This window comes from Panicum virgatum, chromosome 3K (assembly GCF_016808335.1).
Source record: "Panicum virgatum strain AP13 chromosome 3K, P.virgatum_v5, whole genome shotgun sequence".
In the NCBI taxonomy this organism is placed as follows: domain Eukaryota; kingdom Viridiplantae; phylum Streptophyta; class Magnoliopsida; order Poales; family Poaceae; genus Panicum; species Panicum virgatum.
Genome location: NC_053138.1, coordinates 17225306 through 17360604, shown reverse-complemented (window position 1 = coordinate 17360604; position 135299 = coordinate 17225306). Strand labels below are relative to the sequence as shown.

Genomic DNA, 135299 nt, shown 5'->3' with positions numbered 1-135299 from the left:
TGAAAATTTTAAATTCGGGCGAAATTTTTCGAAATTTACCGTCGGTATGGGTTGCCGCCTAGTAGCGGTATCGGTAAAAATCGGCGGTAACCGGCGATTACCGATCGGTAATGAAAACACTGCCCTCCCCCTCTTCAGTCTGCTCCTACCGGAATCACTGTGCGTGCATACGCGGCTATCGCTTGCCATGTGCCGCCGTGCAGTGCGACCACCGCGGGGGTACAGTACAGGAGCACGACGAGCCCCGGCAGGATCATGGCCTTTAAATCCTAGCACGTTAGTAATAGTAACAACTTTGATCGTTAATTACGGTGTTAAATAAAGTCAGTTTACAAAATCAATTTTAGAACCCCTGCGCTAGTGGCCATAAAGAATCTAACGAGACCTTTGACTGCGCGATTAGATAATGATTACTGTAGCATCACTGTAGCAACCCATCGATTAATTACCATTATTAGATTCGTCGTGAAAAGTTAGACCCATCCCTAAAATTTTTTTGTAAATAAACTTTATTTAGTACTTCATACATGCGAGATTCTTTATCTAAGAAGCGTGCGCGCTAGATTTCTTGCGAAACCAATATACCCATGCGTCATGGTGCATGCATCGGACGGAGGTACGGTCCGGGCCGGACCGGAGGCGCGTGCGCGCACGAGGGGGGGAGCCCACGCGCAACCGGGCGGCGGACACCGCAATCTGCGCGCACAGCACAGGTCCGGGGCGCGGAGAGAGCGTCGTCGTCAGGCAGCAGGCTTAGCTAGGGTGGTCCGGCGTGCGTGGGCCGGCGAGGTCAGGACCAAGATAACCCAGGGACCGTTTGTGTTCTTCTCCGTGGATCTCATCTCATCTCATCCCGCTACAGTGTACGACGGTGCACATTAAAGCGCACTGTTTCTCTGATGAGGCCAACCGCAACCGAGCCGGCCGGGCAAGACTGGCAGGACGGGCAGCGCGCTGCAGTCTTGTGCAGAGCCTGTCTCTCGCTTTACCGAGGCCCTTTTTGTTTCCCTATCACACATATCGCACACGATTCTCGAGAAAAAAATCTAACATGTATGGAGTACTAAACGAAGTTTATTTGCAAAAACTTTTCACAGATGGGTGTAACTTTTCACGACGAATCTAATGACAGTATTTAATCGATGATTGGCTACAGTAATACTACAGTAACCCTCCTCTAATTGCGCGGTCAAAGGCCTCATTAGATTCGTCTCGCGGAGTAGTGTAGGGTTGTGGAGTTAGTTTTGTAAATTGTCTTTATTTAGTACTCCTAATTATGAGTCAAAATTTTTGTGCTACTTCAAACCAAACAAGGTCCAACCTTTTGCTTCGCACTCGTCACGCAGATGATGAGGTTTGTTTCTGGATATCGAAAATACTCGAGATTCGAGAATACAATGGAGGGTCGCATTTGACCCAACACGACGTACTCTTTCAGTTCCAAAATTATAGATAGTTTGCTATTTGACCTCAAGTTTAATTAGTCATCTTATTTTAATGTACAAATTTTTTGAATAAGATGAATGGTCAAATTTGATGTCAAAAAAGTCAAACGACCTATAATTCAGAACAAAAGGAGTAGGCTTGTATAGCTTAGTACCAGCTAGTTACATACTCCTACATGAATGTGAGATCGAACTAGTTTTTTCCCTACTACATACATGACTGAAAGCTCCACGCAATCCTGGTACAACACTACTTTTGTATATTGTTCTGTGTCTTCTCGGAATGTATATGTTCTGGATGATTTTAGTTGAAACATTAGCGTCACAGAGATAGAACTACATTTGACATGTAAAAGAAAGAAACGGGGTTTAAATTGAAGAGAAGAAAAGCCGTTATTGCAGCACTCCCAACATCCATGCCCCCAGTCCCCCACCCCCAACAAAAAAAAGAGAAGAAGAAGAAGAGGAACATGCATGCCACGGGCGCACAAAAGCACACTGAACATGACACGCCACGACACCAACCACTATACATTTCCAACTACCAGAGCCAGGAGTAAAATTTAGGGCCCCTTTGGGAGGGCTTCACGCGGGCGGCTCCGGCTCCGTGCTACAGTGCCGCGGCACTGTGCGGCACTGTAGCACGGAGCTGAAACGAAACACCTTTGCCTGCGGGAGGAGTGAAGCCGCTGAAGCTGCGGGAGGGTGGCTTCACCGGCTCCGTTCTACAGTGCCGCTACAGTGCGCTACAGTAGACGAAGCCGGAGACGGTGAAGCCGTGCCAAACAGGCCCTTACTTATGGTGGAGGCGCGGAACGGTGGAGGGTGAGGAGCCAACAGATGACAGCGTCTTCGTATGTCAATTTTTTACAATTAAGCTCGATGAAAATAGGCTGGTCATGAGCTGATAGCCCAAAAATCTAAAATCAGAATGTTTTATCTCCTTCTTCCCTAGCCGAACATACCTCTGTTTTCATGGCGGTTTAGAAGTGGCCCCGGGGAGTTCGTCCGCCGCCAGGTATGGTGGCCGCCATGGCTCGCCATACCGGTGGCTCCACCACTGCCAACTACTATACCGATAATCAACTAATGCAGCTAGTTTCAATTCAAGAAACACATATGCCTCATTTTATTCGAAGGTCACTTTTAAGGGCTAAGGGGTTGCAAGTTTTGAGATTATAAAGTGGCCAGTTAATTAATAAAGTCAAAGATGATCCGGAAAGACAAATATTCCCACCATTTCAGATTGTAAGTCATTTCAACTTTTTTGGAGAATCAAACCATTTTTCGCACCAAATAGATATACTATGAAAGTATATTTAATGAAGAATCTAATGATACTTATTTGATATCATAAATATTAGTACTGTATTGTATAAATTTGATCAAACATGAAATGTTTTACTTTTCAAGAAGTTGGAATACAAACAATTTAGAACGGATGGTGATGTGGAACATGGGGCCCGGTAGTTCTTTTCCTTAACTAATGTCAATTGAGCTAGGACACATGTGAAGGTTTGATGAGATATTGACTCCGATACTAATTGAATTGAGCTACATGTGAAGATTTAGGTCATTTTTGTTTGTCCTTCGGTTGGATCTAAATGAACTAATCTGTCACGAAGCAAGAAAATAGAAGGGAAAAGAGCTAATAAGATAACATATAGTTACCAGTATTTACCTATTTGCATTCCTACCTTCATGGCTGCATGCAACGATCCAAAAAGTCTAAGTTGATAGTTGAGTTTAATTAAAAGTCTAAGTTGATATGAAAAGATACAAAATTCAGTTAGATTCCAACTGCAAGCTAAGCACAATGTACAACGACTTGACCACGACACCATCAACTCTTGATTTATTATAACCCTGTGGTGAGAGCTCTTTAGGAAACAGGAGATCTGAACCATGCCTACCTTTTCCCTTACCGAGTGAAAACACACCTGTCTCTCGCAGTTGACCTTTACCAGATAATATGTTGCAACTGGCTAGCTTTTAGCAGATATGCACGCATACGCGCGTGATGAAACAAATATTCTCTGTTACAAGCTAAGCTCCGGGGTAGCAAATGTATCCTTAGGTCAGAAGTATTATATGCGTGTAGACTATGTATCATTCGCTATCTATTTATCATGTCCTTTGTTTTTTGTTCTTTTTGGAAAGAGGGCTCTTATCTTGCAATCGGTTTGCACATCCTCATCAGTGTGGTCCTCTCAGCACATCATGCACACAGACTACTTCACAGTGACCCTTTGCCTTGCCTTAGCTTGCTTGAATAATCAAAGAAAATTTATTAAATAAAAACATCACAATAAATTTTAGTTTCTTTTAACTTCTTTTCTCATGGCCCCTGCTCTATCTTTGCTTCTTGATGAGTTTTGTCTTCTTATCTGTATACATCGCATCTATTTTGGAGATGTGTCGTAGCTTATCATTGCCATTTTGTTCTTTCACAAGAAAGAAAACACAGAGAGAAAAAGTCTGTATCTTAATGGAAAATGGTAAATTGAAAAATATCTGAGGTCCATATTGTTGTATATCCTGTAAATACTGCAAAAGCTATATACATACATGCATCAACAATGGTCCTACATCATCATCAGCTAGCCTTATCATGTGAAAAACTCCGCCCAAAAAACTCCAAAGTTTCATGCGATGCACCAGCCGATAGTGTCCAATACCAAATACAAATGGCAGCAGAAGTTACCTTTGAAACATCATATACAATGAAACAAGCAGCCAAAAAAGAAATACCTTAGAAGCAGACAATAGGAATTGTGGCATTCATCATTTTTCTTAGAGATCCTTGCCTTATCTCTCTCTCTCTCAAAACTTGGGCCCTGTTTGGTTTAGCTCTAGTACTACTAGCACACAATTCCCGAAAAAAGAATCTTCAATGCATAGAGTACTAAACGAAGTTTATTTGCAAAACCTTTTCACGGATGGATGTAACTTTTCACGACGAATCTAATGATAGTAATTAATCGATGATTGGCTACAGTGATGCTACAGTAACCATCCTCGAATCGTGCGGTCAAAGGCCTCATTAGGTTCGTCTCGCGAAGTAGTACAGCGCTGTGGAGTTAGTTTTGTAAATTACCTTTATTTAGTACCCCTAATTATTGGTCAAAATTTTTATGCTACTTGTGCTAACTTCATCCAAACAGGGCCTTGGTGGTGGGGGGGGGGGGGGGGGGTAGTATGACGCCCCTACCAATTTTCATTAAGAGTAAGTGACTTTGGCTTCCCTTTCTGGCAAAGAAGTTTAAAAATTAAAATAAATCGAGAGAAGAAGTTTGAATTCTTGCATCACAAGCTCAAAAAGGTTACCATAGAGGCTCGGAGCTCCCTTTACCGTTTTAAGCGCAAGCAAACCCAACTGTCAGTTTGTACTCGTGAGCTGTGCCTGTAACGCCTTAATGGCCATGTTTGGTTACAACAGTAAAAAGTTCGCGAAAAGAGAATCTTGTATGCATGAGGTACTAAATGTAGTCATGCAACTTTGCGAGCCGAATCTAATAAACCTAATTAATACATGATTAGATATAGTAATGCTACAGTGACCCTACTCTAATCATCCTCCAATCATGCGGTCAAAGGCTTCGTTTGGCTACAGTATTACTACAGTACCCATGGTTGTGGAGGTGTTTTTGTAATTAGACTTAATTTAATATCTCTAATTAGTAGTCAAACTTACAAAAAAATTCCATCAAAACTAACCAAACAAGGCCAATCCTGGTTTTCCAGTCGCCCGGACGGAGCCCAACTCACGGGGACGGCACGTGGTGGGTCCTACGCCGGGGTATTATCTCCTCCCTTCCTCCTATTTCGTCTAGCATCCAGACTCTTCCTCCGGTCCTTTTTTCCTTTTCCTCCTTCCTCTGTCTCTTGGTCTGGATCCGGCTCCCAGGATTTCTGGCGAGCAGCTCGGCGGCGGGGAGATGCGGCGGCCTGGCTGCTGGGAACTGCGGCGAGCTTCGGACCTCAGGGCGAGCGGGGCGGCGGCCCGGCGGCGGAGAGGTGTGGCGAGCTTCAGAGCTTTGGGTCGGCGGCGCAGCGGCGGCCTTCCCGGAGCAAGCTTCACGCGCGGCGCGGCGGCTCGCACCCAAGGCTCTCGCCGGCATCGGTGGGAGGGTCCTCCCCCGGGCGCTCGCCTCCGGCGGCGAGCTCCCCGGGTACCGTCATTGCTTTTTATTTTTATTTTTTTAATTTTTGGATGCAAAAAGTTTTACAAATATTTTTCTCTCTTTTGGTTTTGGATGCAAAAATTTTTTCTTCAACTTTTTTCAATTTTTCTTAAAACTTTCTCTTCCCAAATTTTTTCTCATTAATTTTTTTTCTTTTTCTCGCCGAAATATTTTTCTTGAAAAAGTTTCTCACTAAAGTTTTCCCCTTTGCTTCTCTCAAAAAAAATCCTAAAAAGTTTCTCTAATTTTTTTATAATAAACGACAAATAGTATACCAAAAAAAGAAAAAAAATGGATGGTCGGAAAATCGACCGTAAGAACGTCTCCTTACGGTCGCCCGTAATTTAGAATTGCCCCTGTAACGCTGCGGTCTAGAGGTGCAGTTTCGCCGTCCCAGCCCCCTAACGGCAAGTGTCCCCACAGAATGCAAAAAAGCTTGACTTTTCCTACCGAAAAAGGAAACAAATTTGGCCAGCGCTACAGCATAGTAGCCCACAGCTCAGGCCGTCTATAAAAGACGCCCATCTGCACAGCCAATCCACTGGTAGATCGAGGACCATCCTAGCTACCCTGCACTGCAAATTTCAGAACCCGTCAGTCACAGATCGGTGCAGCCAGGGCAGCCCCCCGCCGCCAAGCTTGAATCAGCAATTCCTCAGTCAATTTGAGAGGCAGGTATATGCTGACGTTCTCTTCTCGTTTGCAAAATTTCGTAGTTTGGTAACTGCAAATCAGCTCACCAATTCTGTACTGACGGGAGTTGCATGAAGTTGCTATCACTTTTCAGCAGCAATCAATCCGATTCCAAATCTTGCTGAGGGAGGCGTCGCCGCGCCGGCCGAGCATAGATCGATGGACGACTTCGGCGGTTGGGGTATGCAGTACGCGGCGGAGCCGTGCCTGCCATTCCGCTCGAGCGACGACGGCCTCCTCGGTGAATTTCTAGGCGGCGGCTTCGACCTCCGTCCTGATCATGGCGGTCTCGATCTGCCATCGTCGTGCCCGGTCCAGAACCTCATGCAGTGCCACGATGGAGGGAGTCTGTCCGACGGCGTGCCAGAAGGCTTCATGGGCCTGGACACGGCGGCGGACGTGCTCCCGAGCGTCGCCGGCGCGGGGGAAGACAGCCTCCTTGACCCGTTCGTGTACGTCGTCCCGGACGACGTAGCCGTCGCCGAGGAGCCCGCGCAGACGCCAACGCCGGCGTCGAACACCGCCTTCTCCGGATACAGCGGCAGCACCACGGGCGGCGGCGGCAACGGGAACATCTCCTCCGGCGAATCCAACACGTGCGGCGGCGACGGCGGCTACGACACGGACGTGGCGTCGCCGTGCGCCGTGTCGCGGTCAGCGCTGCTTCAGACTACGGCCGGCGTGCCTCCCTCGAAGCGCAAGCTGGCGGGCAAGTACCCTGCGATAGCCGCGTCGGGAACAAAGGCAGCAGCCGGGCGTCGCGGCGAGAAGCGAACCGCCGCGACGTCGTCGTCGTCGACGACCAGCATCGCGTTCGCATCCGGGCGGGGCCAGCACGAGCATGCCGCGAGAGGGTCCGCCGGCGGCGGCGGGTACGAGCCGGACTCGGAGGCGATAGCGCAGGGGAAGGAGATGATCTACCGCGCGGCGGCGATGCGGCCGGTGCACCAGCTCGTGTGCGGGGCCGCCGAGCCGCCGTCCCAGACCAGGCCGCGGCGCAGGAACTTGCGCATCTCGAGCGACCCGCAGACGGTGGCGGCGCGGCTGCGGCGGGAGAGGGTGAGCGAGCGCCTGCGCGTGCTGCAGCGGCTCGTGCCGGGCGGCAGCCGGATGGACACGGCGTCCATGCTCGACGAGGCGGCCAGCTACCTCAAGTTCCTCAAGTCGCAGCTCAGGGCGCTGGAGAGGGCAAACCCTAGCAACGGCAGCTTGCTGCGGCAGAGCTACACGGGCGGCCTCGGTGGTGGTGGTACCAACGCTGGGACCGTACTTGCCTTTGGAAGAGATAGCGCCATTGGTGGCTACGTGAAATCCAACAAGGACATAGCGTAGCATGTAATGATCGATGTGTGAGTGATATATGAGACAACTACTGTAGAGATTCCGAGTCTAATAAAGTGTTTATTTCTGAAGAGAATAATCGAAGTAAAAAAGCTCTCTGTCTTTCCTTTTTTGTTCCTTGCGAAAGATATGCATGTGGCTGTGTTATCCTCTTTCGTCAATATGCTAATTCTTCTAGATGCTCGCTGAAGGTTCTTCAGCGTTTTGCTCAAGCACTTGCAGGAGTGGCTCAAGCTCCCTACCTTCCCAAGATCAATGATACCCCCTAAGCTCCATCAAGCTCCCCTCCATTTTCTGAAAAAAAAGAATAAAGAAAAAGAGAAGGGAGATGACCCCCCGGCCCTCTTCATATGTTAGCTGGATTTGTTGTAGGGATCTCAAAGCAAACACCCGTATGCAACTAACTCACTCAGATGTTGAGATATTACCAGCAACAAAAAGGAGACGGGGAGAGACCTATTCGAACTTTCGTCTATTCGACACGTCAATAATAGATGAGAAAAGGCGAGACTATCTTTAATAAACAATTAAACCAACAAGGAAAGACCCTTTAAATTAGATGCCAAATAAAGCTTTTGATTCTTTTGCTATCTATATGTATGCAGAGGGAAGCTTTTGAAGCCAAAATTTTGATCTCATTTCCTTGCGCACGCTGCACGCAGGGGTTTGCGTCGCCTAATTTCATCGGCACCTCACCACGGGCTGCCCAACGGCGGAAAGACATCCCCTTGCCCTTGCACCTTGTTCTTCGGTGCCAAGGCGTGCCCTTGACAAGTTAAACCCTCCGAACGCTCTGACCTTATACATCCACAATCAGGGGCGGATCTAGCGTGGGGGCTGGGGGTGCGCCAGCCCCCCCCTACGTGCTTGCGCATCAAGGAAAAGTAGGGGAGGAATGAGGGGAAGAAGAAGAAAAGAAAGAAGGAGACGGGGAGCTGGAGGAGGAAGAATGATGTCAGCCCCCCTGTCCATGAATCCTGGATCCGCCACTGTCCACAATAGATCTAAGAGCTGTTCGGTTGGCTTAAGCCACGGCAGATTCACTGTACCAGATGATTTTTGTTAGAGCTATATACTGTAGCGGCCGGTTACTTTAGTGGCTGGTTACTTTCTGTGGAAGCCCGATTACCTATGCGAACGTACACTATGCCGGTACTGTAGCTACAGTACAGACCCCGTATACTATACGGTACTGTAGCGAAAAGGCTGCTCATCGGAAGTGCACTGGGAATTTTTTATCTAAACAACGCTAGACTTGTTTTAATTATAAAGTTGTTTAGATCTGATTCCCGGTGCACTCCCGATGAGCAGCACGACTTGTTTAGATCTGATTTTTTAGATCTAAATGTTGTGTCGATTATTTAAACACCAGAATGATTCCAAATGAAAAAGTTTGAATTACAAAGTTGTAGATCTCGTCGAGGTCTATAATTTTCGTATAAATTTTATCACCATGCGAATCCATATGAATTTGTTATAATTTTTTGAAAATATGCTACAGTAAATCGCTACACTACCGCCGTTTTGAATCGGCGGTAAGACGCTGCAGTGCCCGCGTGGATCGCTACAGTACCCTTTTCGCCGGATGAACCGGCGGTATGCTTTCTGCAGTGCACCTGCCGCCGGTTCATCCGGCGGTACCTTTATTCCGCCGGTTGAACTGGCGGCAGGATGACATTTTTGCAAAAAAAATAATCGGCATATATTTTTGACAAATCGAAAATAAAATAATATAAAAATTAAAAAAACTCCCTGCCGGGCGGGGCAGCGAGGAGGGAGAGCCCTGCCGAAAAATGGTTGGTACACTACGGAGCTATGGTAGAACTTATTCGGACCCTCCATCTCATAATGGATCATGCGATCTGCTGTACCATGTGAATGTATAAGAGATATTTAATTTTTTTTATACTGTATATTATCTGTCATGCTCAGATTGATGTGACATAAAGTTGCTTTCCACACTGACATAAAGGCCCTGCATATTTTAGTGGAGAGAGCCTGGCACCCACTACACTTCAATATTTTATCTTTCCCAAGTGCTTCGGCATGTAGCATTAGTACTACTTATACTCTTTCATACATAGCTAGTACATGTGTATATTTGAGAGGTACATATGTGTACATTTGAGAAATAAAATTTATTGCCATGATCGTTTTAGTCGCAAGAAAATAATCAGACTGTACCACCAGTCCACCACATCCACATGAATGCTAGGAATATTAAATGTAAAATACACTATCGTGAACTCCTGTGAAAAAAAAAGAAAAACACCTCAAGCTGTTTACATTTACTACGGAGTACTTCTCTCTTATAGCAGGATACCACGTTGATAATATTAATCAGATCGGAGTACCACGGAGTACTCAACTATACCGGTGCTTTTAGGGTGTTCATAATGACTAGCTATTTAGCTAGCTAGATCTAATATGGCAATAGAAAAGTAGGAGAGAGACTAGTCACTAGCGACGACCAAATAGTATAAAATAGTTTTACCTTTTATCTCTCACCTCCACATCAGCAGACTACGTAGCTACTACTAGCTATTACCATTGTGAACGCCCTTACAGTGTTGTACCAAAAAGTCTAAATATATATTTGATCCTAATTTAAATAACCTTTTGCATTTTTTTATTGTAATATACACACAATATCCATAGGTACCGAGCAGTTTCCCATCAGTTAAAATTCATTTATATACAATAGATATACTGTAATTCATAAACATGCCACGTAAACCAACATCTCATATGTGCCACATAAACCAACATCTCAAATGTACTCCTCTCTTGTTCATCATGGTACACCATATCAAGAACACATAAACATAGATCTTGCTCATGAAAAACAATATCAAGAGAATAAAAAAAATCATGTACCGGAGCTAAGATTGGCTACAACTTAGTTCCGACTAATTAACAGCGAGAACAACGCATTATAAATTTATGTTGGGAGAAGGAATTGCTTGTAGAAGAACCACAACAAGGTACCGGAGCACAAATCCAAATCAATCCGTTCAGAAGAAAGAAAAAACAACAGAAATCACTCGCATAATCATTCAAATAGTACTCGTGCCTGGGGCTGGTGGATATGGAGCGCTCCTTCCTCGGCATTGGCAGCGGCGTCGGCGGGGAGGCTGGAGGCAGGGCCTGGAGAGTGTGCTGGGCGTCGGGCAGCATGTGAACGAGCCCGTTGGCGAGGATGACCCCGGCCGCGAATTTTGGGAATTAGCGACGCCAGGCCCACGAAAGAATATGAGCAGCCCAAAGAGCCCACACGAGAGGCGGTTCTGTTCTGTGCGCGGCACCGGAGCGTGCCTAAAACCCCTTGCCCCTCCACGCGTCCCCTCCGTTTGAACTTTGAAGTTTGTACGGAGTTGATTTGCAGCTGATATACTTTTAAAAGAAAAAAAACTCAATACAGAGGGTACAATGCAGACGTGTATATTGCATTTTCTCCATCTAATTTTGGAAGATGCATCAGGGTATTAAAAAGTCTTTGGAGATATACTTTGACAATTAAAGATTTCTCTTATAATATATCATCAATTGCTACGCAATCAAATGCTTATAACTAGCAAGATAGCCCACGCAAATAGTGCGGGTAGCTAGATTGTTTTTCATGCTAACATTTGTATTTTCTACTTGAAAATATATTTATTTAAATGCTATTGTTTTTTTCATTATCGTTGTTTTATTGAAATTACCCAGACCAAGATACTATCCTCTTTTTATCATCATACTTTGTGGCGTGCAACATGAATCTATTTTCATTATAAAGAGGAGGTTAGTTTTTGAGAAATATGGTTCTGTTAATTTTTTAAAATATTATAAATATTTTTCCTCTAGTTGTAATTTTTCATCATGAAATTTGAAGTTTTCATCCATACGACCTCCTTATGCTAACCACACGATTTTTCTAATAGTCTCTTGATTTGTTTCTCTTCTGTTTACATACAAATCATGGTCCCTTCTATTTTTATTTCAAACATCTATTTGAAATAGTCTTATTTGATTATTTCAATTCCGAAGCCATGTAAAAGCTAATGGCAAAAAGCTAATGGCAAATATACCTAATTTGTTATTTGCTAGGACTCAAAGTGAATATTCAATTTTACTTAGTTTAATTTTAATTATGAAATTATTGCAAAAATACGTAGGGAATATATTCCTGAGATGCCACGTTCAATCTATTATGGATCACCTCTTTGCTATGGGAAAATCAATTTTCCCCCTCCGCCTCTCATAAGTGGCATACATTATTGCCTACTACATCATGTGTTCCTATGCAGCGACGAAGTCTCTACTTCCGCTAGGTGATTCAATGGCTCAATCCTGTTGCTTGTATATGCAGTACTATTTTTTGTTTAGTCTGCCGCTAGGATGATAGATCTCCTCGCCGCCTCTCCCTCACCGCATGCCATTGATTCTATGAGATGTGCTCTAGCCTTAAGGCAATATGCACTTGATCTTTTTTATGTTTGTCACTTGAGTTAGCGTTAACTTTTTAGTCTTTTACGTGATTATTTTGGAGCATTCAATTAAAGTAGTCCTATTGTGCATAATATGTCATATATTTTCACTTTTTATTGATGTTAAAAATCCTTGCTTTGGTATTTTAAAAAATACTAATTCTTAGCTTGACTATTCACCCAGTCGGCCACTCCTCTTGTAACATCAAGATTCTTTTACGTCTTTTTTTGAAAAGTATTTGTGGCATTTTCTTGATTGCTTTTGTCTATTAGTTTTATCTTATTTTTTCTAAGCTTTCTAGACCTGTACCTATTTATTTATCTAATTTTTAGAGTTTCTCTAAAAATTCTTACAACCAAAATTGTTAGAAAATTAAATCATCTGTTAAGATTATGGCCTATTATAGATACTCTACTTTTGAATGGTACCCTCCAAGGTATGTGCTACCTGATGAGCTGGCTCGTAACACTACTCCAATTAAACTATGGCTTTTAGCACCATTATCGTTGCTTAGTGTGTGCCTGAGGACCAAACGTTGATTACGTATGCCTTTTTGCCATCATCTACCATCGTAGTTGCTCTTCTCTCTATCACCATTTGATAGCTTTAATTATTTTTATCGCTCCTGCCTAAGCCTCATTCCAATCCTTGTGGACCATGCTTACTACATCCAAGAAGCAATGACGCGAATGCTAGATTGTTGACGAACTTCTTATCTTAAAGCAGTTAACATCTCCCTCTCTTCTCATTCTAGCTTCTCATCCTATATCATGATTGTGAAATTTGACACAGAGGCAAAATCAAGCTTGTCTATGATTCTTGGCTGGTTCTTAATCAAAATTGTCTTGTAATTCCCTCACAAATAATCCACTCAAGTTCCTGGTTCCCTCTTAAAGTTTATTTAACTTTTCATCATACCACTCCATCTCTTGTGAATCCATAAGCACATTTTCAACAGAATTCGTCGTAGCTACCTGTTTGACCATATTTACGTTGCTAGCTGAGGTATTGGAGCATACATTTGCGTTTAACTCATTCTCCTTTCTATTTTAATATGCTAGGGATGTGACTTATTTTGCCTAGTGAACATATTTTAATATGCTAATTTAAATTACGATACCCCAGGAATCTATCTCTTTCATATCTTCGCACATTACTCTCATAAAAAATATATCTATCCATTTCATATCTTCGCATATTACCCTCATAAAAAAATATAGATGGCATATATAAGTGATTTGAGATAATTTCGAAATTTTTAGATCTAAATTTAAATCTAATTATTATCTATATTTTTTGTGGACTTCTTTATTTTGTAAAACAGCATATAGACGCAGATGCTCACATATACATGCATGCACACTCACTTTATAAATTCACGCACGTAATCCTAACCCTATGAGCATCTTGGAGAGGCTAAGCTAGCTAGCATACCCTTGAGATTGACGAATTCATCATAGGCATCTCGTTGTCGTTGGACATGTCGCCTACAACTGAATGAACAACGCTGGTTAAATTTTGGAATAAATTGAGAAAAATGATAGCACCCATTCCGATTAATGTGGTAATTTGTAGATCATTTTGATAAACATTATGGCCGAGTTAATTTTCAACCGGTCCCGTGGATCAATTTTGCTAGAGTTCATGGTGACCTTGTGTGTGCGGTTGGACCAATCTTCCCGTTATCTTGCCTTGGTCAAATGTTTTGCTTTTATTTTTTTGTTCCCTCCGCGCACACTATTTTTTCCCCTTCTGACCTGGTGACAAACATATCACGCTATTCGAAGAAGGCTTCTGCTAGTTGAAATTCAATAGGGCACTCTACCTCCACAGCCCACATACTGACGCAGGCAGCATACGTATTAAAAAAAACTGTAGGCGTGCGCGATGCAGGCGGCATCAACACAACTTTGGGAATCCGCTCACCGCCGGCGCCGATGCTAGAGCTGGGACGCATAATTTTTTGACGTCCAGGGATCGGCGGTCGCAGCGCGCGATGAGCGGCAAGTGGCCACCCGGTGACAGGGCACACTGGCTTCGCGTGGCTGCCGGCAGCGAATTTTTTTATTTTTAATCTTTTTTAAATAATATTTTAAGTTTAACCCGTATTGGTTTTTATTTGCAAGGCGTAGCCCATTTGGTCGCGCCAGCCCGCATGGCGCGACAGATAGCCTCTGTCGCGCCAGTGCATGTGGCGCGATAGTGTGGCCACGCTGGCGGCCCGAGCCAGCGCTGCGCCGCGACAACGATGACGTGGCACTCCCTGTCGTGCCACATGCACTGGCGCGACAAGCCTGTCGCGCCATGCGGGCTGGCGCGACAAGGCCAATGTCCTGGGCCCGCGCCGGCCTCTTCTACCCCACCCTCCCTTTCTTTCCCTCACTCCTCCCCGACCAGAGATGAAGGAAAGGCGACACCGCCGGCCGCTGCCCCCAAGATCCTCCCAAATTCGGATTTTTTGAGGGGAAAAGTGGGGGGAATCGTTCCCCATCCTTGTCCGAAGGTATTGCCCCTAATATCTCATCGTTTAACCATGTGCATTAGTAGTTATTGGTGGTTTTTTTATTAGGGTTAGGTTTTTTATAAGAGAAATGGTGGTGTTGTTGATAGTTTTCTCATGATTAGGGCTTTAGATAATACGTAGATGGAACTCTGCTCATGATTTGGACGTGAGGTAGTACGTGCATGCATCGATTAATATGATTTCTAGAATTGAGTAGTGGGGATGTTAATATGAGTTACATGTAATTTTATTCCATAGTTTTACGAATCTACATATTCCATAATTTTATTCTATAAGTATTTTGTTTTTGTTTCCATAAGTATTTTGTTTCATTCACATGGCAATGAAATTTATGTATCTACAGTACATATGGCAACGAGCGATGCCTGGTACAAGCTGCTTGGTGGTGGACAGTACCCATCCGAGAGTGATGAGGATGCCCCAGTCCCTCCTGCCCTTCCAGTTCCATTCTGTCGATGTGAACCGGAGAATCAGGTGGCAGTAGTGAAGCAATCGAGGCATCCCAAAGCGGCCGGTAGAGCATTTTACATATGCAAGTGGAATGATTCATTGAATCCTTGCCACTGTTTTTTCTTTCAGTGGATCGATGGTCCGGATAAGTTCGATCCTAGAATTCGGCTGTTCCCTTATTATCAGTCAGAGTCATGGACGTACAATGAGTTTAGACGATGGGTCCCTCCCCCACCAAATCCACCACCTATGACAGAGGAAAAGAAGCAAGAAGCTACTATATATTGTGTGAACAATCCTCCCAAATGTCACTGCGGTGTTTGTGCCAAACTTCAAAGGCCTAATATTGGTGTCCCTCCAAAGTTCACTCCCTTTTTTAGATGCTCGCTAAAGACTAGAGTAAGTGTCATGTAACGTAGAATTGATTCTTTAATTTTGTTGTAATTATGTGGCTAATGTTATGTGTCATGCAGGATGGATGGCCGGCATGTGAATTCAATGAGTATATTTATGGTCCTAGATCTCATTGGCTGACAGAAGAGGAAGTGCGAGAATTTGAGAGTGGGAAGAAGCCATGGCCATGTACAACTACTCCTAGTCTTCGATGCAAGTGTGGTATTCTGCCCACAAAAAGCGTAGTTCCTTCTGAGCTTGGCTACGGATATTACTGTGGCAATAGCTACGGAGAGTATTGGGTTCGTATATTAACCACAAAGTTGAAACTCCTTATGATTCTGTCATTGTGCTAGTACTTGGTTTATTAACATTTCTGAATGTTTGGCTCATAATAATTTTTCAGGAGAGAAGGACATGTGATTGGGAGTGGTTCCAATGCCAGTATGAGCTAATGTTGCAATTGGGCAGAACAAAAGAGCCTTGGAAATCTAGAGACACTATAAATAGAAAACTGAAGATAAAGAAGGATTACCAAGTTACTTTGCCCCTTGAGTCATTTCTGTCAGGGCCTGTACTCCAAGACCTACGGTGTGAGTATGGAAAGAAGGCAACAGAAAATGCAACTCTTGATGATTGCATTGTTTATTGGAGGAGGAACCGAAGCAAGTACCCCCGGCCCCTCACAGATAGGGAGCTTTTGGCAAATTATGAGAAGAAGGAGGAGGAGATGGAGAGGCAGAGGTTAAGGGAGGAAAGAGCAAAGAAAATTTTTACTGTTGATACGGAAGCTAAATACCCAAAGGGTTCATGGGAAGAATATTTTCAGAAATTGGAGGCTAACAAGAGGATGGAAGAAATGGAAAAGATGGAAGATTTAGCTCAGGAGGTTCAGATGGAGGCAATGCAGGCCCTAGTTGCCGATCTGCCACACAAGGTGCCCAACGTTGAGAAGGATGTGTCACCCGCGAGCACGGAGGTTTTGGGTGTTAGAGGTACTCAAATGGAGGCAATGAAGTCAATTGTAGGAGACTTGCCTGCCCAGGACAAAGGGAAGAGTGTTTCTGAGCATGGCCATGTTCCTGATGATGGAGATGATGACGAGTGGTGGGCAATGAATGCAGCGGAAGTAGAGGTCATAGTGTCCCAAATTGAGGTGAGAAAGGGGAAAGCTGTAGTCAAAGATGATGGAGATGATGATGATGGTTGGGGAGAGTTTTTGATTGAAGGCGACTCTGATTAGCTTGTTTTATTTATACTTGTATGGACTCTATATATGATTGGACTATGTGTGTGACAGACTTTTTTTATTGCTGGACTATTTATGTGCTTTACCAATTCATGTGGTTGTCGTATGTGTATGAGACTTTATTTGTAGTTTCGAACATTGTATGATTATGAAATTAGGAATTTATTTAGTTTGTATCGTGTGTAATTTAATGATGGGTCATCTCCATTATTGAACAACTATTTTAGATTACAGTCGCAACTACAGATGCATAAATTGTGGCATGAAGCGTGCCCAAGTTTGTTTGTTTTCAACCGATGGTATTATATATGAGTTAAGTATCATTGCAATAATTTTTTTTGTTCTCCTGCTATTCTAGCTTTTGAAGCTGGAAAAATTGTAATAATTGAAGGCTGTGTATGTTAAATCATAGAGGCCGGAAAATTCCATTATCTAAAAAAGTTCTTCTAATGCATCTTGGCAGCTGTCCTGCCGCCAGTTATATCTTCCATTCATGTTCGAACGCCAAAGTTTAAAGCTATACTTTTGCATTGGTGCAGATATTTTTATCTTACACAATCTCTTTAGGGTTGGAACTTTAGTGACCAAGTTTCCATTAGTACACAGTGCAATATCTTGCCTTTCTTTTTCACACGTGTATCTGCCTTTTGTCGGTACCTCTGGACTAGGGTACCCCTTCTTGCTGTGCCAAGACTCGTAGTTATCCGTAACTACGCCCAAAGGAGCTGAGCAACCGGACCCCTGGGGTCCGACTCCATCTCACCGGACCAACGGTCTCGGACCCGCATCCCGCTCGGGGTCGGGTCCGGTGTCACCACGTGGCCCGGAGAAGGAAGCACTCAGACAAAACAGCCGGGGGCCCCGGACCTCCCACGGGGTCCCGGACCCCCATATACTATCCGGACCCCTCGGCAGGGAGGGAACAGACCCCGCCTGGGGGGTCCGGAGCCGCCACGTGTCCGCAGACGCAGATACGCGCGCGGCTGCCAAGCTTCCTCGGGAAGACTTGGCCACCTACCGCATTCAATGCGGGAGACGTTAAGTGCACTTTGCCACAGCAGAGCCCGAGGAGACTTTCGCCAGACTGTACTGTTGACAGCGCGTTACCAAGGTACACTGTACAGCCGCTGGCGCCACTCACGCCACGCACGTCAGTCTGCTACACCAGTTAGACACGACAACTCGGTGACGGAGTATCATAACGCCTACGCGGTAGACCCAACAGTCTACGCCGCAACCTACACTGCCTCAACGGGCGTCTCACAGATGGGACGGGAGAAGACTCCCCTCGGTCGGAGCATCTACAAGGCGATGAAGCGTATCTGGCAAGAGATGCTCCACCACTGTAGCTCCATTAGTGTCTATAGTATACATCCATGTTGGACCCACCTGTCGGGGTCCAACACCTGTGTATGCGCCCTCCTTGCTCTATAAAAGGGAGGCGCCCGTTAGAGAAAAGGTCAAGTCCAAGGAGAGACTTGGGGGCAGAGGATAGACTCATTCATAGTGCAATATACCCCGCAGTGGATGTAGGGTATTACGCTACGGCGGCCCGAACCACTCTAAATCCGCGTGTTCTTGCGTTCTTGCCCGAAGCTAGATCGGCCTAATAGCTTAGCACTTCCCCGAGTACTCCCCCTCGGGGAAAAGACGGGTGCGTTCCGCCACCCGGCTGTGGGTACCCCAAAAGCCCGCGACACCTTTAGTTTAAAAACTAGTTTGATTGTCATCTTTTCAGGTTATAATTGATGCTCTCGTCAAAGATCTGGCAAGGTTATAATTGATTTCAAGCGCTAGCTTCTTAGTTCTCATATGTTGGAACTATGCTCCTCTATGCTAAGAAGTCATTTATTCATTTTCAGGTTATGTTCCAACTTTTGCTTTTTCAGATCATGTTGAAATGAAGTGCTGCTCTAAGCCTCTAACTCACCCGGAATGCCGCAGCACCAGAAGCAAGCAGCAGCGAGAGGCAGCAGCAAGGCCGAATTTTGTACTTGTCGCGCCATTCCGGGTGGCGCTACAAACGTACTCTGTCGCGCCATTTGGAGTGGCGCGACCAAAGAGATCTGCCACGCCACCAAGTCAAAAATGCAATCCTTACTGGGCTTGGGCACACAATGGCGCGACAAAGTAGGCTTGTCGCGCCACGCCATTGTGTGCCCAAGCCCAATAAAAACTGCATTTTTGCAGTTAGATGGCAAAGCTGCCATTAATTTACATAGTCAGGACTCAGTATGTGTTCAGAAGTCAGGCTGCAGGTAATTTGGCACTGAATTTTCAATTACAACCCATTGTTTTCCCAGCAGAATATTCAGCAAAGGCATGCTTCCCGTGGTGAAGCCATTGTCGTCTTCTCTGATCTTGACCGCAGTAACTTGCCTTTGCAACCAGCCGCCAAACGCCCAAACCAAGTTAGGCAAACAAACGCATTTCTGCTAAAATGATCGAGCAGAGTTTTCATCATCCTTCTAAGCTGATCGAGAAAGATTTTCCACTGGCATGGTGCGTCGAGTTCACCTGCTGAAGTTACATCAAGAGTGGGCCGTAGCCCGCAGGTGGTGGCATGGAGCGTCGATCTTCCAGGAAGAAGACCGCTCGTTCCTCTAAAAAAAAAAGAAGACAGCTCGCTGTGGGCGCAGTACCATGGATGTCGGCGGCCGGGAGCAGGACATGGCCGCAGGCCGCGGGAAGCGGCGGGAATGTGGCGGCGGTGTGGCGAGACGGAGCACGGAGCGGAGGCGACGCTGGTGGAGGGGCCTGCTGGGGATCGGGGGTGGACGGTATTTCAATTACCGTCCACCCCTTGGGTCAACGATGCCGTTCGATCAGACATATACGGTCTGGATTAGTCAGCGGCACAGTCTGACTTGGTCGTTTTCCTGTGTGCGGCCGTCCAGCATGGCGAGCGGCCACGCACGCCGGCCCCGGCAGTGCACCGGCCGTGTCCTTTCGACGGAAGCCCGGCTGGGGGTATAGTCGACGACGGCAGCCGGCGCAACCCGCAAGGACCTCTGCGCGTCATTATAACCTACTGCCCTTCGCCGGGGATGCTGGCGACCGGCTGGCATGCCGCGGCATCCGATCCAAGGCAGCCATAAACCAGGGAGCTCGCCTATTTTTTTCAGAGGCTGTGACGGTGCTAGCCGTCCAGAACGCGCTCCTCTGGGCGGTCTCCATGGCTTCGACGTCGGCGGCGTTGGTTGGGTGTGGTAGGCGGGCTCCCATCAGCTGCTGGCGCGGTCCTCGCCTAGCAATGCTGACGACAAGAAAGCGTTCCCGTGTACTGGAGGTGCGAGGCGGCGGCGACCTCGGGGGCAGGGCTCCATGTCCGGCGCGCCTGCTATTCATCGACTGGCGTTCCACGCGCCGCTGCAAGCCCTCAAGCTAAATCATTTCCAACGGTGAGCGACAGAAAGCTTCTGAATTCTAATTGTTGTGCAAATCGATTTTGCAACTGCTTCAGTCGTTTCAGAATGAGCAAAATTCAGATTGTTCAGACCCTAATTATGCCAAAGGCTTCCAGCAACAATCTGCAGACTGAAGAACTTGTAGTTGGGGGCCTTTGCCTTCCTCGCCCCTCCTGCATCCATCTCACTAGTGGTCAGTAGATGACATAGCTGCTATTAAATTACATAGTCAGGACATGTTTAGAGGTCAGGACTGCAGCTAATTTGGCGCTGAATTTTCAATCGCGACCAATTTTCCCCCAAAAGGCATGCTTCCGATGATGAAGGCATTGTCGTCTTCTCTGATCTCGACTCAATAAATAATGAGCAGCGCCAAATTAGACGCCCGGCCGGCTCCCCCGAGCTGTAGTCGCCAGAAAAAACACCGCGCCATGGCGACGGGATCGGCGTTGTGCACAAACACGTGGCGCAGGACGGCGTCGGTGAGGCCACTCCCTGCGCCTCTCACTTCTCCTGTGGCCGATCCGACCGGGTCCGCCATGGACGTCGGCCTCCGAGAGCAAGTATGCGATGGGAACACGGCGGCGCTCTGACGAGCCAAGGCACTCACCGAGGTCGAGGGGTGGACGGTATTTCACTTGGGTACTTGGACACCGTTCGATCGCATATGTGCGGGTCGGATTCGGCCGTGGGCGACGTCCTCCTTTGGAAAGGAGAGGTCTCTCTCTACAGCGCGGTCAGCCCCATCGCGCCCTGGAGCTTCGAACACGCCGGCTTCCACCACAGCGAGGGCGTCGCCGTAGCAGCTCGTAGTTGTAGCCATAGAGCTGCAGTGCCAACAGCTGGAGGAACAGGGCAGAGCAGACGACAGGCAGGCGTCTTGCAGCCTGCCTAAAAAAGGGCCTTACAGATCTCCGAGGGAGTGTCCTCCTGACCGGCGGCGAGAAGGCCGGAACCACCGCAGCATCACTGCGACGGCAGAGCGCCGATGGCAAGAGGCACGTACAGGAAGGTAGTGCGCCGCACAGCCGCAGAAGCGCCATGGATGTCGGTAGTCGGGAGCAAGGATACGGAGGTGGGTAGGGGCGGGAACGCGGCGGCGGCGTGGCTAGCCGCGGCACGAAGCGGAGGCGGCGCTCGTGGACGGCCATCCGGGGTCGGGGGTGGACGGTATTTCATTTACCGTGCACCCCTTGGGTTATGTAGGCCGTTCGATCTGACATGTGCGGCCCAGATTCGACATGGTCGCGGTCTGACTTGGTCGTTTCCGGCCTTGGGAGCCGGAGGTTAGGCGCATCAGGCCAGGATGGTGAGCGGCGGAGCTCGTCGGCGGCCACGCTACTCAAGGACGCCGGCAGTCCCGCCGCCGCGTCGTTCGACAGACACTCGGACGGGTCAACGGCGGCGACATCCGACGCAACATGCAAGGACCTACGAGCCTCTGCGCTGCGCGTGACCTTGCCCCGCACCGTGGATGCCGTCCGCCATAACCAGCGAGCTCGCCTGGTTTCCGAGGTCATCCTCGACCCCAAGTGGCCATGCCTGGATCAAGAACGCCCTCCTCAATCAAGCTGAAGCATGCCCAATGGTGAGCGATAACACAGCTTTAGTTGTGCAAATCGACATGTTTGGCAGTTGGAGTCCCAGGAGCCGGACGGCGGGGCTCGGCGGCGACGCCGGTGCTAGAGGACGCCGGCAGTGCCTGCTTCCTTCGACATCTGCGGCGAACGGAAATGGCAGTTAGCCAGCCTGTGCAACGCGTCGACAACGTCACCCCGATGCCAGCAACAAGGAAGCAGGTCCCCAGAACGCCGCCCTCCACGTCCGCGACGAGACGGCGTCAGCCGTCAATGACGCCCGTCGACAGCCGACGCAACATGCAATGTGAAACATCGTCAGACGGCAGCAGGTGGTGCAGCACCATGGATGTCGGCCGCCGGGAGCAAGGATACGGTGGCGGGTAGCGTTGGGAATGCGGTGGCGGCGAGGCGAGTGGAGGCACGAAGCTGTGGCGGTGTTCGTGGACGGCATTGCTGGGGTCGGGGGTGGACGGTATTTCATTTACCGTCCACCCCTCGGGTCATCGAGGCCGTTCGATCCGACGTGTGCGGCTCAGATTCGGCAGAGTCGGAGGCTGACTTGGTCGTCGTCGTTCTCGGGGGCCTGATGGCGCGGTGGGTTGCGCAAGCAATGGCACGCGTGGGCGTCGTGCTCTGTTTGGAGCTCCAGCCCATCTCCATGGTGACTCCGTCGTCGTCCCTTCAATCGTAGCAGGAAGGGTTCTCTCTACGCCGTCGTCAGCCGTCAGCCCCGCCGCGGCCTGGGATGCTCCACGGCACCGGGGCTTGGTCGTCTCCGGTCCGGGAGCCCGATGGCGGAGCTCGGCGGTGGCGGCGCTGCTCGAGGCCGCCGGTGGTGCTGCTTCCTTCGACAGCTAGCCGCGGCGAATGGAAATGGCAGTTCGCCAGCCCGTGGAACGTACGCGTCGACACCATCGCCTCGACGCCGCCTGGACTGGAGCAACAACGAAGCGAGCAAACGCGTCCCATCTCCTCCCCAGAACGCCGCCCTCCACGTCAGCGACGGCCGTCGACAGCCGACGTAACGCAACCTGCAAGGTCTATGCTCGACAGTTGATCACTGATCTCGCTCGCCGCGTCACTCTAGCTACTTCCTCATGGCGGCCGCGACGCGGCTTTCGCTGACCGGTGTTGTCCATGCGCCGTCTGCAGCTTCACTAGCTTAGTTATAGCCTCGATGCAAGTCTGCAAGTTGCATTTGAAACGGTGAGCAATAGCAGCGCGTGAGATTGGTCAGCAGATCGAATTTTTCCACCTGGTATGGTCCATCGATCTCGCTTCTGAAGCTTGTACAGGAGCGCCCTTGGCCCTTCTCCTCTAGTTGAAGAACGAAGCCTGAAACCTCAACATTCTGCAGGATGGAAGAACATTAGTCAGCTTAGAGTTTTTTCATCACCTGAAAAACATGCAATGAAGCGCATCAAAGCCATCTATTCTCAGAAGAAGTTGAATCAGCTAATTAAGATATGATATGATTGAACCTGGATTTCCTATTGCTACTAAAAATTAAATCTCCTAGAGCCAATTCCTGATCTTGATGAGATTGAACACAACTTTCCGGCTTGCACATTCTGGAACGGCCTTGCATTTTGCCCCGTGTCTACTATTCAGTAGGAATAGGAACTGAGGCTGTCAACTGTTAAAAGAAGCCACCACGTCCGTCGAGAGGGGGCTAGAAATTCCCACGTTAATCCAAAAAAGAAAAAAATTACACAGTTGAATTTTATGAAGATCTAGTCTATATTATTCTAGAGAATCCATATTAATTTAGTATTTCCTATTAGATTTAGACTCCATTAGTGTTTGCCGAGAGGATCTAGAAATTCCCACATTAATCAAAAAAAGAGAAAAATTTGCACTGTTAGATTTTATGACGATCTAATGGTCTATATTATTCTAGAGAATCCATATTAATTTAGTATTTCCTATCAGATTTAAACTCCATTAGCTTTCCAAACGTAAAAAGGATATGTACTACATATTTCCATAATCGGTCAGGTAAAAAAAAGGGAAACGCGACATCATGTCGATCCGTCCGTTTCTGGTTAGGTGCAAATAAAAGAGGAAATATAAAATCCACGTTAGGTCGGTCAGGTCCATGACCGACTCTGACACAAATGTGCTTACCCTCATCAATATATAAATAGAATGTTAATGCAATTCGTACAATCACCTTGGTGTTGCTGGAATTTTTCTAACTGAAATAATTTCTCCATCTTCTACTGTCAACCTGGCCACAGATTCATCCACAGGATCACAAGTATTTGGACAACATCAATCAACCAGCACATCAAGTGTGAACTAATTGACTAGCACATCATATTTGTTACCTGGATCGCACATGATGCTACAAAAGTTTTCGATTTAGGTCAGGTTTTGTATATAGTAAGTGTCCATACAAATCTATACAACTGAAAATCTCTAGACATTACCAACAAATACCCTTTTGGCGAAAACATCATCATGGCATAAAAAAACTTCGGCAGTAGGCAACAAATGGACAAGCATGGAACATTAAAGAGAAAATAATAAGAATGTGGAAATAGATTAATTTTGCAGCTATTTTTGTGGATATTATGCAGAGTGTTAAAAAAAATCACCACATTCGTCGAGAGGGTCTAGAAATTCCACGTTAATCAAAAAAAGAGAAGTACATTGTTGAATTTTATGAAGATTTAATGGTGCAGGCTAATTCAAAGAATCCGTACCCGTAGTCGAATACGGCCGAAAGGTATACAAAACAATAGCAAGCAGTTGTTTAGATACCAAGAATTCGAAAGACCGTGCCAGTTGGTTATTCATCAGAAATTCACAAATTGTTACTATGTGCTCCACATTATTACTCTCCGATGACCGGGTCCTTAATGGCGGGCCTATCATTGTCTAGGGCTCGTGTCCTCCTCTACAGCTCTCATATGTCATGTCCTCTCCAAGCCGTGCACTATATATGATGGTTGTACTTGGTGGGCTTGTGATACCTGAATGTGAGCTCTTCCAGGTTGGCAAGCGCATTGAAGTGGAATGGCAGGTCACATAGATTGAGCAGCGAGGAGCAACGGGAGACTAGATGAAAGGGTTTGCTTTAGTAAGAAGCATTGACTCAATGTGAAAACATTCAAAGGAAGCTTTAGGTTGTGCACATGGAGAGCAACAATTCTCGCTAAATCAATGGGGATCAAAACTCCTATATCTAATTGGCCAAGTTGCGGCATAGAAATAAAACAGTCATACATGGACAAGCTAGATAACATTGTGGCAACGTTGAAGAATAGAGATCCTTAATGTGGAATGGTGCATTCTTTTTTTCTAATTTTATAGTAGATAAATAATACTAATTTCACATGCAAAGACTAGAAATATTTCATGATAATTCCAATAAAATATATGATTAAATAGGAAACATTGAGTTTTATGATGATTTAGTGGTCTACAAAAATCCAAAGAATCAATGTCGAATATGAATATCAAATAAATAAATTTGGATTTAGAAAAAGAAAAATATTAGTTGAACAAAGAGTCCATGGTGAATACGATTAACAAATATATAAAATTGAAATAAAAAATAGTAGTTCATTTATATACAAATTGAGAAGTAAAATAGCTAAATAAAGGGCGGGTACCCGGAGATCAATTTCTGACAGGGTCTGACAAAGAAAATTGTTTTTCAATTTTTATTTAGATTGGATCATTGGGAAGCTAATTAATTGCATAGAGAGCCGATGTATAATATAATTTGTTAATAGTTAAATTTCAAATTAAGACTTAATTACTGTGATTATAAAAAATAAATTATACCATTGATTTTTATGATAATCTAATGGTCTACCTAAGAATACATGATGAATAGCTAAATTCAGAATTAACATAGTAGGAAGATTAATAGTAGTACCAGATATTAAATTAGAACCGAAATAGCAAAATAAATAGTCCATGTCAAAATCAATTAATTGATAAAAAAATTCGATAAAAAATGGAAAACATATTTCAATTTCCAGCAGCATAATAATTAAATAAACAGACCATGTAAAATATGTTAATTGTTAAAACTATTATATTCATACCTTTATAATTTTGAAATGAAACTCCCCATTAGACAATGGAAGAGGTGACAAATGATAATTATGGAGAAAACCATTGTCATGAGCAATTTAAAATATTTAAATAATTTATTTTCAAGTAAACACAAAGCCAAATGTTAGCCGGGAAAACCTAGCTACCCGTGCTATTTGCGCAGGGCGTCTTGCTAGTACTAGTAGATATGTTTTAGGAGTGCAATTCAATTGCCTCATCGCGAGTCTAATATACTGTTCCAAATCATAACTTTCATTTGCATATGTCTTTGTCATGATGAAGCAATGTCATCCTTATTGTTCTTATGGGGTAAACACTAACTCAAGAACCGGCAATGTCCTTGTATATTGTAATCACTTGGCTTCTGTTTTGTGTTATTTGTCAAGTCAGCTCCAGTCTGTATTATGTGAAGAAAGATATATGAGGTTTACCATTTATTTCAACAGAACATGTCTTCCGTGGTTCACTACGGGTTACTGAAGAATGCATCTTGCACTGCAGTGGCTCTGTAAAATAAAGTTTTTCTTGTACTATTTTAAAGTTCTGACATCATTGTTTTTATGTAATAGGTGGATTTCTTTAGTTTTCATCTCAGCACATCCATACAGAATAGCCTGAAGTATGAGTTGATAGAACCACAATAAAATTAGCAAGATCCATACGTCATGTTGGGTTCATATGCAGTCTTCAATTTGCAATCACGTGTTTGTTGTCACTTGTGAAAAATGACTTAAAGAAGTGTTCATTCTAAAAAGGAATTCCCTTCCTCTACATGATGTACCATCATATCTGACATTTGTTTGCGATCTTAAAGACTGATAAGTTGCCTCTCTGGAGATATGTTCTTTCTTTCTTATCTTTTTTTGAAAGATCGGGGATATGTTCTTTCAAGAGGGCAATTCACTTGCTTTACAGTGTTGCAGCAGATGCAACTGTTCATGATGAAGCAATATCATCATTTATTATTGTTATTCCCTAATATTCTTTTATACTTGTTGACATTAAGTTAAGAATTGGTTTGTCTTATTTTCAGTCATGTATCGTCCTTATGATTCTAGACACAAGATGTAATCCATCACGCGAAATGAGGTCAGTTGTGGTGTGGTGTGTCGTGGGTAATTAATGCTACACAATTGATAGTCATTCCATCATTCAGGACTTTGCATTGGACCACTGGTTCTTTCCTTTTGGTTTGAGGTTCACCAGTATATTCTGGTATATGTGTATTCAAAATTGAAAAATTATAAATTTTTGATGGTGCTTTTTGAGTATGTAACTTATCATAGATACCGCGAATAATCATGAGATATTGTTATTGTAAAAATGCATGGCTGTACCGTGTGACCTAATGGTCTCTACTTATGCTTATGGATAACACTAGCATCAGAACTGAACTGGTTTTAGTTTCATATCGTTGTTCTGGTTTCTTGTTATGGTTGTAGAAAACAAGTTCTGTGTTTTGGACTGCTGCTCTATGATGGTGTGTGTTCGTGCTATAATTTGCAATCGTTTTGGATGCTAATTATCATGTCTCTCGCATTGCAGAATTATGGAAAGGAGCAAAATAATCACCAAAGTTTGCAATGATCTGCTTGTACATTGGGGATAAAATAGGTTCCAATTCCTACATTGGCAGAAGGTTTTCACTATTATTCACACTGGCGCAGTAGGCACTGCCATTTGGTTCACTTTTTAGACTGGCATGTCACCAATCTGGAAGAAGAATATAATGTTTGTTCTGACAACAAACAGTTTTTTTTTGAAACGGAAAAAAATTGAAACGGAACAACAAACAGTTTTGAGCGTCCTTTTATTTACCATACATGATTCTCTGTATGTACTATCTGCATTCCGTGTAGGAGTGCAATTCACTCGCTTGCGGAGGATGCGAGGACAAGAAGAATCTTGTTTTTGGAAACGTGCAATCGTAAATCAGGTGCAACATGGTTCAGAAGTGTATTGTCTATCTCAAGGAACATGCTTCTAATGCAAATGTTGTTGTTTTTTAGACAGATGTTAGAAATGTATCTTCTTTTGAAAGGTTGACCCGCACCATCGTTTCTTGCAGACTTGCAGTACATATCAGCTAGTAGGATTATCTTTTTAGCATCAACTTTTGAATTACGTTTTTCATTGGAAAACTGGGCCGCGGTCAACGTTTTTCAGCCTGGTCAAAGCGTCAAAGAAAGTAATTGGGGCTGGCCCACTGGACACTGGCCCGGCTCAAGGCATATCAAGGTGACCAATCCTATATATCTTCCGGTAGATATTTTCTTACCCATCTTCCAGTATTTGAGATTCGTGCAACCATTTAGAACCGTTGGATCAACACATCCAAACCCTAAACCTCACCATCTCTCACACGCGCCTCCCTCTCGTGCCCCCGCCGCTGACCCCTCGCAGGCACCACCTGCGGCCCTCTCTGCCCCGCCGCCGTGCCTCCTATGCCCCGCGCCTCCATGCCGCCGCGCGCTGACCCGTCGTCGCTGCTGCTCCGCGCGAGCACCGGCGGCGCCGATGGCGGCGCGCCCCAGCCGCTCCGTGCCGGACGACGACACCAGTCGCCGCCGCAAACGCCAGCCGCACGGCCACCGCGTCTCCCGACCTCGGACCCCTACGCCGCCGTCGTGGTGCCCGGGCCCCCTGCCGCGATGCTGGCGCGCACCTACGTCTTCTGCAACTCCTGCAACTCGGAGGCGCCGAGGTGGGAGGCCTGCTTCCTGCTCCCGCTCGCGCACCGCGCCGCCCGCCTCGACTTCCACGTCCGGGACGTCGACCCCTTGGGCTCCGACCTCATCGGCACCGCCTCCCTCCCCGTCGCCGCCATCCCGCGCGAGCGCGCCGCTGCTGCCCGCACGCGCCGAGCTCACCGGCCGCAGCGTGTCGAGCTCGCCGGCTGCCGTTGCCTGCTCGCGCCGCCGCCGCGTGCCAAGCTTGCCGGCTGCCACTTGCCCGCCCGTGCCGCCGCCGCTCCGAGCGGACCCGCGCCGCCGCGTGCCAAGCTTGCCGGCCGCCGCTTGCCCGCCCGTGCAGCCGCCGCTCCGAGCGGACCCGCGCCACCGCGCGTCGACCTCGCCGGAGAAGCGCCTTCAACATTTCAAATTAGTATTTCCAACATTCCATTCTTTCAATTTCAACATTTGGTATTTACAATTCCAATATTTTGAAGTCAGATGTTGAACTTGTTTATAGAAAATGTAAGTGAATTCTATTAAAATGGTAAATATGATTGCACCAGCTAATTGGACCAATAGACTTTAAAAATTGATGGCTTATGTACCTTCCACGACATATACATGCTATCAAGGTCCCTCGCGTAACAACTGGAGTGCTGGACATCACCTTAAAAAAAAGCTGGGAATTTCACATCAGGGAAGAGTGACGAGCTGGGACGATCCAGGCAGTCCACCTGGAGATCGACGGCTGGGGTTGGCCCGTTGCTCCGCTGATAGGATTCGGTTCTGGAGTCCCCGAGGGGTCAGGAGCGGGGGAGAACGGAGGCGGCATATAAAATGCCAAGGCCGCCTTCCTCTCCCTCCTCACCTGGCTTCCTCACCTGGTTTCCAGAGAGGAAGAGGAGGGAGGAACACGGGGCACAGGGGGCGTCCGGAATTTCCTCCGATTCCGTTTACCGCGAAACCTCTGCCTCGAAGAATCCATCCCTCTGCTTGATCTGTATTTCTCCTGGTGGAGAAGAGAAGCGGAGGATTACTAGTCCCGGAAGGTGAATTGGAGGGGCGCGGACGCGCGCGCGGTGTTTTCAGGTACTGCTCCTCCCAGTTCGCCGAACTGCGGTTCCTTTTGCTCTTTCCCCCCGATTGTTTGCTGTTTCCAGCGGTAATTTTGGCTCGGATTGGAGCTGGGAGGTTCGCGCTCCGATGGCAAGTTTACCTTTTAATTTTTATGAGTTGCTACTTGTGATTTGTTTGAATTCTCGATTTGTAAGGTTCTTCATGGGCGGTTAATTGATCGGAACGATCCGCCCCCCTTTTCTCTTTCTGGGATTCTATTCTGCCTGCGCTTTTCTTCCTGTGCTGGGATTCCTCTGGTTCTGTGCTTGCGAGATCCCTCATGAACTGCGAGTATATCTGAAGTGGATTATTTGAATTCAATTCCTCCGGAGCTGCATTTAGGCATGACCTGAATCAGTTTGCGCTATGATCGAGCGCCATCTGAGCTGTTTGACTTTTGATTCCCGTGATTGGAACTCGGGAGTTAAACTGATTCGGATCGAGCGATTTTACTGAACAATCGTTTTGCTGCTTGTCTGCGAGGTGGGATTCCTTTAATTGTTTCATTTGGTGTTGCTTGGTGGGACGGTTGGATGAGGAGCCGGAATCAGGAGGTGTTTGGTTGTTGTTTTGGATCTCCTCCGTTTTCCCCTGTTTTTTTGTTGGCGTTCTATATCATACAACCGTAAAGTTTGCACATTTCAGTCTCTTTTCCCCTTATGCGAGTTGATCTCTTCCTTGCTTATTGTGTCTTTCTTGTGCTTATCCTGATTTGTTGTCGCTATCTCAAATTGTTGAATTTGCAATAACGAAAAATTGGGTACAATACAGCACAGTGCCCAGAATTTACATTTGATTGATTGTTTGTTTTCTTCAACACCACTCTTGAGTAAATGAGTTCTATTGATCTCAGTTACATTTTTATTCTAATTCGATTTCTTTTAACTTTTCCTGGTTTGACATGGGTCCAATCAGAAAACCAGTAGCTCACCAATTTCTTTCCAAGAAACAAGCTCACTATTTTTCCCCAGCTTTCCCTTGTTGATTTGATCAGTCGGTTTTGTTGAGTTAGATTGATTTGATCAGTCGGTTTAAGTTGAGTTAGATTTCAGCTGTCATCCCGTTTATCACAAAAATTGATCGGTCAGTGAATCACTTATCCGTTTCGAAAAAGCTTTTGGATTAAGTTTTTTTTTTTTGAGAAATGGGAAGAAATTAAACAGAGATTTGTCCATGTCTTGACGACTCATCACAATTCAATCAGTCTCCTACCTTTCAGTTTATCCTCCTCCAGTTGGTTTTGCATAAAATCCATGCAGATAATTAAATTGGACGACTTCTTCTGTGATCTTTGAGATTCTCTCTTTTTTTTAGCTGATCTGAGTTTCTTTTTTTTTCAGCATTTTTTCATTCAATTTACGTTATCATTATTCCAGTTTCACTGTGATTTCATACCTTCTACACTGGAATTACAGCCCGTCGGGATTTTTTTTCTTAAAGATAGCCCGTCGGGAAATGGAAAAAGAGGGGAGAAACCACTACCACACGCGGGGCTCCTCGCGCGGTGGCAGCAGGGGCACCGCGGCGGAGCGCGACCTGCTGTTACAGTGGGGCAACCGGAAGCGCCTGCGCTGCGTCAAGGTGCAACGTCGCGACGTCGAGGCCGCCGCCACGGCGGCCGCCGAGAAGGCCGCCATCGGCCAGCGCCGCGCTGCCGCGGCGGCAGCAGTGGCGGCCGCGCAGCACCACCGAACCGGCCATGCTCATCATCGCGTCCTCAGGTCCGTGCCTTTTGTGCTCTTCTCTGAAATTTTTTATCGGTCGTGGTGTCGATGTGCGAGTTGCGTGTGCTCTCTGATTGCTTTGGTTTGGTGGCTACTGGTTAAACTAGTGCCCATTTTAGGGCTATTGGGTAAACTGGTAAAGCAACAACTGGCTGTCACGTGATGTCTTCTTGGGCACGTGCCATCGTCCATCGATCCGAAGAGCAGAGGCCTGAGCTGGTTTAGTTTCGATTTGAAGAGATTCAATTTGAACGAACGGTGGACAGATAATACGAAGATGTGGTCTGTCTTTTTCCTGAAGAACTGAAAATAGCAGACTTGCCCCCCTTTTTTGTAGAGGGGCCTGCATGTTAGGCAAAGAAGTGATGTTTTTGGTTCAGTTGGGGAAGCATGATTGCTTGATGGCATTGATTGGCTTGTGGTGTTGATTGGTCCAGCTTTATTTTCTTCCAGAAGTATGGACTAGTCATGTCCAATATTGCGGAATTCGGTGTGTGGATGCTACATGCTAGATTTTGCTAGTTCTTTACCCCGTTTGAATCTTGATTTATATTATTGGGGGAGGTAGTAATCTGTCTTGTTAACTGTGATATTGGTTGGTTCTTCGTGTCACTCAAATTAAGTCCCTGAAAGACTGAAAGGAACTAATGCTTACAACAGAGAGCCTGATTTTAGTTACTAACACTGAATTAGCGAAATAATAAAGTGTTGCTTGATTTATCTCGTCTTGTTTCTGTATCATTCAAGTTGAGTTGTTTTCTGGAGTTTAAGGACCAGCAGATTAGTGTTGTCTCCATCTTTGATCAATCCAGCTGAATTATCTGTATTTGAATTTATTCTCTAAATTTTCAGGAATTCTAGCTTACTTTTCAGTTTGCTTTCTGCATCACATGACTTACCTGTCCTTTTTGCTGGTACACTTTTCTCAAACTGATCTGTGATTTTGCTTCCACTGGAACTAGTTATGAAAAAAGAGCTACGAGATGAGACTGGTGTCAAGAGATAGATGTTCAGCACTATGATAGATGTTCTTTGATGGCTAAATGTTCAGTACTTTTTGCTATCTTTGGACTCTGAGGTCGCACCATATGAACTATATTTTTTGACTAATTTTGGATTCAGAAGAAACACCAATTTTATCTCAAATCAGTTACCACCACACGTAAAGTGGATGGTGAGGACTTGCTCATTCATCGCTCTCCCTTTTCCTGTTCTCCTTGAATTCATAGTTTCTTGCCTGGACAGAATTAAGCGTTGATATAGGTAATTGGTGGAAGTTTTTGCATTCTATACTGCCCCTTTCCCCTAAATTGGAGGTGAATCATGATTTTTTGTCTTCTCCCTATTTCAGAATTTTAATAATCTGTTGAAGTTAATTTCATGAGTGTTAAAATCTAGCATTCGATTCTCATTTTTTGAAATGTAACCATTGGAATGTCCCTGTTTCGTGCCAGCAGACTGCAAAACTGCTATAAATCCATATTGCGTAATCCGCGCCTTCTTTTCATTTAAAAATACAAAAAAAATTGTGAAAAGCGCGCGCGGTGTCATTGAATCGTATTCGAATTAATATATCTTGAAGGTAGGTTCATGGACCTTTCCATTATTAGAACATGAGTGATTGTGTTTGTTGTGTATCCCATACCTTTATCATGTTCTTTTTGCTAGACCTTACATATGAGCAACAGGATGCTTTTTGCTTGGTAGATTGAAACTAATTAGGCATTCTTCTGAATCTTTTCTAATCTATATGTTGTTTCTGAATTTGTAGGAACTCGGAAGAATTTGCAACCATGAAATCGCCAGCACAGCAACAACAGAACAACAGCATCCACACGGTTGCTTCACCAGACAGGGAACGCCCTGGTAGAGGTAGCAACAACAACGGAGTTCCACAGACCCTTCCAGATGACAAGAAAGGCTCTTCATCAGGGAGTGAGGGATCCATCTGGCCAAAGTTTGCAATAGCCCTGTCAAACAGGGAAAAGGAAGAGGATTTTCTGGCTTTCAAAGGATCCAAGTTGCCTCAAAGACCCAAGAAAAGAGCCAAAGTCATCCAGAGAACTGTCAATGTATGACCCTCGCATATTAACTTTCAATTTGAATAATTTATTTTAGTTTGATTGTGTTCAGTTCACATCAATGCGCATAGGATTCTATATTGCAGTCCACTGGAATGGATAATAAATAAGAATACCTTGCTTCATGCAGAGATATTCCTAACTCAAAATTTCAAAATACTAGGAGACAGTAGTAATCTCTTTCTACCTATTTGTTTAAAAGAACAGTAATCTATTCCAAACTTTAGGTTATCCCTTGAATGCAAGGATCTACCAGGGCTGTAAATCATTTTGGATACACTTTATTTAATAGATATAGCCATGCTGGGCATCAGGTCACATGGGCCACCTAGGAGGCCTGCAAATAAAATACTAGCATTCGATGGACTCCTCCTTTCTTATAGCTGGAGATTTAATTTGCTTGCCAGAAGCATCTATAACACCACAGCATGCTTCTGTCCGAAGCAAATAATTTTGTTTAAAAGCTGATGCTCCCTGGTTGTCCCCCTCAATGGTTGATGAGTTGCTCTGACGCTGTTGGTCCCTACTAGGTACTATCAGAAAGAACCCTTATTTGAAACGGCAGAACTAATTTGCTAGTCTTGATGTCGTGATACCATTGCAATTGTTGTACTAATTAGCTAATATGCAGTGGCTATTGGGCCGTATTTGTTTTCCTATCTCAGTTTATTTCCATTTCTAATATGTTACCGTGCTATTTATTGTGGTCAAGCATGCTTGGAATTACGCCTAAGAAAATTTTGATGTCTACTATTTTCCACGTATGTCTTGAGGTGCATATTAGAATAGTCACCATTCTGTTATTCCTGCCTGAATTCTCTTCATCCTTTGCAGTTTGTCTGCCCGGGAACGTGGCTTTGTGACTTAACTCTGGAAAGATATGAAGTCCGAGAGAAGAAGGTTTCCAAGAAGGTGGGTGGACTCGAATGTCAATATCAACTTCAGACTGCAGCTCAACGCCACAATCCTATACCATACTCCTGAAGTACTCATGAAGGAATTCAGTCACCTGATATTTTACCTGATTTTGCAGCGCCCCAGGGGACTGAAAGCTATGCACGATATGGACAGCGACTCAGAATAAAAAGAGAACACTGAACATGAGAAGGTGAGTATTAGAAAGAAGGCCAGAACAGATCCAAATCCAACAGATGAAGATTGACGGCAAAAGCGTTCTGATCGAATGATTGGTCGGTTCACCATTTCTCGCGATTGCTACTGGAGATCAATGTCTTCCAAAAGAACTTGAGGAAATCGAGGAAGAGAGAAATGCCAGAATTTGCAAAGAACAACACAGAGGGACTGCAGGAGCAGGAACTTTTACAAGCCTGCTTTTGTTACTGTGAACATTAGCTACGACTTACTTCCTGTAAAGCAGCAGCACATTTTTGCAAGCCCCTCATGTTAGTAACGGCCAACTAAATCTTCCGTTGTCAAAAGCCAAAGTAATCCCGAGAACAGTCCAGGTGCACGCGTAATTTGCCAAGTTCTGACAATAAACTTCATATGAATCTGATAGGGCCTTCACGAACTCTTCTATTTTCCTTCTTTTTCTTTTTTTTTTACCTCGTGGTGCTGTAACTGTTCAGTGTACATTCTGTCTGGAGTATGATACGGTGTCAAGTGTCAGTTGATCAGGCAACACAAAATGATTGGGGCATAAAGGTTTGGGTGTAAAGCACTGTAGCACTTTCGTTTGTATTTGATAATTATTGTCCCGCCATGGGTTAATTAGGCTCAAAAGATTCGTCTCGCAAATTATAGACAAACTGTGTAATTAGTTATTTTATTTAGCTACATTTAATACTTCATGCATGCGTTAAAAGATTCAATGTGATGGGGAATCTTATAAAGTTTTGAAATTTTGAAGAGAACTAAACAAGACTTGGACCTATTCCGTATTCTGTAATTCCGGAAGAAGACTTGTAAAAATACTTCAGTAACTTATGTTACAGTTCCACTGGTTTCTGTTGTGTCTGAAACTCTGAATCTCCTTCCTCCCCCGAACAGGGCGCTCCCCAGCCACGCATGTGCCCTGGGTTCGTTAGTCCTGACCGGCTGGGCGCGGGGGCGTACGTGCCCTGGCTCGCCACCGAGACAAACAATGTTCCTTTCACGATCGGAGCGCGCAGGGCGTGGCGAGCGAGGAGCGGCCGGCCGAGCAGCCGTTCGCTGTGCGTTGGGTGCGGTTGCCGGAGCGGTTGCCATGGCCACGCCGTGCGTGTCGCAAGCTAGCGTTAATAAGCACGCGTTTGTTGTTGTTTTTAAACATTTTTTTTGAAGAAATTCTTAAGAGAAATGGTGAAAGGCAAGCAAAACAATATGGATTACAACGTGAATTCAAGGTTGGTTCAGCCCCCTCTGAATGCAAATGGATTGCTACTTGAATTCGGTCGACGACCAGCTGCGATGCAAGCAGGCGTCGGCATCAATGATCAGCTGAAGAGCAGCAAAGGAACTCGGTGATCAGACGAACAGAACAAAAGTATAAAAAAAATGATAGATTTGGTTGGTTGCATTATTTCCGCGAGTAGCTGCTTTACAGCAGAGGGAGCTGCTTTGTTAACCTGCTTCTGCTTTAGTTTTACGCTTTGTCCCCATTTTTTTTTATCTCAACTAAAGCGCCGCTTTCCTCTGCGAATGAGATGCAAATACTCAAAAGGCGATACGTGCGTACCTGCCTTTCGACTTTGTAAAGAAAAAGTCACAGGCCATAGCTTGGGGTTGGGGTGGAAATCACAAAGAAAGCAACACATTTCCTCATTATCACAACAGATAAAAATTCAGTCTTTCAATGCTCGAAAAATGTCATCAGAATCTGGGCACACATGATAATTGACACACCGAATCAATGCTGCTACAGAAATGGTCTGAATCTCTGAATGAATAAAATTCCATGCGGTTCGATCGGTAGTACAAAAACACTGGTCAGGAAACAAGCAAGCAGGTAAAAGATATCATGCGACGCATGTGGTGGCACTTGGCAGCAGCTTCCGTCTACGACGATCCGCCGAGGGCTCAGTGGCGCAGGCTGCCGAGGAGGAGCGCCACGGCCGGGCAGAGGACGGCGGCCACGAGCGACGAGGAGACGGCCGCCGCGCCGGAGGTGGGGCTCGGCGCCGGGGCGTCGGCCGCGAAGACGACGCCGGCGAAGGAGGACACGGCGACGGCCGCGACGACGGCGACGTACAAGATCTTGGAGGCCATGACGCTGTGAAGGCGTGAAGCTAACAGAGGTTTGCGCGTGCTAGCTTTGCGTTGTGAGCTTGTAAGGAAATGCAACGAGTTGTGAGAGGTCAGAGAAGGCGAGAGCCTGTTTTATAGGTGAGCGGAGAGAAGGTTTGGGGCCCACGTTTAATTCACAGTCTGGCCGATTTCCATCAGCCAGCTCATAAATTAGTTGCAGCCCCATGATTAGCTTAAAGATAGGAGACTTGCTGTTTTCCAACTGCACAAATCAAGCTACGGTTAGCATATTTCTAATATTTGTAGTTCAAAATTTGGAGGTTGGTTTAAAGAATTTGAACACTGCTTGGCAGCCAATGCAACAAAAGGGCATGATGATCTGGACAGCAGACAACAATACACCTCATCAGATGATTTGATTAGTTCTTGATATCTCCAGTAAAGCACAGATCAGCAGAGCTTTAGGTTGCTATACAGTCTGGTTTTGATGATACCAATGCATGCGTTGGGTATCCCATGGGACAAGAGGATTTGGCTGTCAGACTGCTTATTTGATTCTTGGCAAATTAATGTTGAAATTTGTAACGGTAGCATTGCCTGCACAGCGAACTCTGCCTCTAGAATGTAAAAGTACAGCAGATAGACGGCAGGATGTCACAAAAGATGGGCAATTTGAGCTACTGACAGTGCAAATGAAAAGTCAATATCAGATGGCCTGTCACATACAGGTATTTACTTGAAACCACAGGTACCATAATTACTGCAAATGTGGTGGAGCATGTACCTGAAGCCTCAGAAAATGACAGCTACCTCTTATCTGCTTCATTGTATTCTGTACAGCTCTGGAATATTTTGTTCTGATAATATATGAAGTTCTACTAATTCTACAAGGATTAGCTGTGTGTATTATTGGCTTCTTTTGGACTTTATGTCAGCTAAGATTCTCGTGTCCTGTTGGTTCAGTGGTACCCAACTAAGTCTCCACAATGATTATTGGACACACCACAAATACAGCCTTATGGACTGTGTTGCAAACTTGCAATGGACATGTGACATTTCATACATACAAGTTTGGGTGATTATGGCTGCAATTTATGAAAGATTCTGACAATAAATCCGTTAGGTTTGGCCAGAAAATACGAATTCTTGAACAAACCTCCCAGGAAAGTCTGTTTTGTGTTTTCTCCTGCTTTGTTCAATGGAGTAGGCACTATCTTGTGCGTAAAAGAAACTTCAGCAAAAATAGGCCAAATGAATCATTCTCCTTTGCCAATGATGCTGTCAGCTCCATGGCATCCTATTCTCCAGTTTCATGATCATCTATCAGACAACCTATATCTTTCATGTTTGTCCTTTAAATGTTCTGAGTCACCATCTGATGTACAAGTACAAAACCTTGCGCGCTTAAAGTTTAAGGCAGCAGTGCAACCGTTGTACTTCCCTTTTTCTTGAAGGCAACTTCATAGACAGTTGCTCAATAAATACAAGGGGCATGCTAAAATCGAACAGTAAATTACCCATAATTTCAAGATTCTTCATGAGACTTCTTGCCGAAGAACAAAATGCTCTTGTGCAATATGCTTATCTTTCTAGAAAGCAGTACACTGATCCCTTGGGGCATCTAATTCTTGTCCCCAGTCATCCCCCACATCCTGCTGCCTCTTTAAAAGAGTTTACACCTTTTGGTTTGTTGTGCAATTTCTTCCATCTACAAAGCACACTTGCCCTCGAAGAAACTTTAGTTGCTAATCTTACCACTTGTGTACCTCTGCAAATCTCTGGAAGCAAGCATGGTACACAAATGGACTGCCCTCGCATTCTATTAAATTTGCCCTTTCATTTCTTGCAGATAGGAATCCTCTGGATTTTCACGGCTTTCCTGCACATCTCTTTGTGCCTATGTTCAGACTGACATAAACATGCTTTGAAACACGTACACACCATCTCCCAACACTAAACTGTACTATTGTTTTTTTTCAGCAGCAGCAACCTCAGAGGAAGATGGTTGTGTCCAAGAAGCTCATGAAGGTTGGCCCATGGGGCGGCGCCGGGGGGCACCCGTGGGACGACGGCGGACACTCCGGGATCCGCAGCATCACCGTGTCCTACGACCGGTCCATCGACAGCATCAGCGTGGAGTACGACAGGGACGGCCTGGACGTCCCCGGCGAGCGGCACGGAGGAGCCGGCGGCAACCACACCACTCAGGCACGTACAGCATCACTTGGTTGGTCGCGCTCACATGTGTGATCGTTCACGGTTCACCCAACCCCAAACATGACGGAAAGGGATCCGCTGCAGTTCGGCAGCCTGCAGTTGGGACACTGACAGGTGGGCCTGCATGTGTGGGGCCCACGTGTCACGGACACCACTGCAGGGCACTCAACTGCAGCGGATCTCGTTCCAAACATGACACTGCTGGCTGGTGCTGAGTTTGTTGGCCGGATGTGTTGCGCCCACGCACGCAGATCAAGCTGAGCTTCCCGGACGAGTACCTGACGGCCGTGAGCGGGCACTACTCGCCGGTCGCGCACGGCGGCTCGCCGGTGATCCGGTCGCTGGCGTTCCGGAGCAGCCAGAGGGCGTACGGGCCGTTCGGTGCGGCGGAGGGCACGCCGTTCACGTTCCCCGTGGACGGAGGCGTCATCGTCGGGTTCTGCGGGAGGAGCGGCTGGCAGCTCGACGCCGTCGGCCTGTACGTCGCGGCGCTGCGCCCGGAGAGGATGTACGACAGGGTGCACAAGATCGGGCTCTCGGCCTACCGGGCAGTGATGCACCGGATCGGGCCTCAGCAGCAGCAGCAAGAGCAGGAGAAACAGCTGAACGGCAACGCTATGATAACTCACAGGACGTAGCGTTTGCCGTCACCTGTCAGCACTCAGCCGCAGGCGAACCAGGGCTGTTCTCTGTATGTATCCAACGTTACAGCAAGTGTACGAATCCCTGCCTGATGTGCTTTTATAGCTTCTATGCAGAGATTCTATTAGAATGCAATGTAACACGATTGGCTTCGAGCGTCCAGACTCCAGACTATCGTTACTCTAGGTCGTCCAAAGCGACATAGGGAGTCCTTGTAAACAAATTGGTAGCTTCTAGCAAAGTAGCAATAACAAAGCACCGATTTGGCACGGACGACGAAGCATAGGGACAGCATAGTCAAAACGATGCTCCCCAACACAACTAGCTTAGCATCACCAAGTACCAGAAACCAGACCCCAATATTAGATGGAACTGGAAGAGCAAATTCTGAAAACGGGGGTAATCGTGCGCAGCAAGTTTGCAGATAAAGTAGCAATCATCAAGTGCCAAGCAATTTGTGATTATGGAATGACACAGCAGCAGCTTTAACATGGTTGCTCTAGTTCTAACAAGTCTCACTTCAAGTCTCAAAACTGTTGGAACATAGATAATAAGCTGGGACTACGAGCACCAACAGGCCCCTCAACAAAACACAAAGCTTAGTGCTTCGGCTGCCTGTTCTTCTTCTTGACGCCAGACTTGGCAACCTGGAGGCTGCGGTACACTGAGCTCAGCCTTGCGAGGGCCGGCTTGGTCAGGTCAGGCCTGTAGTAGTTGTCGCTAACCTGCAAGGTAAACAAAATGTAAATGAGAATGTTCTGATCATATGGTACCAACAAGTACAAGTGAACTGGTTGAAGAAACCCTTTCAAAGGAATATGCAAGCCAATTGATCAGTCTGCAGTTATGGCTCAGAAGCCAAGACAGGATAGTCTGCAGTTTTAGCTCAGAAGCCAAGCGTATCAGCTTATATTTCATCGAAGAACCAATTGATCAGTTGGTCTTCTTACAAGTTATGGCTCATCACCGCTACACCTTGGGTCAGCAATGAAACCCAAACATATAAAAAGGATTCTATCAAACAAAAAAACTCGCATATCACCATACAAGCAGCAGAACAGAAAACTTATATTTCAAACACATTAAGTTCAAAATAACCAGTGTACAAATTAACAGGAATAATATATGAAACCAAGAACCAATATTCTGCTCAGAAGCCAAGCGTATCAGCTATATTTCATCGAAGAACCAGTTGATCAGTTGGCCTTCTTGTTATGGCTCATCACAGCAAAAAAAAACAGTAAAAATATACAAAAACAATATCCAATCCATACAGCAAAGAAAATGTGCATTACAGGATATAGAATTAATGGCATTATCAAATTAACATAGACATTATGCATTTTCATGTGCTAGTACCTGGTTCTTCACAGCCTTGGCCATCTTGCGGAACTCCTTGCGCATGACAGACTTGTGGTTGATCTTCGCAGGCATGTTCTGCTTCTTGGTCTTGGTCGTCGAGAGGACCACAGCGGAGTCCTTTCCAGCTGCCGGCTGGATTGTCACGGTCTTCTTGTTTGCCAGACCTAACATAGTAAGCCACAGGCAGTCAGCACTTATTTATTTATTTATTATTCATTGCAAAGATGCAACAATGTCTTATGTATGCAGGACATCTCAGAAACTGAGCAACAGCAACCTACCAGAGTGCTTGTAGGAGTGCAAGTTGTAGAGGTTGTTGGGCTCCTTGGTGAACTGCACCTTGGCATTGCCATTGCCGAACTGCTTCACCAGGAAGGAGTTGTTCTTCCTCACAATCTGCCAGATCAGATCCCCTGGAACGGTCGCCATTTCCCTTCGCCTACATAACCAAATCAAATACCTAATGTGAGACTCCTTAACTAATCATCAGGAAACACACAAGGGGAAAAACTAATCATCTGGGCATCCGCGGTGAAGTGAATTCGATTGCAACAGGTAGCCAAGCCTACGATTTCTAGTAAGAGCGGAACATTTTCATCAATATTTCCAACGATATACCTAATCCTACGCGCTAGGTTGCTACCGGATCTAGCTGAGAGAAGAGCAGATTGCAGAAAACCTTAACACAGAACGAGAGTAAACTAAGATGCAAGGAGGCTACAGCTACTTGTAACCGACAAACGAATCGCGCACACCAAGCGAACCCAACAATTTCCCAGCAGGATCATACAAATGGCTCCGAATGGTGGCGTACATAGCAAGGAGGCGATTGTTAAATCAGCAACAACTCGAACTGCGCAAATCTAACCACGAAATAGAGCAGAGCAGACGATACTGGAGCTAACAAATCATCATCGCATGCCAGGACGGGGCAATCTCCACTTACCGGAGATGAGGTGCCGCTGCGTCGCCTAGCTCCGGTCCGGTATGGGGGTGGCGGCTGCGGGAGTCGGGGGCGGCTCGGAGCCTCGCTTCTTTTATACAGGCGGCGTGCTCGTAAACCCTAGGTTTGGCGGGCCGCTTCGTGGGCTTATTTGGGCTGGACATCTTACTTGTGGGCTGTACGGGTCAAAGCATCGGCCTAATAATACCTCTCAGCCCAATAGCACCTGTGCCTACCCGTTTAAGCTTCCTGGCAGCTTATCAGAAGCTTAAATAAAATTTCTCCTACGGCTTCTGAAAAGCTGAAAATAAAGAAGAGCTGAGTGTATACAGAAAATTGAAAAGCTCAGTTTTACGAGCTTTTTGTAGCTTTTTTTAAATCCTGGACGTCAAATTGGATGCGGAAGCGCCGCGCGGCACCGTGGAGGCACCAGGCACAAACGCAGTCGAGGTCACACGCCATGCTGAGACTACAAGGTCACAAAACTGGCAGGCCGTGCGGCGGTGAGGGCGGTTCTGATTATTGAAAGGAAATCCAGACGGATCCACCAAATGGTTTATGATGAGCACAATCCAAAACGTACCGACATTCTATCAACCTCTTGCGAAGGAAAATTTCCAAAACTGTCACGTTGCAGTATTATGAGGTTCAGGTACAATGATTATTTCGCCGATATAATCTAGAGTTCAAGACTGCGACCCTGGGAGAGCCTTCCAAGTTACAATCTGGTTGCCAGAAAACAAGGGGAAGAAAATGTTGGACAGCATTGACGAGGGACAACATGCAAGTTCACTACTTTTTCTTGCCGGTGACACCTGCAACCACCTGCAGAAGTGACAGACAATTAAACGCTGGCTCAAACATTTTCAGTGACAGGATAACAGCATGTAAACAGCCTAGGGTGGTACTTAGGCTTCATTGTTCAAACCAATAGAATCAGGAAATGGCAAGCGAAATATGGTGTGGTGATTCCTCAGGTTTGACAACACAAGGATGCAATTATGCAACACAAAGTTTAAACGGACACTCTCTGCGATTTACTCTGAGATGTCTGTAATGTATTTAGGACTCATTTTCTGGCAATTTTTTTTAGCAAAGTTGGCTTGGGGTGACCAAATAGGGAGTTTTTTTTCCTAATTAAATATGACAAGGAAGTTTATTTGATAAGAATTGAATTGTACAAAATAAATATTCTCGGTTGGGAAATGATGGGAAATTGAATGGAAAAGTTGTTAATTGTTTGATGCCTGAAAGCATCACACAGAACAACCCAATAATGGAGGAAATCGCATACTTCATTAAGAGGAGGTGGGGGAACTTTTTCTGCAGTTTCCCATGAATCCAAGATTGGCCGAACAACTGCTGGAAGAAAGAGACCTGAAATTGCAAGTTATAAGGTCAGCCAAGACAGAAGCACTCCAATCAATAATTCCATAGACTCAGCAGGCACATCTAGAGAATCACAGGAAACAAGTTTGCTCCAATGTGAATTCACAGGTGAAAAAAAAAAATCTGATCGCTTTCTGATATGTCAAACAGTCAAAAGTACATAACACCACTTCTCATCTACTTGTCTCCTAGTGATACTAGCAACATGTGATGTTATGTGTTTTATGTCAACTTGATAGATGTTGAAATGGACCTTCACACAGTTTGCTTTCAACCTGACCACTTTTAGCTTGACACTTTGTGGGAAGAATCTACTAGAGAAAAACCGAACGCCTACTGCATAGTGCTTTTATTGCCAGCAAATTGATTCATTTGCAACAAAAAGAAATGACAACCTAAGAAGCACCAAATGTTTAATTGCAACTATAGCTAGCAGGGACAATACTACAACTTAATCAATGGGGATCAAGTCAGGAAATTAACTGATAGCACAAAGGTGTTGAAAAGGTTAAGTGCAATATATGCAGCCAATCTGCAAAGATGTCTCTCAATAATGTAAAGTTTTAGATGCAATCCCTTTTCTCATAAAATAATCATGAGTATCCATTCTGCAAAAATTGTAAACTTTACTAAATCTATTTTTTCTATTATGCAAGAGAATGAATCCACATGAGTTTAGTAAGGCCTAAGGCACTATCCCCACCAGTCACGCAGCAATTCATGTCATGTGGGAGGCTAAACAATTTGCATGCATCAGCCAATTTCTAGAGTTCATTGTTATTATCTGTAGAGACATCTTTGTTTGCAAAATCAATCTTTCTTAACATTACTGAAGCTCAGAGCAGATATGCAATCTACATCCACAGAAAAACAGGCATTTGACTCTTAACATGATTATGGACAATGGTGAGAAACAATATGTTGACCTGAGATGAAGACCATTGCAACCCCTTATCTATGCCAGAGAAATGCAGCAGTGTAGCACATAGAACATGTTCAGTCAAGTTAGCAATGTATATCAAGTACCATCAAAACATATTTATTGAACAAGAAAAGGTAGAAACCTAAAGGAAATGTCTAGTTCCATAGAAGCACACATTGAACTGGACCCGGTGTAACAATATTATTGCCTATTCAATAACATTGAACTCAATTGTCATCTTGTTGAGCAGGGAAATGTATAGTTTGTGGTAGCTGGTAGCTGAATTTTGCGTTACACATAGCGCTGACAAAGGTCATCCCAGATGCTTGAGATTTGGATCCTGGATCTAACGAATTGTAACAAGTGAAAAGGTCACCAGACGTCTGTCAGCCCCGGCAGGTCAGCCCCTAGAAATCAATCCCCCTGGTACCCACACCGAGCCAAACGGAGTCCCTGAAGCCACCACGTAGGGTATAGCAACAGCACGGGAGCCGGCGTCCCCATTCCCGATGGGCGCGAGCGCATCTGCTAGGGTTTGGGCCCGAGCGGGGGCGAAGGGATGGGGCGCGTACCGAATCCGGCGATGAGGCAAGACGCGGCAACGACGGGCTCCTTCACCACGAAGATCTTGAGCTTCTCCATCACGCGCATGGCTGCCGCTGCTGCTGCTTCCGCTGCCGCTCTCCGCCTTCGTGCCCTTCCCTCTTCCCGTCGTCGCCGGTGGCGGTGGCGGCTCTGCGATCTGCTTGCTGCTGCGGGCCCACGCCGTTTCCCGAGCACTCCACACTGACTGGGTTCCATGCGACGCCCAGATTGGTGGAGCTCAGGTCTAGTTGGGCCGGGGCCCAAGTAGTAAGGAATTGAGAGGCCTTTCTTTTCCGTCGCGGGGAAGAAAGGAGAAGAAATGGGACGCGGCATATTCAGCGTTGCCCGTGGGAATATCCTCTCCCGCGCGGGAATATTTTGCCGGGAACGGCGGAATCTACCGTGGATGCCCCTCGCTCTCTCCCTCCTCGCATGTCTTGCACCGCACGGCCACAACTCCTCTCCTCGCTTCTCATCACCTCAACGTCTCCCGAGCCTCCTCTCATGCGGCCACCATCCGGTCGAAGCCGTCGGCCGACGACGCGTCCGTCGCCGGGGAGAGCAAGCGGTAATGAAGAAACCATATCCACCTCGATTACCAGGTCAGTGCTGATCGCGCCCCTGATAACCCTGAAGCATCGCTTTCCGCGTTTTGTGCTTGTGAGTGATCGAGATTCTTCTGGGCGGCGCACCTCGCTGGGAGTGAGGCCATCGCTAGCCAGGCGTATGGTAAAGAGATTCAGGCCTCCGAGCGATCGAGACTCTTCTGTATTCGTGCTTTAATTACGCCCCACTGTTGTCAACTTATCGATTATCATCCCGTAGAACTCCCTGATGAAACAAATTACGCGCATGGATTGTTCGTTCGGAAGTAGCACCGTGACCATGACATTCGTTATCCGCTCAATTGGCCGTACTAGTCCATATGAATTATTATTAAATGGCTGTCGTATGAGAGAAATAGTGTAAAAATATAAAGTCAATGATGTTACCTGAGAGGTGCATATCTACATTTACTCTTTCAGAAAGCATATCTGTGTTCATGAACTTGAAACTGTACTTTGGAATGTTTTCCCCATTTTTTATCTTTTTTAGAGTAGTTGTCGGCAAGAAGTTGAGTATCTTATCATTTTTCATTGGCCGATATTTCTGTGCTGCAGGTGTGACTCTGACATTTGCAATAATGTACACATTACCTTCCTCAATTAGTGGTTTGAACTTTTCCGTATAGGCCTTATTGATAACTCCGTGCATCATGGTCCCCTGATTTATTATCATCATTAATAATTTGTAAACTAAAAATAATCTTAAAAATTGCAATCATAGTGGCATATTATTATACCTATTGATCAATAAGGATCATGTCAAAGACTTAACTGTTCACTACTACCGAGCAATATTGCATTCCATACTCTGGTTACCCTTGCCTTGATTTTCCATAGTTCTTTTCATGTTCTAATTTCACTTAAGGTTTTGCTCACCATCGCAACTTGTTTAGCTGCATTAGTAAGGTGGTGATGAATCTAATACAACAATTTTTCTATATAGAAGTTACACACACACACAAATGGGACTACAACTATTTGAGAAAAACAACGATCTTGCGAGATAGATTGAGATTGAATATGAAATGGAACTATTCTGTATACAGAGTATATACCCTTGTTGCATTTGATCCTGAGATGATGAAACGGATCTAAAATTGCAAGCTATATTGGTTGACACTAAATTAATAAACTAATTGCATAAGTACTTCATTCGGTTTTGATTCAACATGCTTACCTGCATTGATAGCGGAAGCCTGGAATATATCAAAGCTATGTTCGAACGGCCGTCAGCGTATGTTCCTGCCGGAGGAGTAGATGAACGGCCGGCGTATCTCGGCTGGCAGCATATGTTCTTGCCGAAGGAGTCGATGAACGGTCGGCGTATCTTCCTTCCGGCAAACGGCTAGTGGTGCGCTTATACCTGAATACATGATCTGCTTTTGCGAGTAGTAGAAAAACAGAGATATGATCTTTTTAGAAGGATGCTAACTTTCCTTTTATGTTGGTTTGTTAGTTTGACTTCCGAGCTTTTTGGAGATAGAGATTCTCTGTGATTTAAATAAGAATGAGATCTCAAAAAAATATCATTTGATACAATCCGTTTGTTAATTGGGGAGCTCGGCCATTCAGTTCAGTGTCTGGTACGATGTGATGGACGATGGGCCACGTCTGATATTCTATCGTTTATCCAGATATAGGGGGTTATTTTATAATAATCTTCGTAATGGTATAAGTGGGTAATTTTCATGAAACACAGTAGATCCAAAGGCTATGATTATATTATATAGATTGACGGCCAGATGTTTTGCTTTTTTTTTAGAGAATTTCTTTGATTTCTCTCATTTTCTAGAGCGTCCACCTAAGATCCAGGTGGCTTCATGTGGAGACTTCTTTGATCTATATATCCTATATAGATAGCACCCACTAACTATTTTTCTCTTCATGCAAGGTGTTCACCTCATTCTCCACTAAGTGTCCCACTAACTTTCAACTATCTTATTAATTACAAAAAATGTTCATGTCATCTCTACAATATGCAATACTTTTAATCTTTAATTAAGTAAAGTAAAATCATATACATACGCTATTTTTTCATCACCTATTCTTTTATAATGTGATCAAATATTCTATTGGTGTTTCTTCTTTTAGCTTATCGATTTTTACGAGATTCCATAAACAAGAAAATGTCCATATGACCTCTACTATGTGTAATACTTTTAATCTTTAATCTATTAACGTAAAGTCATATACATACTCTATTTTTGCAATACTTTTAATGTTTAATCTATTAACGTAAAGACTTATATACATACTCTATTTCTTTGAGCACCTATTCTTCTATAATGTGATCAAATATTCTATTGATGTTACTTCTGTTAGTTTATCGATTTCTACCAGATCCTCATAAAAATAACATGCAAGTAAAATTCATATCATCTGTATAGCCTATATATATATATATGACACCCACTAAAGTCATTTACTCTATTTCTCTTAACATGCAAGTTATCCGCATCATATAGGAACCCATTATATCAAATGTCACATCAACATCCACTAAGTCCATCTGTTTATGTTTTCCATCGATTTTTTTGTGAATGTTGCCATGCAATCATCTTAATTTTTCTACTTTCAAATTTTACGTTAAAATTTTATTTAAGAAATCCCGCAGCAACGCGCGGGGTATCATCTAGTTTCTCTCATTTTTAGGACGCCGACCTACAATCTTAGGTGGCTTCACGTGAAGGCTTTAAAAGAAGTCTTCAATTAGTAATATCAACATCGCCTAACGCGTCATCGTAGGCCGTCCGGGGTATTTTCGGTCATTGGGAATTCGAAATTCAGAGCACGTCTTTCTTCTCACCAGTTAACCAGCCGAGGCGTTAATGCAAGTATGCTACGAAACAGATTTTTTTTTTTTTTGAGGGGGTGAAACAGGGTTGGAGAAAGTTTCTAGCTTGTACTACTTCGCGCGCGTCTTTCTTCTCACCAGTTAACCAGCGGAGGCGTTCGATAACAGAGGGGACCGGGAAATGCATGCATCGCGATTCATTCGACAAGGGCACCGGCAGAGCAGGTCAAGGGAGACCAGGGCAGGTACTGCAACGGAGCAGGACCAACACCCGAGAGCCCTGCTACGGCGGCATTGGTGGCGTCTCGTGCCATCCAAGCCGGCCGGTGCAGACGTTCAGTGTTCCTGGATGTTAGCCGTGATGTTTTTATTTTACCCTTTATACCTCGTGAAATTCTGGTCTGGAATTCTACACTAGCCGCTGCTGCTGTAGGCTTTCCTTGCTCGGCGCGTCCACAGCTTACACACAGTTCACGTCATGCAGGAAATTGAAGACGCTCAGAAACACCACACACAGGAGTAGAAGCAACGAAGAATCGATTTTGAAATCTCAGGATGATACAGGACCACGGCAACAGGCCGGCGGCACCAGCGCAGCACGTGGCTGTGAAACAGATACAGGCTGCAGATTCTCTCTTGCAGGTACATACATCAACCGCGCCCTGCGACACTTCTGTCCAGGCGCGTACTATGGTTTCGCCGATGTTCTTGTGTCCTATTATTCTGCTATGTTATGAGCAGGCGTTCTCTCATAAAAGTTCCATATTTGTTGGAGATGCTACTCTAAAATCATCATCTCCGAAGTATTGGGGAGAAGTGAGATATCATCTCGACTCCCGCAAGGTATTGAGAATAATTTACATGTCCTTGTTTCTGAAAGACCAGAGAAAGTTCAGTAAGTGCAAGGCCACCACACAGAGAATTAGTTTCACAGATACTGCAAGGGCCCATGGAGGATCCTTTTACCTTATGATGAATTATGACTCGATTGCTGCCACCCTTACTGGCTTCATTACCTTTACAATGTTCCTCATGTGCTCAAACCCCATGACTATCACCCCTATGAGATAAAGAAAGCTTAGTTGCAGCTTGCCAAGCAAGTTATAGACTGCTACGGCAGCATTGGTGGCGGTCGCACCTTCATCTGTTCGCATCGTGACGGTAATGGGTCTCCCAGATATAAGTGCCCCGGTTTCTGATGAAGATGCAACATAAGAGATGTGCTCCGGAACAATCAGCCTTCATGAGAAATCAGAGACGTTTGGTCTTCTTACCTGATACATTCTCAGGCTGGGCAGACCACTCTTCAGGTTTTACCGCAGATTTGGTAGCCTTTATTAGATCCATAAGCGCATTGTTCACCTGGAATTCATAGAAACTTACATGAGTTTTACTGTGCTATAACTTGAATGATGAATTGTGAACTATGGAGGAAAGCAAAAATGGGCAAGCGAAATGAGAATTGAGAACTGTGGATAAGAGTCAATGGGCACACTATGCCAGTTGGTTTGTAAATTGTCAACTAGGGGAGGAAAGCAAAAATCAGCAAGCGCAATGAGAAATGAGAACTGTGGGGAAGAGTCAATGGGCACACTATATGCTGGTTGGTTTGCTCTTTCACTCATCTCTCTATAATGATTAGACATGCTCTGTCAATTATTCTTAAGGTGCATGTGGTGTATACAGTATTGTCGAAATATTCTCATAATTAGCCAGTACATGAATATGCGAATGTCAACATATTAGTGGTAGTATTTAGTTTGGAATTCCAAACCCTTTCTTTTATCCATTTCCAGGAAATTCCTAGAAGCCAAATACAATTCACAGGCTAAATGGATTCTGTTACACGCTTAGGTGATGAATGATGCTTGCAGATAACTGTAATGTCTGATCTTATTTTAAAAACAATACTTGACGTAACATGGCTTCAAATATGATTTTTTTTTTGGTAGCCAATTGGATCCTACAGTTCTGTGCTAAAACTAGCCATGGAAAACAGTTCTCTTCAAAAGTAACATATTATGTTTCAAAAGTAACAGTTCTCTTCTAACATATCTGCAATGTCTGATCTTATTTCAGTTAGCAACTTCGGAGTATGTGCACAAGTTGTAAGAGGTTTCTCATTCAATCCTCCTTTGTTTCAAAAGTTGAGTATTTTCTAGTTCATTTTTTATCAGGAGTGATGCTTGAAGTGAGCCACAACATGTAAACTTCACTTGTTAGATATTTTGGTCCCCCTTCCCCCCGACATGCAACAGTTTAAGCAAAAAAAATCCTCATCGATGTCCTTAACATTTCAGTGGCGCATGTTATGGCCGCCAGACGTGGGCGTGTCAAGGACTCCATTAGGAGTCAGTTACCCTTCAATTTGTGCATCTTTCAATTGTGTCAGTTGTAGAAACTCCTGTGTTGTGTAAGTATATGTACTGAACCTCTTAATTGCAATGGGATTAGCCAGAAATTGAATCAATCTCCCTGGCCCTTTGGGCAACTGCTTCTGCGCTCCCCTCTCTCTGCGCCGACGCCGACCGCCAGGACGGCGTCGCGTTTCGTCGCCGCCGCTCTCCCTCCCCTCGCCCTCCAACCACGCACGACTACAACCTGCGGAGATCAGGCCCTGACAATCTGGTATCAGCGGCCTCCACGATGTCTGGGCAATCCACCGCCGCTCCTCCCACCACCGCATCCGCGTCCGCCGCCATCCCCTCCACCTCCGCTCCGCGCACCACTGCTCCTCTGTTCGATTCCCCTCGACAGCCGCCCAATGCCATGCCGGCGCCGGCCGATCCAACCACTATGGCCCTCGATTCCCTCACCACGGCGATCTACGAACTTCAGCAGCAAATGGGGAACTTCGCTGCTCGCCTTGCCGCTGTCGAGCTCCGCCCCGGTTCATCCGCCCCGGCCTCGGGATCCCTTCCTCTAGGCCGCGCCGCCGTGACCACGGACGGATCTGCGCCGCCGGCCTCCTTGCCATTCGGGATTCCAGGCTACGGCGGCATTCCAGCGGCCCCCTTCCCTACAGCAACCGTCGGGCCGACAGCGGGCCCAATCCACCACACGCCAATCACGCAGATCCCCATTCCCCACTCCCCATCGCCGATTCCAATCCTCGCCGGCGCAACACCAGTGCTGTCGGCCGCCCACGACGACCAGGGGGATGGCCTCCATGTCCCTCGCTTCCACAAGCTCTCGTTCCCCACATTTGATGGCAAGGACGACCCGCTCGGCTGGATCAACCACTGTGAGCACTTCTTCCGAGCGCAGCGCACCGGCGAGGGCGACAAGGTGTGGCTGGACTCCTTCCACATGACCGGTGCCGCACAGCATTGGTACTTCATGCTGGAGCGTGACATCGGCGTCGTTCCCAGGACCCAGTTCAAGCTCCTTTGCCAGCAGCGGTTCGGCCCCGCCCTCGGAGTCAACCATTTGGCCGACCTTGCACGGCTTCCCTTCGGCGGTTCCGTCGCGGCGTACCAGGAAGCGTTCCTGGCGAAGATGGCCCACGCCGGCGCGCTCACCCCGGCGCAGCAAGTGAACCTCTTCACCGGCGGCCTCCCGGATGCGATCCGCATCGATGTGGAACTCCAAGCGCCCGGCGACCTCCAGCGCGCAATGGCCCTCGCGCGCGCTTACGAGAGCTGCGCATCGGCGGTTCCCGCCTCGAGCGCAGCACGACCACCACGTCCACAATGTCGCCCCCAACTGCAGATCGAGGCCGCGTCACCCCCGGCCTCCATGACACAGGCATTGGCGGTCCAGCCATCGTCAACAACAGCACCGCCACGCGCACTTCGCCGTCTCTCCCCAGCAGAGATGGCCGAGCGACGCCGCCAAGGACTCTGCTTCAATTGTGACGAGCCGTATGTCCGTGGGCACCAGTGCGCGCGCCTCTTCTACCTGGAGGTGGCCGACTCCGACGACGACGATCCAGCAGCAGCAACCATGGCTAAGGAGGACGACCCACCTCTCATCTCCCTGCACGCCATCACCGGGACCACGGCTGTCACAACCATGCAGCTGCGCGTTCTGGTGGGTGGCCGGAAGTTCACATACCTTCTCGACTCGGGCTCCACTCACAACTTCGTCAACGACACCGCCGCGAGGTTTGCTGGTCTTCACTTCCAGTCGGGACGCGGTGCACAGGTCATGGTGGCCAACGGTGATCGCGTCGTCTGTCAAGGCCTTGCTCATGACGTCGGCGTCTTGATCGGCCACGAAGAGTTCCAAGTCGACTGTTACCGAATCCCCCTCGACTACTACGACATGGTGCTCGACGTCTCCTTCCTCCGCACGCTGGGGCCAATCCTTTGGGATTTCGACGACCTCTGCATGGCCTCCTGGCACCACGGCAAGCGAGTGCTGTGGAAGGGCGTTGGCTCGCTGCGCACTGACATTCCTCCAACAGATCACCTCTTCGCCATGCGCCCATCTGCTTCACCGACATTGGCTGCAGAGGACACCGTGCTGTCGGTGCGCTGCCACAACACCTCATGGCGCATCTCTGTGACCTCCCAAGGACTGCAGTACCACCTGAACATCACCATACTTCACGTTCCAAGGTTTGCCGACCTCCTGGTACCCTCTTTCACCACACTCTGCTCCTTCCTCAACAACACTCTTCAAGAAGCCTACAGCCTGTTCCACGACAATGGGCATCTCCAAGCACTGCCAGCACCTCCTGCACTTCAGCACGTCCCCGCGCTCCAGCTACAGCCATTCGGCCAGAGTAATGCGGCGGCCAACTTCCTCGCCTTGCTGTCCACCAGGATCGACAACGCCTCGCCTGCTTGGCACGCCGACCACTACAGAGAGTTCACCTTCTTCTTCAACACCGTCGACTGAAGCGTGCTCATCTCCACCAAAAACAGCAGCCACACCAGCTCGAGGACGAGCTGTTTCGCGAGGAGGGGAGAAGTGTTATGGCCGCCAGTCGTGGGCGCGTCAAGGACTCCATTAGGAGTCAGTTACCCTTTAATTTGTGCATCTTTCAATTGTGTTAGTTGTAGAAACTCCTGTGTTGTGTAAGTATATGTACTGAACCTCTTAATTGCAATGGGATTAGCCAGAGATTGAATCAATCTCCCTGGCCCTTTGGGCAACTGCTTCCGCGCTCCCCTCTCTCTCTGCGCCGACGCCGACCGCCAGGACGGCGTCGCGTTTCCGTCGCCGCCGCTCTCCCTCCCCTCACCCTCCAACCACGCACGACTACAACCTGCGGAGATCAGGCCCTGACACGCATGTTGCTGCTTCACCAAAGTTCACACTTTACCTCATCTGGTCTTTCGTGGCTCACTAGATGTGCACCATGAAGTTCTACCATTCTAGCTGCAGGAACAAGCCTTTCTGCTAGACGTTTTGCATGACACAATTGTGCAATTATATCGTCCCTGCATTCATATTATGTAAGTCTAAGTGAAATGGTACCATTCTCTAAATATATAATATCTGCTGTTAGAGAAACTAACCTTCCATGAATAACTGAAATTAGAAAACCGGCAGACCGTATTGCATCTAATTCTTTTGTAGTCATGTTGTGAGTCCAGCATGCATTAACTTGCCCTTCAAAACCACAATTAGATTGCATTCCTGTTGAAGATATGCCCTTCACATATTCCTGAAAGCAACACAGTACAGAACTACAGATGAGTCTTGCACGAATAAGCTGTCAAATGTATGTTATTTTTATTTCAGTGTGTACCAGTATATGATTATATTCTAAAGAGGGGATGCAAAATAATTCCAGATTCATAACAAAAGATGTAGTCGAAATAGCATAATCCCATGGTATGACAGTCAAAGAATTATCAAAGCAAGCAATGTGTAAAAGCAACATGTCTCATCCGAAAGACCAAGATCAATGTTTCACCAAGGACTGTTAAAAGCATCATCTGCAAAGTAGTGATAGCACTCACTTGATAAAGGATCATTCTTCTAGTGCATGACCCAACAGTCTCATCAAGGTATTCCTGCATAGGAGCATTGTTAAATCAAAACATATCAACAATGAAACAGGGAAAGAATCTGAAACTATAAGCTAAGTTTTCATCAAACAGGGAATCATAATGGATTCCTTGTTAGTTCCTCACCTTCGTATAATGGGTTTCCAAGTCCACAAGCGCTCTTTCCTCTGGAGTTTTCGCCCTTAAGAAACGGAATGCAAGCGATAGCATCTGCCCGTCTACCTACAGAAGCAAGGGGAAAAAACATTTAGCTTGTGGCGCGAACAGTTGAAAATTATTGTTCGTGCCTCTCACGGTATATCCTTTGTATCTCGCAACATTAGGCATATTCAGTTCCACAGATATGTAATGAGGATATCAAAGTTACATTCAGTTCCACATATATGTAGAAGGGTATCATAGTTCCAGTACCTTTGGGAAACACTGAAAGCCACCCCCGGTAACATTGAGCAATGCCAGTGAACACAGCCTGTGAGGCGCTATCGCCGCTAGCTTGCAAGAAATCATCGCACCTGGTTGCAAGAACAGCAGCGTCAATGCCTATAGATCCCCAAAATTGAAAGGCGCAGCAGACCAAGGAGGACTAACCCATAGAGTGGCCAAAGACATGTGCTTTCTTCCACCCCAAATGATCCATCAAGGCCAAGGCGTCCTTCGCCATGATCCCCGTCCTGCCAGAGATGAGAGAACATGTTTCAGAAATCAAATACTCCGTATTCAGAACCACCGCCCATTTTGACTTCTCAACACATGAGCGTGATCTGGAAGATATTCCCAACCTTTCTTCCCCATCACTCATTTTCTTGTGAAAGCTATTTTGCCTGTAAACAATTGAAATGTGGATTTTTTTTTGAGTAAAATGCACTGGGGATCCTTAAACTAGTTGACATGTTCTGTTTAGGTCCATGAACTTCGAAAATGCATTTTTAGGTCTACGTTCTATTCAAGTGCACTAGGGGTCCTTAAACTAGTTGACCTGTTCTGTTTAGGTCTAAACAGAATAGGTCAACTAGTTTAAGGATCCTAGTGCATTTTACTCTTTATTTTTCTCATGAAAAGCTACATGCAGCTGCTCCTCCACCATATCCCCATGTACGGTTCTGAATCTTAACGGGAGCAGAGCAAGCAATTCCATTTACAGAACCAACCAAAACGCCCCCGCCGATCGTTAAAACCATTGCCACTGACGGGGAACTGGATCTGCTGGAGGAGATCGGGAGCGGAAACTCACGAGTAGTAGGATTTGTTCGGGGGCACGGAGCTGCGGCCGACGCCGCGGTTGTCGAAGCAACAGACCTCGATGCCATCGCCGCCGGCATCATCCCCTTCTGCGGGCGCCGCCTCCGCCGCGCCGGCGGCTCCGGCGCCGGCCTCCTCGTCCGGCCGCGGGGGCTCGTCGTCGGCGGGCTCCAGCGACCCGGTCAGCCCCTTTATCTGCGGGCCCCACGAGTCATGCGTCCCCGCCAATCCTTTTGATTCCGACCCCAAACCAAACACCGAACCGTTTCTCAGCAAAAAGCGCAAGAGGAAACAAAAAAGTAATCTTTCCATGAGAAGGAGAACACGATGCCTCCCTTCTTCCTCTGAGGTAGGGAGAGACATTGGCGTGCGTACCGATGATGAGGAGCACCTTGGTGGCTCCGCGGCCGTAGCGGCGGTAGAAGAGCCGGACGCCCTCCCACTTTTCGCCGTCCGCGTACCTACCCACCTCGCAGTAAGGCATTGCTGCTCGCCGGCGGCTCTTCCTCCTCCCGGCCGGTTCAGCTACCTTCTCGTTATCGCCGCCGCGCGCGATCGGCTCTGGCTTTGACCGTTTGGGGAGCAGTCCAGGAATGGGCGTGGGCTGGAAGGCTCGAATTGAGAAAAGAGGCAGGGAAAAAACGAGGGGTTGGGAGCGGAGCTTCGGCGGAAGGGGGAGGTTATTTATAGCCGTCGGAAGAAGAAGAACGGGCGCCGCGCGAGGGAGGAGGGCGGGGGGTGTTCCGGAAGCCAAGAACACGTGGATGGATGGGCGGGCGGATATGAGCGGGGACGGGGACACGTCGTCGCGTCGCCGTCTGCTGAGTCAAACCGGGTGGGCCTCGGGGATAAATTTATGAGGCTGAGGTCCAAGTTTTTCGGGGCATTTTATCGCCAGTTTTTTATGCCTGTCGAGTTGGACTGGATAATGAAGCCCAGAAGCAGTATTGCCGTAGGCCCGTAGCAACTGGGACGCTGCACTGTGCTTTTTGCAGCCGCAAGCCCTGATCGTGTTGTGACTTTGCGTGAGTGATGCTGAAGTCCTGTTATCCTGAAACATTGGGCATCGTTTGCGTTGGGCGTCAACTGATTTTGTGCGGAGACTTGGGAAGAGCAGCCTGTCACTGCGAGCAGCAGCAGCAGATCGCGATTCAGGAGTCTGCATCAGAGCAATGCATCTGGGATGAGGTTTCCTAACAAGTAGACAGAAAATTCTACACGGAACGGATGTTCAGAATGAAAGAGAGAGAAAAAAGTTAAGGTTTCGATTGCTCAACACCGACAGCTCGAGTGTACTAGCGGAGCGTGACTTGAAATCAAGGTGATCTGAATTATCTATTCATGGTAAACTATATACCTGAAAAAGCTAAAATGATCAGTAATTTAGGGCGGAGTGAATATGCCAAAACAAATGCTAGCTAATGGCTATAGTTCATTAATGTTGCTTAGGATTTCGCTATATTAATTTTTGTTTTTACATGGCGCTGCAAAAATTATCCACGACCCTTAAAGCAGTCAATCACTCGGCCAGTCCAGTCTCGCAATATTGCTCGGGGCCGGTCGCTCGCTCCAGCTTCCCGCATCGCTCGGTCGCTCCTCGCTCCCAACCCCCCCTCCGGCTCGGACGGCGGACCCAGTCCCGCTCGCCGCTCCGGCCGGTGGACGTGGCAATATTCATGTGATGCGCGTGGGTGGAGTGCGGGCTGACGCGGCTGTCCGATCGGGTCAGCCGTCGCCGCCCCGCGCACCGTCTCTGTCGTCCGCTGCGGCCGCACCTGGGCCCCGGGTCGGCCGCTCGGTGCCGACCCATCTGCTGGCTGCTGGTGCCTGGTGGGGTGGGTGGTTGCCGGCCGCTCGGCTTTGCCTCAGCCTCCCACCGGCACAGGGCGGTGATCCATCCGCGCTCAGGCTCAGCCGCCGTCCCCCGCCGGATCCTTTTCGCTCCGTTCCACTCCTTTCTCGCAATTTCTTTTTGTTTTTGTCGTTGTGCCTTGCGTGTGGAGCGTCTCTGACGAGATCACCCGCCGAATCGTCAGTCGTGCCGCGTCGTCGTGGCGCCTCTCGCGAGCGCTGCATGGCTGCACGTCGGGATCCCTCTTCTTCACACCTGCAGGCGACGGTGACCGCCGGCAAGGAAATGGCGATCTAGCCGCCCAGGTGTGTGTGCACAGGAAGAGAGGCGAGAATGAATACCGAATCGTATCTGGATTCTGGAAATACTAGCTGCTTCTTTTGGAAGTGCGCGTGGACATTGTGTCAAAACTAACGTGCGGACGGCTCGCAGTCAAGGATTTTTACTCGGATTCGAAAAAGTCCTTTCACGCGTTAGAATTAGTGACCATACGAGCAAAGGCCTAAACCTGCCTGATGCCGATGGCTCGATTTACTGAAGCATCCGGACATGAACAGCTAATGCATGCCCTTTGTTATACTCCTGCGTACCAAATCCCGGGCGCGGAAACGGAGAAGCTCTCAAGATCATGATCAACAACAAGTTGCGTCCTGAGCGTTGCGGTGACCTGTCGCCGCGCCGAGTTGCGCAATGAAAGATACAGGGGGGCCCTGAAGGAAAAACACCACAGTACTGCCGCACCGTGAAAAAACAGAAATGGAGAAGAGAAAAAACAAAAAAGGCTTCAGTTGTATTGGAGTTTGAAGTTTGTTTGTATCTCTTAATTTTCTTCTTCTAATAAAAATTACGTCTTGCCGTTCACTTTAAAAGAAAAAAGAAAATCCGTGACCCACGAGCCACGAGTTCCTGCATCATGAGCCGTCCTGCACTGATGACAAAATGAGCGGGGTATCCAATCGGGAGACGTCCACGGGAGGGGGAAAACGGTCGCCTGGACACGCACGCACCAACACGAATCCCAGCCTCCAATCAATGCAACCCTGGACACCCAAGTCCTCCCGACGATTTCTCGCTGGCTTCCAGAGAGCCCCGGCCCCGGCACGGACGTGGCCGGGAGCCAGCCTCTCATGCCTCCTACGCCGTAGCAGTTCGGCGCCACCTCGGCTCTCGTCTAGGCGCCACGGCGTCCTTGAGCTCATGCTCATGAGCCATGATGGCGAGTCCGAAGCCACGGGCCGTCCCTTCCTAAACTACGCACGCGTTTGGCCCAGCTAGGCTAGCTAAACCGATCCGGCGATCGCTTACTTAAATTAGTACGTAGTAGGACCTGTGGCTGCTGAAGCTGAAGCCGTCTCGTTTGACCCTGACCTGTGGCGATGCCTGTCTTTGCTGAGTAATAAAAGTCCCCGATTTGGGGGCAATCCTTTGGCTGGAACCGGAGCTAAAGTCACGGGAATATTATAAGAAATGAAGTTTTTTTTATCTTTCTCCAGCTGGAGTAGAGAGGTGGATGCTGGCAGAAGGAGCGTCCGAGTTCTGACCGGCCGGGAAAGGCTGGCTCCAAGAAAGTTTCAGGAAATGGGGAAGCGAAATGGTAGCTGAACAAGGCAACGGTACAGCTCCGATCGTGATCCCCTGTTGTGTGTTCCGCATAGCAACCGGGAACGCAAGTCACACGTTGCACAGGTTTCAGCCTCGAGATTTAAGATATTTTGTTCTTTTTTCCCCAGAGAATCCAGGAGTTTTTCATTTCTTTTTGGTGAGCCGTGATCTCTACAGAGACTGCAGAGCGGAAGATAGGAATTGCAGAGGTTCAGATAAGGTTGCTGAGTCGTTGCGTGCCTGTAACAAACGGGACGGGCAAACTTGCACGGCGATCGCGTTGTGCTCCCGACAACCGCCGCTCAGAATCAGAAGGTGGTTACTGATGCGATGCGAGCTTACATTCAGCATGCCACGGGAAAAGATTTGGGCGATTTTTCAGGGCAAAATATCCGGTGGAAACCAGGTACCCGGTGGAATCATGAAAACTTAAATTTCATCAGTTGGATACAAAACACGCGGTCCAGATGAGGTTCCCAGATCAGAGCACATTTTCATGATCAACTCCCCGCGCTCTACTTGAAGCATTTCGCATTAAACACCCTATTCTATGGAATATTTGTGGAAAACCCCTCCCGTGTCTTCTCCTCCACGCCTCCCCTGCTCCTCTGTTCTGTTGACTCCCATGGCTTCACTTCTCCTCTACGCCTGTTCTGTTGACTTGTTGCCCCCAAAACTCAAATCACGTCGAGCTAGGGTTTTAGATGAGGCATCGGCTCCGCAGCAGCTCCACTCCTCCACTCGAAATCCCATACTATTGAAGATTGTGCGTCAGCACGGGAGCAACAGGCGGCGAGAGGGACTTCTGGAACGACAGCGGTGGCGACTTCGGCGGCGACGCCGAAGATGACTGCGGCAGGTCAGCTCCCATTGATACTCTGCACGGTTGGTTTGCTCCCAGATTTACTTCACGAGGTGCACATTACCCTAAGAGTTTCTCATCCTAGGTATTGATCCACACAATTGTGCTTTTGTGAGGATTGTTTTAATTCTCCTGTAGTATTACTCTTCCCCTAGATGAACGTGGGATGCTCAATGTTCATTTCTTTGCCTAGCTACATATTATTTGTATGCAGCTATGCTACATACTTTCCTTTAGAAGATGCTTCATCTATGGGCTAGCTACCGAATCAATTAAAATGATGGCAGACTATTACCTTTTTCAGTGTGCCTGCAGAAATATGTGATAATAAGCTGAAAATGGAGTTGACATAGATTCTAGATGCATGGCTTTAGGAATGTTTCGTATCCTTTCAATTCTATGATGTTATTTTGACCATCTTTTTAGCTATTTGAGAGGAAGTTTTATGTGAAAGAGTAATGGTTTTGTTAGTCACTAGCACTGATGTTGGATAGTGCAGTGAAAAGATAGTGTTTTCCTGCTGGCTCTTACATTCAGAAACCATATTGCAAATGACTGCCAGCTAGTATTTCAAGGATGTGTTCCTTGATTGAGATCTAAATTTCTCTATATGATTCACATAAGTCAAAAAGATGAAAAATTACTGTAAATGTGACTGTTTGAGTTAATCTTTTAAATCAACTCTAATAATCTTGCTTGTTAAATTCAATCTTAAAGTGTGTACCTGGAATTAGCATACCAATTCCATCTCAATATGAAAGATCTTTGAGCTCTTTTTCTTTTGCCTCTTTTATGTTATTTTTTTTGTTTTGAAGAAAACAATTGCAGCATAGTTTTGCATTCATGTTATATAGTAGAGGTGGGAAAAAGCATGATGCCAATTTTTTATCTTAACATCTTGACCTTGTAGAAAGGATGGAATTCAATCTTAAAACGAGAAATTCTACTTCACTTCATTTGCATGGCGTGTTATCTGATACATAATCAATAATCCAAATGGAAGCCACTTTGGGTGTGGAATGTACAACTCCACAAAAATCACAGAGTGTACCATTCGATGTAAGAAAATGCATTATTTTCTTCAATTGTTATGCACCATGTACCATGTAATGTGTTTGTGCTTTCTTGTGTAGAATTTGTCCTTCACGTTGGAAAGTGAGAATAACACTTTGGGTATGGAGAATGCAACACCACAAAAATCATGGAGTGTGCCATTCTGTGTAAGCAATTATGTGCTGTTGCAAAATATTGTTGATATTTACAAACCATATAATTGGAATGTTATTTTTTTTGTGCAGGGATCATCTTACACACCAGAATGTGATGACTCTTTAAAGCCAGCAGTTGGCATGACATTTGAGGACATAGATTCAGCCAAAGAGTTCTATAAAACCTATGCGGCACATGTTGGGTTTCCGGTACGTGTGGGTCAGCACAAAGCAAAGAATGGTTTGGTGACGAACAAGCGTTTCTACTGCTCAAGAGAAGGGTTCCGTAAGGCTAAAGATGAGACACAATCTGAACCTGAATGCAGTGGGAAAAGGAAATGTGAAAGGAAAATCACACGATGTGGATGTCTAGCAATGATTGCTCTCAAGCGGACAAAGGAAAATAAATACATCATAACCACTTTTGTGGAAGAGCATACACATGCGCTTGTCTCACCTAATAAGCAGCATCTCATAAGATCAAATAAAGAAGTTGGCGAGAAGGTCAAGATTACATTGTTCAATTTTCATAGGGCTAGTATTGGCACTTCAGATGCATATCGTTTCCTTCGTGTTGGCCTTGGAGGTTTTGAGAATGTTGGGTGCACATTAAGGGACCTACAAAATTATCATGGGAAGTTAAGGTGCTTGATAAAGTCATCAGATGCTCAAATGTTTGTTGACCAACTTAGCAGAAAGGTGCTTGCAAATCCAGCATTTTATTTTGATTACATCGTCGATGAGAAGGGCAGGTTAGTCCATGCATTTTGGGCAGATGCCACTTGTAGGAAAAATTATGCTCATTTCGGGGATCTAGTATCTTTTGACTCTACATACAGCACGAATGAGTATAATATGATATTCACACCCTTCACTGGAATCAACCATCACAAGGCAAATGTGTTGTTTGGGGCTGCATTGCTATCAAATGAGAAGATTGATTCCTACACATGGTTGTTTAAGACATTCTTGAATGCAATGGGTGGTGTTGAACCTGCTGTAATTATAACTGATGAAGATGCCAGCATGAAGATTGCCATACAAAATTGTCGCGGGGTTTCTAGGGTACCCACAGCCGGGTGGCGGAGCGCACCCGCCTATTCCCTGTGAGGGAGTACTCGGGGAAGTACTAGGCGATGGGGCTGAATCTACGCTGGGACAAGGACTCAAGAACACACGATTTAGAGTGGTTCGGGCCGCCGGAGCGTAATACCCTACGTCCACTGGGAGATGTATTGTTCTTGGTGGTGTGTATCGACCTATCCTCTGCTGGCCTTGGCCTTTTTTCAGCCTGAGGTCTTCTAGCGGCGCTCCCCCTTTTATAGATCAAGGGGGAACGGATACATAGGACGTTGATGCCCCGACAGGTGGGCCCAACGTGACTGTGGCTACCGCGGTAGCGAATCTTTTCCTCCGATAGGCGTACTGCTGCTCTTCTGACTCAGGGGGGTCTTCTCTTGTCCCGTCAGCTAGGTGCCCGTTGGAGTAGCGTAGCTTGCGGCGTGGCCTGCTGAGGCTATTATGTAGCGTCATAAAGGGCGAAGCCGAGCCGTCGTATCCATCTGTTACGGCAGACTGGCAGACGCGGCGTGGGCGGCGCCAGTGCCCCCACTACCTTGGTAATACGCGATCAATAGTGTCCCCTGGCTAGTCAAACGCCTCGGCTTCTGCTACATCAATGCGGACGTCCACCTACCGCAATGAATGCGAAGGTAGGTGGACCTCAACATGGAGACCAAGGGCCTCATACACGTGTCGGCCCCGGACCATCCTGAGGCGGGGCGTCGAAACCTTCCCTTGGAGAGGGGTCCGATTGCTATGCGGGGGGTCCGGACTCCTCGGGAGGTCCGAAGCCCCGGCTGCTTGCGCTTGAGCGCCTGTCTCTCCTGGGACACGTGGCGTCCCCGGACCTTCCCCGGCCGTGGAACGGGTCCGGACCATTGTCGGGAGGACAGGACTTCGGACCGCAGGGGTCCGGCTGTTTGGTTGTAGTCAAGGATGACTACTAAGGCTCTTGCCTAGACACAGCAAGAGGGGGTACCCCAGTCCTGGGGTACCGACAAAAATGTTTTCCTAACATCAGTCCATAGGCTATGCATGTGGCACATACTGCGGAAGGTTCTTGATAAGGTTGGTCCTGACCTCAAGGAGGATGACGATTTCCATGCTTCTCTTAGTTTATGTGTGTGGTCGTGCGAAACACCAGAAGAATTTGAGGATCGATGGGCAAGAATTATGATACAATATGGATTGAAAAACCATGAGTGGTTTGCTGGGAGGTTTGATATCAGATCATCATGGGTACCGGCTTACTTTAGAGACATTCCTTTGTCAGGGCTTTTGAGGACCACGTCTTTACCCATGAGGTCTTTGAGGAATTCCAGCAGGAGCTGCTAGAGAGTATTGTGTCTTTGAAAGCATGCAAAAAGATGGGGACTTAAAAATCATGAGAGTAGCTGATAATTCCAAAAAAGTAAAGAGTATTGTGTCTTTGAAAGCATGCAAAAAGATGGGGACTTAAAAATCATGAGAGTAGCTGATAATTCCAAAAAAGTAAGGCAGGTACAGCTCAATACATCCACAATGTTTACTTCCTGCTCATGCATGCTCTTTGGTTCTTTCCTTTTTGCCATGATGTTTCTACTTTAGAAATGGGAAGATACCCATGCTGTTTTTGATTAGAAATGGATGACACAACAGCAGAATCATTATGCTACTATACTGGGGAATGCCCTCTGGATGCATTGACAAATTACCTACAATATGTTTGATCTAGTACGAGCTAAAAAGGGATCAACCCGCAAAATAATTTAACATCACCAATATGTGGTCCTGTCCACCTATATTCCTTGTTTTGTTCCCCGTACTATTTTGCAGTCAGACTTGAGGTCGAATCTAGAATATGACCATATGGCTATTCAAATGCAGCAGTTGCAATGCCAATGAGTCTATGGGAAATAGGGAAATAAGTCAAAAATCTTATAAAACAATTTTGTAAGTCAATTTATTGTAGTTCGTGGACTAATGTGATGACAAAGCAAGATTATTGGAATTGTTTTAAAAGATGAAATGAGATAACTCAAGCATCTAAGTTACATTTACAGTCATTTTTCATTTGTTTTGACTTCATGTGAAACATACTGAAGTTTAGATCTCAGTCAAGGAACACATCCTTGAAATATTAGCTGGCAGTCATTTGCAACATGGTTTCTGAATGGAGCCAGCAGGAAAATAAGCGAATTAACTTTCACTATCCAACATCAGTGCTAGCGACTAACAAGCCATGATTCTTTCAGATAAAAGTTCCTCTCAAATAGCCAAAAAGATGGCCAAAATCACATCAAAGATTGAAACGATCCCAAACATTCCTAAAGCCACACATCCAGAATCTAGTCAACTTCATTTTCAGCTTGTTATCACGTATTTATGCAGACACACTGAAAAAGGCAACAATGCCATCATTTTAACTGATTTGGTAGCCAGCCCATAGATGAAAAATTACTGTAAACAAAAGTATGCAGCATAGTTGCATACAGATAATATGTATGTAGGCAAAGAAACAAACACTAAGCATCTCATGTGCATCTAGGGGAAGAATAATACTACAGGAGAATTAAAATAGTCCTCAAGGAAGCACAGCTGTGTGGATCAATACCTAGGATGATGAAGCCACTCGTGAAGCAAACCTGGTAGCAAATCAATATTGGGGAGGCATCAATCGTGAGCTTAGTGGCACTGAAGCCGCCGCCGGAGTCGCCGCCGCCGCCGGAGTCGCCACCGTTGCTGTCCCAAGTCCCTCCGGCCACCCGTCGTCCCCGTGCTGACCCACAATCTTCAACAGAAGGGTATTTCGAGTGGAGGATTGGAGCTGCTGCGGAGCTGTTGCCTCATGTAAAACCCTAGCTCGACATGGTTTGAGTTTTGGGGGCGAACAAGCCAACAGAACAGAACCAGGGAGAGGTGTGGAGAAGAAGACACGGCAGGGCTTTTGCGCATATAGTCCATAGAATAGGGTGTTTCCTGCGAAATGCTTCGAGTGGAGCGCGGGGGGCTGTTCGTCAAAATGTGCTGGGCTGGTCGGGAGCTCATCTGGACCGCATGTTTTGTATTTAACGGATTGAAATTTGGTTTCTACGCTTCCACCCACCGAGTACCTGGTTTCCACCGGATATTTTGCCATTTTTCAGATCTTGTTGTCCTAAAGTTGGAGCGTTCTTTCTGAGGCGTGGCGTCAGACAGACCTATCTCTGGCTAATGAGGTGGGGGCACAAGCACAACACAAGAGATGCAAGGCTGAAACTGTAATGCGTGCTCGTACTCGGGGAAATTTTACAACGACACTGTCATCGAAAACGGTAACGAATTCACTGACATACTAGTCGTTAACTTATCTGAACAACTCAACTTAACAGCCTTAGACTTTCTACAACTACAACAAGTGCCTGAATCAGCACACATCGGAATGCATGCTGCAAGCACGATCCATTCTGCTTCTAGACTCAGTAGGATACAGATCCAGTCGCTGCGGCGTCATGGGTCACCGGGAGTTTATCCTGTCCTTTGGATTTCCAGTAGTGTCATGGCTCACCGGGAGTGCCCATTCCCTGGCTTCTTGCGCGGATCATGTTTGGGGTTGGATCCACCGTAGTCGTAATCCTGAAGGTCCGTTAGAACCCTCCTTCCGTGTCTCTGCATCTGGGACTGAAGAGAGGCGAACTGTGATTGCATACACGATTTTATTGGGTAAAGGTTTTTTTTCCTAAAAAAAATCAACGGTACTGGTTGAAGGCTTGAGCTAAAGCACTATGACCACATATTGGTTGCTTTCCTTATTTCTTTAAAATAATTGTAGACCTTATATATCTAAGTGTTTAGAGACCGGGAATGGTCTTCATATGATTTTATCACCCTGATGTAATTTGCTAGGATCAATAAATCTTCTTTTATAAAAAGTATCAGTTTTTATGTAATTGACCGATCCATATAAAATCAGGGGCAGAAGCACATTTCACCAAATTGTTATGACCTCTATTAGAGCAAAAAAAAATCTCACATAGTATTTCTAGCTACTACTATGTTTATGCTTTATATATCCCCAATATAGTATGGCGCTTCTTAAAACCTAACGCCAACAGGTTAAAGCATCTTGACCACGAGAAGAAGTTGTCCCTTGGCTTTGCATTAAAGAAAGTGTGGGCACAAATCCCTTTCGAAGGTACTCACATGACCTGCGTCTACGCGAACTTGCTACCCTGATGCTGATAGCACAGTTGCAACTCTACCCCTTCTAAAGGACGAAAGAAAAAGGTAAAACCAATCTTTTTATTTTTATCTAACGGTCTCAACCAAAGATTAAAATATACAGACCTCTGCCACTTCCAAAGAATATTCATGGTTGCCTTCTTTTGTTGCGGTTTGCCCTGCATCCCAGCAGAAGACAGGAATCACGTTCGATTAACCAACCAGTGAACCAGAGAGGGAAATACTATACAGCTAACGGAAGGAAACAGTGTGAAGTGGCATACCTGAAGATACACTGACCAATAGTAGCAGAGTCAAAATGAGAACGGTGAAGATCGACCTGAGTTTAGGCATTGTTGCTTTGAGCAGCGTTGTTATGAACTACTAGCTATCTCCTTCCTGGGGGCAACACAGGACTCTGGCGAGGAGCAAAGCATACCAATGGCCCCCCTTTTATACGGACGATGCGCTGCTCGTACAGCTGGAAAGGGCACACTGAAATTGTGCGAGCTTTTGCAACAGTGCAGCACCAATGATTTGCTCTACGGGCTAGCGATGAAAATGAACACCACGATAGGCCTCGTCCCAATATATATGACTCGCATGCAGAGGACATGCAGCAGCTTCTTCAGGACCAGTGCCTTGACGTGCTTCGGAGCAGAGCATTCTGAAGAATCAGCTGTTCATGGTTAGACTGTGTGCGGTGGCACGAAGCAGAGCACCAGTGCTGCAGCACAGCACTGAAGCACTGCACCACCATTTCGGATGAGACGCGCGCGCTATAGTGCCGTCTCAATTTGCAAGGCTAGCAGCCTAGCACGCGGAGCCATCTACCCTGCCACCTGCGGGCTGCGGCTGCGGGCGGCCATACATGGGCGCAAGGACGACGGGACCGTGACAAGTGCCACTAGTGCCGCCCGGGCTGCGGCCACTACCGCCGGTAGCGCACCGTCGCCGCCGCCGATCGCTTGCTCTCGTCTCGAGTGCGTGTGCTGTATAGCAAGTAGCCAGCGACCTAAAAGATCTCGCCACGGCCGGGCGGTGACGCCGGTGAGTGCTGACCTATCGACGATATCGCGTCACGAAAGGTTCGCGGCTTTGCGCGGGGCAAGTGGAGGCAGCAGAGATCGCATTGGACATGGGCGGTGGAGGAGGTGACCGGCCGGAAAGCGGAGGAGATGGAGGGGGGCGATTATCATCTGGTGATCCGAGGCCGCAAGCAGCGACGGGAATTTTAGTGGGCATCCTGCAGTGGCAGCTGAGGGGCTCGATCGAGCCATCGAGGGATTCCTAACCTGTAGTTTATCATTCATTTTGTCCTACATCTGTACATCTTCTCGTTTGCTCGTTTTGTTCTTTGTTTCTTGTAATTTGTTTTTTTGTTACTTTGTTCCTTTTCTTAAATAAATTCTAGTAGGGGCGAGCCTCTCCTGTTTCCTTAAAAAGAAAACTTGTAGTGATGTCATATATATGTGCACCTCTGTTTTTTTTCGAATACGCCGCGCATCTTTGTATTAAGTAGAAGAAATAAAATTTATTGCAACGCGAGGAAACACGCTCGCCACAGCTAGGACGTACAAGTTTTTCTCTTAGGATGATAATACATAACAGAAACAACTAAGCGAAAGAAAGGGCATTAGAAAAACAGACTCGCAAACTGCTCTGCTCCGGCTAGGATCCAATTGTCCCCCTCCTGTTTGATCTGGCGCAGCAACAAGGTCGGACTAGCTCAGTGTTCCTGAAAACACGAGCGTTGCGTTCCTTCCAAATCTGCCAGCAGGTAAGAGCAAAAAGGGAGTCGAATCCTTTCCTACTATTATGGTACAGCTGACGATGCAGTTAGTCCCACCAATCAAGCAAAGATGCTGCTGGCAGGCCGAGGATGGTGAAAACCAAGTCAATGATCTGCTGGAGCGGAGAAACAGCAAAAGCGCAACACACGATCAAGCAAGCAAAAGACGCAATAGCCCGAGGCAGCCACAAGACGCTGGGCCCTGATGGCCGTGGTCACTGACCTGTGGGGCCACCATGACAGCGACCTGTGAGGCCCACCCGTCGGCGTCGCCCCACGGCCCTCGAATTTTTTTTTTTGAAGAAACGGCCCTCGAATTAAAACCCCAATTTAATTGGTTCGCCCACCACTCTGCCTCCTCTTCGAGCCGAGCGTCCGCAGCCTCTGCTCATCCCACGCTGAAAAGCTCGGCTGATTCCTCCGACGAGCCCCACGCCCCGGGCTCTCCCCGTCCCCGAGCCGACCTTGCCGCGGGGTCGCAGCTGGATCAGGCGGCGGCGAGGCGAGGTGTCCACCCGCGAGGCCTCCGTGTCTTCCTTCCTCCCCTCGCGAGTCGCGTCGGCCGAGCGTTTCCTCGTCTCGCTGCGCCTGCGCCCACCAGATGTTCGACGGAATGCGTCCGGGGCAAGGCGGCAAGGGGGCGGTGCCCCCGGCGGGCGAAGGCGGCGGCGGCATCGACATGCTTCCGGACGGCGTCCTCGGGCACATCCTCGGCTTCCTGCTGGCGCCGGAGGCCGTGCGGACGTGCGTGCTCGCCCGGCGCTGGCGCCACCTCTGGAAGTCCGCCACCCGCCTGCGCATCGGTTGCTGCTGGGACGACATCGCGACGCCGGTGGAGGAGCACCGCGAGTTCGTGGACAACCTGCTCCTCTCCCGCGGGGGCTTGCCCCTCGATACGTGCGAGTTCAATTTTGGTCCGGTCCAGCGCAACGACGCGCCCCGGGTGAATTCCTGGCTCCGGTATGCTATAACGTGCAAAGCGCGGGTGATCATCCTTGATGTCCAACCTGAGGACACTGAACCTCCAATTCCATCTGCATTGCTTCGGCTTGATGATCAGCTTCTCGTCTCCCGGCACCTGACGAGGCTAGAGCTCGTCTTTCTAGATCTCTGCAACAGTAGTTTCATCGACTTCTCCAACTGCTCGTCTTTGGAGCATCTGGTGTTGGAATACTGTGAAATCACATCGGCCAAGAAGATCTCGTCAACTCCTTGAAATACCTAAGCTTGATTACTTGCCATATCAGAGCATCCGCACCGGGGCAGCCCCGCATCCGCATTTCTGTTCCGAATCTGGTTTCTCTTAACATAAGTGACATTGAGGGGAGGACTCCCATTCTTGACAGCATGCCATCATTAGTGAATGCATTTGTCGGAATAACCTGCAACTGTGATGATATCTGCAATAAACTAGTGGATCCAACCAGCTTCCACTGTGGTTGTGAGTTCTGTGTTACTTCTGGGAACATTGGTCACGACTATCGTCATTCTGTCCTTCTAAAAGGTTTATCAGAAGCTAGGAATTTGGATTTAATATCTGCACCCGAAATGGTACGCTTTCATTTTTCCTCAGTTACTCCCTCTGCAAATGTAGGTTGTCTTAGGATTCTAGACAGTCAAACTTGTTTAACTTGGCCCATCAATATGAATTTGAAACACATGGCTAATTATTAGATTCATCATGGAAAATACATCATAATATTTAACTTTCCCTGCCTATTTAGATACTTTTGAAAAGTTCCATGTCAAAGTCTCACATTTGAGACCCTATCGATATTCCAAACAGCTTAAATTTGGAACCGGAGGTTACTATAACATGTCACACCCTATTTTTCACTATATTATCTTCATTATTGAACATTTGATAAATGTCAATTAGACAGGATTTGCCTTTTTCATACATCGCCACCAACAAATATGCTCATTGAACTTAAATCCATAGTCACAAAATCCGGGGTCGATGCCTCGTCCCACGACCCGGGAACGCCGTTCCGATTCGAGGGTCGGGATCGAAGAGGGTCAGTGTCCCATTCAAGGTTGGATCGCGTCCCGGTTTGAGAGAGGTCGCAACCCCATTGCTAACAGATTTAATTGGGATAAGAAGGTTATTGATAGCGGATTGAGGTGGTTTTTATTAGATAATAAGCTGAGTACGTGTAGTATGATCTAAATGTACTATTTTGTATGTTTCTTATATGCTTGTGCAGATTAGTTTCTTCATTAGTAGCATATATATATATATATATATATATATATATATATATATATATATATATATATATATATATATATATATATATATATATATATATATATATATATATATATATAGTTTTTGTCTTTTTAAAGACGCATCGACCCGAAAATATCGACCCGGATGAATCAGAGTCGCGTTCCACATAATAATTTATCGTTCCATAGAGATATATCCTCTTCGTACCATAATTTTATAAAGTGACGTCCCTCGACCCTCGACCCCGTTCCTCGACCCAGTCGACCCAGGAACTTTGTGACTATGCTTAAATCATGTGTTCACTGTGAAGGTCATTTCAACTTATTGGTTTGCACTTTGTCCAGTTCATTTTCAAATGGGATTTGAGATGGCTCCCTATCTTCAGTAATTTGGAGACTTTATTGCTGAATGAATACTTTTGTATGTCCGATGACCTCAGTGCATTAACTTGTATTCTTGAACACTCACCACTCCTGAAGAAGCTGACTCTTGAACTTTTCTCTCAGGTACATACTTTTTTAAATGAACTATCATCTTATACATATTATGAATATTTAACTATGAATCTTGGCCCTTCTTCAATAACGAAGATAATATAGTGGAAATGTATGAAAAAGATGATCCCATGCTAATGCAATAATCAATATTGAAAAGTGTGAGATATTAGACAGGATTTGCCTTTTTCATACGTTGCCGCTAACAACCAGCAACAGTGTTATCCCATGCTAATGTTTGTTATGCTATTGATTGATCTTTGTCAAAATGTTGTTTTGCCTTGTCTGTAGAGTTATAAGTATAAAGTGGAAATGAAAGGAAGCTTCAGTCTGATGGAGCGACCAGCTACAATTTCAGAACACCTGAAAATAGTTGAAGTCAAGTGTCAAGCTGTGGATGACAGAGTTCTGAAAGTTTTGAAGTTCCTGTGTACCTTCAACATACGTAAGCTAACTTGCAACTTGCCTCATGCTTCTAATCCATAGATTCACCAACATCGTGAATGTTAGGACCTAGGATGCAAAATTATTAATGGAAACCCTGCAGTGTATATACATTAGTTGCATTTAGCGTCCACTAAGCTATACCTGGAGTTACCTAAAGTGAATTACATGGCATATACATTAATAATTTTGAATGTTTGACTTGATTAGTTTGGAATGCATACATATGACTGAATGGGCTTGATCCAAACATATGCTAGCCTTCTGGTTAGCTGAATAATATAAACAACATAAGCATTTAGTTGTTCTAATAACACAACATGCTGCCTTCTTGTCTTGTAGCCACTCCTTTTTTTATGAAGGCTCTTTAGATATGATCAGTTAGGTGCCCTCTGTTGACTGAATTGGCTTTCACCCAGTTCTTTGCATGCACATACTAATTGCATCCATTTCAATATCTAATTATGAATTATTACATCCATCAGTTGCCAGACCCCGCACAGTGCGGGAAGCCTACGGCACTGGGTACGTCCTTTTTTTTAGTTGTCATATTATACATATGTGTGTATTACAAACATTAGCATGGGATTAGACTGTTGCTTCGTTCTTTAATCTTCTCTTTGTTTTCGGCAATATGTTTATAACTTTTTTGTAAATAAGAAAATCCAGTAATCTGTCAGATTTATGCTTATATTTTCTGCTTCTTTATTTTGGTTTCTTTTTGCTCATTACTTACCTGACCTTGCTTTAAGAGTGTAGAAACATGTACTCCATATGTTCTCTATTTTTATTTGACTTTTCTTATTCATAGGGGTCATTGTTCTGCAAAAAAAATCAGGTCCCATTGTTTTTGCTCCCTTGAACCATCGGTTGCCTTACACCAATATTCTCCTCATTTGAAAGTTCAAACTCAATGTTCTGAAAACATGTATGCTCTGCCTTCTCAAATGGATGTTTACCTAGATGTATTCTAGTTCGAAATAAAGATGATTACAGTGTATCATGACTTGAAAAGTATCAAACAATTAATCAATGTTTCCGTTTAATTGTCATGCCAATTGAACTTGTTAATTAGATTTTCATCAAGTGAATTTCCTATCAAGGAAGGTTGTTCCTGCATTTTTTTTAGTTTCTGTGAAGAAAATGGAATTTTGTTTCTATGGATAACAATAAACCTTGAACTTATTGCACATTTTTTTTCGTGCAGATTTCAGATTTTGATCTATTGCTAACAAGTGTGAGGCTGAAGTTCTCTGTGAAAAGGTTGCTCTTTTGTATACATGGTTGTTATGCTCAGGATTCCGTATCAGCACAAGAAGAAAGACAAGAAGCCCGTGCCGGACGCCGAACAGGCGCCAGATCATGGCTAGCGAGGGTAGGCTTCATTTGTCAGATTTGGTTCAGTATTGCGTAAGTCACGCAGGTCAGGCGTGTTGCGCTAATCTGAGTCGCGCATGTTGCGCTGGAAGGAAAGTGAGTCAGTTAGGATTGGCTAAGATCTCCTAGGAATCGGATTTGTTAGGGTTTGCTTAGGCTTATATATTGGAGTCTATCTGTGTAAGACTGTAACGTGGAAGTCATTCAATCAATATACAATTCCAGTTATCTCCCTATTACGGGAGCAGTCCTGACTCCAGGTTGTGACGCCGCTGCGATGGCACCGAAGTCGCGGCCTCGAGGTCCAGGGCCACACCCTCCTGTCTCCCACGATTAGGCCCTTCGTCATTCATCTATGTCAGGCATCTCCGGTAGGGATGCAAGTGGGTATCTAATAGTGTTTTATGGGTCAACTAAATAATTACGATGACATACCATCCCAGTTCATTTCTTCTCCAAAATTAATTACGCACAATGCCATTCTAGTTCATTTTATCAAAGTTTTGGTTCGACCCAATGACCTAAAATAAATATAACTTGCATCCCTAATCTCCGTCCATAACATGGGTAATGGGTGATGATATCTGAATTATAGAATAAAATTCATAAGAAAGTATATAGCCATCTTTCTTTTTTTGTTATTTTTAAATGGTAAGTTATCTCTGTGTTACCGTGTCCACCATGACTCCGTATCCTGAAGTAGTAATACTGGAACATAGAAGATGAGAACTTTGGAAATTATACCCTCAAACCGAAGTTGGACATATTGGGCTAGGATTAGACATATTAACGCCCCCCCCCCCCCCCTCTTTCTTTGATTTTGAGTGCTTACATGGAAATAGAGTATCTATTGAACATTAGTTGCAATCAGGGGAACTTTAAAGGTAAAGAATGTGATTAAAAAAACTAACAGTCCATGGATTTTCTAGATATTTTTATTCTACTACTCACTTGCCTTTTATCTAGAGGATTGGGCCTTACCTACTTTTGCTGATGGTTTGGTAGCCAGTCCAGTAATCTATTTGCTCCCTTTGCCCATCTGTTGCTTTGCATCTGAATGAAAACTTTCATTTTATCTCCTTTTTTTCAAAAAAAATCCTCTATGTTCAGAAAACATGTGTATATGCATTCTTCACAAAAGCTAGGTGTCCGGCTGTCGCCGCGCGCTGAATTTGCCATGCTGCGGTGGCACACTGCCAGTGGCCCCAAGCTCGAGCTATACGCTTGTTGGGCTATTGGCAGCTAGGCCTGAGATCAGACAGACTTCGGTGTGATGGCCCAGAATAGGATGAGCCTGATTGGTTTGGTCCGTAGCACATTTAGCATAAATTTTGACCAATAATTAGGGGTAGTAAATGAAGATAGTTTGTAAAACTAACTACACAATCTCTACGCTACTTTGTGAGACGAATCTAAGGAGATTTTTGACCGTACAATTAGAGGATGGTCACTGTAGCATTATTGTAGCCAATCACGGATTTTTTTTTGACTCATTAGATTCGTCGCGCAAAGTTGCACCTATCTGTGAAATTATTTTTTCAAATAAACTTCATTTAAGACTCTGCATGAAAGATTCTAAGTTACTGTTCATTTAATCCTCCATGCATGAAATATTCCGCGGTGAGGCTACCTCCAACGGGACACCGAAAACGGCCCCCTCCCCCCACATACCGTGCACAGTCCTCCCCGGGTACGCTCCAACGGGACACCCCACATCGCCCCCCCACATCCGGTGAGCGGCTTGGCCTCTGCAAATGTGGAGGGAGCTCGGCGTCCCTGGACGCGCGAGCCGTTGCAACCTCCCTCTCTCGCGCGCAGGGAGCGAGCCCGTGGACTCGCGCGGCGGCGGCGGGGAAGTCTGGGGCGCCGGCCGTTTGGCTAGCCCACGGGAGGTAGGATCCGCGAAGCTGGAGGCGGGGAGCGAGGTGGGTGAGGTGGTGGCGGTAGATCTGGTCGGCGGGTGCGGCGGGAGGTCCGGCGAGGTGGCGGGCGTGGAGGGCCGGCCTAGCGGGGGAAAATCCAGGAGCTCGTCGCACGCGGGAAGCAGATCCGGAAACCGGGGGAAGAAGCGGAGCGGCGGCATCCGGCGGCGGTCGCAGAGCTCGTCGCCGAAGCCTCCCCCGAAGAAGGCCCGATCTGCAAGGTAAGTCTCCGCTGCAACTTTTGTTTTCCGAAAATCTCCATGGTGCTCTGCAGTTGGCGTTGATTCCACTTTATTGACCTTTGATTTTGCAACCTAAATGGGGAACGGATCCTAGATCTAGGGACTGATTTAGCTTTGATTACGTTTTTGGAAAAATCCAAGAACATGTAGATCTAGGGACTGATTTAGTTTATTGACCTTTGATTACGTTCTTGGAAAAATCCAGCACATGAACATGTAGATCTCTAGGTACTGATCTAGGGAAACTTGTGAGCTCATTTGTTCTCTGTAGTGTTATGAGTCCTATGAATTGCAAATAATTTTTCCTTGTACTGTGATAGAAATATGCAGCGATTGTTAATGTTCCTTCATTGATCTGCACGGCAGTTGCATATAGGAATCTTTGTCTTGGTATTTCGATGTCTGTTTGTAGGGGGAATAGATGGGTTGGGAAAGAAATTTCTAGTAATTATGCACGGCTTTGGAAATTGCAATGATTCTTTAGCAATGCACCCCAACATGTTGTTCAGTTATGTCGGCTAGATCAATAATTATGATTGTAACTTATCATAACTAGTAATTTTCCAATCATTTTGTTACTCTGCATCCATGTTAGTACAGTATGCAATTAAAATATTACATTTTAAGTTCTTCTTATTGTTTTTGACAGATAATATCATAGTACTGAATTTAATATGACAGCCTAAACCCCTTCAATGAGTGTGGTCTTGACAGTATTGAATTTTGTTGATAATACTGATTTTTTTGGTAGATTAGATCATAGACAGATCATAAGCACAGCCTGCTAGGTTACTAAAACTGCTTTGCATCGAAGGAACTGCTTCTACTCGGGCATGTATTATGTTTCGTTTCGGCTGTGATTTATATGTGCAATATTATTTGTGAGATATTTGTGCTGCTGCTTATGTTTTCCTGGTTAACATGCTTGCGCTATGTTAACTGTGAGATATCTTGGTTCCTTTTGCATCTCATAATGGCTGACCAATCCTGTTTTTGTCATCAACGCTTGGCATGCTTCTTGTCCAGGGCCATGGATGGCGGGTGGGACTTCCAGACGGGCCTCCCGGACCTCTCTGGTCCCTCCAACACACCTTATCAAGACATGCTCAATATTAATTTTGAAGCACCGGGTGCAGCAGCTGGTAGTCCGGCCTTTCAGCCCGGTTCCAGCCAAGGTGGTTCGGGGAAGGCGCGCAAGAAAATTGTGTCCAGACCGAAGCAAAACAACTTTTCAATCGAGGAAGACAAAAACCTAGTGTCCAGCTGGCTCAATGTGAGCTTGGATGCAGTTAAAGGTGATGTGTCAATGTGAATTTGTTTCAGCTGCACATTTTTTAAAGGACTAACCATGTGTTTCTCATGTATGGGTATGTTCCAGGCGCGGGCCAGCGCAAGGCTTCATTTTGGAAGGCCATTGAACGGAACTACAATGCCCATAAAGGGCCCATCTACCCTATCCGCTCCCTTCCCAGCCTTGAGGGTCGCTGGTCTGATATTAAGGAACAAGCAAATAAGTTTGAGAGCCACTACAACAATGTCCTTAATGAGAGGCGCAGTGGCTACAGCGATATGGACAAGGTCAGATTTCTATAACCCTTTGTTTGTAATGCTTATCATGAACTTACTTGTCAATATGACCCTTGGTACTTGCTTACTGTTATTTCATTTTGGTGCAGATCGCAGCAGCCATTGAGTTGTACAATAGTCTCGAAGATAGGCCGTTCAGCACGATCCACTGCTGGGAGATGCTTCGCAACGAACCTAAGTGGATGGACCTAAACAACCGTGGAAAGCTGGACCGAGGTCGGGTCCCCGAAGATGTTAATGCGCCCATCGATCTCACAGAATATGGATGTGGGGAAGCCGGGAGCGAGAGTCAGATTGGTACTTCCAAGAGGCCTCCGGGGAGGGACATTTCGAGGTCAGGCAAACGGACTTGCTCCAGTGGGTCTCCTAGTGATGCAGGGTCCGAGTTCTCTTCTATGCTGTCTGCAATGCACATCCAGAAGATGGACTTGATCAGGACATTTGACGGTTCTGTGGCAAGCAAAATGGACCGGCTGGTTACCATTCAGGAAGAGCACATTGAGTTGAAGAAGAAAAAAGATGCCCGGGAGCAGGAGTTACGGGACGAGCGCATCATGGCTATTGACCTGACCACTTGCAATCCCGGACAGCGTGTCCTGTACGAGGCAATGCAGTGAGAGATTTTACAGCGGTGGGGTGCACGCAACAAAGATGCTCCGTAGATTGTTCTATTACTTTTACTGTGAACTACGTCCTGATGTTGTTCTGAACTATTTCATTTGGACCCGTGTTGTACTGTGAACTATTTCATTTGTCGTTGGATTTGTTCTGAACTATTTCATTTGGACCCGTGTTGTACTGTGAACTACGTCCTGATGTTGTCAACTTTTTAGTTCGGACTTGCTATATGTTGCAAACTACTACATATTGTTTTCAACTTTTTAGTGTGTGAGTCCACGCTTTTCTATCTACTACGTTTATACGTGCTTCTTCTTGAGTACACACACTAGCAGCCCCCTGGTCAGCGCAAGGGGAGGGCGCCCTCCCTGCCCTGCAGGCTGCAGTATCTCTCTCCCTCCCCATTTTCTCTGTGTTGGTAATGTTAAAACATGAATGACAATAAACACGCGACTTGCATTCATAAGGTCTTAAAGACAATTCGGAAAAGTACATAACAACTTCAAACGTAACAAACACATGGAACATCTACTCTCAACATGAAGACAACAGATGACTACATTATTCAAATACAAGCCTAAGGTACTTCATATGTAAATCCGAAGGAACTAGCAGACATCATACAGCTAAGAAGACCCAAACAAGGACCAAATATGCTCGATGTGGTCGCGCTTGAGCTTGTGTGCCGTGTCACGGTCACGTAGCCTATGGTGGGCCGCGATGAAATCAGTCTGCTCGCGAGTACCAGACCTGAAAGGCTGCACCGGTGGACCATTGCTGTCGTACACGTACGGTAGGTTCTCACCGCGCTCGTCATCAATTATCATATTGTGCAAGATGATGCACGCCATCATGATGTTCTTCAGCCTGTACCGGTCCCAACCGTAAGCAGGTCCACGAATGATCCCCCACCGAACCTGCAAAACTCCGAAAGCACGCTCGATGTCCTTGCGTGCCCCCTCCTGAACCTGGGCGAACCGACAATCTTTGTTCGTCATGGGGTGACGAACAGTTTTAAGAAAAGCTGGCCAATCAGGGTAAATCCCATCTGCTAGGTAGTACCCCATATTGTAGGTGTTGCCATTTACGGTGAAGTGCACGGGGGGTGCCTCATCCCTAATTGCCTACGAAATAGAGGGGACCTATGCAGCACATTGATATCATTGTTACTACCGGGCATCCCAAAATATGCATGCCATATCCATAGGTCATGGGAAGCCACTGCCTCTAGCACCATCGAGGCTTGCTTCCCACGGCCAGTGAACATGCCCTTCCAAGCGGTTGGACAGTTCTTCCACTCCCAATGCATGCAATCTATGCTCCCCAACATACCCGGAAACCCACGAGTGCTGTTGAATGCAAGGAGAGCCGCGACATCCGTCGCAGTAGGTGCGCGGAGGTACTGCTCCTCAAAGAGCTCAATCACCGCTGCGCAAAACCGATTCAGAGCCTCCAACGAGGTGGACTCTGCGATGCGCACATACTCGTCAACCGCATCGGCCGGAACACCGTACGCCAGGATGCGTAATGGCGCGATGCACTTCTGGAACGGGGATAGACCCATTTTCCCCGTCGCATCAGGCCGGCAAGAGAACCAAGGGTCCCTCGCCGTCACGCTTTCCATGATGCGAAGGAACAAGGCACGCCTCATTCGGTACCTACACAAATAGCATGAGTCAGCAAACAAACCTTTTCCCCCTACGCACAACGAGAACAAAAAATGACAAGTACCGGCGGCGGAATTGAGCATCAGTGTACACCGGGTTCTCTACAAAGTAGTCCGCCATGATCCTTGCATGCCCAGAACCATGTTCCCGGTCGATCACGATGTGACCGGGAACGGAACCACGCCTCCCGCCTTCCCGGCGCCTTGCTTCTTCTTCGTGGATGATGTGACCGACGACGGTGGTGTCGTCATCATCGTCGATCAGTAGCCTAGCTCTACTACTACTCACCCACTGGAAGATCGCGGCGGTGGTGAGGTTGTCATCCGCCATAGTGTTTGTGGTTCACAACAGATAGGATCAACTGAGTGGGTCAATACATTTGGGTTGCCCAGCGTCGATTATATAGCGCTAGAAGCTTGCGATGGAAGAATCTTCCTCCGCAAGATTCAGCCAAGCTTCTGTCACAAGCCTCCGACTTCCTTCCAACACAAGCTACTCCCGTATCATGACAAATGCACAGCAGAACTGGTACGATTCTTCGACCTCAAGCCTTTGAATTAAATAATTACATTTTAATAGGAATTAAAAATTAATGACAAATTAATTGTAACGCCAATATTAAAATGCATGCCTGAATTAAAATTGGTACTGTTCATTTATACAAATATGCATCGCGTATAGTCCATATACGTTGTTTTCGAATGAGAAGTTCAAATGAATACAAAATGATGGTAGTTGGTTTAGGGGGAATGTATAGAGAGAATGGTTGGAGAGGAGGAATTATAGGGGGAGGAATATTTTAGGGAGAGGTAGTAAAAAATAATAAAAAGTACATTTAGGGGGAGTTGGATGGGGGAACCGTTGGAGGAAGCCTGACAATGCCCTGCTGCGTATTGGGCTGAGATCTTTCCCGGCCTGCAGGCCTGCTCACGATAACGAAGAAGGCTTTTTTTTCCCTTCCTCTCTTTTTTTTTGAGAAATTTTCCCCTTCCTCTCGAAAAATCAAAGAATAGGAAGAGGGTAAAAGCTGTCCCGTGTCAGGTCGCGCTCACGCCTGAGCGCGCGACCTTTTGGAGGGCCTGTTGCGGCCTTTCTATGGCCCGTTAGAGTCTGCATGGGAAATAAAGCTCGCCACATGCACATATTTTTTTATGTACTTTACATTTTATAAAATGCGATAACTTTCTTTTGAGATATTTATTTTCAATTTTGTTTGCACCACTACATCCTATACGATGAGATCTATAAAACTAGACCCATGATGCATATATTTCAAAGTAGTTTTTATCTACTGGCAACTTATGTTGAATTCATAGTAACTAGTTCTATGTTAAACATGACAACTTAAGTGTAAACTTATCAATAAATTATATACATAAATTGCTATAAAAGAAAAATAAATTTTACCTAGTATCCTTACCACTCTAGAGTATTTGTGCCGCATCCCTCTCTACAAGAATTTTTTAGTGTCTCCGCGTAAGTTGCAACAATATAAAAATTCTCACACAATCTCTATATAAATAGATACTAACTACTTGAAACAAATTCTTTATACAAGTAAAAGTGTCATTAGATATACAAATTACTACACCATATAACATAATTACTATATTTTCATGCACAAATTTCAGCTAGACAAACACGTCAATTTGTTAGTTTCTAAAATTATATTATAAATTGACATATTGTTTGAATATAAGTTACTAATAAAACACTACATATAAGTTGATACATAGTTTCTAATACAAGTTGATATATACGGCTGGCATATAACATCTATATGAGTTGATACATAATTTCTAATACAAGTTGATATATACGGCTGGCATATAACATCTATATAAATTGACACAAATATCTACATAAGTTGCTAATATCAATATACATAAGTTGACAATAAATATAAAATTATTTCAAAATATATGGAAAGTGGATCTTATTTCATAGATAAAATCGTAAGGAATATAAATATGAAAATGGATTCGAAATCGGATGTGTGGTCAGAAAGTTATCAGCACTAAAAGAAAATGAAACAAAAACAAAGGAGATGGAGTGACATCAGCGTCTACCTGCTACATGGTACCATCCTCCTCTCGCAACATGCATGTGATTAACTACATCTGACAACAAAAAAAACTCTGCACTTCTTAGCGCTCTTGTCACCAGAGTTTTTTTTACCAACCGGTCGGATGAAACCGCCGCCGTCCGGTTCTGGTAAACCGGACCGGTTTGATCGGTTTCCGGAAAAAACCAGCCAAATTCAAATTCCAAACCAAAAACGACAGTTCAATCGGTTTCCGCCGGTTAGCCGACCGTTTAGGTCCTTAAACCGCTCCAGTTTGAGTGGTAACCGGGGCGTTGAACAAAAAAATCGACGGTAGTCTTACCAAGATTGCCCTGTCCACGCCATGTTGTCTCCCATTCCTGAACTAACATAGTGTAAAAATAGGGGTCTTCTCATTCGTACACCCATCTCGTCGGTGGTTGTATGCTGATGCCAGGTATGGGATAGTGAAAAGAGTGCGAGGTATCACTGTAGGAGGAAGAATACTGTGGAGTGTTGTAGTCCGTCGGTCCAACTGTTCTCCTCTGCGATTGCGGTGCTCCATGATCGGGGGCCTATTTTTTTTTTTTTGGTTTAACTTCAAATGCCCGCAAAGTATACTAAATGAACGAATATTTGAAAAAATTTGACACCATTAGATTCGTCGTAACTTGAAATATTTATAGAAATTTTTTGAGAATTTTTCATTTTTTTGAATTCAAATTTTAAGTTTTGAATTGGGGCGGTTTGAAATTGGCCGGTACCGGAACCAGTCCGAACCGGTTACACGGTAACCGCGGTTTCCGGACCTGTTCCGGTCATTAAAAAAATCCTGCTTGTCGCATGCACATAATTTGTTTTTAACAATGAGCGTGCTCTCCTATATGGCGGGTCGCGCGATCGCCTTCTGCGCGACAGGTCGCGCGTTAGCATGGTCCGAAGATGGTTTCCCCACCTAGACTCGGCAGGATTAGGTGTATCTTTCAGATCATCAGCGCCATCATTCCGCTGCTAGTTTCCCAACATGCCATCATGCCCCTCATCTTCGATTTTTAGCCTGTTCGGTTGACTGAAGCCACGGCTGATTAGCAACTGACTTTTGTGAGAGGCTATATACTGCAGCTTACTGTAGCGGTTGGTTACTGTAGTAGCAGATAATTTCAGTAGAACTCCGATTACCCATACGTACGTATAATGTACCAGTACTGTAGCTAAAAGAAATACTGTAGCTACAATACCAGCCAGCTTATCAGCGAGCCGAACGGGGCGAATTGTTTATCCGGGCTGCCACAGCGGCCTCCTTTATTCTGCCAGTTCACAGTTCCGTGCGGCAGCTAGCGGCGCCTGTCATCCTCCTCACCAAGCTCGCGTGACCACACCACGACCCGAAACGCAACACGTCCGTCAGCCAACTTGTCCTCCCCTCCTCGCCACCACCGCCATTTTCATATCTAGGCTCCATTTAGTTTCCAAATTTGTTTCTACAATATCTATCACATCAAATTTTTAAACACATATATGAAGTATTAAATATAGTTAAAAAATAATTAATTATATAGTCTGACTGATTTCCACGAAATGAATCTAACAATATTAATTAATTCATGACTGGATATTAATTATCAAATAACAACGAAACATGTTACAGTAATTAAATACAAACTTTATCCTCAACTAAACACACCCCTGGCTATCGTGATGATGATCATCACCTCATCGGGTAGGTACACCGAGCCGCGCGCGCTCGGCTGTGCCCCTGTACTTGTTTTTAGGTTGTTTATGGGCCTCCCGCTTTGCTTTTCTCGTCGGCACATGCCGATCGGGCGACCGACGTCTGCGCGCGCGAATCAGCTTCCGCCTACATGGCCAGGCTTCGCGAAGGTACGGACCCGCGGCGCAACGCGTGTCCTGTCTACGGGGCCGTCATGTACGAGCCCCCGGGCGCGACGTGTCCCGGGGCGCGTCTCGCGGCCGCGGCTTATAAAAACGGCCTGCAGCGAGGGCCCTAGACATCGGTAGTGTTGAGGTTCCTGCAGGCTTTCAGCTGAGCGTTCGTCAGTAGTAGCCAAGTGTTCATCGCTGCTTTCATTTCCTGAGAGTGATTCGAGCGATCGATCTCTATTCGTGTGTTTTTAGTTAGCTCGAGGGTGAGAGATCGTCGTCATGGCTTCCCACCAGGACAAGGCTAGCTACCAGGCCGGCGAGACCAAGGCCCACACCGAGGAGAAGGCTGGGCAGGCGATGGGGGCGACCAGGGACACGGCGCAGCACGCCATGGACCGGGCGTCCGACGCGGCGGGGCACGCGGCGGGCAAGGGCCACGACGCCAAGGAGGCGACCAAGCAGAAGGCGTCCGACACCGGCAGCTACCTGGGCCAGAAGACCGAGGAGGTCAAGCACAAGGCCGGCGAGACCACCGAGGAGGCCAAGCACAAGGCCGGCGAGACCACCGAGGAGGCCAAGCACAAGGCCGGGGAGACCACCGAAGCCGCCAAGCAGAAGGCCGCCGAGACCACCGAGGCCGCCAAGCAGAAGACCGCCGAGACCACCGAGGCCGCCAAGCAGAAGACCGCCGAGACCACCGAGGCCGCCAAGCAGAAGACCGCCGAGACCACCGAGGCCACCAAGCAGAAGGCCGGCGAGTACGCCAAGGAGAGCGCCGTCGCCGGCAAGGAGAAGACCGGCAGCGTCATCCAGCAGGTTGGTCTCCTCTCTTGCGGCCACCGATCTATCGCCCTCCACTGCAAAGCCCATCACACGCAGCAGCATGTACACAATTTCGAAATCCTTGCGCTCTCTATATGTGCAGACGATGCTGAAAATCCGCCATCTGTTTGCAGGCTACTGAGCAGGTGAAGAGCGCGGCGGTGGGCGCCAAGGACGCGGTGATGAACACGCTGGGGATGAGCGGGGACAACAAGGAGGGCGGCGCCGGCAAGGAGGAGGACCACTCCACCATCACCAGGGATCAGTAGACGCGCGCGCGAGCTTGCATGCGTCCCGCACTCGATCGATCCATCCATCCATTCCCCGGTTGCTTGTTCATGAGTCCAGTATGTATCTTTTTTCGGTTCCATGATTCCTACGAATTCGGTGCTGTAAGTTTGGCGTTGCTGTATTTGCGTCTGTAAATGAGTCGGGGTGGGAGCGGTCTGGCTGGCGATCTCTATGCTCGTCGGTCAGGCGTCTCTCAGCTTTGTGGGTTTTTATTATGGTGTAACGAAGCTGGTAAATCCTCTTATGTATATGATGAGGTGCGTGGATGTTTTGTGATTTTTCAGTATTTTGCTCTCGATGTGCCGTGCTATGATCTCTGCTTGTATTGCCGCGCGCTTCCCGTGATCGCAACGAAGGCAAGGTCTCAACGGGATTGTGCGTCTGTGCCTTGGCATGTTTTCCATGAAGAAAGAGAGGATTTGCTAGTTAGACATGTCCCGCCCAATGCTCAATGACCGTATTTTTTTTTTAAAAAAATAATGCTCAATGACTGACGCTTGAAGTAATGTGGTAGATCAAGGATTCAGTGAACTGCAACAGGCGATTTTTTTTTTGCCAGTGTAGCTGTACTGTACTAGCGTACAGTGTGGCTAAATGAGCTGGAAGAACATACACTCCGAACTCGGAACAAAAACTCGGCTACAGATGTATGGCTGTGCTGCTGCCCGTGTGAGCAAATCGTCCCTGAAAGCTGGATCGTGCGATCTCACGGTCTCTGAAACTTGCATGTTCAGTCTCACCAGCCAGCTGCTTTATTTAGAGACGTTGCAAGGGAACCCCAAAGCCGGAACTCGAGTTGTGATAAGCTGAGCAGGTCCATCGTTTCTGTATAGCTCATAGTCTTTTAGGGTGTGTTTGGTTGGTGGGATGAGATGGAATGGAACGGAGCGATTCCAAATGAGGAATATTTCATACATATTCGGGATGAGTTGGTTCCGTCAAATCGGTCGAACCAACTCGCTCCACTTTTACGCTGTCTCACTCCGTCTCTCTAGCTCGCTGTGGTGTCTATGGCTAACCGCTAGAGCTTCAATTCACTAACTCCCGAACTTCGATTCGCCAGCTCGCTACTTCAATTCGACAGCCGGACTGGCCGCGCGGCCGCAACAACCAAGGAGCTGGCCGCGCGGCTTCAATTCGATTCGCTGTGCTTTGGCTGCAGCAAGAAGGGGGCCTGCCGCTCGGCCGCAGCAAACAGCAAGCGCGCGGCCGCAACAACCAAGGAGCTGGCCGCGCGGCCACCGCAGCGCGTGCGGGAGCTGGAGGCTGCAGTGCGTCGGCAGCAGGCGCGCGGAGCCGGCCGCGAGGCTGCAACGGCGTGTACGGCAGAAGGCGCCTGCGGCCCGGTGTGCGGCCGTGGCGCGAGCGGCAGCAGGCGTGCGGGGCCGCGCGAGTGGCCGCGGCGCAGGCGGCAGGAGGAGGCGAGCGGTGCAGGTAGCAGCAGCAGGCGAGCGCGAGGAAGAAGACACACTGTGCTCTATTTCACCGACAGATGGATCCCACAAACGGTCCCTCCAACCAAAATATATAAATAGAACCGCTTCAATCTTCCAACCAAATACAGAATGGAACCCTTCCATTCTTAAAATTTGGAATGGATCCGCTCCATTCTACCTCGCTCTTCAACTAAACACACCCGTTCTGAAATCTCTGAATCAAAGCGGGACGGCTGTGCTGAGATCAGGTTGGCCACCGACAGAAATGCCGCCTCATCCTCATGCTAGAACTGATCCGATAAATACATTAGATTTTCACTCTGTCCACTACAATCAGTTAATAGTGTTTTTTTTCATACCAAACCAGCACCAGCTACCAACTAGACAGTAGTACTTTTCTCTCACAACAAATCAGTATTAGCGACCAGTCACAGCCAGTCGAACGGAGTGTTTATCTCAAATCAAGAGCCCAACGCGATGCGCTGCCGACTGCACCACTTCCGAGCACCCTTCGGCTACTGGAATTCTCTTCCTTCGATTTTTTGCTCATGTTTCCCCTGAGCTTTGCTCTTCGGAGGAACGCGAACTTCGCTGTTCAAGGCTCCCAGCTTGACAAATCCCAGAGAGAGAGGCCCACCAGAAAACCTTCTGTGCTGTGTGAAACTCCCCACTCGCTGTGTGCAGTGTGCCTCAGACAGTCAGATGGGCCGGCCCGACACGATAAGGGCCGTGTTTGATTAGACGGCAAATCAAAATTACACAAAAAATGTCTGCATGAATACTAAATGAAATTTATTTATAAAATTCTTTTTAGATGAGGGTAATTTTTCAAGACGAATCTAATGATAATAATTAATTGATAATTTACTACAGTGATGCTACAGTAACCAATCTCTAATCGTGCGGTCAAAGACCTCATTAGATCTGTTTCGCGATTTACATAAAAGTTGTGGAGATGGTTTTGTAATTAGACTTTATTTAATACTTTTAATTAGTGATTAAAAATAAAAAAAATTCATCAATGCCTAACTAAACCAAACACGGCCAAGATCTATGTCTGGCCCCGGCTGCCGGCTCAGCCGCACCGGATCCGTGACCCCACCACACCGGACAGCGTGTCCTGGGCCCAACCCCGCAGCGAAACACGCCGCACACGCCACGCCAGCGACGCGGCGCAGCCATCCCCCCCCCCACCCCCGCCCCGAAAAAAAAAAAAGCTAGGCTGTTCGAGCTCAGAAGAGCCCCGGTCCACCGCCGCCCCGAAACCCCAGCCGATCGGCGGCGACCGCGGCCGTCGGCGGCGGAGATGTCGCTGACCTCGGTGAAGATAGGCGAGGAGGTGTGGCTCACATGCCTCTCCCACGCCCTCACCACCGAGACCGAGGAGGTCATGGGCCTCCTCCTCGGCGATGTCGAGGTCCGTCGCACCCCCCAACCTAACCTCTTTCAGTCCCCCCTCCTTCTCAGCGCCTCTCACGAATGCTTGGATCGTTTGGTTTTCTCCTCTAACGGGATCGTGGTTCCTTTTGGCTTGCCTACCCGTAGTCTTCGAGCAGGGGCGGCGCGACCGCCGTGATATGGGGGGCGTCGCCGCAGATGAGGTGCGAGCGGAAGAAGGATCGCGTCGAGGTCAACCCCGAGCTGCTCGCCGCCGCGTCGGCGCAAGCCGAGATATCCTTTTTCCGCTTGCATTTTTATTTTTCGAGGTTTGCTTGTGTTGTGTGGAGTGATGTTTCGTTTTTTTGGGGGGGCTTGGACTTAACTCCTTTTCGCACAAATTGACGGCCACCATCAATAAAACTACGAGGGTGATCGGATGGTACCACTCGCACCCACATATCACCGTGCTGCCGTCCCATGTAGGTAAGCTATTCACATTTCCGCCACTGTTGAATTATTTTTGTGCCTAGGGTTTCACACTTGCACTCCAATGAACTCAAGTGCTCTCTGGTACCTTTATTGTGGCATTTATTTGTCTCATAAAAATAACCGTGATGCTGTGAGATGATGTGCGTCGTTTCACACACATGGTTTAGGAATTTACTGGCAATGTTTTTTGTTGTGATTATGCTCATTTGAGTGATGCAGCCCTTACCAGGTACCAACCAATCCACTTGCAATTTCTGGTAATGGATGTGCTAGAGGCCAGGCTTAAAAAAAAAGTATGCTAGAGGCCATTGGTACAAAGTAGCTATGCTTTTTATTGCTTGGGTTTGGGAATTTGCTAAAATTAGACATGTAGCTTTGCTCCAGAGCTTCATGAGGACAACGACTTAGAGCACCTCTTGAGGAACTCCACAAAATCCTTGGAGTAGCCCCCCTAGATCCATGTTTTTCATGAAGTTGGAGTTGGTGGAGCTGGTGGTGTTCAGCTTGAAGATTTGGGATTGGAGCTGAATTTTGTGGAGTGCACTGCTCCCAAACAGGCTGTATAATGCATTCATTGGAGCAGTATCATTGCGAACAGTGCCGGGAATAAGGATTAGATGGGTTTGTTAGGAAAGAGATAAGTTAGATTGATTCGGTTAGGATATTGCTTAGGGGTCAAGTCAGTCGTCTCTATAAAAGAGACTATCATGTATCAATTAGAGGCAAGCAAGAAGAACCCTAAAAGTAGTCAGAGCCTCCAAGGGAGGGCGACGAACATGTTCTTCGTGCTATCCCTAGATCTACCATATCATTTGGTATTCAGAGCCTTCGATCTTGCGACACCATCCAATTCAGCCACCATCACCATAAATCCCACCCAACTCCCACCCCTAAACCCAATCCAGCACCACGTCCAGATTGCATCTACAGCAGTTTGTCCATGGCAGCCCCCACGATCGCCCACAAACTCCGCATCCCTGCCTTTGATGGGAGTTCTGATCCCTTGCAGTGGTTGCACCGTTGCAACCTGTGCTTCGACGCATGGGAGACAGTAGAAGATGATAAGGTATGGATTGCTTCTTTCAAATTGAAGGGTAGCGCATATCAGTGGTACTGCTGGGTGGAGAGGAACATTGGCGTTCCTTCGTGGGCAGGATTTGTTGTTGCCATCAGCCGCAAGTTTGCACCGGCCGCCGAACCAACATCAGCGCGGCCTGCGACTGCATCTTCCATCGTCGCCGAGATCTTCGCCAAGCTCGACTCCATGTGCTGGGCATCCTCACCGGCACCCACTGCGGCCACAACGACAAGGGTGCCTGCCCCTGCATCACCCCCGACATCGATGCCTCCCATGCCGGCGCCTCCCACACCAGTACCGCATGTGGACCCGCCGGCGCCATCTCCACCGCAGGCGACGCCAGCGACTCCGCCGGCGCCTTCCCCTCCGCCGCAGCCGCCGGTGCCTCCACCATCCACGCTGCACGCCGTGCCCCGCGGGGTCATGGCGCCTACGCCTGCGCCACGCGCGGCCTCGCCTCCGGGTTACGACGCTCCACGCACGGGTTCGTCTTCGTCGACCCCTGCACCACGGACGCCGTTACCGCCATCCCCCGCTGCTCCACCGGTGGCGCCAGGAGCTCCGCCGACGTCTCTGATGCTGCTGCCACCGGCGACACCAGCTGCGTCGGCCGGCGTCGTCGATCCGCTCGGGGAGCAGCAGCCCCTACCCATCATGGATCCGTCGCCGCCAGTCCATCGTCGCCTGGCGAAACCTCCCTCATCGGCGCGCATCCTCATCAGCAGGGTATCCGCCCGTCGCGGATATGGCTGCCCCGTCCGCCGCGGTGTCCATCCCCCATCACGATGGATCCTTCCCCGCCCGTCGCGCCCCCGTCCGCGGCTGTACGCGCCTATTCGCGCTCGTCGCGCGGTGCCCGTCCGCGCACCTCCATCCGTGGCCGCCCGCGCGTCGTTCGCGCACCTACGTCCGCGGCCGCCAGCACGCCGTCCGCGTGCACCTCTGCCCGTCTGCAGCCGCCCGCGCGTCCGTGCGCGCCTGCATACGTCCGAGACTGTTCGTCCACCTGCTACCGCCCATCGAAGGTTCTCCAGCGCCACGAGCGGCCTCGGCTTTGGCGTCTCCATCGCCTGCCGTGGCCCCGGCGACCCAGTCCGCGCCAGCGCCTACGGCTGTGCCCACTGCGGCAAGCGCGGCCCTGTCTTCAGCTTCGACGGGCGCGCCTCCTCGTTGTTGGCTGTGCCGCCTCACCTGCTCCCTTCGTCGCCCGCATCGGCATCGACGGCGACCTCCTACTGCATCTACGGCAAGGCCGATGACGGCTTCGCCATCAGCGTTCGCGAAGGCGTCCTCTGCTTCCTGGACACCTTGGTGATGTCTAGCGCCGATGAAGCGCTCGAGCACATGCTGGTGAACGCCCCGAAGGAGAACATGGGCCATAGGTGGCCTGAACAGCAACCTCGACATCATCTTCGCCGTGGCATCCCCTCTACTTCTCTGCTGCAGCTACCACCACCCACCACAGCTCGAGGACGAGCTGTCTTGGAAGGGTGGAGTAGTGTTATGGAAAGTGGAGCCGGTCCAGGGCCCACGCGGTACTGTACCGCGTGAACAGTACCGCGCGAACAGTGCCGGGAATAAGGATTACATGGGTTTGTTAGGAAAGAGATAAGTTAGATTGATTCGGTTAGGATATTGCTTAGGGGTCAAGTCAGTCGTCTCTATAAAAGAGACTATCATGTATCAATTAGAGGCAAGCAAGAAGAACCCTAAAAGTAGTCAGAGCCTCCAAGGGAGGGCGACGAACAGGTTCTTCGTGCTATCCCTAGATCTACCATATCAATTACAAAGGCAGAGGGTCAATTTCTTGACCACTTGATGGTGGGTATGTAGCTGTAGGTCTTGAGAATTCGCTAGTGCATCTGCTTATGGGCTTGCGTCTTCATTCTCACATGAGATCTTTCCCATCTTCAATATCTTTGTAACTTTATTTTATATATAATCCGCATGAGTCTTATTTTCCAGATGTTCGTACCCAAGCGATGTTTCAGTTGCTGGATACAGGCTTTGTGGGGCTGATATTCTCTTGTTTTAGTGAAGATGCTCAAAAGGTACGAATGCTTATAAACTTAATATAAATAGCATGGTTACATCCTTTTTTGAGCACATGTCCATACATTATTCTTGCTGAATTGGATTTTGATATGTCCGCAGGCTGGAAAAATCCAAGTGATTGCCTTTCAGTCACAGGGTGGACAACAACGTACCACACTTCCTCTTGCTATGGCTCCAGTGATTGATCTTGATTCATCCTGGAGTTCATCAGATAATGCATTTGCCTCAAATTCTGCATTTGAAGGCATTGAACAGGACACAGGGGATTCCAGAGCTTCAAAGAATAGCAAGGTTTACTCTGATGCCACATGTATTTACGGAATTAGTTTGATGCCCGTTTCTTCGCTACTTTCCTTTGTTGGTATTTGCACCACTATGGTCTTTTCTGGCTTGCAGTACATCTATATTCTGTGCATGATTCAAGCAACTCTGTGTAATTGCCTTCTAGAAGGAGAATGTTTAGAATAAGAAGTGTACAATGTACATTAAACCCATAGAGTTAATTTATAGCTGGTCATGGACTTGGATACGTCCTGTTTATTGTATGCTGTTTATTTTTTTTTAATTTATAGTATTTTCTAGATATGGAAGTTGGTTCCAGCTTTGAACATCGACCCACGTTAATCATTTAAGTGATTGTTGTCCTCATGTTTATGTTCAGAAGCTCTTGCAGATGCCATTATACTTGAACATGCTGGCTCGGTTAGATTAATTTATTAAGATGCATTATATGGTGCTTGGATGGAATCGCCACTCAAGCAGTATTCATGTTGATTAAGAAAGTTCTAATTGTAGGCTTAAAATTTGTCTATCCATTGAATTATTTTGTTATCCATTCAAATTTAGTATTCTGCCTTCAATTGCATGTTTGGATTCCTCCATCACATGATGGAGTGATTAATGCGCTCAGTGTTTTTTTTTGTTACTTAATTTCAGTTGGTTTGGTAAAATCATAAAGCATAATTCTAATAGCTAGTGCTGCCTGTGATGTTAATTTTAGATTGTGTCTTTGGTTTGGCTACAACTATGAGGTTTTAGATTCTGATTTGCTGAAGGTACTCACTGGCAGATAAAATGCCGTATCTTCTTAATGGAAGGGTTTGCAGCAGAAAGAGATAAGCACTCAGATTTCAAATATGTAGCATTTCATGTTTTTAGGATGGCAGTCTAAATATGATTACTGCTTTCACTTTCCAGCTGTAGAAGTGTAGGATATCTACACCTGTGAATGATTTGCCTGTGCAGCACCAATCTGTCACAATTGCAATATTTTTTTGGCAATCCTGTCCGCTGATCCTTATCAACTGGGGCATTTTATTGCCTCTTCTGCCTGTGTCACAGGTTGCTTAGTTGAATTTGTTAGTACCATCTAGTGAGGTTAAGGAGCTTGTTATTGTATAATAAAAGAAACCTAATGTGTGGTGTATGTTGTCACCGTGTTTTTACTACCTTATTCAGCGAATCTTTGTTGATCCATCGAATGGCTCATTTGTGTTGAACATTTTTAATCAACTCATTTCAATTATGCACGATGTTTGTTGTCATGTATGAGCCACTAGGGGCGTTAACTAGTGCAGTTCTGTAGTGTGCCTACTTTACTTACTAGTATATTGGCTAACTAACTGAGCATCTCTCTATTTACAATAGGCCTGGGGAAGATCACCAGATATGGATCTTTACTCTCATCCTGACACAAATCATTCAGCAAAGCATCAACCCAGAGAAAATGCTATTGTTCCCTACAATCCTGATAACATGCAAGAAACATCTATTGATCCATATGATTCAGATATGACACCAAGTATCCAGGAGGCTTTGCACCGGTCAAATATGGACATAAGGTATCCAAATGATGTGCTATCTTGTTTCTTGAACAGATACACTAATAGTTGATGTGTTTGGTGTTTAGAATCTTGAACAATTTGTATTAGCTTGCACTCTCTTTATTACTTTTTTTTATGCTGCACCGATCTGTAGTGTCAATTTAACCCTACTTTACTTTATGAGACTTTCAAATGACTCTATGTACTGTTCAAATTATTTTTTGGAAGACATAGGCACGGAAATGAAAGATGACATAGGCACTTAGACTAACTCATAGGTTGTTATATATACCCGACTGCCCTCATTGCCCAGGCGGCCATGCTCCAGACTTCTAGTTCTATTCGGCTCAAACATGGATGACTTTTCTTGCTTTATTAATTTAACATGTAAGTCTTATATGCTACACAGGTTTAACCCCTCTGTTTGGCTCCGATTCTCGGACCTTTTCTCAATGCAAATACATCTAGTTTTCCTCATAGGTGTTCATTTTTTGAATTAATGAATCTCTTGCATTGGGTTTTCAAAAAAGAAAAGAGAAACTTCTTTCCCATATGGTTACTGTCGCAATTTCCTTCTTTGTAGAAAATAATTGTGTAGTGACTTGTGTTTTCACTTTTCCCTAGCAGTAATCTTATTGACTCCGTGATGTTCTTTTCACACTACCCCTGTTGATTGGTAAAATATCGATATGGAGTAGTGCTAATATTGTTCTATGTGTGCTTCCCCCTATGCTGTTGTAGTGTCATGTGATCATGTCATTTCCTCGCTGCTGATGTATCAGATGAGATCAAGAGTATTTAACTTTATTATGTGTGAGAAGCCCGATATGAAATGTTTAATGTTTTCGTTGTGATAAAATATTCATGTATGGATTATTGGATTTACCAAAGGTAGTGTTATTTAATACAACCATCTAGTTTCTAATAAGCAGTTATTTTTGCCAATAGCGGCGCAGAGTATGTAAGGAAGGAGGTGCCACTTATTGTGCTTCCTACAAGACACCTGCTCAAGCTGGACACTGCAATGGCGTCTTACTGCGATATGCAACGAGTCCTTTTTGAAGAGGAGCAATCGGCATATAATCAAGCTATGCAACAAAATATTTGGTACTTAAAGTTCCTTCATGACAACAGTATACATAAAATATGATGCTTTCTTCTGTGGTAAATGCTATACTTTGTGTTGCAGTGATGGGAAAATTCATCCCCTCACATCTATTCACCATACATCTACATACAACTCATCTCTCTGCAAACTAATGGAGTATTGGTGAGAACACAGCCTCCTTGTCTCATTTTAGCCAAATATGCTGCATATTGTATCTCAACTTATCTGGTTCACGTTTTGTTCACTAGTTTGAGTCCAGCTATAACTGCACTTCAGGATCGCGTGAAGGAAAATGAACTTCGGGTGAGTAAAACTAGCTTGTATCCTGTGACAATGCCCAGCCTTGTTAGGGACTAACCTTGACTTTTGCATGTGAACAGCTATCTATGTTACAAGAGGAGGCTAAACAACTTGCGGCAGAGACCCAAAGCATGAGAAATGATTCTCCCCGTCGCTTTATGAATCATGGGGCTGTTGGCAGCAGTTCACCAATGGCCCAGACCAGGCATCCTTTCTCCAATCAAGGGAACCCAAGGAGCCCTAGAAGCCCTAGCGGTGGCAGCCGGAGGAGGGCCTGTTGATGTCGATCTTCTTGCCCTGTCGTGGTGATGAATCTCGTTGTGGCTTGACCGAATGCTTTGCGAAACCCCAGACCTTAAGATGGACAAAGGGATAGACAATGGAACTGTACATATCCATCTTCTTTCAGCGCTGCACTGCTGTGGAAGCTGCCACCAGTCTCGAGTTTGCTTTGTGGTGTCGGGGTTTCTTATCCGGTTGCCAAAGTTGCACCGTTACAAATCCTTTCTGTGGCTGGCCTGAGCTTGTAGCCTGTACATGCAGACTCTGTACCTGAACTGCTGTTGCTAAGATGCAATTTATCTGGGGGCGGGCAAAGATGAAGGGCGTCTTTGCTATGTAATTCTGGTAAAGGAACTTTGTAGCAATCCATTTTGTTGAAATGCTCCAACTTTGTAGCTTCTGTGGTGCCAAAGCTTTCTATCAAAGGGAAGACATCGACCGGAAAGAACCTCATGTGTACAAATGTTGGATTCATGGAGCACGCTGTCATGAGCTTATCTGTACGTACCGGACCGGTGAAATTTTGTGAGACGTCTGGATCACAACTCGCAGGCCTCCTCACGACCTCGGCGGCCCTTTGTCGCCGCAAGTCGCGATCGGACTCGGACAGGCACGGCATGTTGTAGTCGTGATCAGTGGCGCGTTTGGAAACTTGCTCCGAAGAAGAGAAGTGACGGGTCATTCAGAGTTGGGAGAACCAAAGCTCCAGTTCAGGCTTATTCAGAGTTGGGAGTTGGGACTCGGATCACTAGCCGTCAAATTGGTTGTCTTGAGAGAGACATGGGTGTGGTGTGGGAGAACAGGGCACTTCACAATCCCGTACGATCGTGGTCGACTAGAGAAGCTATTTTTGTCTGTGGATCATAAGGATGGGTTTGGGTTGCGTCCAAGTTACGAGCGAATCAACGAAAGGCCCGGGACCTCGACGAACAAACCCGGGACCGCCGGACCGGGGACGCCGGCCAGCACGCCACGGGACCAGGCGTTGGTGAGGGCCAGTAGGTAACTGCGAACTGTCCAGGCGCGACTGTTCGGCATTATTCACGCGGCTACACAACATCTCTAGCTCGATCATGACGTGCGACTCGTGCCATTTCTTCGCCGTCGTCGTAATGGCTCTTGACTGCCCCCATGTGTGGCTCGCGAGTTTAGGTGCCAGCAGTGGGTAACCGGAGGGCACCACACACGCGGTCAGGTTGACCGCGACCAAATCCTAAACGTATGACATCATCCATGCCTGACCGGTCCTTCCTTCGACTTCGATCCTTCCCCATGGAATGGAGCAGCTCTGGCCGTGTCGTACGCGTGCCACGAGCCCCCGACTGCCCCCCCCCCCCCCCCCCGGCTTCTACCTTGCTTGCCCGGTTGGTGAAAGAAGCCGTCAGGCTCAGGCAGCGAGCGCGCATCCGATCCAACGCCCGCCGCTCGAACGCGTCGCGGCTCGCTCTCTCTGCTCCCCCGCGAACCGCAACGCAAGGAAACGGGGGTGTTGTGGGGTTCTATGGTACCCACAGTCGGGTGGCGGAACGCACCCGCCTATTCCCAGTGAGGGAGTACTCGGGGAAGTATTAGGCGATGGGGTTGGATCTACGCTGAGACAAGGACTCAAGAACACACGATTTAGAGTGGTTCGGGCCGCCGGAGCGTAATACCCTACGTCCACTAGGAGATGTATTGTTCTTGGTGGTGTGTATGAACCTATCCTCTGCTGGCCTTGGCTCTTGCCCCGCCTGAGGTTTTCTAGCGGCGCCCCCTCCTTTTATAGATCAAGGGGGAGCGGATACATAGAACGTTGATGCCCCGACAGGTGGGCCCAACGTGACTGTGGCTACAGTGGTAGCGAATCTTTCCTCCGATATGCGTACTGCTGCTCCTCTGACTCAGGGGGGTCTTCTCTTGTCCCATCAGCGAGGCGCCCGTTGGAGTAGCGTAGCTTGCGGCGTGGCCTGCTGAGGCTATTATGTAGCGTCATAATGGGCGAAGCCGAGCCGTCGTATCCATCTGTCACGGCAGGCTGGCAGATGCGGTATGGGAGCCGTCAGCGGCTTCACTGCCTTGGTAATACGCGATCAATAGTGTCACCTGGTCAATGAAACGCCTCAGCTTCTGTCATATCAATGCAGACGTCCACCAACCGCAATGAATGCAATGGTGGGTGAACGTTAGTAAGGAAACCCAAACGGCCATATCTTGCAGACATGTGACGTCCCCAGACCACCCCGACGCGGGGTGCCGATTTCTTCCCTTAGTGAGGGGTCCGGTTACTATACAGGGGGTCCGGGACCCCATGAGGGGTCCGGGACCCTGCGGGGGTCCGGTCTCCTTGGGAGGTCCGGAGCCCCGGCTGCTTGCGCACGAGTTCCTGCCTCTTCCGGGACACGTGGTGTCTCCGGACCTTTCCCAACTGTGGAACGGTCTGGGCCGCTGCTGGGAGAACAGGACTCCGGACCGCAGGGGTCCGGCTGTTTGGATGTAGTTAAGGATAACTATAAGATTCTTGCCTAAACACAGCAAGAGGGGTACTCCAGTCCTGGGGTACCGACAGGGCGGCAGGTGGAGGTGGGTCGTCCGGTCAGCTAGGCGATCAGAGTAGCATTATCGCGAGAAACGGCGGCCATTTTAATTTCCTCGGGTCAAACTCAAACGGCCCCGTCCCTTTCAGTTTCAGCTCCCTCCGCTCCGCTCCTTCCACCCCCCGGCCCATCATAAAGGTGTTTCCGATCGCGTTCGCTCGCAACCGCCCCCCGGCGACGACGGCTTCTTTCCACGTTCCTTTGGCCGATTGGTTGCTAGGCCACCGTATATCTACACGCCACGCCCGGCTCGCCCCAAGTTCAACGCGGGCTTCTCTCCGGGCTCCGGCGGGCGGCGGGTGCTCGTCCGTACATGGCGGGGCTGCAGCGGTCGAGCGAGACGTTCCGGCGGTCGGGCTCGTCGGGGCTGGTGTGGGACGACAAGAAGGAGATCAAGCCGCCTGCGGGCGACGGCGGGAAGCTGGACCGCAGCCGCTCGGCCGGCCACGCGCACGGGCACGCCGGGTACAGGGCGGCGGGGCTCGTGCCGCCCGCGCTCGACCCGCCGTCGCCGCGCGTCGCCGGGTGCGGCTTCTGGAGTATCTTCGGCGGCGGCGGCGGCGGCAAGGGCAAGGGCAAGGGCGCCAGCAAGGGGAAAGCCAAGGGGAGGCGCCACTGATCATCATCTTGTACTCTGTACCGGCATCGATCGGAACGCGCTCCGAGTTTGGTAGCTTCTGGTAGCCTTTTCTTTTCCAATCCTCTTGCCACTTTGTGAATTGTTTCATCTCATGCCCTGGGTGCAATATGTACACTACCAGAAAGAAGAACAATTCGAATGCTTGTGTGTAGAGTAAAGGTGAATAGAAGGTGTCGGACTGTCAGGTTTCTCATGCAGTGTTCGTTCTGTTCGTCCTTCCATGAACAAACTCTAGGTCTGGAGCACAAAAGTTTCCGGAAAACAGTTCAATTTCTACTGACGCCGCCTGGGAAACCTTTTCCTACCTGCCCAGTGGCTTACTGCTGTATGTAGGAAGGGACAAATCGATCTATACGTACTCCGTATACCGCAACAAGAAGTCATCCGAACTGTTCCCCCAACTGGGGATGGTAGACGATTATCAGGAACTTGTTTGGCCGTTTCTCGAGTTTAGGATCTTGAACCATGTTTCTCCCGGCTTCTTCCTTTTCTCTCTACGCATGGAATCAATCATCGCCTTCGACAGTCTTCTGCCGCACGACTCTGGCGAAGTGGCGATCACGGGTCACGGCGGCCTTCTTTCTTTGACTAGCTGAAAGACGACTTTCAGCTGAGAATCCGTTCAGCCCTTTCTTGTCCGCATTCAGCAAGATCGAGTTCAGACAGCATCATGTTCAAAGTTTCCGGCGAAAAAGAAAGAAAACTGATCATTCTCCAAATGTCATTTCAGCAATCCTGGCAATGATACTTCATCCGCTGGAAGTTTCAGCAATCCAGGATGCGGACAGAATGATACAGTCCTCTGTTTTCACGGGACAATGCCACACATGCGTTGATACACACAGAAACAATACAAAAAGGCAGACATGCGAAGTGTCTGAAGTTCTGAACTGCATTTGCTGGCTGCCGATGCGGGTATTTTTTCTGACAGGACGGCAAGAGCTTTGCCGAAATTTTATTAGACGGAAAGGAAAACAATGACCAAGGAAAGAAATAAAAATTATAACTTCACTCACTCCGACTATGCACCATGCAAGCAGCATAAAAGAAGGAAAAAAATCAGGAAGACATTCAATTTGGGCGTCGGTACTAAAGAAAATGTACTCTAGTAGTTGGTGGCTGCTGGTTACCACGGCGACAATGCGCACACGTACATGTCGTACGGAAACAAAATGGGCTCAATGTCGCCGGGAGACTCTTTTATCTCATTGTGTTGCAACGCGGAGTTAGAAATGCTTTCGCCATGAGTCGTGAACTTGCGAGTTGAGACCAACCATACAGGGAGAACGCAAGGATGGCTTGTGTTTGTAATTCAAAAACGCTTTAGTGACAATCAAGGTGACTAGATGCTTTAAACTCTGTATTTGGCATTGGATAATGGATACCAGCAGTGCTTTCAGCCATGGTGTAGCGAAGGTCAATGAAAAAGGTGCATTATCCCCCATGAAAAAGGTGCGTTATCTGAACTCAAGCTGTTCAGCAAGATCCTTATAAAAAAAGCGAAGGTCAATGAAAAAGGTGCATTATCCCCCATGAAAAAGGTGCATTATCTGAACTCAAGCTGTTCAGCAAGATCCTTATTTTTTTTAAAAAAAAAAGCTGTTCAGCAAGGGTTGGTGATTGACAATTTTCTGGGACTTGTTTCATGTTTGGCTGTTTCTGGAATTTGGAATCACTAACAGTAACAGATTGTCTTCAGCCTTCTTTCGTTCTTGTTACGCATGACATCAATTATCGTGACGGTGGGCTGGTCTCCTTGACGAGTCAGAAGAAAGGAACATCGGTCGGTTTTTGCTATCTGCATTCAGATCGAGCTCAGACCTAGCAGCATGTTACAACTTTTAACTTTGAGGCAAAAAAAAAACACACACACACACACACACATTAAAATTGTCATTTCAGTGCGGGTATGATAAAAGAACGAGACCGTTTGTACAATTTGAAGCTTGAAAAATTAGTATGTATCTGTGTTAAAGGGAAAATTACATCTTGTGACCGGCACGCATGCCTTGACGCACACAAAAACAAAACAAAGGTAGACATGCGACGTTTCTGAAACCTGAACTGCTGGCTGATGCGTTTCGTCCTGAAGGCGAATGCCTCGAGCCCTCGATTCAGTCCCTGCGCTGCGTCTAAAAAAGGTAAAAGAACTCTGATGCTGCGTTATTATTGAAGAAAAATGTTTTTCAGACAGCACGCAAATAGTAAAATACTAGTAGTAGCATGGTAGTTGGTGGCTGCTGGGGAAGTTGGTCTCCATCACCACAGGAATAATGAAGGGTACACACGTACATATACTCATATAGTACGCAAACAAAATCGGCTGAACACCACCGGGACTGTCTCTCTCTTTACCTCGTGTTTTTTACTTCACATGGATTTGATTGGACATCACCATATTCATATGGGAAACTTTGTACCAAAAGGAAAGTCTTGTCCAAACCATGAGCCAAAACTCCAAACCTTGGCACCTTACCACATAAATTTCTTATCCAATATTTATCACTCGAATTGGGATAAATTCCTTCCCTTTGTTGCTATTGTAATCTCCACTGGTCCCTTATTTGCTGCTTTCAGTGATACAAGTGGATCTCATGTGTCGCTGAGACATCGATGGCAAATGAGGGATCGTAGAATTTTATGGTGGCAAATAATAAACGTCTACGGTTTGGATTTTGTTTCGCGCAAACTTCAAAGGCAGTTATACAGAACAAAAACTGATTGATAGTAATAAGAAAAGGGAAAAAAATTGACTCGAGTGGTACTATAGTAAATAGCAAAACTGAAAACGAATGGCGTTATCTTTTTCTTGTAGGGCTGTGTTGTGTTTAGATCCGTAAAAAGTGGTAAAAAGAGTACACTGTAGAACACTGTAGCACTTTTTGTTTGTTTGTGGTAATTGTTGTCCTACCATGACCTAACTAGGCTCAAAAGATTCGTCTCGTCGTGTACATTAAAACTATGCACTTAGTTTTTTATTTATCTACATTTAATGCTCCATGCATGAAGCAAAAAATTTGATGCGATAGATGAATAGTGAAGTTTGGAGAGAGAAATTTTGGAACTAAACACATCCCATGATTTGTGCAATGGCTGCCTTTGATTTGAAGAGACAGGAAAAGCGCGACGTACTTGATTGGACAGGCGAAAGGTTGGCATGTCTGATGGGGTGATGGTAGCGATGCTTAGGGGTTGTTTAGAAACAGAGACTTCAAAAAAGTCCCAGGGACTTTTTAGTATTTAGAAGTATTAAATAAATATTAATTATAAAACTAACTGCAGAACCCTGGGGCTAAACTGAGAGACGAATCTAATGATGTATCTTAATCTATGATTAGCGAATGGTTACTGTAGCATCACTGTAGCAAATTATGAATTAATTAGGCTCATTAGATTCGTCTCGCGAAAAAGCACTCAGCTGTCAAAAAATATTTATAAACAGATTTTATTTAATAATATAAAATAGTAAGATTCCTTTTGATGTGATAGGGACTTTTGGAAAAAGTCCTAGAGCCAAACAGTCCCTTACCTTGGCATAAGACGATGCCTCAGGTGGACGGTGCAAGCTCTAGTGCTCGGTGCTCCCCATCCTCTGCGCAAAGTTCTGACGTGCCGTGCTGAACCTGGTGTTGGAGCAACAAAGCAACTTTTTACTCTGCCTGCAGCTGCAAATGGAAGACAATTTACGTTTGATTAATCATGTGTAATCTAGTATTATTTCATCCCATGGAAGTCATGACTTTCCTACCTGGCTCTGTGGCTCTGGCTCATGAGAACGTCGCCATTGCCACTGAACATGCCTCCCCTCCGGGCAAACTCCTCCTGCCTTCATGGCCTGTTACCATCTAATAAACCGCGCAAAGGAAAAGACCTTTCCAAGAATCCCATCTTATTTTATTTATTTTTAGTATAATCTAATCAGACACCATCACCCCAATTCACCAGTTGCCTCACTGGGCCTGCCAGCATCATGTGCCCAGAGATCTTTCCATCCCCAATCACGGACGCTTCGCCCAATCCTCGCCACGGCTGCCATTCCCCCGCCTCGCCACATGCAGAAATCTCGTTCTCGTCACGCATCGCTCGCTCACCGGCTTCTCCCCCGGCAAAAGGCAGACCGGCCCGGCCACCACCGCACTGTAACGAAGCCGGCACATGAATGCTACTCGCTAGGTGTCGTACGGCGGCTACTACTTACTACTGCTGCCACAGCGCTCCTGCTGCCATACCACGACCTGTCTGTTCTAGTTCTAGCACCCGCTTCGTTCTCCCGTCCTCACACACACGGCCCCGCCTCTCCCGAGGCTTGTTCGGTGCCTGCGCGCCCGCCACCGCAGCGCCGGCCAAGCCGCCCGCCGGGAGGATGGCCGCGTCCTTGCCGTTGCCGCTCGCGGTCGCGGTGGTGCTGGCGGCGGCGCTCCTCCTGTGCGGCGGCGCCGAGGCCCGCGTCCTCCTCACGCTCGACGACTTCGGCGGCGTCGGCGACGGCATTGCCAACGACACGCAGGTACGCGCGCGCGCCCGGCCTTCTCGGCGAGTCGCCCCCTCGATTTAGCTTCAGCTAGCCGGGCAGCAGGGCACCGAGAAACTCCGGGCACGATCGAACCGACCCACCGCTCTGTGTTCGGAATCTCTCCAGGCTTTCGTGGACGCGTGGGCCGCGGCGTGCGCCTCCAGCGAGCAGGCCGTCCTCGCCGTGCCGGTCGGCAAGGCCTACCGGATCTGGCCGGTGCAGCTCTTCGGGCCCTGCAAGAGGAAGCTCAAGCTGCTGGTACGCGCCCCGTGTACTGTATGCATACTGCCGCCCCGGCTTGGCGTGCGCTCTTATCGTTTCGGTCGCGCGTGTCGTCGGCGTCGTTCTATCTGCTAGATTTCCGGCGCGATCGTCGCGCCGGCGAGCCCGGACGAGTGGGCGGGGCGGGACCCGATGAAGTGGCTCTACATCTACGGCGTCGACGGCCTGTCCGTCAGCGGCGGCGGCACCATCGACGGCTCGGGGCAGCAGTGGTGGGCGAGCACCTGCAAGCGCAAGAAGACCCCGGTAATAACTGACCGGACGGCCGGTTTTAACCACCTAACCTGTCTGGGCTCTTCGCTTTTTCTGCACTGATGATGAAGTCACCTGAATTCTCTGAACCCCGTGTCTTTGTTCTTTCTGTGTGCAGCCTTGCTACTTGGGGCCTCGTCCAAAGGTGAATGCTCAGCTCCCTCACAGTCCTAAGCCGGCGGCGTACCTGTTCCACGCCGGCGGCGAGGGGATGATCACCGGCCGCGCCTGATCGTTTGGTTCTCCTTTTTTTTTTGCACGCAGGCGGTGCACTTCGAGGCATGCCGGGGCGTGAGCGTGCAGGGCGTGACGCTGCAGAACGGGCAGCAGTTCCACCTGACCTTCACGCGGTGCACCGGCGTGAAGGCCAGCTTCCTCCGGGTGATCGCGCCGGCGGACAGCCCCAACACCGACGGCGTCCACCTCAACGACTCCTCCCACGTCCAGATCACGGACAACCTCATCTCCACAGGTCCGTTCACTTCACAGATCCGTCCACACGCACCCCGCTCGCGTGCACTGATTAGCAAGCGTAAACCTCCCCTTATCAGACTGCGACGCGCTAACAGTGCCGTCAACACGTGACGACGTGGGCGTGTCGTGCAGCTTAGTTTGAAGTATTTTCCTTCCGTCCGCGAGATTAGATCAAGGCCGGCCGGCGGCTAGTTGACCGGACAAAGTTGAGTCAAAAATCGTACTAGCGTGCCCTGACACTGATGCTGACGCGGCCAAGTCCAAAACTGCTGCTTCTGGTGCTGATGATAATAGCATTCCATTGGCTCCTTGCATCGCAGAAATTTCCAAACCCCTTCAAGAATATTCGTGGCTGCTACTAGCATTTGACCTAGACGCAATTGTGCCATCTGACGAATTGTTTTTTTTTGGTGATTAAACTGAGCAGCGTAGCGTACTGACAGATCATCTTCCCAGGTGACGATTGCGTCTCCATGGTCGGCAATTGCTCCGACGTCCGTGTGAAAGACATCTCGTGCGGGCCTGGCCATGGTATCAGGTGACGGCACTGTAGACTGTACTCTACTATACTACTGCTCTAGTCTTCCGTGATCTGATTCTGATCTCTGCTGCCGGGATTAACTTATTGCCATGGCACGTGTCTGTCAGCATCGGAAGCCTCGGCAAGAACCGGACCACCGACATGGTCGAGAACGTGAGGGTCGACACCTGCTTGCTCACCAACACCACCAACGGCGTACGGATCAAGAGCTGGCAGGTAAATACTGACACTGCAGTATGCAGCACTCACTCTGACAGAAACAAGAACAACCTCGTCAGAACAACTCTGACGGGCGATTCGTCAGGACAACACTAGCGTTTCAGAAGCTACTCGTGTGTGTGCCTGTTTCAGGGCGGCATGGGCTTCGCACGGGACCTGCGGTTCGAGAGCATCGTGATGAAGAACGTGTCCAACCCCATCATCATCGACCAGTACTACTGCGACCAGCCCACGCCGTGCGCGAACCAGACGCGGGCGGTGGAGGTGCGCGACGTGGGGTTCGCGGACATCCGGGGCACGTCGGCGACGGCGCAGGCGATCAGCATCGCGTGCAGCGACGCCGTGCCGTGCCGGGACCTGGAGCTCAAGAACGTCAACCTGACGCTGGAGGGGGGCGGCGGCGGCGGCCGGGCCACCGCGTCCTGCTACCGGGCGTACGGGAAGAGCGCCGGCGCCGTTGTCCCGCCGTCCTGCCTCGCCAAGCCCACCGCCTCCTGATCCGATCGAAAAGACGCCGCCGGTTGCCAACACAGGCTTGGCTTGCCTTCGCTTTTTCTTCAGTCAGCAGCTCTGGTCGCGTCGAGGAAGTGACCGAAGCACGTATGCACACATGATTGAGAACTTGCAGGTTCAAGCTGTAGTCATACCGAAATTTTTAGACCGTACACGCCATTGGTGACGAGAGGGAAACAGAAAAAAAGTGAAATGAAATGAATACTTTTTTGAAAAGAAGAAATGAATACTTTTGTCAAACTCGCTGATGGGTCATGGCCTCTTGGGTGCTAATACTGTGCAAATTGGTAATGTGTTTCATTTGGGAATCGCCATTTCTTTTTTCTTTTTTGAGATTGCAATCGCCCTTTCTTGGCACTTAGCATTCGTTGCAGATTGCAGTTTTTTTTTGAGATAGAGGAGATAGCACGAGTACTCATCTGCTTCGGAACATAGGCCTGGACTTATATTCAGCCGTGCGATCCATCTAACTACCCTAAGGATGTGTTTAGTTGGTGAAAAAGCTTGGGTTTTGGTATTGTAAGAGCATCTCCAAGAGTTTGCCATATTTTACTTGGTATATCTTGTGTTTTGCCAACTTCTAAAAAGATATGCCAAATAAAAAAAGAGATTATCTCCAACAGTTTGGCATAATTCACTTGCCAAATCCAGATCTAACTTACATCAGGAACCCTGAGAGATAAACAAAATTATATTTATGCCATTCCACCTCTTGAAAACTTAAATCAGGAACCCTTCTCTATTATTTATTTCTTTTTTCACCCTCCCACCTGACTAGAAACCACGATGCCAACCGCGCGCCGCGCGCGTATATTTAACGTTTTTCCCAAGTTGCCAAAAAATTGCCAAGTCTTTTGCCAAACTGTTAGAGGGGTATTTTTAACGTTTTTGCCAAAAATCAAAGATGGCAACTCGATTTGCCAAACTCTTGGAGATGCTCTAACACATTTCGTTGTTACTTGACAAATAATATCCAATCATGAACTAATTAGACTTAAAAGATTCATCTCGTGCTAATCAGTTAGACTGTGTAATTAGTTATTTTTTCAACTACATTTAATGCTCTATACATGTGTCCGAACATTCGATGTGACGGGTATTGTAGAAATTTTTTTGGAAACAGGGCCTAAACCCGGCACCATATATTTCTATATGGGCTCGCTCGCAGCAGCATTTGTTGGTCCGTCGGCTATATAGTGGCTGGGCTTTAAAATTGGGTCTAGATTGGATCGCTATCCAAATTGGACTCGCATTATACCGTGGGGTCCACAATAAGGAAAAAAATGTCTTTTCTACCTCCATAGATTAATTATGAGACGAGTCATTTTCTTCCTGCATCACAAAACCGTCCATTTGGACACCTCGAACTGCAATACCGGCCATATGGCTGATGGTTCCCTAAGTGGTTTTCCTCCTTTTTTATATTTATTTTGGCTAAAGTTTTGAAAAATCATAGTAGATCATATAAAAATTACAAAATAAAAAATCATTTTTTAGAATCCACGTGATTAGATCTATGTAATGAACATATAACTAGCAAAGTGGCCCGCGCAAATAGCGCGGGTAGCTAGTTTTTTTTCCCATCTTCAATTCCTTAAAATTTATGCATACATGCACTTCAGTTGTCCTATGGCTGATGTATCTTTTCTCCATCACATACCATATACGGGCTCTACAAATTGACTATTGCAGGTGGCAAGGTACAATCATCTCCTTTATATTCACCGTCCTCTAATCTGACTTGTGTTAAGTTTTCTATACTTTATTTACTCATAGTTTTTTTTGTAAACTAATGCTATTAAATTGTGCTTCTTCATGGCCATGCCAATGGTTTTTTTAGTTGTTAACGCGCTCCCTAAATTGCACACTAACGACTTGTTTGGTTGGACCTCATCTCTTTCTAAGATAGCATTAGTTTTGGTTTCAACGGTGAAATCATATTTTTCTTGAAGTTGAAACTGTTGTCTAAAAATATTTACCAAATCATTTTTTAATGGTAATATGGTAATTCTGAGAATACTTTACAAATTTAAAAGTAAGGAGAAATCGGAAGCTATTTTTCTCCTCCTCTCTATTGTAAGCCATTCTGGAATTTCATTTGGGTTTCTTCGATGAAGCCATTTTATTTTATGTATTTGGTAGAACTTTATCAAAAGCTATTAGAGAAGCCCAGCAAATAAATCCGGGCTAATAATCATCAGGGTTACTTGCGTTATCGTCAAAGGTACTGGTGTTTGATATATCAACATATAATGAAGGGCATGCAAGACTCAATGAATGTCATAGTCACACCACTACTTAGATTTCCATACATGACGATTGACTATAATAATTAATATTTATTTATTTATAACTTGATAGAAAGTAGAAAGTGGTAATCGCTGTTACGTAGTTGTTATACTCTGCAGTGCCAGACAACTACTCAAGCAAGCCGCACAAATATGTAATTGAGACAATGGTTAACTTATTACAAAAGAAGAAAAGAAAATTGTACTAACATTTAGTGTTTTTATTTTTAACTTAAAATGAATATGTTCAAATGATTTTGTTTGTTATTTCGAGGTCAAGTAAATTTTTAGGCCATTGAAGTTATAACATCAAGGGAAATCAAGGCTTAACGCCACATGTTAATCAAGACCATTAAATCATCATAAAATTTAGTATTGTATGTTCTTCTATTTTTTTTCAACTAACATAGTAATTCCTAAACCCTTTTAATATTTAAAACTGTTTATATTTATTTGTTGTTCTCAAGGAAGGTCTCATCAGAAAGCTCTATATTTGTCAAATATTGTATGTTCTAAATTTGCATGATCAATATATTTATTTGTAATTCATATATTTTTAATTTTAAGATCTAATCAACCTAAATATTTTGTCATAGATTAATTGATTAGTTCATATTGATTGAAGTGTTAATAAGCATTTGCGTAAAGAACATAAATATTGTAGGATCTTAAATTTTCCAGGCAATACCTTATCCAATGTTTGTATGCGCAGAGCTTCTCCTATCCTTATCCTCTCCCATCTCCTACTATAGCTCACCGAGATCCCATCAATTCTGGTCTCCTTCTACTATTGTATATCATTGTATATTATCTGTGGTTTGTCGTTCCAGTATGGACGCTCGGCGGCCGCGCCGCCGCTCCTCTGCTGTTGTGGCTTGCCGTGGTGGCTACAAGGAGAGCTTGAAGAAAGATCCTTTCCCTCGCTCTTCTTCCTCCTTTTGCTCTGCCTGACCAAAAATCTCATCCCCTTCCTCCATTTCCACCGCCTCATGGCTCAGCTCTTCCTCTTCCTCCTTTCTCTTGCTTCTAGGTTTCTACCTGGATTTTCTTATTTTAGTTTTTGTTTTGGTTAGAATCATGCTAGATCTTCTTCCTTGTGTTGTGGATTTGCTTCTGTTCTTCACAGAAGTGAATCTGTGCGGTCTTATTTGCTGATTTTTATTGTGCCATTTTCTATTGATGCAGCCATGAGCTTCTTCTCTCTGGGTCCCCATGGGTCTATGACGTTGGTTGTGTTGCTGGCCTTCTCCCGAATTTGAGGACTTTTCATTTTTACCCATTGGCGCCCCTTTCATCTACATCCTTAGGTCACCAGTATTGGTCTTCATCAATGCCTTCTGGCGACGCTTCTCTACCATAGCTCAAAACATTATTATTGAGTCCCTTTGGACCCTGGTGCCTTTGGTGGTCTGTGCGGCGAGCTTTACAGAGGTGACGATGGTGTTTTGCAGCTTGCCCGTAGATTTCTATGAATTCTCGCTTACGCGATGTGTGGAGGTGTTCCCATGTGTCTGATCATTTGGACCCAGTTTGTAATTGGCTCTTTGAATGGCACAGTGCAGTCGGTTCACATCTTCATCCTTTTCTTGTCACTATCTGATGAGGTTGCGGTCGGACACATCTGATGTCTACCGGTTATGCTTCCCTTATCACAAAATTATGCTTTGCACAATTAAATATTGTCTAATCTTTTATTTTCTTGATGAAATTTTTATTAAACACAGACCAATAGCTCATCCCAAACACTTTAGAGGTGCTTACACTTAATTTTCTTGATAGTAAAGAAAATTGTACCAGTAGTGGTAATACCGTAATAGCATGAAATTTGTTATTTATCTGAGCTTATTTTTGCCATATTGTAGCACCATATATTGTGCTACTTATTACATAAAACACCATGTATCTACTCCCGTGCACCACATTTCAAATATGATTGCACACTAAAGTGTGAGATTGCACTTAACATAAATATTGAACCTACATGTGTTTCTGATCTGATTATCTTGCATGTATCTCAAACCATCCACAAACTAACCGGCCAGGCACATCCCACACCTTCGACATCTTGGGGCTTCAGTTGGAGGGTCACCTCCTCTGTTCTATTGTTTGACATTGCCATCTATGTCTTCTATTATCTGGCACTACCATCTATGGCTTCTAATAGAGGTAGCTAGCACTGATGTTATTCCTTCTATCTATTGACAATGAGCTATAATATATATCATGGTTTTAAATAGCAGACTATGACAAATAACGGTTTACTACTAAATCATGAAAAAATGCCAAAAATATAGTAATTAGCTAATTTCATTAAAATAACTATATTTCTAAAGCTACGGGAACATTACTTAAGTTGACAATACACATACAATCAAATATTCAGTTGTCCAAAAGATCGAAACAGTAGCACTAAGTTAAGGATAAGGCTATAGCGGCGCTAAAGCTATGCCATTTAGCGCAGTTATGGCCCAATTTAGCGTCCATAGCTGCCAAAGCGGCACAAATACAAATAGCGTAGTGGGAACCCTCTAAAAAAACTATAGCGGAGCTATAGCGGGGTTATAGCCGGCTATTTAAAACCATGATATATATGAATATTGTATGTGTCATCTTTATAATATTGCTCCCCGTCTTGGGCATCTAGAATTTTTTATTTCAAATTTATTTATTTAATAATCATATTTAGTATGGACTTTTTGGTCACATCCTAATTTTCCCTATTTTTAATTTTGAAATTATTTATTTAGTAAAAGTATTATAGATGAACTTTTGAGTTAGTTTAGACTATTAGATCCATTAGTACATTAGCCAAAAGAAACATGCATTCAGCGGTCTGGTTGGGCCAGATGCTTGCGTGTGTTCTCGACCTGATCGATCAAACATGATGTGACCTCCATACGTCTAGCTAATAAAGCTCTCTTTGTCTGAAAAAAAAAGACCTTGTGATGCCCTCTCATTCTGACTACATGGTGTTCTCGACCTGATCAAAATTAAATGATATGACCTCCATACTGTCTAGCTAATAAAGCGCTCTCTTTATATGTAAAAAAAAATCTTGTGATGCCCTCTCTCAATGATTATAAAGATGACACGCACAATATTATTTCTGAAATATGATCTCGAAAGTATCACCTGAATGTTTATTTCCATCCATTCAAAATCTAATATTTTAGAGTTCAATATTCACTATGTATATGTGTTATCTTTTTTGGATTTTGTGTCTTGGCGAAATCCAAAGCCTTACTCTTCCCTTAAACTATGTGGAGATTTCTATCAGTGTACCAAAGTTAGATAGCTCCAGACCTTGATTTGTTCTACGGCCCAGAATGACTTCTAATGCTTGCTTCAGAGTGCAGGGTCGCACTAATTGCGACCTGCATGCTTCAGTGTTTACATACTTCAAAAACTGGCATATGCAAGTCTTGCAAGTTTAGGCCGTACGAATCAAGTCCTATTTTTCTTATTTTCTATTTCCAAATTTAGCTATTTAAATAATAGTATTCGGCAAGGACTCTTTGATCCGGTCCTAGTTCTTTTATTGTTCTATATATTTATTAGTTGTATTTGATATGAACTTTTGAGTTAGTCTAGGCCGTCAGATTTTCATAAAATCTAACAGTCTATATATTTATTAGTTATATTTGATATGAACTTTTGAGCTAGTCTAGGCCGTCAAATCTTTATAAAATCCAACGGTCCAAATCTTTCTCTTTTCTAGATTAACGTGAAAATTTCGAGCTCCTCTCGACAAACGTGGTGTCTTCTTTTAACACTATTGTATTAAAATAATAGATATGGTATATTTTAGTACAAAATTCTTTTCTACAACTTTAGATATATATTTTTTTTTACCTAATTCATAGATACAGTTTGCATAGTTAAATTATAGTGAAAATTTTATAGTGGCCTGGCCATTACATTCTTGAGCTGTAATAAAAATTCATGCTCACTGAATGTATAACTAAATTATAGATTTGTCTAATAAACCATCGAAAAATTATACTCTCGGTGTACCATTTATTCTGGAGCTATCGGCTCGTGTACGGTGTACCCTCGGTGCTCGGCGCGTCTGAAGTAGTAGAAAAAATGCTCAAGCACGCTGATCGTGCTCCTGCGGGCGGCGCACCGACGCTCTTCTACCATCGCAGCCGTTTCGTTCAGTGATGGCGCGGGCCGTGCTGCTTCTGCTCGCGGCCGCCGTCGCGGTTCTCCTGCCGGACGCCGCCGAGCCCCGCATCCTCCTCACGCTCGACGACTTCGGCGCCGTCGGCGACGGCGTCGCGGACGACACCAAGGTACGCCAACGCCGCTTCTCAGAATAATCAGCCGCACCTGGCGACCACGACGCGACGACGCGATTGGCTGCATCAGTAGCATCTACCAACCGGATGTGCCTTGTACTGTTTCTTTCTCGAGGCCCTCGCCGGCGCATGGGCGGCCGCGTGCGCCGCCGCCGACAGCGTCGTCCTCAACGTGCCCGCCGGCAGGACCTTCCGGATCTGGCCGCTCACGCTCGCCGGGCCCTGCAGCAGCGAGATCAAGCTGCTCGTAAGCCCCGCAGCTTGATTAATCCCCCAGCCGCTTCCCTTCTTCCGGAGCCGTATATATGTGCAATTTTCGGCTTTGCATTTTCGTCAGATTTCCGGGAACATCGTTGCGCCGGAGAGCCCGGGCGACTGGGGCTCCGGCGAGCGCAGGCATTGGCTCCACTTCCACAAGGTCCAGGACCTGAAGGTGACCGGCGGCGGCATCATCGACGGCAGGGGGCAGCAGTGGTGGGCGCGCGAGGAGAAGGTAACCGATGGCGCAAGCGCAACCTGAGGCCGGGTGTTGGGGAGTGACGGCATGGCCAAACTAACCGTGTGCTCTGCTCGTGTTCCTGCAGAATCGCGCCGCGCAGCCTGCTCCCAAGGTGAGCTCGTGCGCCCCGTTCGATTCGGGATTTGCTCGAACCGGATCGGTGACAGACTGGAGGAATCACCAACTCGCTCCGTTCTCCAATTTGCAGGCGGTTCACTTTGAGGACTGCCAGGGGATCAGCGTGAAAGGCATCACGCTGCAGAACAGCCAGCAGTACCACCTGACGTTCACCCGGAGCTCCGACGTCGAGGCCAATTACCTGAGGGTGACCTCGCCGGAGGACAGCATCGACACCAAAGGCATCCACCTAGTCGACTCGAAAAATGTTCACGTCATGGATAACCTTATATCCACAGGTGTCTGCCCTTCCTGTCAGCACTTCCTTTCCCTGCAATATGCAGGTTCGGAGGAGCTTCCTCTTCGGAACACATTTTTGAAAGAACGCAGCTGCCATGAAATTGTGCTTGACTGTAGTAGACTAGAGATTCAGTAGAATGGACACCTGAAATGGAATGCAGTTGACTAGAGATTCAGTATAGAATGGACACCTGAAACGGAATGCAGTTAAGATGTGGTACTTATACTCATCGTTTCTATTTCGTTTAAGTACGTGCCTTTCCTGTTAGCACTTCCTTTCCCTTCAGTATGCAGTGATTTTTCAGAACATTTTGGAAAGGATGAAGTGGCGAGAAAAGCATGCTTGACTGTAGTTGAGATTTGTCAGCCATATGCATTGTTTCTATTTCGTTAAGCCCCCCCAATTTTCCCTTTCCTTCAGGTGACGATTGTGTCTCGATAGTGGGCAACTGCACTGATGTTCGCCTAAGAGCCATCTCGTGTGGTCCTGGACATGGGATCAGGTAACTGAGTTGTTTTTGCCTATTCAGATTTCCCACATGCTCCTCAATTGCTAGTAAAGCTAGCAGTGTTCGTTTGCAATTAGCATTGGAACCTTAGGAGTAAACGGCTCCGTTGATTATGTGTAGAAGATCAAGGTTGACACCTTGTTTATCTCAAACGCTGAGAACGGTGTACGCGTAAAGACCACCAAGGTAACAGCTTAACAGGCACTGTCCATTTCCTCCACCTGCCTCATAACAGCCATGTGTCAGGAGCTCGGGTGAAAATAGTGTGCATCTGCTGATCGTCCTGTGTGATTTCTGTTGTGTTTCAGAATGGTGTCGGTGGTTTCGCCCGCAAGGTGAAGTTCGAGAGCATCGTGATGAGGAACGTTACTAACCCCATCATCGTAGATCAGGGAAACTCCGACGATCTGGCAGATTCATCTGAAGCACCGGTAGATGTACAAACTGAATCCAACATCCAGCACCGTCTGACCGTCTGATGACAGCCTGCCTATCTCTGAACTTCGGTTGGAAAATTTACACTACTGCAGACTGCAGCAGGTAGAGAAGATCAACTACATCGACATCAGGGGGGCGTCGGTGTCGGAGCACGCGGTCATGTTCTCGTGCAGCGACACCAAGCCTTGCAGGCACCTGTCGCACCAACGTGAACCTGACCCGGGTGGACGGGCGCAAGACGTCGCCCTACTGCCGCAAGGCGTTCGGTAAAAGTATCGGCACCGTCATCCCAGAGTCCTGCCTCTCCAAGGAGGACCACATCCAGCACGTCCCACGGCATCCTGAAGAAGGCGAAGAAGAAGATTCAGATTCGTGAATTCCTGGTGCTTGGCCACTAGTTAATGTTGTTCTAAGATCTCCAGAGTAGTAGTTGCTGCTTTGGATCTTGGAACTAGGCGTCTGTTCTTTTTCCTAGCCCTAAACATCTAGTGCAGATATCTGTGTGAACTGAAGGACCGTGTTGCTGCCAAGTTTGGCTTTCTGTAATGGGATACACTTTCAGCTAAGATTGCCTATCTTTCTGTGATTAATCAGGCTAAACTAAATTACCATTTTTGCGTAAGATCGGGATTCCTGTTCCAGGGCTTGAGTGCACGTTCAGAGCATACCCAATACCAGGCTGGCTAGCTCAGTAGCAGGCTTGAATGCTTCAACGGACGACCGATCGTTTTCGTTGGCGCAGGAGCAAATGTCAGGTTGGCAACGCAAGCTATGTTTTGGGGGAGCCTAGAATCAAGGCGCGACCATGGCGCGGAGCCACCGAAACAAAAGGAAAGGCCATGGCCAACCTGTGTTCTCCTCCACTCGCCTCTGCTATATAAACCAGACGCCGGCATGAGGCAGAACCATCAACCTGTGCATTCTCTCAGCCTTAGTGCCTCCTTTCCCAGATCGCCCTCTCCACCTCGCTCCGAGAAAATAAATCATCGAGAGGGCGGTCGAAGAGAAACGAGCACAACACAAACACATACCATGGAGCGGTTCGTCTGCGCCTCCCTCCTCCTCATCCTCGCCTCCGCGGCCGCCGTCGAGGCGGGCCGCATGGGCCCTGCCGCCGTGTTGCCTGCGAACCACGTGTTGCCCGGCGCCGGGGGCGAGTTGCCAAGGATATGCGACCAGGTAGGCATCCTGTGTGTTGTTGTGTGCGTGCCGATTCTTCTTGGATAGGAAAGATTCCAATTTCCATGGATGGGATCGAATTGATCTGCAGGTGCGGTTCAAGACGATATGCCGGGGCTTCACGAAGCTCCCCGGCGTGGCGACGCCCCGGCAGCTGCTGCTGGCGTCGATCCGCGTGGCGACGGACAAGGCGAACGAGGCCAAGCTCCGGGTGCAGGAGTACGCGGCGAGGACGCACGCGGCCGGGCCGATGGCGTCCATCACTGACACGTGCCGCGACGGGTACGACAGCGTGGTGCGGGCGCTGGAGGAGACGCGGCAGCTGGTCGAGGCCAACAAGGGCACGAGCTTGGACCTGAACACCAAGGCGTCGGACGCCGTCACGCACGCCGACGAGTGCAAGGACGCCTTCGCGGACTTCCCGGAGATCAAGTCGCCCTTCGCCGCCATGCAGCAGAACGTCTTCCGCGTCGTCGACAACGTCCTCAACATCGCCGCCGTCGTGCAGCAGGGCGAGGCACGCCCGGCGAAACCGCTCGGCCCGCACGTGCACTGAGCGAGTGAGCCGGACTAGCCGGCCGGGGCTAAAAGGGAAGGCAAGAGTGGTGGGTGGTGATGCACCCATGTTCCGCACCGGAACAGCAAAGGCTTGAGAAAAAAAAACTGTACTACGTACGTAGTAGTCTAATGTAACTTGATGAGGTTACTAACACGGAATTACAGGTTGAGCTCGAATCGTATACATCTTGAGCACTCACAGCTGCGATGAAACTAACTAGTACAGTGTTGATGATGGGGCCGGCCGGGGCAGGGGCACACCATTTGCGTATATGAATCTGACCCAGTATTTTGATCGTGATTTTAATTTGAGAATAGTCGACAACGATAGGAAAGAATTGATAGAAGAACTTCGATTTAAGGAGAACTGTACTGAAGGCCAACTTATATTACCAGCAGTAAACACGGGCAAATTAAAAACCACAAACAAGGTTAGCAATACACGAAAAGGCTACCCTCACAGGCTTGTATGGTGGGGTTCGAAACTGAAATCTCGCGTAAAGGGCTTAGTCTAAGCTACCTCCAGTCCCTGGACGCTTGTAGTACATGTCGGCATTAAAATGAACTAATACTACACCACGTGGACTAGAATGAAGTGGTTCATATTTCTTCAGAATTAAAACTTATGATTGATATTTTTCCCTTATAAGAACTCCAAGTTTGGTGTTTCCTACGAGTTAGATACGAGAAAAATTCTAGAGTTAGATATTCGGCGGAATAGCAATTGTAGCCCCTAAACTATCACGGAAGGCTCAAATTGGCCCCTAAAGTATCAAAATGCTCAATTTAGCCCTTAAACTTCTGATTTGTGACTCAATCTCATCCATCCTCCTTCATTGTTGGACACGTGGACAATAGAAGACCCAGAATGACTAAACTACCCTCCGCTAATTCATTTAAGTTAGATATTTTTGCGATCCAATATTTTCCAATATTTTTTATTTTGGGTTCTTTTTTCATATCATTGATTTTGCGATCTGATAGTTATATTTTTTGGGTGAGGAAGTTTTCTGTTTCACTCGATTTTTTGTTTCACTAGATTTGGGTGAAACAAACGGCAAAATCACCTAAGTGATGGACTCTTTCCAATCACTTGAGTTAGCCATAGACAGACCTTTTTTTTCTTGTTTTGAAGGAAAAGAGTGTGGGCAGTTCTACCAACATGGTTTAGTAGGAGAGCTTTTCATCCTGAGAGTTGGCGATTGACCTTGGCGATCAGCGGGGCAAATGCATTTAAGCTCATCTTGACAATGGGCAGAAGCATGTTGTAATGCAGGAAGAAATACAATTATCTATTGTAAAAAAAATACAATTATCTAATCAGTTGTTTCAGTATGTTTTTCCTTTTTTCACTAATGTCTGGATTCAGTAATCAGTACTCCAGTAATCTCATGATTTCAGTAACCATGAGATTCAGCTTTTTTTCATGTACATATCTGGATTCAGTAATCAGGAGATTCAGTATTTTTTTTGCTTACATGTCTGCATTAAGGAGATCCGAAATTTCAAAACACAATTCATAAATCCAGTAATAAACATTCACGCAATCCAGTAGAATATTTTTAACATCTAAAACAAAGATATCTACTTTTGCTCTCATCATCTTTACCATCTTCTATTGTGCTATATCCAAAAATAGGTCACCACTAAATACATGTTTTGGATTCAGTAATTCGAAGAAGCAGTAATAAATACTTTTTAGCAATCTAGTAATACATTTGTATCATTTCAAAAAATCTACTTGGTCTCGTCATATTCCATTTCAGAAGCAAGGCCATCTTCCGTGTCATCGCTCTCATAGCTATCCTTCCTCTTTCTTGTTCCACTCCCCACGGGCCTGCCCCTAGGCCTTTTGGGAGGTGGGGCTTCTCTCCCACACGTAGTAATATTGTGTCCGCTCATGTTGCATCTCTTACAACGACGCTTACGGCTTTTTCCTTGCGGCCTTTTGAAGTGTGGGGCTGGGAGATCAACACCCTCCACCCCCTTTGTACGGCTCCCTTTTGTGCTAGAGATTGCAGGGGCATGTTTATTTCAGTTATATATGACAATACTAATACTACTAGAAAAGAGGCCAAAGGTTCACAAAAAAGTACCGGTATGAAGAAGACCTAGTACCAATGCTAGCATAGGCACCGGTTCTTCTTCATACAGATAACTTTGGGGTGGATGGAAGCCTGTGGACAGCCTAAGTTACCATTTAGTAATACCAACTGGTGCCTAACGCTCACCCATGAGTCACTTCAAAAGAAAAATATCTCCGTCTCAATAACAACTACTGTGTAGGTGAGATAGTAGGCTAGAGATTGTGGGTCCGAATCCCGATTGCCGCACACACACACGCCTCTTCCCGATTTTTATATATTTTATTTGACCAATTTTTTTTAACGAACGGGCACGAGATTGTGCCTATTTCATTGATAGAGGAGAGTACAACTGGCTAGCCGGATGGAAAAGAAAAAAAAATTAATCTCGCAGTAACAAGAACTCTAAATCTTTTGCCCCAGCTATAGCCCAAGCACCCGCCTCGTTCTTGATTTTTGCCAGTAGACCTGGAGCCGACGTCTCTTGCTTTCTGAAAACTCTTGCATTTCGTTCACACCAAATCTCCCAGATTACAAGGAGGGATAGAGATCTGATTCCTTTGCGGGGCATGTGTTTGCAGAAGGTGATGTTAGTCCACCATTGAAACGTATGATCTTTTCGTCTCCAAAGTTCTGGGCATAGAGTAGGCTGCGCCAACCAATCTGCAATGAGGTTCCAAACCCTTTTTGTATACCGGCACTCTGCTAGAAGGTGAAGCGCAGTCTCAGGAGCGTTACGACAAAGGGGGCAGGAGGGGCTGTGTGGCCAACCTCTGCACATTAGCCTGTCCGAAGTCCATACCCGGTCCTATAGTTTATCAACCACGCTAAGAATTTGCATTTTGGCAGCGCCCAAGCTTTCCATATTGTTTGAGCCTTTGGCACTTTGACGATTCCAAGAAATTGTGCTTTATATGCCGAAGCCTCGGTATACTCTCCTGACGCGGTGAACTTCCATTTGATCTGATCTTCTTGGTTCTCGTCTAGTTGTGTGCCATGTATCATCTCCCAGAGTGTGAAATATTCTTGGATGTGGCCAAGTGTAAGTCCTTGACTTCTTCCGATGTCACATATCCAAGTATTTTGTTGTAGCGCAGCTTCCACTGTTCTGTTTTTCTGTCGACACATCGCGAAGAGATTAGGTGCTATATCCTTCGATCTGCATCCTTGTAACCACTCTGAGTGCCAGAAGCTCGTCCTTTTGCCATTGCCAATTGAAATTGTTGTGCACGCCGCAAATAGAAGACGGTCTGTGCTCGTCTTATTTGACCAAAATTACTTTGATATCGGATAGAACCTCCACACGATACCAAAAGGGAGGCCTTAGGGTTCCAAAACCAGTAACTAAGGCCTCTTTTCTAGTAGTGTAAATTAAAGCTACTCCTTAAATGATGTTTTTTCGAACATGTTATTCATGCTGATGATTTTCCAAGAGTCGTCAGGGATCGATCATAGCATAGCAAACCCATTTTAAGATAGGGACTTGAGAAGTTTGAAGAACCTCGTTAGACTATGCCGGGGAACCACCAGAACTAGGGAAAGGCCATGGCCAAGCTGCGGCCTCCTGCACCCGTCTCTCCTATATAAACCAGACGCCGGTAGGAGGTAGAATCATCAACCTGTGTATTCTCTCAGCCTTCGTGTGATCGTGTCCCCTTTCTCAGACCGCCCTCTCCACCTCTGAACAAACAAATCATCGAGGGCGGTCATCAAAGAGAAGCGAGCACGACACATACCATGGAGCGGTTCATCATCGCCTCATTCCTCCTCCTCCTCGCCTCCACGGCCGCCGTCGAGGGCCGCATGGGCCGCGCTGCCGTCTTCGACAACAGCATGCCTGCGAACCACCACGCGTTGATCGGCGGCGACGAGCTCGCGACGGCATGCAACCAGGTAGCTGGATGCTGTGTGTGTGCATGCAGATTAATTAATCAATCAATTCTTGGATTCATGGATGAGAATTATTGCTCGATCATGTTATTATATTAATTATATTTCTCGCGCATGCATGATGCAGGTGCACTTCAGGACGATGTGCTGGAGACTGACGAAGCTCCCCGGCGTGGCGACGCCCCGGGATCTGCTGCTGGCGTCGATCCACGTGGCGTCGGACAAGGCGGCGGAGGCCAAGCTCCGGGTGGAGGAGTACAAGGCGAGGACGCGCCCGACCGGGCCGATGGCGTCCATCACCGACACGTGCCGCGACGCGTACGACAGCGTGGTGCAGTCGCTGGAGGATACGCGGCAGCTGGTCGAGGCCAACAAGGGCACAGACCTGGACCTCAACGTCCAGGTGTCGGGCGCCGTCACGAGCGCCGACGGCTGCAACGATGCCTTCGCGGACTTCCCGGACATCCCGTCGCCCTTCGCCGCCATGCAGCGCAACGTCTACCGCCTCGTCGACAACGTCCTCAACATCGCCGTCGCCGTGCGTCACGCCGAAGCCCACCAGCAGGCGAAACCGCTCGTCGGGCCGCACGCGCACTGATGAGCTTGAGCTAGACGGGGCTGTAAACAAAAGGGCAGCAGGGGTGGTGGTGCTGTACCGATCAACCGCACCTGATGAATATATATGAACAACAAAGGCTTGAGGGAAAGAAAAAAAATACTGTACTACGTAGTATTGTAAGCTGACGTGGTTAATTACTAACACGGAGTTGCAGGGTTGAGCTCGTATCATATACATCTTGAGTGATCACTCATGCGATGGAACTAGGCGTTGATGGTGGTGCCGGCATCATGCAGAGCAGGGCACTGAATCATATCCGTCTATGAATCTAACTCAAAATTTCGTGATGAACAGGAAAGAATAATTGACAGAAGAACATCGGTTTCTTGAGAACTGTCCTGAATGCCAACTTCAAATATCATAATATTATCTAGAAAATTGCCAAATTCAAATATCATAATATTATCTAGAAAATCCAGCCGGGGAGTAGGAAAGGTCCAAAATCATAGGTCCACCGAGCTTTTTCAGCTCTGATCCTTTATGTTTCTTGTATAATAGAAAAAATATCCTTTTCGCTTGGACCTGGGGTATTTTTTTAGGAAAAAGATGAAATATACTCCCTTCAAATATAGCTAAAGTCTGAATAACCCTCTAAATATTTTTTGTTTAATTTACCCTAAACTATACTATTTATTCCATTCACCCCCATAATACAATATGTTATTCTTATTTCTTTATACACCAATTGAATTTTAATTTTAATTTTCGCAGGGCAGTAGTGAACATCATAATGCATATTTAAAGAATAGTTATATTTTTCATCGTTATTTATCATATAATTTTGACTTCAATGATTGATTTATTAGTAAACATCATAATCTATTAAATAATGAAAAAATATAATGTATTTTTTCTAACATGTATTATGATGCGTATTATCATTTTGTAAAATTTCAACTTAAAACTTCACCTATACGTGGAGAGATGAGAAAGACAAATTGTATTAGAGGTAATTTGAATAAAAAATATAACTTAAAAGATAAAATGAAGAAAACGATAGTTTAGGAGTTACTCCCTCCGTTTCAAATTATAGGTCGTTTGACTTTTTTAACCCCAAGTTTGACCACTCGTCTTATTCAAAAATTTATGCAAAACATCACTTCTTTTGTTGTGGATTGCTTTATCAATACAAGTTATTTAAGAGTGATTTAAATTTGACTATGTTTGCATAAATTTTTTGAATAAGACGAGTGGTCAAACTTGATGTCAAAAAAGTCAAATGACATATAATTTGGAACGGAGGGAGTATCAGAACTTACAAGAGTAATTTAAATTTTTTGTTACCCTCCGGTCACTTATCTGCTACTTTTTTATTTTGAGGGCTCACCTATCTGCTACCTTATCCGAACTGGAGTAAAACCGCACCCGGTAGAGAGACCGTGACTCCGAGAGGACAATCGATCGAGAGGGCCGGCGCGAAAGCGAAGCTGCTGCCTCCTCTGGGCACCGCGCCGTCGATAAAAGCTCCCATTCCTGTGCTCCTCTAGGCTTCAGCCTCGTCGCAAACGGATCGAGACTGGCGTCCCCGCCGGGAGGAAGTCAACTCACGCGAGAAGAAACAGGCATAATTTGGGTACAGATCCGCGAATCTCCGTACGAATTTGGGTTTCCGAGTCCGTTTCTGTCAGGAATTTGGGCTTCAGCGTCGGATTCTATTATGGGCCTCTTTGTCAGGGCTCCACGGCCGGCTCCAAAGCCAGCTCCAGCCGGAGCCCCACCAAAGGGTGGAAATTTGAGGTGCTCCAAGTCTCGAGCTGGACATGGAGCTGCAACCGGCTCCCGTAGCAGCGACGGAGGCAGGGAAACGAGGCTTCTCGCAGCTCCGTCTTGAGGCCCACAGGTGTGCTCCCAATTTGCTCCACAACTTCCAATTAATTACACCAATTTTGCCACTGCCCTCGGGAAAAAAAGACGCTTCGGCGTGGCTGCCTCACTCCCCAGTCCACGCGAAACAGAACGACGCTTCTCTCCCCACTCGGAAACCGACCGGCGGCACCGATGAACCCCCTCCGCCGGCCGGCGGCGCGCCGGGAGGGCACTCAGGCGAGCGAAATCGACGGATCCACACCTGCAGAGCTCGATCCAGGCATTGGGGGCGGCAGAGGGTTCTCCTACGAGCCGGATGGCACTCTGCGCCCAGGAGGAGGCGCGGCGGCCGGCCAAGGCACCCGGTCCGGCGGCGGCGGGCTGGACCTGCCTTCTTGCGCCGGCTTTTCTTTACCTTCGTCCTGTGGAGCTCCGGTGCTGTTGTGTTGCTGCTGTGCTCCTACTGCAGATTCTCGCTCTTCGGTTGGCTACGACTCTGAACGCAGCTCTCCTACTGTTGCAGATTCTCCTACTGCAGGTTCAGAGGTGAGGTCCAAGGTCCTTCTCTGCAGATTTCTTTTGTAATTCTTTTGCAGACTCCACCTATTGAGCAACAGCTAATCTGTGCTAATAATACTCTGCACAGGCATACAAACACAATTGTAATCTGTGCTAATAGCACTATGTGCTTGGAGTTTTTCTTTCATGGTGCTCTGATTACAAATCTGAAAGTTCACATACCAAATATACACAACCAAACATTGCCTAGAACAGTTGACCTCAGTTATGATCCTATTAATCAAATTAGTTCCAGTGAAGCTAGATTAATTTTGCAACTTATTTTTCTGTGGGTTATGTGCAGATGGACTCATTGCTCCTGAGGTTGCTTGAAGATGACTCGTCATCGGATGAGGACTATGATGTGGCGGCTATAATGCTCGCTGATCTTGCAAAGAATGAGCAGCCCAAACATGGTGGTTCTGTGCAAGGGCATGAGGTGGTTCGTCGGAACAAGCAGAAAGGAGATGCAAAGCTCTTTGATGACTACTTTGCAGAAGAACCTGTGTTTGGTCCGGTCACATTCAGACGGCGGTTTAGAATGTCAAAGGAGTTGTAGCTGAAACTATTTTTTTATCAATGTGGCCTTAATGTATATTTCTCACTTTTTGTTCCTACTCTGAATGTAATTCTGAATGTTCTTTTGGAATACTGGAGAATTCTGAATTCTTTTGGAATATATATGGAAATTCTGAATGTTCCTACTCTGAATGTTTACAGATCTCATTTTAGAATACTGGAGAATGCACATGCTGAGTTCAGAATGATTTTGACACATTCAGCATTTCTAAGACTATTTTTGTTACTTACCTGATGCTCAAGACCACTATAATATTTTGTTTTTCTTTTAACCTCCTCCTGACTGTATATTTTCCTAACAGTATTGTGCATTTTTTTTACTGAGAACTGGAGGGAGATCCCTACAAAATACTATGCAGATTCACACGAACATGTAGTCCTGATTGAACTAATGGTTGGCAGTTGGGACTGAAGATTCTAGCTTGAATTACAAAATACTATTTCACTGTCATAGATAACTGGCACTACTGAACATCTGCTGAGAGCAGGGGTGCATTTGACATTCTGAATATTTTGCAGATCAAATATTTTGCAGAGTATGGGTGTAGAACTGAAGTCAGTTAGCTCAACCTCCAGCATCAAGGTAGTGTGTGCCATAGTCTTGACAATGATCATTTGTAACAGAACTGAAGTCATTGTTTCAGCATCTATTATATTAAAGAGTGGCAATCAAACCAAGTGCAGGTTCAAAATATAGTTTAATTTCCTTTCAAATCTGAATGGCCTCTGCATTAACAGAATACTTTCTAAGTTCAGTAGCAGAATATATAAAGAAAAAAAAGGAAGTTAATCAGTTGGAGCATGGCAACAACAAGCATTCTGGAAGGAGGCAGGTCTGCCTCCTGTGAACCATGGAACTAAAGAGTGGAGCTGATTAGCAGCAGCAGCAGCACTTGCATTAGCCAAGTGTGAGATGGCATGGCAGTCTTGTTAGGTTCTGGTAGTAAGCCATCAGCAGAGATATTGCTCTAGCCTCCAACACATTGCTGACCGAGAAAAGAAAATCTGGTCACTTGTTGTTGCCAAGTGTGAGATGGCATGGCAGTGTTGTTAGGTTCAGCACTTGCAGATTTGACATTCTGAATATTTTGACATTCTGAATATTCAGACCATGATTCGGACCATTACAGTTAATTAACTGTAAAGCCATTCTGAATATTTTGCAGATCAAGTGCAGTATGGGTCTCTGCATCGTTTTGTTTTCTGTCTGGTCCTTGATAAAAAGGTCACCTTAACTGTAAAGCATTTGACAGGTTGATAGATCCATCTCTTAAAGAAACAGCAAGGCCAGAAGTTGATAGATATCATACCACTCTGCTTCAGAAAAGCAAGATAAATCTGACAGCCTTAAAACATCATTCAGAAATGTGTGCATAGACAGAGAGGTCCTTGTACTATGCATAAAGTCAAATCTCTACTAAATGGTCTGGCCTGACCAAAAATCTGTTGAACCTGTTACAATAGTTAACTTCAAAGTGGCTGAAACAAAGGAATTAAAACTGAATCCTAAAGACCATGTTTGTTCATAGTAGCACCACATTTATGACATCTGAAATTTTATGGCATATTTCAGTGAGCAAAAAATAACTCACTCTGTACATCTAAAATGCAGAACCTGTTACAGCTCACTCTGAATGTTTGCAAAGCCTGTATCTTGCTGAACTGAACTGAACTGAACTGAACTGAACAAGAAGCATGGCACTACATGAACTGAACTGAACAAGAAGCATGGCACTACATGAACTGAACTGAACTGCAGGCAACTAAATCAGAATATTTAGTCAATAATCACAAGCAGAGCGAGCATCTGATGGATGGATTATTACATTATCTGAACAAATGTGAATGCAAAATAATATGAACATGTTTTGAAGCAACTCATTCATACAGTACATGCATGATCTTGCAAGATCCAGATCGAGCCTGTCAGCTAACAGCATGTCTGAACAGAAAGCTAACACAACTAAAGCTAACAGTACATGCCATAGCCAAAGAAGCACTAGACACTCCCACCTCTACTACCTCCTAGTATTTCAGCTAGAATTTTAGCACGCATGGCCTCGACATATGCCCTCTGTGTGTCATCAAGAGCACTCGTGTCCATGAACATGATTTTTTTGGTCCTCGTTCTTCTTCTTTGCTGCTGCTTTGCGCTCTTCTGCAGCAGCTTGCCGCGGAGGAGCCCGGGAGAAAGCCGCCGCCATGTCGCCGTCGTCGTTCAAGTTGGAGGCCACCGGCGACGTGGTCCCGTCCGAGGACAAGGCCCCCCTCGCGTTGGAGGGGTGGGGGTTGGCGAGCTACTCCGATGAGGACGAGGAGGATGAGGCGGTGAAGGCCAAGCCTGCGGCGCCCAAGAAGGGGAAGAGCACCGGCAAGCCCCGCGACATGTACCTGCTCAAGAAGCCCGCCGCCCAGCAGGACCAGAAGGCGAAGCCCGAGCCCGAGGACCAGTTGATGCTCGGCCCGGCGGCGGGCTTGGGCGAGCTGCTGTCCTCGTTCGACCCCTTCGCCGACGCCGAGCGCACCGACGAGGAGGACGCGCCGGCGGCGCCCAGGGGCGGCGTGGTCCACCTCCGCGTGCAGCAGCGCAGCGGCAAGAAGCACGGTGCAGGGGCTTGAGGCGGGCGGAGGCTTGAGGCTCGTCGGCGGCCATCAGGATGCGGGGGCGGCGGCGGCGGGCGCTGCCCTGGCGGCGCTGGGCGCGGTGGTGCAGGCACGCGCGGCGCTGGGCGCGGGAGGCCGGTCGGGAGGAAAGGGAGCTGACTGTATGTTACCTTTCTATCGGGGATTGGTGATGTAATATTGGGATTGAGAAAAAAATAAAGAGAAAAAAGAGATAGAAAATCAATGTGTTAGAAGAATTTTTTTCCAGCATCGATTCCTATATTGAGAAAAGATGAAAAAAATAGAGAAAATCAAACTGTTGGAGTTGCTCTTGTCCCTTTATATTTAGCCGAGAAGAGAGCATTATCGAGACGGGAAGACGAGAAGTCGAGAATGGTGAACAGAGGTTTCTTACCTCCGCCGCCGCCCAGTCGCGATTGTTGAGTCTCCTCATCGGCGACCTTATTCTCTTTAGGAGGCGCTGCACCCTCCGCACGCTGGACTCGCTGGAGTGAGATCCACCGAATCTCGTTTCTGTCGGTACAACTCTACCTTGCCATTGTTCTTCATGGGAGTGCGAGGGTACCTTTTCTTTGCTCTATCTGTGAACAATTAACTTCATATCCCCTTTCTCTCTATCCAATTCCATACTGTTTTCTAGTCTCTATGACCTAATTACTGCCCGAGCAATATACATCGTCATTCACTTGACAAATTCCATTTTTTAAAAATGTTTGTTCATCTCTGTGCAGACCATCTCGCGGGATTGGCCTATTCGACCCAGAATATGGGTGGGGCGACAGCTGACATGGTGCGTCACAATAGGGTGATGAATATGGAACCATCCGGTTGCACGGTGGTGGGTGAGATGACGGCGGAAGTTTGCCTGAGCAACAAGAGGAGGAAAGTCATAGCATCCAGTGGCGTGGTGCTACTGCCAGATGAGATCATTACGGAGGTGTTACTGCGGTTGCCCATCAAATCCATCCTGCGCTTCCGGGCCGTTTGCCGGTCCTGGGCTGCACTGCTCTCGTCCGAGGAATTCTGCAGCCTTCACATGGCGATGGCTGAGGTGAAGCCATCACTGCCTAAGCTGTTGTTTGTCTCGCCTACAGAAAACTTTGATTCCACTGCAGTTTACTCTTGCTCGCTACTGGACCACAAAGATGACCTCCTCTTCACCCTTGACTATGCCCGTGGCAACTTTGTAGATGTGGTGCCTGCGCCGTGCCATGGCCTCCCCTTATGTACGATGCTGTTGTGCCAGCATACTATGTCTGCAATGCAGCCACACGGGCAATCACACGGCTGCCACCTTGCTACGACGTGCCATATGCCACTGCTGGGCTTGGATTTGATGCACTGACAAGGAAGTACAAGGTGGTGAGGTTTTCTCAAGGGAGAGGTCATGAGAAACAAAGTTTCCATTGTGAAATATGCACACTTGGTGGTGAGGAAGGGGATTACTGGAGACCAGCTGCTGGAGGAGTACCCTTCAGGTTCTGCAATTTTGCGCGATCAGCTATTTGGTATGCAGTGTTCAGAAAAGCGCCGCCAGTGTTTGCAGATGGTTGCCTGCATTGGTTGATTGAACCTGAATTTTTTGTCAAAATGCCAAGGGCTGCTATCATATCCTTTTCTCTCACAAATGAGACCTTCAGCTGGGTCCGTTCACCATCTTTTGCGGTATCAGGAGCCCACTTAATTGAGCTTGATGGTCACTTGTGTATGGTCCGCGACCTTCGAAAGGGCTTGCCTGCTGGTAGTATGCTGGAGATTTGGAAGCTTGAGGACTATAGCTCTGGTGGTTGGTCAGTGAATCATCGAATTGATTTATTAGGGCATATGTCAAGAGATTTTGTTGAGCCACAGGTTGTGAAAGTTATTGGCTCCTTTGGCAATAGCAAATCGAGCAAGAGGGTAATCATTGCAACAACAAAGCACAAGGTGTTTGCATATGACCCTTTGTCTGAAACACTAGAAAACATCCCCTCAACCATGGAGATTCATGCATCTCGTCAAATTGAGCCCTCTGATATCAGATTCAGTTTATTTAGAGAAAGCCTTGTCCGTGTGCATAAAACAGAGGAAGAGATTGCCCTCTCATCTCCTTTGGCTCAAGCGACTAAAGAGATCCTGCTTAGACTCCCCGCTGAATCAGCACTAAAATGCAAACTAGTCTGTAAGCAGTGGCTTACATTGACTAAGAGTGAGAGCTTTGCCCATGCATTCTTTTTGCATAAAAATATGGACAAAAGGCTGAAGATCATGCTTGTTGGCAAGGGCACTGGACAACCAGGCTTCTGTTTTATTCATTTCAACAATTGGATTCAAGAGGCATCTAATAAAGGTGTATTGTTGGACACAAAGGTTGTTTGCTCGAAGCCTTGCCATGGGTTGAATCTGGTAAGCATTGAGAAAAAGGACTATCTGTACAACCCATGTACAGGTTTTCACAGGGTCTGCGTGAACCAACAGCTGCATATGCGCCAGATGTGGAAAGTACCCATTGATGGCGTTCCACGAGAAGACCGCCCATTTTCAGTAGGGAATAGGAATGTTGGCTTGGGGTTTGACCCATTGTTTCAGGAGCATATTATGGTGGAAATTTTCTATACTTTGAAGGACTATAAGTTCTGTCAATATCACTTAACATGCTCTCTGTGGAGTTTCAACTCTCGGCATCTCCAGCAGCTTCCTCCACCACCTCTTCCTGTAAATGGCATGCCTCCTGCCTATTTGGAAGGGATGCTATACTGGATGAGCGAACCAAGGTTGAGTAAGTCACAAGCGAGCCATTGTCTCTTTCAACATCGCCACTAAGATTTTTGACGTCATCCCTTGCCCTTCATGCATTGCAATATGCAACAGAAACAGTCCATGTCTTGCATATGTTGTTGAGCTTGAGGGGGCATTATGTGCTGTTCTTGCAAATCCAGCTGTAAATGGGTTAGACGTATGGAAGTGGGAGCTTGGTCAATGGGATAGAGCATATACAATCTATTTGAATTCCTGTTCTGACTATTCCCTTGGAACAAATATTGTGGTGCCTTTTGCAGTTGACCCAACAGACGGGAGGGTCCTACTAAGTACTGGGAGGAAGCTAGGTTTATATAATCCATTGAAGCAGGCAATTGAAAACTCTTTTACACTTGATCAAATGCCACATTTCACACGTAAAGAGTTAAAGTCATGTCTTGGAGTTCATCCAGAATGCAGTACCAAATGCACGCGTGTTGGCAGCAAGGACTCACAATGGAAACGATATTTGGATCGGTGTGAGTCCTTTGGTCAGCCTTCTAGTGCTTCAGTACAGAAGAATTTGTCACACTCCAAAGGCCAATCTGAGGAGCTAAACATGAGTAAACTTATGGCCCTGGTTCCTATGCTATATGAGGAGAGCCTAGCATATTATCCCGGTCCATTGAAAGCAAGAATTTTGAAATAACGTAGCTTACATTTCCATGTCACACACGTTTTGGCTCTGTGTTGTATGTATTTTGCTGCCGCTGTAACTATTGTTGGCTAGTTGTACACCAAGTTTTTATAACGTAAAAGTGTGACACTTCTGTTTTATTGTTTGTCATGAGCTATTTGTGGTTGGTCATTTCGATAACTCTTCAGAGAGATATTTTATTTGATTTCAGTTAAGCATCATGTTGAAGTAATGTATGTTTTGACAATCCATATGAAGAATACCATTCATGGAATGTCAGGTTGCTTTGCTGGAATTTTCTCAATTTAGGTTGCTTTGCTGGAATTTTCTCAATTTTGTAAGTGATCCCTGTCTACGTTATTAGGCATTGTATAGGCCTGTGTATTGTATAGGCCCATATTGGGCGTGTTGGCCCATATTGGGCATGTACATCTTGTACTCCAAGCCATTGACACTATATAATGAAAAGTCACCCCCTGATTAGGGTGTGCGGTGTTTCCCCATCTCTCTATCCTTCTACATGGTATCACACGCCTAGAATCAATCTGATCTGGGCCTTCCTTTCGTTGCCCCTCCGCTCCGCGAACCCCTCGCGGCGCGTCCACCCCATCGCGACGCCTAGGCCGCCGCCTCCTCTGCGCGCCCAGGCCGCTGCTCCCTCGTCGCCAGGCCGCCGCTCCCCCGTGCGCCCTAGTGATTCCCCCTCCCCCTCCTGTCGCCATGTCGTCTTCAGCCCTAACCTCCTCGACCACATCGAGCGCTACCAGCGCCGCCACCGGTCCTGGCGATTTTGCGCCGGCCATCTTCATCCACCCGGCCACCGCCGTGTGCGTGAAGACCCACTGTTATCGTCATAAATTAACAGGGTTAATTAATGGGTCGCGAGTAAGTTGGGCTTAATGAAGAGATTGAACAAGGCTTACGAATCGGCTTTTGTGTGAGCATTTGGGCCACATGGGCCATGCATCTTTAGGTTTAGTTAGAGATAAAGTCCGATATGGACACATTAGTTTAGATTATTTCCCAAGTCTCCGGACTATAAATATGTACCATATATTATTCGTAAAGAGGAGAATGTCATCACGTCTCGCAAACAACAACTCTCGGCGCACCGCCACCCCTAATCTTAGGGTTTCATCCAAATAAGCGTCATGCTGCCCTGATCGCTTCTTGCGATCAGGGCAGCGTTGTTCTTGTTTTTACCTTGGTATTACTCGTACTGAAACGTTTTTTATGCCGAGTAATGCTAGCTATCCTGATGTTCGTAGTATGGCTTTTAGTAGATCTATTGTGCTTTGTTGCTTATCATTTACGAATATCATGTTGTTTTTCATGCAGTCACGTTTTAATCCTATGCTAGTTCTTGTTGTATAGAATTAGTTGCTCGAAGACAACACCATGTTTCTTTTCCGTCTAGTAGATCCAATCTGTTACGGTTTGCAATTGTACATGAGAGTTGGCGTGATATCTGCTAGGTTAGGCCTTGCAAACGAATTGGATGATCCGGTGATGTATTAGATGCTTTGCCTTAGTCTTTACAGGGAATTGATCCGGGAATCGGCTCTTGCTAGTTCTTAGGCCTCTATTTTTGGTTATGGTTTAGTTATTTATTACGTTCATTAGGCCCAACCACGTGTAGAATGTTCCGATCTAGCAGTGAAGCTTTTACCGTCGTAGATTAGATTGGTTAGATTTAATTGAAGCAGCTTTACACTTATTTTTTTTATTTATCAATATCTGGATAGATGCAGATCCAATCTGACACTGGGACTCGATCGGCTCTTTAAAGCCGATGCAAGAGTCGTCCCAGGGAGCCGATCACGGCTCGGACTTACGTTTCCACGTGTTTGTGTATGCAGGCAAATCATTGCAAGCACGTTCGCACCTTCCTGATCGGGTATAGGTCAGGTGGCACGCCCTGTGTCTTCACAAGCCGCGGTGTGTGCTGGAATTGCGGGCCGTTGACGAGGGAGCAGTGCCTGCCTGCGCCCCGGTGACCTCCCGGCTCTTCGTGTTGCCTGTCGCTACTCGCCGGTGGGTTTCGACCGACAACACATTCTGGCACGCTCAGTGGGACCTTCATCAACAACAACGCCCACCGCAGAGATGACAGGTGCACAGGACCAAGTACCGGTTTCGCCGGTCACCAAACCTGTCACATATGAAGAGCTGACTACAGAGCACAAGCAAAAATACGATGAGGTCAAAGCTCAGTTCGAAGCCGATCTCATCGGCTCTTTTGAGAGGACCCGCAACCATGGCATCAGGTGGAAGGGGTTCTCACCAGAGGGCGTTCTCGACAACATTGATCTATCCGTGCCTTCAGAGGAGCGCACCAGGGCCCTACGCCAGGAGATGAACTATATGGTGGCTCACGCGCTTCATCGGCACTCAGAGAGCCTGGTGAACGAGCTTGAGAGCGTGGCACATCGCGTTGTCCAGGAGGTGATCAAGAACCAGTACTCCCCGTCAGGACCAATTCTGGGGAGTCACAGGGGAGAGGCCTCACTCTAGTCTAGGCCGCCATTGCCATATTCACTCGCAGCAGCAGGACAGCAAAGCTCGCCGATCTATGTCGTCTACAAGATCGGTGGTGACCCTGGAGAAGGACAGTTCCTGAGCGAGCCGCCTAAAGAGATCCCGCACGGCTACACGTGCGTGTACATACCTGACAACATCAGCGCAACACGCACGGGGCAGCTGGCAGGTATAGCAGCTTCAGGAGCAGACGCAGAGAAGCAGGCATGGCTGGCAAAGTATGCTACCGGGCCGAGTGCTGAACCCTCGGCCCCAGGAGTTCTTAGTGTGGAGCAGGTCAGTGCGATACTAAGGGACCAATTTGGCATCCTGCCCAAGAGAAAGGCGATCGGCTATTCCAAGCCGTATCCAAGTGACTATGATCTGATCCCGTTGCCACCTAAGTATCGGCTTCCAGAGTTCACCAAGTTCAGCGGAGCAGAGGGGGCCAGCTCTATTGAGCACGTGAGCCGATACCTGACGCAGCTGGGGATGATCTTAGTATCGGATCCTCTGAGGGTCCGTTTCTTCTCCCAGTCTCTCACGGGTTTAGCCTTCGGATGGTATACATCACTGCTCCCAGATTCGATTCGGACTTGGAGGCAGCTGGAAGATCAGTTCCACACCCAGTATCATTCAGAGGCTGCCGAAGCCGGGATTGCTGATCTCGCCCAAGTCAAGCAGAAACGAGGGGAAACTGTCTCAGAGTATGTGCAGCGCTTCAGAGAAGTCAAGAACCAATGCTACTCATCGCGCATCACAGAGAAGAAGGCAGTTGATTTGGCTGTTCTGGGACTCGCTAAGCCGATCAAGGATCTGGCTTTTCAGTTGGAATTTTCCTCGCTGGCACACATGGTGCAGAAACTCACGGCGTATGAACACTATCACCCGGACCTGTACCAAGAGAAATTCAAGCGCCATGTAAACATGGCCCAAGCAGATGGTTCCGATGATTCTGGCGAGGAACAAGAAGTGGCTGTGGCAGAGTGGACCCGGGGGGCAAACCCCGTCCCGTGCAAATGGGCCAAACAGAATGGGCTTGTGAAGGGCTTTGACTTTTACGTGGCCAAGGCAGAGCAAATATTCGACTTACTGCTCAAAGAGAAATAGTTGAAGCTCCCGGAGAGTCACAAGCTGCCGACGGCACAAGAGCTGCAGGGAAAGCTGTACTGCAAGTGGCACCACTCGTTCACCCATGCCACGAATGACTGTAAAGAGCTACGTCGGCAAATCCAATCGGCTATCGAGCAAGGCCGATTAATTCTGGCCCAACACACGATGAAAGTGGACAGCCAACCGTTCCCACAGGCTAACGTGGTGGAGCTGTCGGATCTTGGAGCTGAGGGCCAGAATTTGGCATTCCAGATCAACATGGCGGGACCCATGCGCCGCCGTGACGAGCAGAGGAAAGAGGCCCTAGGATGACGACAAGCCAGAGCAGCAGCATGTGACTGAAGAGCAAGTGCGTCACATCCGCAATCAGCTCCCAGCTTCTAATCGGCTTCTGGAAAAATACCAGTATCAGTACAAGTTGCGCCGCCGATACGAATCGGAAGATGATGAGTATGAGCACCGCACAAGGAGGACGCTGGGGAGACGCCAGGCTATACGCGACCACTGGCATTGCCCGTTCTTCAGGTACTGTTGGAACTCCGGCATGAGCCGATTGCCTACTATAGATGATTGCTTGGAGTGCAGGCCTCGGGGTGCCAGCAAGATGAAGCATCGGTGTTCCAGCGCTTAGGGCCCAGGACATGTCACGATGACCGTGCGAGGCGACCATCCAAGGATGATCTCAAGCCAGAAGAAGAAGATAAGTATCATCGTCCACGATGGTGTCCTAACGAGATCAGCCGGTCACAGAAGCGCAGAGTACAGCGCTTGCGCAATCTCGAGGAAGCGGGAGCAAAGTACCTTGATGTGCTAAGGAAAGCACGTCCGGATCTCGCAGAGCAAGTCAGGCAACCACGAAGGGAGGAGAGGCATCCTCCAAGGAGGGAGTGGCGCCCCAAGTAGCCAAGAGCCGATGAGAAGCCATCGGCTGATGTGAACATGGTGTTCGTACTCCCGTCGGAGTTTCGGGCACCCCAACCGGAGGAATTGGCCATCACGCAGCTGGATCTCGGCCCACAGTCGATCATCTTCGAGAAGCCCAATGAAAAAAGTTACAAGCACCTGAAGGGATTGTATCTCAAGGGCTTCATCGATGGCAAGCCTGTGAACAGGATGTTGGTCGACACTGGCACCGCAGTCAATCTGATGTCGTACTCAGTGCTGCGCCGATTGGGTCGTTCTACGGCTGATCTCATCAAGACCAATGTCATGCTCAATGATTTCAATGGTCAACTGTCAGAGGCGCAGGGTGTCCTCAATGTGGAGTTGACAGTTGGCCGCAAGACCGTCCCAACCTCGTTCTTCATCGTCAACAGCAAGAGTACATACACAGTGCTGCTTGGGAGGGACTGGATTCATGCAAACTGTTGTGTTCCTTCCACGATGCACCAGTGTTTGGTCCAGTGGGATGGCGATGAAGTGAAGGTTGTCCGTGCAGATGATTCCAGCGAGGTTTCGCTTGCGGACATGAATGCCTAGGATGCGGAAGGGCAAGAGCCGATCTCAGGAATCGCGCTGGAAGATTGTGATCGGATTGAAGCGACAAAAAATGGACTGAGGCTGGTCTTATCCACTGGCCTCACCGAGTAAACACGTCCTGGCAAGCTACAGAATCCAGTAAGATTAGAGAGGCCGGTCCCAGCGACCGGCCCCAAAAAATGAGTAATATGTACTTGGGGTTACAATTGTCACATAATGTACAAACAATGGATCTTGTCATCTCCCTGTGTTTGCTGTCGATGTCGATCTTTTAGATGGTGGCAAGTTAGGTTACGGGTTTACGTCTGCTGACGATTTGGAGGAAGTCGATATCGGTCCCGGGGATAAGCTGCGACTGACATTTATCAGCAAAAGGTTAGACCCGATCTTGCGTGGACAAATAATAGCACTATTGAAGTAGTACCGGGATTGTTTCGCATGGGATTATACTGAGATGCCCGGTCCGGATAGAAACATCGTTGAGCATCGGCTCCCGCTTAAGAGAGGATTTCGGCCGTTTCAGCAACCAGCGCGTCAGATGAAGGCCGAAGTCCTAGAAGAAGTTAAGAAAGAGGTGGAAAAGATGCTCGATGCAGGATTCATCAGGCCATGTCGGTATGCGGAGTGGATCTCTAGCGTGGTCCCTGTACAAAAGAAAGATGGCCGATGGCGAGTCTGCATGGATTTCAGAGACCTCAACAGAGCAATGCCAAAAGATGAGTATCCGATGCCTGTTGCAGAAACATTGATCAACGCAGCTGCCGGCCATAAGATGATGAGTTTTATGGATGGTAATGCCGGCTACAACCAGATCTTTATGGCCCCAGAGGATGTACACAAGACCGCGTTCAGAGTACCAGGTGCAGTCGGGTTGTTCGAATACTTGGTCATGACCTTTGGGTTGAAAAATGCCGGTGCAACATATCAACGTGCCATGAATTACATTTTTCATGATCTCATCGGTAAGTTGGTAGAAATCTACATTTATGATGTCGTGGTCAAGTCCAAATCAGCTGGGGACATCTAGAAGATCTGCGTCAAGTCTTGGAGAGAACTCGAAAATTTGGGCTCAAAATGAACCCAAAGAAGTGCGCTTTTGGTGTATCGGCCGGTCAATTTTTGGGATTCCTGGTGCATGAACGGGGAATCGAGATCGGCCTGAAGAGTCAAGAAGCTGTGAAGACGATGAAGCCACCTACTACGGAGAAAGAGTTGCAGAAGCTCATAGGTAAAATTAACTTTGTCAGATGATTTATTTCTAATCTGTCTGGGCGCATCGAACCGTTCATGGGTTTAGTGAAGATCAAATCCAATGATGAGTTTCGATGGGGGGCAGAACAGCAGCAAGCTTTCGATGAGGTCAAAGAATATTTATCAAAGCCTCCAGTGTTGGTTCCTCCTCAGCAAGATAGGCCGTTCTATGTGTACCTATCCGTGGGTGACACTTCCATTGCTTCAGTATTGGTTCAGAAGCACGATGGCCGGGAGAGGGTGGTTTTCTACCTCAGCAGGCGCATGTTAGACGCCGAGACCAGGTATCCTGAAATCGAGAAGCTTTGCCTTTGCTTATTCTTTACATGTACAAAGCTTCGTCATATTTTGCTCTCGGCGGAAACAATTGTCATATGCAAATCGGATGTCATAAAGCACATGTTGTCGGCTTTTGTTCTGAAAGGCCGGCTTGGAAAATGGATGTTTGCATTGTCAGAGTTCGATATTCGATATCAGCCTACGAAAGCAGTCAAAGGATAGGCACTGGCGGATCTTATTGCAGATAGGATCAGCACTGATATTGCTGCACTATTTATTCGTGCTTGGGCTATGTTTTTTGACGGATCGGCTTGTGATGATGGGTGCGGTGTGAGAATTCTGTTGGTGTCGTCTCGAGGGGTGACTTACTCCTTTTCCATCAGGATGACTGCCCCATGCACCAATAATTTGGTGGAATATGAAGCCGTTCGCAAAGGGATGGAACTGCTCCTCAAAGCTGGTGCAGAAGCGGTGGAAATATTTGGAGATTCGAAGCTGGTGATTTCTCAGCTCACGGAAGAATATAGATGTGAGAGCGAGTCTCTTTTTCCAATATGGATGCAGTGCCGTGAGTTGATGTCACAATTCAGGTACATCAATTTCCACTGGATACGCAGGACTCTGAACAATGAAGCCAATGATTTGGCACAGATGGCTTTCGGGTACAAAGAAACGGCCGTTGGGGTCGATGTAGAGGTTCAGTTTCTAGAACCTGGAGACTGGAGAGCCGATATCTTCAATTACTTGAAGGATTCGGCTCGGGGGGCACCCAGGAGGATAAGACTCAAGGCTGTGAAGTATGTTCTGATAAGGGACGACATGTTCTACAGGACTTTGGAAGGATTGCTGCTTAAATGTTTAGGGCCTTCGGAGTTGAATCGGCTCTGGCATGAGGTTCATGAAGGAGCTTGCGGTACCCATCTATCGGCTCATAAGATGAAGTGGCTGATTAGGCGATCGGGATATTACTGGCCTACCATGCTTGAGGATTGTTTTAAATATTACAAGGGATATCAGGCATGTCAGAAATTCGGCAAGATTCAGATGGTGCCGGCTTCAGTAATGAATCATATTATTAAGTCATGGCTGTTCAAGGGTTGGGCCATGAATATGATTGGCCAGATTAACCCACCATCTAGCAAAGGTCACTAATGGGTGCTAGTTGTTACGGATTATTTCACAAAATGGGTGGAGGCAGTACCCATGAGGTCGGTGGCATCAAAAGATGTGATCAATTTCGTTAAAGAGCATATCATTCATAGGTTTGGGATCACTCAGACCATTACGACCGATGGAGGATCGGTCTTTATATCGGAGGAATTCAGAAACTTCGCTGATGACACGGGATTCAAGTTGATTAGATCATCTCCATATTATGCCCAGGCTAATGGACAAGCTGAAGCATCCAACCAGAGCCTGATCAAGCTGATCAAAAGAAAGATCGATGAATATCCTAGGCGCTGCCATGAGGTGTTGTCAGAGGCTTTGTGGGCATATCATATTTT

The 135299-nt window shown here is 46.9% G+C and overlaps 20 protein-coding genes, 2 long non-coding RNA genes, 2 other non-coding genes and 2 pseudogenes across 31 annotated transcripts; 18 read left to right on the top strand and 8 right to left on the bottom strand.

Annotated features, from left to right (window-relative positions):
• The first annotated feature begins 5309 nt into the window (after positions 1-5309).
• On the top strand, positions 5310-7739 carry LOC120697978 (transcription factor LATE FLOWERING-like). Its single transcript, XM_039981380.1, has 2 exons — positions 5310-6304; positions 6400-7739. The coding sequence occupies exon 2, from the start codon at positions 6482-6484 to the stop codon at positions 7652-7654; it is 1173 nt and encodes a 390-aa protein (XP_039837314.1). The 5' UTR covers positions 5310-6304; positions 6400-6481; the 3' UTR covers positions 7655-7739.
• Positions 7740-15373: 7634 nt separating this feature from the next.
• On the top strand, positions 15374-16103 carry LOC120701272. Its single transcript, XR_005686022.1, has 3 exons — positions 15374-15506; positions 15581-15802; positions 15907-16103. It is a non-coding gene; the product is annotated as an uncharacterized LOC120701272 (long non-coding RNA).
• Positions 16104-29335: 13232 nt separating this feature from the next.
• LOC120697977 lies at positions 29336-35146 on the top strand. 2 transcript variants are annotated; one of them, XM_039981377.1, is made up of 5 exons: positions 29336-29571; positions 31039-31319; positions 33094-33394; positions 34238-34315; positions 34437-35146. In XM_039981377.1, the coding sequence occupies exons 2-5, from the start codon at positions 31054-31056 to the stop codon at positions 34485-34487; spliced, it is 696 nt and encodes a 231-aa protein (XP_039837311.1). In that variant the 5' UTR covers positions 29336-29571; positions 31039-31053; the 3' UTR covers positions 34488-35146. The 2 variants fall into 2 exon arrangements, with proteins under 2 accessions (XP_039837311.1, XP_039837312.1); XM_039981378.1 differs by having other exon boundaries at positions 31014-31319.
• Positions 35147-38165: 3019 nt separating this feature from the next.
• On the top strand, positions 38166-39610 carry LOC120697974 (jacalin-related lectin 19-like). 2 transcript variants are annotated; one of them, XM_039981374.1, is made up of 3 exons: positions 38166-38382; positions 38573-38797; positions 39058-39610. In XM_039981374.1, exons 1-3 carry the CDS (start codon positions 38380-38382, stop codon positions 39442-39444), a joined length of 615 nt encoding a protein of 204 aa, XP_039837308.1. In that variant the 5' UTR covers positions 38166-38379; the 3' UTR covers positions 39445-39610. The 2 variants fall into 2 exon arrangements, with proteins under 2 accessions (XP_039837308.1, XP_039837307.1); XM_039981373.1 differs by having other exon boundaries at positions 38174-38382; positions 38570-38797.
• A 223-nt stretch (positions 39611-39833) lies between these two features.
• LOC120697975 (60S ribosomal protein L28-1-like) lies at positions 39834-41909 on the bottom strand. The gene is made up of 4 exons (XM_039981375.1): positions 41757-41909; positions 41092-41249; positions 40808-40974; positions 39834-40173 (listed from the first exon to the last, which is right to left on the bottom strand). The coding sequence occupies exons 2-4, from the start codon at positions 41237-41239 to the stop codon at positions 40048-40050; spliced, it is 441 nt and encodes a 146-aa protein (XP_039837309.1). The 5' UTR covers positions 41240-41249; positions 41757-41909; the 3' UTR covers positions 39834-40047.
• LOC120701638 lies at positions 40330-40421 on the bottom strand. The gene has a single exon (XR_005686203.1). It is a non-coding gene; the product is annotated as a small nucleolar RNA R24 (small nucleolar RNA).
• Positions 40594-40680, bottom strand: LOC120701639. The gene has a single exon (XR_005686204.1). It is a non-coding gene; the product is annotated as a small nucleolar RNA R24 (small nucleolar RNA).
• Positions 41910-42315: 406 nt separating the features above from the next.
• On the bottom strand, positions 42316-44882 carry LOC120697976. The gene is made up of 3 exons (XM_039981376.1): positions 44637-44882; positions 43048-43130; positions 42316-42578 (listed from the first exon to the last, which is right to left on the bottom strand). Exons 1-3 carry the CDS (start codon positions 44863-44865, stop codon positions 42546-42548), a joined length of 345 nt encoding a protein of 114 aa, XP_039837310.1. The 5' UTR covers positions 44866-44882; the 3' UTR covers positions 42316-42545.
• Positions 44883-45040: 158 nt separating this feature from the next.
• LOC120697972 lies at positions 45041-53150 on the top strand. The gene is made up of 3 exons (XM_039981369.1): positions 45041-45251; positions 48533-49651; positions 50128-53150. Exon 3 carries the CDS (start codon positions 50695-50697, stop codon positions 52891-52893), a length of 2199 nt encoding a protein of 732 aa, XP_039837303.1. The 5' UTR covers positions 45041-45251; positions 48533-49651; positions 50128-50694; the 3' UTR covers positions 52894-53150.
• LOC120697973 (putative aminoacrylate hydrolase RutD) lies at positions 48571-55977 on the bottom strand. 2 transcript variants are annotated; one of them, XM_039981372.1, is made up of 12 exons: positions 55626-55977; positions 55243-55480; positions 54600-54682; positions 54423-54523; positions 54138-54233; positions 53964-54017; positions 53517-53665; positions 53321-53438; positions 49323-49410; positions 49187-49243; positions 49015-49108; positions 48571-48921 (listed from the first exon to the last, which is right to left on the bottom strand). In XM_039981372.1, exons 1-11 carry the CDS (start codon positions 55732-55734, stop codon positions 49026-49028), a joined length of 1176 nt encoding a protein of 391 aa, XP_039837306.1. In that variant the 5' UTR covers positions 55735-55977; the 3' UTR covers positions 48571-48921; positions 49015-49025. The 2 variants fall into 2 exon arrangements, with proteins under 2 accessions (XP_039837306.1, XP_039837305.1); XM_039981371.1 differs by having other exon boundaries at positions 49015-49243; positions 55626-55976.
• A 4216-nt stretch (positions 55978-60193) lies between these two features.
• LOC120697969 (protein FAR1-RELATED SEQUENCE 5-like) lies at positions 60194-61899 on the top strand. Its single transcript, XM_039981367.1, has 3 exons — positions 60194-60625; positions 60700-60786; positions 60865-61899. The coding sequence occupies exons 1-3, from the start codon at positions 60563-60565 to the stop codon at positions 61882-61884; spliced, it is 1170 nt and encodes a 389-aa protein (XP_039837301.1). The 5' UTR covers positions 60194-60562; the 3' UTR covers positions 61885-61899.
• On the bottom strand, positions 61167-64857 carry LOC120697971. The gene is made up of 2 exons (XR_005684632.1): positions 64430-64857; positions 61167-61392 (listed from the first exon to the last, which is right to left on the bottom strand). It is a non-coding gene; the product is annotated as an uncharacterized LOC120697971 (long non-coding RNA).
• Positions 64858-65058: 201 nt separating this feature from the next.
• LOC120697970 lies at positions 65059-66453 on the bottom strand. 2 transcript variants are annotated; one of them, XR_005684631.1, is made up of 3 exons: positions 66300-66453; positions 66142-66194; positions 65059-65475 (listed from the first exon to the last, which is right to left on the bottom strand). XR_005684631.1 is itself a non-coding variant. In XM_039981368.1 (3 exons), the coding sequence occupies exons 1-3, from the start codon at positions 66367-66369 to the stop codon at positions 65359-65361; spliced, it is 255 nt and encodes an 84-aa protein (XP_039837302.1). In that variant the 5' UTR covers positions 66370-66453; the 3' UTR covers positions 65059-65358. The 2 variants fall into 2 exon arrangements, 1 of the variants encoding a protein (XP_039837302.1); XM_039981368.1 differs by having other exon boundaries at positions 65059-65490.
• A 1950-nt stretch (positions 66454-68403) lies between these two features.
• On the top strand, positions 68404-72602 carry LOC120697968. 4 transcript variants are annotated; one of them, XM_039981365.1, is made up of 5 exons: positions 68404-69358; positions 70385-70546; positions 70826-70979; positions 71790-71906; positions 72186-72602. In XM_039981365.1, exons 1-4 carry the CDS (start codon positions 69155-69157, stop codon positions 71876-71878), a joined length of 609 nt encoding a protein of 202 aa, XP_039837299.1. In that variant the 5' UTR covers positions 68404-69154; the 3' UTR covers positions 71879-71906; positions 72186-72602. The 4 variants fall into 4 exon arrangements, with proteins under 4 accessions (XP_039837299.1, XP_039837295.1, XP_039837300.1 ...); XM_039981361.1 differs by lacking the exon at positions 71790-71906 and having other exon boundaries at positions 72193-72602; XM_039981366.1 differs by lacking the exon at positions 71790-71906.
• LOC120700665 (putative F-box/LRR-repeat protein At3g28410) lies at positions 68421-69023 on the top strand. The gene has a single exon (XM_039984912.1). The coding sequence runs from the start codon at positions 68421-68423 to the stop codon at positions 69021-69023; it is 603 nt and encodes a 200-aa protein (XP_039840846.1).
• A 1382-nt stretch (positions 72603-73984) lies between the features above and the next one.
• Positions 73985-76723, top strand: LOC120700663. Its single transcript, XM_039984911.1, has 4 exons — positions 73985-74498; positions 75546-75814; positions 75898-76097; positions 76196-76723. Exons 1-4 carry the CDS (start codon positions 74110-74112, stop codon positions 76721-76723), a joined length of 1386 nt encoding a protein of 461 aa, XP_039840845.1. The 5' UTR covers positions 73985-74109.
• A 510-nt stretch (positions 76724-77233) lies between these two features.
• LOC120701271 lies at positions 77234-78868 on the bottom strand. The gene is made up of 3 exons (XM_039985390.1): positions 78456-78868; positions 78370-78382; positions 77234-77513 (listed from the first exon to the last, which is right to left on the bottom strand). Exons 1-3 carry the CDS (start codon positions 78719-78721, stop codon positions 77451-77453), a joined length of 342 nt encoding a protein of 113 aa, XP_039841324.1. The 5' UTR covers positions 78722-78868; the 3' UTR covers positions 77234-77450.
• Positions 78869-82454: 3586 nt separating this feature from the next.
• Positions 82455-83715, top strand: LOC120697967 (late embryogenesis abundant protein, group 3-like). Its single transcript, XM_039981360.1, has 2 exons — positions 82455-83135; positions 83276-83715. Exons 1-2 carry the CDS (start codon positions 82599-82601, stop codon positions 83408-83410), a joined length of 672 nt encoding a protein of 223 aa, XP_039837294.1. The 5' UTR covers positions 82455-82598; the 3' UTR covers positions 83411-83715.
• A 2347-nt stretch (positions 83716-86062) lies between these two features.
• On the top strand, positions 86063-93828 carry LOC120697966 (lys-63-specific deubiquitinase BRCC36-like). Its single transcript, XM_039981359.1, has 10 exons — positions 86063-86285; positions 86414-86539; positions 86644-86731; positions 89781-89866; positions 89970-90161; positions 91518-91711; positions 92642-92800; positions 92883-92963; positions 93050-93104; positions 93182-93828. Exons 1-10 carry the CDS (start codon positions 86175-86177, stop codon positions 93380-93382), a joined length of 1293 nt encoding a protein of 430 aa, XP_039837293.1. The 5' UTR covers positions 86063-86174; the 3' UTR covers positions 93383-93828.
• Positions 93829-96029: 2201 nt separating this feature from the next.
• LOC120697965 (MAPK kinase substrate protein At1g80180-like) lies at positions 96030-96793 on the top strand. The gene has a single exon (XM_039981358.1). It carries the CDS (start codon positions 96270-96272, stop codon positions 96573-96575), a length of 306 nt encoding a protein of 101 aa, XP_039837292.1. The 5' UTR covers positions 96030-96269; the 3' UTR covers positions 96576-96793.
• A 3863-nt stretch (positions 96794-100656) lies between these two features.
• Positions 100657-103632, top strand: LOC120697963 (probable polygalacturonase At1g80170). Its single transcript, XM_039981357.1, has 8 exons — positions 100657-101103; positions 101236-101367; positions 101467-101637; positions 101762-101788; positions 101908-102115; positions 102574-102655; positions 102766-102874; positions 103010-103632. Exons 1-8 carry the CDS (start codon positions 100756-100758, stop codon positions 103373-103375), a joined length of 1443 nt encoding a protein of 480 aa, XP_039837291.1. The 5' UTR covers positions 100657-100755; the 3' UTR covers positions 103376-103632.
• Positions 103633-109745: 6113 nt separating this feature from the next.
• LOC120697964 lies at positions 109746-112453 on the top strand (annotated as a pseudogene).
• Positions 112454-112754: 301 nt separating this feature from the next.
• Positions 112755-113763, top strand: LOC120701270. Its single transcript, XM_039985389.1, has 2 exons — positions 112755-113021; positions 113113-113763. Exons 1-2 carry the CDS (start codon positions 112875-112877, stop codon positions 113575-113577), a joined length of 612 nt encoding a protein of 203 aa, XP_039841323.1. The 5' UTR covers positions 112755-112874; the 3' UTR covers positions 113578-113763.
• Positions 113764-117297: 3534 nt separating this feature from the next.
• LOC120701269 lies at positions 117298-118344 on the top strand. The gene is made up of 2 exons (XM_039985388.1): positions 117298-117556; positions 117681-118344. The coding sequence occupies exons 1-2, from the start codon at positions 117401-117403 to the stop codon at positions 118149-118151; spliced, it is 627 nt and encodes a 208-aa protein (XP_039841322.1). The 5' UTR covers positions 117298-117400; the 3' UTR covers positions 118152-118344.
• A 1781-nt stretch (positions 118345-120125) lies between these two features.
• On the top strand, positions 120126-121214 carry LOC120701268. Its single transcript, XM_039985387.1, has 2 exons — positions 120126-120524; positions 120841-121214. The coding sequence occupies exons 1-2, from the start codon at positions 120171-120173 to the stop codon at positions 121093-121095; spliced, it is 609 nt and encodes a 202-aa protein (XP_039841321.1). The 5' UTR covers positions 120126-120170; the 3' UTR covers positions 121096-121214.
• Positions 121215-124067: 2853 nt separating this feature from the next.
• On the top strand, positions 124068-127300 carry LOC120697962 (annotated as a pseudogene).
• Positions 127301-135299: the final 7999 nt, after the last annotated feature.

Coding starts and splice junctions, on each gene's coding strand:
- LOC120697978 (XM_039981380.1), top strand. CDS start 6,482: ATGGACGACTTCGGCGGTTGGGGTATGCAGTACGCGGCGGAGCCGTGC.
- LOC120697977 (XM_039981377.1), top strand. CDS start 31,054: ATGGAAAAAGAGGGGAGAAACCACTACCACACGCGGGGCTCCTCGCGC. Junction 31,320..33,093: donor GCTCATCATCGCGTCCTCAG/GTCCGTGCCTTT, acceptor CTGAATTTGTAG/GAACTCGGAAGAATTTGCAA. Junction 34,316..34,436: donor AGAAGAAGGTTTCCAAGAAG/GTGGGTGGACTC, acceptor CTGATTTTGCAG/CGCCCCAGGGGACTGAAAGC.
- LOC120697974 (XM_039981373.1), top strand. Junction 38,798..39,057: donor GCGGCAACCACACCACTCAG/GCACGTACAGCA, acceptor CCACGCACGCAG/ATCAAGCTGAGCTTCCCGGA.
- LOC120697975 (XM_039981375.1), bottom strand. CDS start 41,239: ATGGCGACCGTTCCAGGGGATCTGATCTGGCAGATTGTGAGGAAGAAC. Junction 40,975..41,091: donor GCACTCCTACAAGCACTCTG/GTAGGTTGCTGT, acceptor TTACTATGTTAG/GTCTGGCAAACAAGAAGACC. Junction 40,174..40,807: donor CCAAGGCTGTGAAGAACCAG/GTACTAGCACAT, acceptor TTTACCTTGCAG/GTTAGCGACAACTACTACAG.
- LOC120697976 (XM_039981376.1), bottom strand. CDS start 44,865: ATGGAACCCAGTCAGTGTGGAGTGCTCGGGAAACGGCGTGGGCCCGCA. Junction 43,131..44,636: donor TTGCCTCATCGCCGGATTCG/GTACGCGCCCCA, acceptor TTGCAATTTCAG/GTCTCTTTCTTCCAGCAGTT. Junction 42,579..43,047: donor CCCCACCTCCTCTTAATGAA/GTATGCGATTTC, acceptor TCACTTCTGCAG/GTGGTTGCAGGTGTCACCGG.
- LOC120697972 (XM_039981369.1), top strand. CDS start 50,695: ATGTCTGGGCAATCCACCGCCGCTCCTCCCACCACCGCATCCGCGTCC.
- LOC120697973 (XM_039981371.1), bottom strand. CDS start 55,734: ATGCCTTACTGCGAGGTGGGTAGGTACGCGGACGGCGAAAAGTGGGAG. Junction 54,683..55,242: donor CCGAACAAATCCTACTACTC/GTGAGTTTCCGC, acceptor CATCTCTGGCAG/GACGGGGATCATGGCGAAGG. Junction 49,244..49,322: donor CCAGCCTGAGAATGTATCAG/GTAAGAAGACCA, acceptor CATCTTCATCAG/AAACCGGGGCACTTATATCT.
- LOC120697969 (XM_039981367.1), top strand. CDS start 60,563: ATGGAAGCCACTTTGGGTGTGGAATGTACAACTCCACAAAAATCACAG. Junction 60,626..60,699: donor CACAGAGTGTACCATTCGAT/GTAAGAAAATGC, acceptor TTTCTTGTGTAG/AATTTGTCCTTCACGTTGGA. Junction 60,787..60,864: donor CATGGAGTGTGCCATTCTGT/GTAAGCAATTAT, acceptor TTTTTTGTGCAG/GGATCATCTTACACACCAGA.
- LOC120697970 (XM_039981368.1), bottom strand. CDS start 66,369: ATGCCTAAACTCAGGTCGATCTTCACCGTTCTCATTTTGACTCTGCTA. Junction 66,195..66,299: donor ATTGGTCAGTGTATCTTCAG/GTATGCCACTTC, acceptor GCTGGGATGCAG/GGCAAACCGCAACAAAAGAA. Junction 65,491..66,141: donor ATTCTTTGGAAGTGGCAGAG/GTCTGTATATTT, acceptor ATGCAATCACAG/TTCGCCTCTCTTCAGTCCCA.
- LOC120700665 (XM_039984912.1), top strand. CDS start 68,421: ATGCGTCCGGGGCAAGGCGGCAAGGGGGCGGTGCCCCCGGCGGGCGAA.
- LOC120697968 (XM_039981361.1), top strand. CDS start 69,155: ATGCCATCATTAGTGAATGCATTTGTCGGAATAACCTGCAACTGTGAT. Junction 69,359..70,384: donor TAATATCTGCACCCGAAATG/GTACGCTTTCAT, acceptor CACTTTGTCCAG/TTCATTTTCAAATGGGATTT. Junction 70,547..70,825: donor CTCTTGAACTTTTCTCTCAG/GTACATACTTTT, acceptor CCTTGTCTGTAG/AGTTATAAGTATAAAGTGGA.
- LOC120700663 (XM_039984911.1), top strand. CDS start 74,110: ATGTGGAGGGAGCTCGGCGTCCCTGGACGCGCGAGCCGTTGCAACCTC. Junction 74,499..75,545: donor AAGAAGGCCCGATCTGCAAG/GTAAGTCTCCGC, acceptor CTTCTTGTCCAG/GGCCATGGATGGCGGGTGGG. Junction 76,098..76,195: donor GCTACAGCGATATGGACAAG/GTCAGATTTCTA, acceptor ATTTTGGTGCAG/ATCGCAGCAGCCATTGAGTT.
- LOC120701271 (XM_039985390.1), bottom strand. CDS start 78,721: ATGGCGGATGACAACCTCACCACCGCCGCGATCTTCCAGTGGGTGAGT.
- LOC120697967 (XM_039981360.1), top strand. CDS start 82,599: ATGGCTTCCCACCAGGACAAGGCTAGCTACCAGGCCGGCGAGACCAAG. Junction 83,136..83,275: donor CCGGCAGCGTCATCCAGCAG/GTTGGTCTCCTC, acceptor ATCTGTTTGCAG/GCTACTGAGCAGGTGAAGAG.
- LOC120697966 (XM_039981359.1), top strand. CDS start 86,175: ATGTCGCTGACCTCGGTGAAGATAGGCGAGGAGGTGTGGCTCACATGC. Junction 86,540..86,643: donor CCGCGTCGGCGCAAGCCGAG/ATATCCTTTTTC, acceptor TCCTTTTCGCAC/AAATTGACGGCCACCATCAA. Junction 92,801..92,882: donor GCTATGCAACAAAATATTTG/GTACTTAAAGTT, acceptor TTTGTGTTGCAG/TGATGGGAAAATTCATCCCC.
- LOC120697965 (XM_039981358.1), top strand. CDS start 96,270: ATGGCGGGGCTGCAGCGGTCGAGCGAGACGTTCCGGCGGTCGGGCTCG.
- LOC120697963 (XM_039981357.1), top strand. CDS start 100,756: ATGCTACTCGCTAGGTGTCGTACGGCGGCTACTACTTACTACTGCTGC. Junction 101,789..101,907: donor ACTTGGGGCCTCGTCCAAAG/GTGAATGCTCAG, acceptor TTTTGCACGCAG/GCGGTGCACTTCGAGGCATG. Junction 102,656..102,765: donor GGGCCTGGCCATGGTATCAG/GTGACGGCACTG, acceptor CGTGTCTGTCAG/CATCGGAAGCCTCGGCAAGA.
- LOC120701270 (XM_039985389.1), top strand. CDS start 112,875: ATGGAGCGGTTCGTCTGCGCCTCCCTCCTCCTCATCCTCGCCTCCGCG. Junction 113,022..113,112: donor TGCCAAGGATATGCGACCAG/GTAGGCATCCTG, acceptor ATTGATCTGCAG/GTGCGGTTCAAGACGATATG.
- LOC120701269 (XM_039985388.1), top strand. CDS start 117,401: ATGGAGCGGTTCATCATCGCCTCATTCCTCCTCCTCCTCGCCTCCACG. Junction 117,557..117,680: donor TCGCGACGGCATGCAACCAG/GTAGCTGGATGC, acceptor TGCATGATGCAG/GTGCACTTCAGGACGATGTG.
- LOC120701268 (XM_039985387.1), top strand. CDS start 120,171: ATGAACCCCCTCCGCCGGCCGGCGGCGCGCCGGGAGGGCACTCAGGCG. Junction 120,525..120,840: donor CTCCTACTGCAGGTTCAGAG/GTGAGGTCCAAG, acceptor GGTTATGTGCAG/ATGGACTCATTGCTCCTGAG.